This window comes from Rhipicephalus microplus, unplaced genomic scaffold, assembly GCF_043290135.1.
Source record: "Rhipicephalus microplus isolate Deutch F79 unplaced genomic scaffold, USDA_Rmic scaffold_13, whole genome shotgun sequence".
NCBI classification, from domain to species: Eukaryota; Metazoa; Arthropoda; class Arachnida; order Ixodida; family Ixodidae; genus Rhipicephalus; species Rhipicephalus microplus.
In genome coordinates this window covers 10,894,466-11,038,644 of record NW_027464586.1, presented here as the reverse complement: position 1 = coordinate 11,038,644, position 144,179 = coordinate 10,894,466, and the positions used below count along the sequence as shown (strand labels likewise).

The 144,179-nt window shown below is 46.1% G+C and overlaps 1 protein-coding gene across 1 annotated transcript; it reads left to right on the top strand.

The window, feature by feature from the left end:
- Window positions 1–56,544: 56,544 nt before the first annotated feature.
- On the top strand, window positions 56,545–118,002 carry LOC119180431 (uncharacterized). Its single transcript, XM_075882603.1, has 3 exons — window positions 56,545–57,453; window positions 117,100–117,886; window positions 117,999–118,002. Exons 1-3 carry the CDS (start codon window positions 56,577–56,579, stop codon window positions 118,000–118,002), a joined length of 1,668 nt encoding a protein of 555 aa, XP_075738718.1. The 5' UTR covers window positions 56,545–56,576.
- Window positions 118,003–144,179: the final 26,177 nt, after the last annotated feature.

Here is a 144,179-nt window from a genome sequence, read left to right as displayed (position 1 = left end):
GTCGGCTTTGGAGCGGTATGTGAGCTCGGGACTTGCTCACACGTCATGGACGCTAGTTCCTCCCTCACAATGTTGCGGAGGCTGCCTGCAGAAGGCGTTATGCGGAGCTCATAAGACGACGAAGTGGCCTGGAGTTGCAGCTCCTCGCGGAACATGGACCGTATCAACGCACGGAGCTCACCGTCATGCGTTGGCCTGATATCTGCTGTTTCAGGTTGCAAACGTATAAGTTGAAGGTCATCGAGTCGCTGACACGTACTGATGATATCGGCGACCGTGGTCGGGTTCCTTGCCGCCAGAGCGTTAAATGCGACGGCGCCTATGCCCTTGAGCAAATGGCGAGCACGGTCATGCTCCGCCATCGAGCTGTCAACGCGACGGCATAGGGCGAGGACATCTTCAATGTACGATGTATAGGACTCGCCGGAGTGCTGGACACGTTCAGCAAGCTCCCGTTTGGTGATGTCTGCACGTACAGAAGGGTTGGCAAATATCTGATGGAGCTGCTGCTTAAAGGTGGGCCAGTCAGGGAAATCCAGCTGATGGTTTAGAAACCATGTCTTAGCGACACCCGTCAGGTAGAAAGGTACACGGGACAGCTTCACAGAATCATGCCAATAGTTAAGCGCACTCACACGGTCGTACTCATCCAACCAGTCTTCAACGTCTTTACAGCGAAGGCCGGAGAACATCGGGGGATCTTTTTGAGGGGCGGCGACAGTCCAAGAAGGCATGCCCAGGGGTGCAGGTGGGGTGGATGAAGCCGTGTTGTTGTGCTCGTCTTGCGACATGACCGTAGGCTGACTGCGCAGACGGCAACCCGACTGGAGCTCCAGGGATGGTTTGTAGTCGAAGATAACGAAAAGCGCTGCAGGGAGAGGACCAGGGGATCGGAAAGCACTCTCCACCACTTGTAAGGCAACGTTTTTGGCTGCAAGACACTTATTTTACTTCCTGAGCCTCTGCCCCACAACACAGGCCAGACTGATGATGATGAGGATGTACATTTGATAAGATGACGCGTATGAATAATGCTCACAATATATATAAAAGGGACAAGGTAGTTATAAAGTGGGAAAAACAGGTATCTAAGCCCACAGAGGTGAAACGGGGGCTTAGGGAGGGGTGTCCCCTGTCACCCTTGTTATTCATGATGTACCTACAATGATTAGAGGCCAAATTAGAGGGTAGTGTACTGGGCTTCAACCTCTCTGTCGTCAAACAAGGAAAACTCATTGAACAGGCACTACCAGCATTGATGTACTTGGATGATATAGTGCTAATAGCCGACAACAAGGAAGATTTGCAGAGATTGGTGGACATCTGCGGTAATGAGGGAGATAGGTTAGATTTTAGATTCAGTAAGGAAAAATCAGCAGTCATGATTTTTTATGACAATGAAGGTAGTAAGCTTAGAATACAGGAGGTCACGCTAGAGATAACAGATAAATACAAATATCTGGGCGTATGGATAAACAATGGGGCCGAGTACCTAAGGAAACACGAAATATACGTGTCGACTAAAGGGAACACGAATGCAGCGGTAATGAAAAAAGGGCACTGTGGAATTACAAAAGGAATGATGTTGGTTGTGAGAGGAATATGGAAAGGGGTCATGGTTCCTGGTTTGACGTTCGGCAATGCAGTCTTGTGCATGAGATCAAAAGTTCAAGCAAGATTAAAAATTAAGCAACGTGGAATCGGTAGGCTTGCCTAGGAGCTCACGGGAATACCCCAAATCAGAGAGTACAAGGTGATATGGGATGGACATCGTTTGAGGGCTGGGAAGCTAGCAGCAAGATAAAATTGGAGAAGCGATTGAGAGAAATGGGGGAGGAGCGTTGGGCTAGGAAGGTATTCAGCTACTTGTAAATGAAGAATGTCGATACAAAATGGCGGAAGCGAACCAGAAAATTGACTGGTGAATACTTGGAAAACAGCAGGAGGCCAAACCAAAAAGAATTATCGGTTAAGAAGAAGGTGAAGGAAGCTGAGACCAATATGTGAGAATTGGCATGATTAAGAAGTCCGCACTAGAGATCTATCGAACTTTTAAGCAGGAAATAGCCAAGGAAAGGATCTATGATAATACTCGGGGTAGTTCTCTACTGTTTGAGGCGAGGACGGGAGTATTGCGAACAATGACATATCGAGCCATATACGAGGGGGTAGACATGGTATGCAGTGCATGTGGAGAGGGGGAGAAAACTGCCGAACACTTGATAATGTTCTGTAAAGGGCTTCACCCTATAGTTCAGGATGATGGCGCAGAGTTCTTCAAAGCACTAGGGTTTAGGGACAGGGAGGGCAAAATAGACTTTACGCAGGTAGAATTAACTAGAAGAAGGTTATCTGATTGGTGGCTAAGGTCAAGGCACGAGTGAAAATTAAACCCTTCACTGCAAAGTACCAGTCCTCAACTTCACTATTTAAAGGAAAAAATGATAAATCTAGTGGTTAGTTCAAGTATTGTGGCTAGGTGGCGTTAGCCGCCGCCTGATCACAAGGGTACGGCCACATCTATCCATCCATCCATTCATCCATCCTGGCAGGATTGTCAGCTCCGCGCCGCTCTGCTTCTCAGGTGCTGTTCAGTGACCTGTTGCTTGTGTTCGCGCCCGCCTAATGAAAGTTTTTTTGGTAATGTTTTGCTGGCCACGGGACAGTGAGGCAATGCCGAGCCATCGGCGGCAACGGCACTGCTTTGCACCTAGTTGCGACACAGGGTATACTATTGGAAAAATGCTGAGCAGCCGTCGCTCTTCACTGCACCCAAAGACGAAGCACAGAGGAAGGTATGGGAATTGAATTTACATCGAAAAGATGGGAACTTGAAGGAAAGCTGCTCTGTATGAGAGCTACACTTCGAGCCTTTATGTGTTCTCGGAGACTACGTGCACGTTATAAACGGCGAAGAGCTTCGCGTACGAAGTAGGAGACCAGAGCTAACGCCGGACGCCGTGCCGATGTTACCACCCAACGCTCCAAGCTACTTATCGAAGAGCGCCGCATCCAAGACCTCCGAGAAAGCGGAAGAACTCGGCAGTCGAATCTACTATCTCCAAGAAAACTGCAGCACCATGTGTTCACGGTGAGGTCACTGATTTCGTACTCTCGTCTCCTTGGAAAGGCGAGCACTTCGGCATGCAACATCTGCGCCTGCGAGGAAACGCTCGAGCACATTCTATGTCATTGCCCAGCATACCAGACCGAACAACGTATTATGGAAGCCAAGCTCTGTCAGCTGGATTTACGGCCGCTTACAGAAGAGAAGATCCTGGGACCTTGGCCGATGGCTTCCCATACGCGCAAAGCCACGAAAGCCCTCTTGTACTTTTTAAGGACCACCAGACTTCACGACCGCTTGTGAAAGAATCTTGCGAGACCGTGCTGTGTAGTCTCGAACTGACTATTCATGCTTCTCTTTCTTACTACACTTCTTTTCTATCTCTTTCCGTTCTATTATTTTCCTTTTCCCCCACCCCAAGTGTAGGGTAGGCAACCAAGCCAAGCTTGGTTAACCTCCCTGCCATTGTCCAGAAATATACTACCTAGTGTGCTGAGCGCGGGCTCGGAGATGGCAGAAATTTATGTAACGTGACGCGAAAAAATGAACACAGGAAAGAATGGACTGAGAGGACGGAGCGCTCTGTCCTCTCAGTCTATTCTTTCATGTGTTCGTTTTTTCGCCTCGCGCTACATAAATTTCTTTCAAATGTTTCACCAACAAGCCCACATCGCCACTCTTATTGGAGATGGCGCCGCAGATGATGACTGCCGGCGGCGCCCCAATGGTGCGCCGCTGTGCGAGTAGGTGCATTTGCGTTGAACCTTGTGCTCCGCAAGCGCTGCGAAGCTTTCAGGAGGCCGAGCCGCGCGATGCCAACTATCATTTTCATGCATTTTTGGAGTGTTACTTACATAATGCTTTATAAGAACCACTCAATGGCTTTCACAGTACTGGCGCTTTGCATCACCAAATGCGGATTATTTCGTGACACATAACGCCACACGCTACTGCCCGCAAAACAACAACAACAACAACCGACAGATCCCACGTAACTTGGGATTCAATGCTATGCAAGGTGACTCTGTTGTAATTTTTTATTATGTGAAAGTTTATGAACTGGCGCTAAATATATGCGAGAAATAGGATAGTCAACATTGGAACCAGCATTGGCGTTTCACGAACGTTTGACGCCTCTTGCAAATTATTTCGAGGACCTGGCGGGGCTCTGCAGTGGAATACTTTGTTTCCACGCTTGGCTTCAATTTTTCTGCTAGGACAGGAACGTTTATTATTTGCATCTGTAGGGTCAACGTTGCCAATGCCACCTTAACGCTCACGCGTTAAAAAAAAGATGTGCCGAGAAGGGTTTGATGGCGTACGTGACAGGATTGTGAAATTATTCATGACAGGACCAGCCAGTCATATTTATCAAACCATCTTACCTGCCCACACTAATTTTGGATTACCCTAAGTTAAGGGGGTGATCGGGAAGGCACCCAAACATAGGCGATTTGATAGATAGATATATAGATAGATAGATAGCTAGATAGATGAATAGATAGACAGACAGACAGATGGACAGAGAGACAGAAGGATGGACGGATGGACAGATATACTGATGGACGGACAGACGGACGTACATATAGACGGATGGACAGACGGACGGACAGACGGATGGGCCGACGGACGGACAGATGGATGGACCGATAGACAGACAGACACACGGATAGACAGACGGATGGATAGACAGACGGACAGATAGACGAACGGATGGACAGATAGACTGAAGGACGGACAGACGCACGTACAGATAGACGGATGGACAGACGGACGGACAGACGGATGGACAGACGAATGGACAGATAGACAGACAGGCGGACGGATAGACAGACAGACAGACCGACGCATAGACAGACGAACAGTTAGACAGATCGACAGACGGACAGACGGACAGACAGATGGACGGATAGACTGACGGACAGACAGATAGATCGACAGACTGACAGACGGACGGATATACAGACGGACAGATATACAGACGAACGGACGGACAGATGGACTGATAGACAGACGGACGGACGGACAGAAGAACAGATAGGATGGATATAGGATGGATGGAGATAGGGGATGGATGGACGGATAGACAGACTGACAGATAGACGGACAGATGGACGGACAGATAGACGGACGGACGGACAGACAGACAGACAGACAGACAGATCGACGGAGACACAGACGGACAGATAGATAAACCGACAGACTGACTGACGGACAAATAGACAGACGGACGGACGTATGGACAGATAGACAGATAGACGGATAGATGGACAGATAGACAGATGGGTGGAGAGATAGATGGACAGACAGGCGAAGAGATAGACAGACGGACGGATGGACAAACGGACGGATAGATAGATCGACAGACGGATGGACGGACAGATAGACAGACGGACAGAAAGACAGACAGACAGACAGATAGATAGATAGATAGATAGATAGATAGATAGATAGATAGATAGATAGATAGACAGACAGACAGATAGGTAGACAGACAGACAGACAGACGGACGGACGGACGGCAGACAGACAGACAGACAGACAGACAGCCAGAGAGAGAGAGACAGACAGACAGGCAGACAGACAGATAGATAGATAGATAGATAGATAGATAGATAGATAGATAGATAGATAGATAGATAGATAGATAGATAGATAGATAGACAGATAGATAGATAGATAGATAGATAGATAGATAGATAGATAGATAGATAGATAGATAGATAGATAGATAGATAGATAGATAGATGGATAGATGCACAGACGGATAGATAGGTGCTCAAAGTGGTTGCAGTACGCAAAGACATTATTTTAAAAACCATTGACAGTATAACCACCACAGTTATTTTTGAAAATGTGCTTTGCTCTTGAGAGCAATCACAGAAGACCCTAAAACATTTACCTCTTAGCCTGCATTGCATAAGAATTCGGGTGAAAACAAAGCATGATAGCATGCTAATGAACAATCTGACACTCGCCGCATATGATACCCAAAACGTTCTTGCAAAGGGAGTCGGACGTTGAAATGGGAGAAAAACTGTGTGAATGAAATATGAAAGGATATATTCAATTTTTTTCAAGTAAATATTGATATTTAAAATTATGCCTAATCGGCGATTTCGTACCCGACACCGTTCACCCTAATCCGAAAAGATAGTTTGATAGAGTCACTCTCAGAATGCATTTCTCACACGACAGCCTTTGGATTCAGCCTTCTGTCTTCCCTCCTGATCTTACTTTTTCATTCAGGAAACCGCGCTGGATCCGTTAGTGCGGGGACAAGACACCTTTGCCTTGCTCGGCTGATAACTTCTTTGACACAGGAGCACAATACACGTCATTTCTTTGCATTTCCGCATAGCTTTTAACATCTCAGGGTGTTGCAGTGTACATATGACGCCGTCGAACTTCACAATAAATCAGACGGTAGCTGTAACACACTGATTTTAAACGCGGCGAGGCTCCCACAACAACAGGACGAGATGAATTTCGCGCGTTTGTGCATGGATGGAAGGATGGATGCATGGATTGATGGATGGATGGATGGATGAATGAATGGATGGATGGGTGGGTGGGTGGATGGATGGATGGATGGATGGATGGATGGATGGATGGATGGATGGATGGATGGATGGATGGATGAATAGATGGACGGACGGACGGACGGACGGATGGTTGGATGGATGGATGTATGCATGGATCCTTGAGATCGGGCGGTGGCCAGCGCCACCAAGCCGTAATACTCAACCAAAAACTAGATTTATTTTTTTCTTTAAATTGTGACGCTGAGAATTCTAACTTTGCAGTGAAGGGTTGAATTTTTACTCGTGCCTTGACTTTAGCCACCAATCAGATAACCTTTTTTTAGTTAATTCTACACGCCTAAAATCTATTTTGCCCTCCCTGTCCCTAAACCACAGCGCTTTGAAAAATTCTGCGGCATCATCCTGAAATATATGGTGAAGCCCTTCACAGAACATTATCAAGTGTTCGGCAGTTTCCTCCTCCTCTCCACACGCACTGCATACCGTGTGTACTCCTTCGTATTTGGCCCGATATGTCTTGGTTCGCAATACTCCCGTCCTGGCCTCAAAACAGTACAGAACTACCCCGAGTATTATCATAGATCCTTTGCTTGGCAATTTCCTGCTTAAAAGTTCGATAGACCTCTACTGCGGACTTCTTAATCATGCCGATTCTCCACATTTTGGTCTCAGCTTCCTTCACCTCGTTAACCAATATTTCTTTTTGGTTTAGCCCCCTGCTGTTTTCTAAGTATTTACTAGTTAATTTTCTGGTTCGCTTCCTCCATTTTGTATTGACATTCTTCATGTACAAGTAGGTGAATACCTTCCTAGCCCAACGCTCTTCCCCCATTTCTATCAATCGCTTCTCAAATTTTATCTTGCTGCTAGCTTCCCAGCCCTCAAATGATGTTCATCCTATATCACCATGTACTCCCTGATTTGGGTGTATTCCCGTGAGCTCATAAGGCAAGCCCACCTGTTCCACGTTGCTTAATTTCTAATCTTGCTTGAACTTGAGATCTCATGTACAAGACCGCATTGCCGAACGTCAGCCCAGAAACCATGACCCCTTTCCATATTCCTCTCACAACATCATACTCCTCACACATCACTACCTGTACCTGAGGAGAAGTGGCGTGCATGTCAACTGCGCATTTCGCCAGTGTGGTTGCTAGTCCTGCTGTATCGTATCTTAAGACATCGTTTAAACCGTCTGAAAGTATCACGCGGTTTCGTCTATCAGCTGTAGTTTTGAGTTTTGCGCTCGCTTGTCTCATGACTGCTTTCAGCTTGCGTCCTGGGAACGCCCCTACTGCAACACTCTTGTCACCTCTTACCCTCTCTTTCATGGCTTCTGTGCATCGATTTAAATTCGAGTCCCCGGCGACTATCACATGCTGTGACTTTTCAGCTGGAGCGTCCTGCACCTGGTGGTTACTTGCACCTGTGACGCCGGCTGCTTTGTCCGTTCCCAGCCCCACCACTACTTCGCTAAAGCTGGGCCTTGCGACAATTGAACTGGCTTAACCTGTTTTTTCCCGAACTTGCTTGCTCTTTCTTCTCCGCCGTTCTGGTTGCCGGTTCCCTACTGTTCTCTCCGCAGGTCGCTCCTCTGTTCACCTTCCGTAGTGCTTCCTCGGCGGACTTCAGCCTTTCTCTAATTGCCCTCGTTTTTTCTTGCTCTGTCGCCAATGCCGTCTCCAGCTCGGTGATTTTCATCAGCAGTTCACTCTCGGCAACCATAACTTTCTCCATTTTTTCCTCGACTTCAAATTGCCTACACTTCGCGTCAGCCTCTTCTCCCTCTGCTTTTACACTTGGGTCCACGTTCAAACCCACCCCGCATCCTGAACACTTTACAGTCTTTTTAACCAAGTCTTTCTGACACCAATTGTCCCTATGACTTGTCTCACTCAATAATTACAAAACTCGAGCCCTGCCCTACAAAAAAGAGAATGTCTAAGCTCTACTACAAAGATTTCCGTATTCAATGTACGTGAACCTCCCCCCACGGGGTGGCGAAAAACAACGAAAAACTAAACACACACACACGCACAAACTAACAAATACCTGGTGACTGACCCCCGAAAAAGCCGTACAATAAAATAAGTGCTACAAAGATTTTAACTGCCGCCTTATAACTATAAAGACAAGCTCAAAACATGCAGAACCACTTATCTGCGCAGTCGATGGGATGCGCTCAAAAAACACGTCCATCCACCGTGACAGTCCGAACCGAAGCAACCTATGCTAAGGTGGCGCCATCTCGTGGCGGTCAATACCAACTGCAGTTGGCACGGCTCCTCCCTGAATTAGAGGTGTATGGCGAGGGGTCGGCGCGCCACCGCCAACAATTTCTGCTACGCCACCGACGCCAACCGTTCATCGGGCCATTTGAATAAGTTTTTTTCAGCTAGCCTACGTGCATTTTGCACCTTCTGTCTTCAGTTCAGGCTTTAATTCTGTCCATTTCGCAAATGCATCAAAATTGGTTCACCTGCCATTTCAAGTTAAATAAGTTGCATGTTAAATAAGTTGAATCAGGTTTGAAATTCTTCACAATTAATCTATTTCTTCTTTTGCTGATGACATTGATATATCGGGGACGCAGAGACTAGCAAAGAGGTCAGTTTTGTGCCTGAAGGATCTTTGTAGACACAGCTGTGTGACAAAGAAATTTCTTTCAAGTCATTGAATGTCATTGAACGACCGATAACTATGCAACTATATAGATCAGGGGAGCACCCATAGCCTTTGCAGCGTGCCGCCAGGAATCCTGCCGCCGTAAGCTTATTCCTCGCGTTATAGCAGTGCTCGTGTAATCTGTCATTCAGACACCGTTTTGTTTGCCCAATATAATACATCCCGCAGGATAATAGAAACTTGTAGATGACACAGGATACACAATCAACGAATCTAACGTGGTGTTTCTTATCACAAGCTTGGGGAGAAACATTTCTTTGACACGTGAGCTTGCAAAGCTCCCCAAGTTTCTTGGGCGCTGAAAAAACGACACGTACGTTAGCCCTCTAGGCCACTTTCTTTAAGTTGTGAGAAATTGTGTGCATGTAAAGAATTACACCTACTCTGCAGCCCGAGTACTCCGACACCTCACGCCTGTTTTCTTTTCGAGACTGTTGGAGAATGCGTTCGGATACAGAAACCTGTAACAGAATTGGGTAGCCTGCTTTGGTTAGACTCTTGCTTCGGGTCTCGAAAGTGGACGCCATCTTGTGGTGACACGATTTGGTCACGGCATTTTTAAAACACAAGTTTACGATGCCCCTCTTAATAAGTTTTGAATGCGCGGAAGCGAACGAATGAAGAGGGTTATTCACTCGCGGCTCATACCACCAGCAAGTGTGGTTTTCCGAGAAAAATAACGCGAGGCCCAAAGACCAAATAGAATCCCTTGTACAAGTTCGCAGGTGACCTCCAGGGGCACGAGACATCCCTTAATCGCGGGCAACACATCATCAACCCTCGCCTCTACTATAACAGAAGTGCAGTCAATTAAAAACTGGAAGTCGTCGACAAAACGAAAAACTGCACACTGTGGTGTTTTGTAGCGTTTTAGACAAAGTAATGCTAAGACCAGATAAAAACAAATCACTAAGAATAGGTGCTATACATGAACCGATACACACGCCCTTCTTTTGCAAATACAGTGCGTTGTTCCAACAAATAAAAGTGGACGATAAGTAAAACGATAAAAGTTATAAAAAATGACTCATCGACAATGAAGCTTCGTTTTGAAAGCGCGTGGCACCATATTCATCGATGGCATGTTGAATGGAAGACAACAGAGCACTGTGAGGGATTGAACAATACAAATATTTTATGTCTACCGAAAGTGCTTGATAGCCCGTTCGGGGACGGTCCTTCAAAAACTCAACCACTTGATCCGAGTTCCTAATCAAGAGCGGATCAGTCACGGGCAAACAATTAAGCTTGGCTTAAAGAAACAAAGCGACTGACTTCTGCCAGGTGTCATTCTCTCATGCTTCCTTGATCTGTTTAGTTGCATACTTATCGGTCGTTCTAGAGATCGGCTCACACAGGAGATAAAAGAAGCCGAGGCTATAGAAGAGTTTGGTCATTTGTGTGTAAGTTCATCATCGACTCCCTTGTCAGAAAAGGAAATGACGCTCCTTGGTTTAAGAACAGGTGGAAGACGAATTGTTCTTTGTCACGGATGTATAAAATGGGTGTGATTGGCATGAAATAAACAGTTGCAATTTTAGCGCCTACCTATCTCTACGTCTGTGTCGTGTCCCCTTTTTTTTATGTACTGCGCTAATACACTCTACGTTTATGGATGACCAACTCGCCCGATCAGCAACATTTCTGAAATTCCTCCAAACTTTAATGCTGCCAAAGATTTTTGCGACCCCCTGAGAAATTGAGGAGCTTGTGAACATGTTGCCAGCACGCCTGCAGTTCAGGACTCTGTATCGACACAGCATGGCAGTGCCGTTTTTTTCTTTTGTTTTCTTACTCAAGCTTCTCTTTATTGACAGTCAGGTTCGACACGCGTAAGCAATTTCGGTGGTTTCTCACCTGCCATTGAGTTCGCCCAGTGTATTCTGCGAAAAGCTTGACGACACGGGCTTTTCCAAGGCTCAAGTTACTCATACCTGAGCTTTTGCGTTCTTTGTACGCTCCAAGGCGTGCAGAAAGGCTACACAACGCAGCGACGAGCTCTACTCTATGGGTTTAGGGCGTGCAGTAGAGATATCTGTTTTATTTCAAAGGTGAGTATTCGGCGTCTACTTGGTTGGGATAACACAAAAATATAAAAAACTAGAAAACTCCCGCCAATATTCATATGAGGAAGCCCAATGTTTTGAAGCCTGATCGGCTTCAAAACATCGGGGTGAGAAGCCAATCAGGCTTCAGGGGTGAGAAGGGCCGAGATGTTTGCCATGACTCGTTGCAAGCCCTGGAAGTAGAAGGAGGGCAGTGTCCCCAGTGGTGTGGTTGTTGTCTCCCACTATCTGCTGACTGTGCCAGGATTTAAAGGGGAGCCGCCAGCGAAGGTTTCTTTTTGTTTAGAAGATCACCGCGGTGTCGTACTGGTATGGTGACCAACCTGCTTACAATGTTCTGCTTCTGAGCTTGGTCCATCGTTCATTTGACGAAAGTCATTCCTTTGCTGTCACATTTTTTCAAGCTGTGGAACCACTTTGTCTCCTGCACTTAAAAGTCTCACGACTCGGGTTGCCCTGCCGTCGGCCCCTATCCGCTTTCCCTCTACCAGCCATGGCCGTCAGATTCTCCTACCTAATTCAAATCTTTTTTTTTTCAACTCCCCCCCCCCCCCCAACGCACTGAGCTGTGCTCCCGCAAGGGCTTCAACCACACACATTCATTCATTTTTTTTTCATGGAAGTTCTTGGTTTAGTTGGCGCACGCGATCCTGCACACGACGCCTTGCGCTTTTCCCGTAGGTCTTTGGACCAGCCAGCGGCTGAAACTGCCGATGGTGGTGGAAAGCTTGTGGGAACGTCTATTCCTGTCTTTTTAACTTCTCTGGCGCTCACGATGTAGGCGATCAACACATGGCGTTGTTGCGGCGTGGTGGTGTCACATTTTTACATGCGGAGCATGTTATATTAGGGGCTAGTCATGCGCCGTCACCGTCCACAGCCTCCCCTCCTCTTCCGCCAGCCATCTGTGCGTCCCTTCTTCCTTTCAACACAGCCCACTCTGCGCTCGCTTCTCCCCTTCGTGCGCCAGCTGTATGCTAAAGTGCGCATGGGCAGGCCAGGGCCGGGGCTCGCTATAAATAACCGAGTGTTAGGGCGCGCTGCCCTTCGTCGGTTGGTTTGTGCGGTCGCTCCACCTCCGATGTCACTGGTGAAAATATATGCTAACGAATACACAAACACACTTACTGACGTGCTTTCGAATAGTGCCAGCCATTGTGTTGGCGGAACCGCAAGGAATTCCGAAGACACTTCGTCCGTGGACAAGGCCGCGCCTACCCGAAGTCGTCTACGAATACTCAATGACGCATCCGCAAAAGCTGGTGTACGTTGCTATGAGCCGTTGCACCGACGTCAACAGCGTGTACCTCACCAACGAAGCCGGCGATCACCACTTTCATCACGCGCGAAAACGTCGACAAGAACATGGCCGACGAGTTTGAACGTTTGCAGAAACACAGGCTGGACACCGTCACCCAATGATACTTTCGCGCGCTCGAAGACGTTGACTCCGAGTCCCACTTCACCCTGGCACTGCTCAACACCAGGTCGCTGGGCGCTCAAACGGTTGACGTAGTGCGAGACCCCGTACTCCGCAGAGTAGACGTGCTTTGCTTCACCGAGGCGTGGAACGCCACCGATTACGTCGATGTTGCGTGGTACGGCTAGGCCGCCTGCACGCACTGGTTCCAACGACCTGCAGGTGGCGTGGGAATTCACGTCAAGCGTGACGAGGTCGACTCCGTCGAAGACCTCCAACTGTGGCCCGGCGCTCAACAACGCGCCAACGGCGAGCACTGCGTTGCTAGCGTCTGTGGAGTCGACGTCATGACGATGTACCTCGCACCGAACCTATCACGTACCGCCGTGAAGAAGTACGTCAACGAAGCCTTGGAAGAATACCTGAAACAACGACCGCAAGACGACCCTTCGTGGTAGTTGGCAACTTCAACGTCGACGTCATCAAGGACGATTGGGTGGTCGACTACATGGAGTCGCGGCACTCGCTGAAACGAGCAACGCACGACGGCAAACATCATCCGACCACGGTTCGCGGGACGTGCATCGACCACTTCTTTGCAAATTTCGACCTTCGACCGCTGCAACCAGACCCACTCACCCTTCACTTACGGACCATAAAGCCGTCTTGCTCAAAATACCCAAAGCGTCTCATTAATAAAAATAGTCTTTCGCAGCATACGTGCGTGCTTGTTCACTCGTGTTCACTCAAACACACACGCATGTAGCAAATGACAAACCCCATTTAGCGCAGTTCATCATATATGCTCCGCATGCTAACCAATGTTCCCACTCGGGAAACTACGGTCATTTTTCCCCCTTTTCTCGTACGGAGGGCCATTTAATTTACGACCATCCCCAGTGCGTGTCATAAATAGCCCAATTTTTCGGACTCTAGGGGCGAAAGGCATTTACGCAAACAACGTCGCTTTTTTTGGCAACGCATGGCTGGAAAGCTCGTTTGCTCAAACGCGCGATGTTATTTGTTGAAGTCTTGGTTCCACAAAACGCCGATTCAGGCGGGACCTGGAGAGATTTTCGCATAGAGGAAAGGAATCCCGGGTTTTCGTGCAAAGCTAGGTGGATGTACAAAACCATGTGCACGAAAATCACCACGTTGACAAGTCTTTTCAACGAAGGTTTTTGGGTGCTCCTTTGATCTCCTCTTTGGCATTGTAAATACGTGTGACCCGTAAAAAATAGCCGCTGAATCTCGAACACCAGCCCGTACAAGTCTGCCCTTCTTTCGTTAAAGTGGTTCGTCAGAACCAGCCAACACAAAACTCATGACGCGGGTGGTTGTTTGTTTACCCAAATGACGTAGGCATAATTAGTACGCCGTTGGGCTACACGCTATACAATATTAACTTTTAATACGTTCTGGGTTACAATATTTGTTTAGATTTTGTAGATGATGTGCGTACCTACACAAGTCTATTTTACAGGTTCTCTCGCTTTCAAAATTTTGTTTCAGCGCTCTTTTTAGAAGAAAGGGGGAGAGAATATGGGCTGGTATGTAGATAAAGAGGGGTCTCACAAACAAACGGCACTCAAGCACCGCTCTCCACCTTACCCCCCGCCCGCTCCTCCTTGCGTCTTGTGTGCGTGTGCATGTGCCAAAGCGTGCGTGTGCCACTTCTCGTTTAGTCCTTGGAATGTCCACTGGATGGCGGTGCTCCTATATGGGGAATATATGATGAAAAAGATGCGAGATGGTGGTACTTGGAGTGTTGAATAGATGGACGAACGGACACACATACAGATGCATGAATGAACGAATGAAAGGACGCAGGGGCGTATGCATGGACGAACACAGGGACGGATGCACGAACAGACGCACGCATAGATGGGTGGATGGACGCATGGATGGTCACACAGACGGACGCATGGACGGACAAAAGCAAGAACAAATGGACGGACGAACGCTTCGCCCAACTCTCCATCATTCACTTCGGGGATATGCTGCCACTTTTTTTGCCGCGGAGATAAGCTCGACGGTTAAAAATCAGAATAGACCAAGACGTGATCCCTACAGATAGTGTTTAATTAATGTAGAGTGACATTTATGAGAATTCTCGAGGGAATTAGAATTTTGAATCATACGTGACACGACCATATGATTATGAGAGACGCCGTAGCGGAGGGCTCCGGAAATGTCGACCACCTGGGGTTCTTCAACGTGCACCCAAATCTGAGCACATGGACCTGCGACATTTCCGCCTTCATTGGAAATGGAGCCGCCGCAGCCGCGATTTGATCCCGCGGCCTGCGGGTCAGCAGCCGAGTACCTTAGCCACTAGACCATCGCGGCGGGATTGTGGTGTACCTGTACCTTTCATGGATATGTAACAGAAAGGTGTGCGTAATTATTCACAAACGCTGTTGATTGTATGGTAAAGGGAATCGAAGATAACTGCAATCGCATGTTGAGCATAACCGCACTTATGATTGCTTCATAAAAATATCTCACAATGGTGTAGTGATCGATTGAGCCGCGTATGAAGAGGTATGAATTAAGAGCCACAGTTTCTACTTACAGGAGCTGTCCGTAATTGCGACTATAGTACTAGTGTTTTGGTTGATAGCAATATCGGCTTTACGACTTTCTATTAGGATGACATTTGATTTCTGGTAGTATTGCACGTGTAAAGTAGGAATTACATTTTTGCTAACTGCGTAAATATTTCTTTCAGATGGTTCCGCATACATGAGATCTACGAAATCGCGAGCGTCTGCCACCTATTCAAGGAAGCAATCCAGATGATCCACAACCCCTGTACAATCAATCTGCAAAGTTTCTAATAAATGAAGTCCAATTTCAACGCCATGCTTCCTTGTCTATATGAACCGCAGGGGTCCACTGGCAGCTGGAAACCATTGGGATCAGTTAAAGTGATTTATGGTCAAATTTCCGGTGGGGACCAGTTGCTGGTGGGTCTCCGCGGGGACCAGTTAAAGTGGCTTATGGTCAAATTCCCAGTGGGGACCAGTTGCAAATGGGTCCCAGTTCAACCCACTGTCCCCGCCGGAACCCACTGGCAAATCGTGTCCGCTGGTAATTTGACCATAATCCTCTTGAACTGGTCCCAGTTGTTCCCAGTTAGAATAGTTTCACCTGGAGGGAAGCTAGCAGCAAGATGAAATTTGAAGAGCGATTGAGAGAAATGGGGGAGGAGCGTTGGGCTAGGAAGGTTTTCAGCTATTTTTACATGAGAAATGTCGATACAAAATGGAGCAAGCGAACCAGAAAATTGACGGGTAAATACTTAGAAAGTATTCAAGGGGCCCAACCAAAAAGAACTATCCGTTAAGAAGACGGTGATTGAAACGAAGACCACCATGTGGAGACTAGGCATGATTAAGAAGTCGGCACAATATCTATCAAACTTCCAAGCAGCAAATTGCCGAGGAAAGGATCGATGATAATTCTCGGTGTAGTTCTCTACTGTTTGAGGCCTGGACGGGAGTATTGCGAACCAAGACTTATCGAGCCAGATACAAAGGGGTGGACACGGTATGCAGTGCGTTTGGAGAGGAGGAGGAAACTGCCGAACACTTGATAATGTTTAGTAAAGGGCTTCACCCAATTGTTCAGGATGATGGCGCAGAGTTTTTCAAAGCACTGGGGCTTATGGACAGGGAGGGAAAAATAGACCTTCATCATCATCATCATCATCATCATCATCAGCCTGACTACGTCCACTGCAGGACAAAGGCCTCTCCCATGTTCCGCCAGTTAACCCGGTCCTGTGCTTTCTGCTGCCAATTTAGACCCACAAACTTCTTAATCTCATCTGCCCACCTAACCTTCTGTCTCCGCCTAACCCGCTTCCCTTCTCTAGGAATCCAGTTAATTACCCTTAATGACAAGCGGTTATCCTGTCTACGCGCTACATACCCGGCTCATGTCCATTTCCTCTTCTTTGTTTCAACTATGATATCCTTAACCCCCGTTTGTACCCTAATCCACTCTGCTCTCTTCTTGTCTCTTAAGGTTACACCTACCATTTTTCTTTCCATTTATCGCTGCGTCGTCCTCAATTTAAGCTGAACCATCTTTGTAAGTCTCCATGTTTCTGCTCCGTAGCTAAGTACCGGCAAGATACAGCTGTTATATACTTTCCTCTTGAGGAATAGTGGCAATCTATCTGTCATAATTTGAGAGTGCTTGCCGAATGTGCTCCACTCCATTCTTATTCTTCTAGTTACTTCAATCTCGTGGTTCAGCTCTGCGGTTATTACCTGCCCTAAGTAGACATAGTCTTTTACAACTTCAAGTGCACTATTACCTGTCTCGAAGCGCTTCTCCTTTCCGAGGTTGTTGTACATTACTTTTGTTTTCTGCAGATTAATTTCAAGACCTACCTTTTTCCTCTCCTTGTCTAACTCCGTAATCATGAGTTGCTATTCGTCTCCTGAGTTACTCAGTAATTCAATGTCATCGGCGAAGCGCAGGTTACTAAGGTATTCTCCATTAACTCTTATCCCTAACTGTTCCCATTCTAGGCTTCTGAAAACCTGCTGTAAGCACGCGGTAAATAGCACTGGGGAGATTTGTCCCCCTGCCTTACACCCTTCTTGATTGGTATTCTGTTGCTTTCTTTATGAAGCACTACGTTAGCAGTCGGATCCCCTGTAGATTGCTTCTAGGATGTTTATATATACTTTATCGACGCCCTGATTCCGCAGTCTGAATGACTGCTGATATTTCTACTGAATCAAACGCCTTCTGGTAATCTATGAAGGCTATGTATAGTGGTTGGTTATATTCTAATCATTTCTCTATTACCTGATTGATAGTATGAATGTGGTCGATTGTTGAGTAGACTGTTCGAAATCCTGCTTGTTCCTTTGGTTGATCGAATTCTATTGTTTTCTTTACTCTGTTAGCAATTACCTTTGTAAATAGCTTGTATACTACAGAGAGCAAGCTGATTGGCCTGTAATTCTTCAAGTCCTTGTCATCTCCTTTCTTATGTATTAAGACGATGTTAGCGTTCTTCCAAGACTCTGGTACTCTTCCCGTCAGGAGACACCTCGTAAACAGGGTGGCTAGTTTTTCTAACACAATCTGTCCTCCATCTTTCAGCAGATCTGATGTTACCTGATCCTCACCAGCAGCTTTGCCTCTTTGCATGCTCTCCAAAGCTTTTCTTACTTCTATCATTACTGGTGGGGTGTCATCTGGGTTGCTGCTAGTTCTTATAGTATTAAGGTCGTGGTTGTCTCGGCTACTGTAGAGATCTCTGTAAAACTCTCCGCTATTTTAACTATATCGTATCCATATTGGTAGTTATTTTGTCCTCTTTGTCCCTTAGTGCATACATCCCACTTTTGCCTATCCCAAGTTTCCTCTTCACTGCTTTGACGTTTCCTCCATTTTTCCGAGCGTGTTAAATTCTCTCCATGTTATACCTTCTTATATCGCATACCTTACGTCTATTAATCAACTTCGAAAGCTCTGCCAGTTCTATTTTGTCTGTTGTACTTGACACTTTCATGATTTGACGCTTCTTAATTATGTTCTTTGTTTCCTGGTAAAGCTTGCAAGTGTCCTGTCTAACTACCCTGCCTCCAACTTCCACTGCACACTCCTTAATGATACTCGTCAGATTTTCATTCATTGTATCTACGCTAAGGTTGGTTTCCTCACTAAGGGCCGAGTACCTGCTCTGCAGCGACACTCGGAATTCCTGTACTTTCCCTCTCAGTGCTAGCTCATTGATTGGCTTCTTGCGTATCAGTTTCTGTCGTTCCTTCTTCAAGTCTAGGCGAATTCGAGACCGTACCATTCTATGGTCACTGCATCGTACCTTGCCAACCACTTCCACATCCTGCATGATACCTGGGTGGGCACTCATTATAAAGTCTATTTCGTTCTTATTTTCGCCATTAGGGCTCCTTCATGTCCACTTGGGGTTTTCTCGTTTTCGGTAGAAAGTATTCAAAATCCGTAAATTATTGCGTTCTGCGAATTCTACTAGTAGCTCTCCTCTGGCGTGTCTAGTACCGATGTCGTAATCTCCTACTGCCTGGTCTCCAGCCTGCTTCTTTCCTATCTTTCCATTAAAGTCGCCCATTACTATAGCATACTGTGTTTTTACCTTACTCATTGCCGATTTCACGTCTTCATAGAAGCTTTCAACTGAAGAGTTATCATGGCTGGATGTGGGCGCGTAAGCCTGTACTACCTTCAATCTTGTATCTTTTATTCAGCTTAATTACGATACCTACCACGCTTTCATTAATGCTATAGTATTTTTCTATGTGGCCAGCTATGTTTCTGTGAATTAGGAACCCCACTCCCAGTTCTCTTTTGTCTGCCAGGCCCTGATAGCAAAGGACGTGCCCATTCTGTAGCACCGTATAGGCCTCATCTGTCCTCCTAACCTCATATCCCATTTAACACCCTCTAGCTCGCCCCGCCGCGGTGGTCTAGTGGCTAAGGTACTCGGCTGCTGACCTGCAGGGCGCGGGTTCGGATCCCGGCTGCGGCGGCTGCATTTCCGATGGAGGCGGAAATGTTGTAGGCCCGTGTGCTCAGATTTGGGTGCACGTTAAAGAACCCCAGGTGGTCTAAATTTCCGGAGCCCTCCACTACGGCGTCTCTCATAATCATATAGTGGTTTCGGGACGTTAAACCCCACATATCAATGAATCAATCAATCAATCAATCAACCCTCTAGCTCCTCGAATAGTACAGCTAGACTTGCCTCACTAGATGAGGTTCTAGCGTTAAACGTTGCCAAGTTCAGGTTCCAATGGCAGCCTGTCCCGATCCAGAGATTCTTAGCACCCTGTGCTGCGTTGCAGATCTGACCGCCGCCGTGGTCAGTTGCTTCGCAGCTGCTTGTGACTGCGGGCCGTGAGTTATTTGACGTATGCATGTGGGAGGCAGTGGCCAGATACTGCACCAGGGTGGCCAATCCTTCTCTGGTGAGGGAGTGCGTTCCCTGCGGTGGTTGCCGGTGAGGCCGCACCCCAGGCCTCTTAATGCAGTTCCATCAACACGCGGATTTTTTTAAAAATCCGGTTGGGAACTGCGCGGCACCGGGATTCAAACCACGGACCTCTTGCATGCGAGGCGGATGCTCTAACTACTACGCCATCGCCACACCCGTTCAGTTGGGGCCAGAACCATGCAGTCTGCATCCTGGGGTGAGCAAAGCTTAAGGCACGTGGACTGTAGGCCAAGCCTGAAGCGAATGAGTATAGGAGCTTCTTGGTTGGTCCGATTTTGTGTAAATAGCTTCTTCTATCTCTTTGGACTCGAGGAGTCCGGCATCGTTGCGGTCTCGTATTGTGGCTCGACGCTGGAGCGTCGTGACACCGTCCGGGACTGTGGACGCCGATCGCTCGGTAAGCTACTGTGTGCAGCAAGCGATAGGGCCACCTTACAGAGTGGATGTCTCCTTGCGGCTGCCTCTTCTACGCCTAGGCTGGGTGCTGGGTGGATGCCGGTTGTTGCCAAACGACTCATTATGCCTAGGGCTCTGTGCATCCACCTGTCGCACGTGGCACAACTAGGTGGATCGTGGCATTTAGGTGTTGCACTCTCCTTCCCTAAATATTTCTTTATCTTGCAATGCACAAGTCAGAAAAAGCGACTTTTGTTTTATTTTTTTTGCACGTCTTGGCTGCCGCCAATGTATTATCTAGCATTACTGGCTATTGTATCACGTGGGGGAAGTGCCCGAAGCTCCCTTTCTTTCGCCCTACTGCACTGTTCTGCTGAGTGTTTTGAATGTACGCAGTGCGAGTGATGTAACCTGCGGCTGGCTGTCTTCGGCACACCGGCAGCGCCGCTGACCAAGAATGCCATCGTGAGGTCGGGCGATTGACATGCCTGGGACCTGCGCAACTGCCTGCAGTTTCGCGCTCTCGTGAGCGCTGGTCGGAACCACAAGACGTCTCGGTGCAAGTGATGGGTTCTCATGCCGACGGCAACGTTGCTGTTGCGGGACCGGTACTGAGGTTAAGTCATTGACCCGAACAGTGCAGCAGTGTAGACCGGTGGCAGTGTCGTGGTGCACGAACATTCTTTTAGAGACATGGGTTTTCATTTTTGTTAGAGCCTGTGTAGCGTACTTCTGTTTTTTTTTCTGGGATATGATTTGAATTAAGATAGGAGATGTGAGGTTGCTGGCACCCCCTGTAAAGTTGTTTGCGCCGCGAGGCGCACGTGTCTCGCGCAGAAGCCGTAATTCGGGTTCACTACTATTGCGCAGTAGGTGCGTTGTGTAGGGTGGCGTTGATCACCACAATCATCATCATCATGGTTAGATCGGTAGCGCTGGCGGTGACTCCTGGTGGCAGGTCTTGGTGGGGGCACTAGAGAATCGGGCGAGCCTTTTGTTGTCTCTCGCAGTGGGACCCCGGTGCACTGCACCGCGGGCCATTTGCAGGGGGCCCTTGTGGTGAGTCAGGCGTTAGCGAAACCGTTTTGTTTCTCATTTTGTTGAGTGTTGTTTAATATTGTATAAGGTCGTCTTAGCCTGTTGATCACGATTGATGTTATAGTGATTCAGCTGACAATATTGTCATTTCTAAAAGTAGTCAAATAAAAGTGTGCGTTTAGTTTGGACCAATCGCGTCTGCTGTGTCCGTGTTCCAAAAGCCTGGTGCTCGCTCTCCATTTTGAGACCCCACAACACAAAGCAACAGTTATACACTGCCTTTTTTTCATGCCATTTAGCAGTTGACTCTATTGCAGCGGACTGAGTCACTTGTTAAGCTTTGATCAATGATAACTCTTATTTTTTGTGGTCGTCACACAGACTGCTGGCATACACTGCTGTCAGACTGCTGGCACAGACTGCTGACTCTTTCAGGTTTTCCAGGTAGGTAGGCACCCTGACTTCGCTGTGTGCGAAAAGCGCGCTCTTTTTGCAAATGCGGCCTCCTGCACAGCCAGCGAAGTGACCCCTGCATTGGGCTCGGCAACCAAAGCAATCGCTCCGGTGAAAGGCAACGGCACACGATCCTCCCCATCGAAGAACAAGCACACGCACACAAGCATCTAACAACCCCCTCCCCCCATTCGCGGAGCAAAGCACGCGTGGGAGATGAGCGCCCTTCGGCGAATCATGACGAGCTAAGCGCCGAGCGCAGGCGCTTCTTTTTTTTCCTTTCTTGAGTCCTCATATAGATACATATACATATACGGTGAACAACAACAAAAACGACGGCAAAAAAAAAGCCAAGACTGTTCGTATAAGTGCTATCACAATAAAAAAACCGACCTACCATGTTTGCACGGAGTGCAGATGCGTGTGTTAGGCTTGCCATGTATTGTTACTAAAGCAGAGAGGAACGCGCCTCCCATCTTCAAAAAAAAAAAACAAAAAACAGAAAAGAACTATAAACGCAAGTGAGGAGGAAGGCATTGCGATTAACTTTGTGTGTGATTACTGGCACTCGTGCTAATTCGGCAGGCATTCAAGACGGCTGTTATACCCTTCTATCTGGTACTCTCAATGCGAACAGACTGTTTGTATGGCATTCACTGCTATTAGCCTGAGTGAAACTAACAAATATCTTTTGGACATGACGTCACATAACTCAGATGAGCGCTCTGTAAAGACACAATGATCGCTCCAATTGCCCAAGCAATTTTTGCACTGTCAGTTATCTAAACGCAAGGCAGAAATTATAGTAGCACAGTAAATTTACGAGCGTGTTTCATTAGGCCTCGAGATAGCGCGCTCGCGAATACACCCTTCAAGCGAAGCAGCTTCCGCCCTTCCCCCTTCCATCCCCCTCCAAAAAAAAAAGGACAAAAAAGAAGCAATGAATGCGATGACGTGATGTTCAATTTCTTTTTAATCGTTAGCTAAACCGAGAGGCGGACTTGTAACAAGGCGTAGTCGCTTCACGATGGGGCTCCCAACCCCAGAGCTGCCAGCGATTGAAAGCCGCGTGTATTGAAAGCCGCGTGTATTAAAGCTGAATACCAGCTGCTCCGACCCAGAAGTATGTTTTTAATAATGAGATGACATTAAAAAAAGCATGTGAAAATTTTGAATATGGGCTCTAGCAATCTCGAGTTCGTAATGGCAGGGTGTTTTACGAGCCTTTATTGCAACAGCGATTACAACCGCGGATGTGCTGGCGCAAGAAATTACGAAAATGAACTTTTGAATGAAGATCCACGCATAAAGTATTGTAAAGAAAAAGTGTCAACGCGTTTCCATCGTGCATGTGTTCTTCTGTGGGCGTGAAGCGCGGGAAATCAGACTGCGATATCAAAAAGTCCATCGACAAATCACCGCCACAGTTTCATGCATTGATTGGACTAGACGTCACAAGCCTCTGCGGGGAGCACGTTTTACCGTTAACCAGACTTGCACAACAGAAGTTGCGTCGGCACCGAACATAGCATCGTGGATTACTTAGGACACACGCACGACCACTGTTAATTGAGGGGAGTAATTCTAGGGACGTGATTGTGACTTTAGTGGCCCCGAAAACAAGATGCATATGTTTTGATGCGCAGGCGTGGCTATTGCCGGTGACACACTCCTCCAAATCTCAATTTGGCGCACTAGCAACTTTAGGATTTAGCATTAGCAACTTTAGGATTCGTCCTAAAGTATCGGAGTCGCCCTATGGGTTGCCTCATGTCAGGAATCAGGTTGCAGCGAAACAGAATAAGAGCAAAGGATATTTTGACAAAAGGAAAGGTGCACAGCAAACATGCATAAAGGTCGGCGATTTGGTTAAGGTAAGACTCCATAGGAAGGGCTTTTTCAAGTATAGTAGGCCTCTTACAGTGAAGGCTCAGGTTGCGCCGTCCACTTTTCTCCTCAGTGACGGAAAAGTGTGGAATGCATCCAAGTTAACAGTAATTCCTAGGGATTCTTTCCAGAATGCCGCCCTTTCTACTACACACAAAGAACTTATTTACTCTTATTCCAGTTTATATCTTTGTGGCAGTCAGTCCCCTGGTGCACCTACGTTGCAGGGCTCCACCCCCCGTTTTCAGTCAGACTCTGATTCGTCAGAGATCTCTTATAGTGAAGGGTCTGAATCAGTTGTTCCCCAAGGAACGTTGGGAAGTCAGCAGGACCCGGTGCGGGTACCTTTTTCAAGTAATCCACTAAATCTCAACCCTGGGGAGGGGGAAAGTGAAGGGACTACAAGGTTTTTCAAAGACGACCGAACTTGGTCGCACTTCAACAAGTTCTACTGAGACTTCAATGCGTCCGCGCCGTCAGACAAAACGACCTGACTGGCTGAAAGATTTTGTCACTTAAGGTCAAAAGAGTTCTTCCTATAATGCCGTGGCTAGTGGGCCCAGCCACGACATCGCAGGAGACTTTCAGTTCTGTGTTTTTTGCAGTGTATTTCGTTTCACAAGATGTGTGACGTATCTGTTGTATTAGGCCACTTGTGCCTGTGCACGAACTGTTCTTCTCCCCGCCGCTCGTGTGGCGTGAACATTCCTTAGTGGAGATCCTGGGACTTTCTCTAGTGTTACCCTGTGATAATGCTCATTTTGTCGACGAAGGGGCATGATGTTATGTCGTGGCGCCACCTGTGAGTGGCGCGCACTGAGTGCGCCCTAGTGTGTACTCTGTTCAACAGATGTCGTCTGTAACGGCACACACGTGATTGCATGCAGCCAATCGCGTGTGTCCGCGTGTCCGTTGTGTGTTGTTCAATAAACGGCCGCTGGCTGGCTCAGTCTTTGTTGGGTTCCCGCGGGCTCCGGTCAACTCACTCCTACTGCGCGTGTCGGGGGCGCGTGTCGGCGCACGTTGCGTCTCGCGTTCAGTCGTCGGGCCCTCGCCGTCGGACGCTGCTCGCCGACACAACATAAATCAATGCTGATCAAAATGCCATGGAGGAGAATGAAAACGGTTGGACCCTAGACAGCATTATTGTAACAGATGACATACATGGACTGCACATAAAAGAGGCATTTAGGCCAATGGTGTTTATTTTTTGGGCCAAACCGAAGGACAAGGCTTTCTTGTTAACTCTGGCCAAGGTAGTGAATGTGATTGTTCGACTGCACCGAGGTGACATGAAGGTGACTTGTTGTTCTTCATGACGACATGAAGAACAACAAGTCCTCGTATGCCAAGAATATATGCACGTACATCACATTGGACAGAGTGCCTATGCAGGAATATTTCGAGAACAACACATGTGGCGTTTTTTTCGAAATAAGCAAGATCCAGAAACAGAAACTAGCTCAAATATTGCTCCATATGCAAGCACATTCTCTCAGCTTTCCTCTAAAAGAGTGATCAGAAAAAAATTGGTCAAATACCAACAGCTACGTGCGCTCACCGATCTCGTTTCGAAACGTAATTGAGCCAGACCCATGCGCTGTATGAATCGAAACGAGTCAAATCCTGTATGTCAATAGCAGAGCGCTTCAGCGATCATGTGATTCGGCAAACGTGGAAGCCTCCTTGTGATTTCCCGCCTAATTGCTCTGCCCGTTTTCTTGGTGCTTGTGCAAGTTTTTTTCCTTTTTAGGAGCTGGATTATCATGGATTCTGATGGAAGTGAATAGATTGGCGAGAGATCTGTCCCCAAACGTCGACAACGTGAACAGAAGCAACGTCGACGCCGGCGGAGCAAGAATGTGCCGCTACCGGTATGTAAACACGCAAAAAAGACTCAAGTGCGTGCTCGTGACAGAGGAATCTGTGAAGCCTTTCAAGGAGAAGTTCAATGAATGGTGAAGTGCTGGGTGGAATAGACTTCAAGCGGGTAGAAATGACTAGAAAGATGTTATCTGGTGGGTGGCTACAATCAAGGCACGAGTGACTATAAACTCTTCACTGCAAAGTGGCCGTGCTTAACTTCAACATTTAAAGAGAGAAAAAATAGTTTTTGTTCACTAAGTATTACAGCTAAGGGGCGCTAGCCGCCGCCCGATCTAATGGGTACAGCCATATCAATCCATCCATCCAATTACAGCACCACCAGGGCAGAGTCTGACTTCTATGGCGTTGTGCATCCTTCGTTTATGTATCCGGGCGACTTTACAGGAGAATGCGCGTCGATCAGGCAAGTCACCGAGGAGCACAGTGCTCGCTTACCAATCACTAGGTTTGTTATTGAAGGCTCTTCCGGTAAGCTTCGCACCGAAGTGACTGCGCCTGCCGCGCTCCCCGATTCTTTTCCTTATATATCTTTTTAACGCGTGGCATCAGGGAGCTCGTGTCATAAATTCCGCCGTCGGCGTCGGCACCGTTGGTTATGAGCGAAAAATCGTCAGTGAGCGAGAAATTGAGAGAGTAGCAAATAAAATAAAGAATAAAATGTTTGGTCTCATTGAGGATCGAGCCCGCGCCGCTCCCGTGGCAAGCAGGTGTCTACCGCAAAGCCACCATGCTGATCCGGGAAAGAACACTACATAAATGCCGTGTAGTGGAAGGAGTGTCATTAAGGCATTTTGTTCAACAGGTGTCACGACGAAAGCGAGCCCATTCGGCGATTTGTATGCGCATTCGGGAGGCCATCAAACTACGTCGAGAAAGGCCGGTATAGTACATCCATCGCCGCTAAACACAGAAAGGAACTTTCAACAGCCCTAATATGGACAACTATGTGCATCTAGCGAAAAATGCATGCCTTTCCAGAGGCGTTGATCAAGCAAACAGCAGACGCTAGATAATGTGCTGCTGTGAGGCAATGTGAGACTCTTCATGCTCTGAGATGGCAAGCGCACAGCGTGTACCTTGGAGGCAATGCGACTCTTGCTTTAGATCAAAAACATGTACCATACGCGCGCGCGTGTGTCTCTGTGGTACCTGTGAGACATTCTGAAAAAGTGTCTCAACTAGGGCACTCCAATCTCGACTACAGCAGAGCGCCTTTCCAGCAGAGAGAAGTTGCCACACTGCACAGTCTTGCTCATCAATGAACGCCTGCGGGACATTCATATCAAGTAATGTCCCACAACTAATGAGCCAGAACGTTGCTAACGTTCAAGCACGAGCAACTGGAAGCACTACCCACACTGCCTAATTGATAAATATGCACTTAGCTGTTGAAGGGTGCACTAGGGGCCGGATTTAGCGATCGCGTACAACTCTTAAAGGCTGTGAGGGTGCTGACACCCCCCTGTAAAGTCTGCGCCGTGTTGCGCACGTGTCTCGCCCCAAGGCCGCATTTCAGGTTACAACTACCGAGTGGTAGGTAGCGTTGATTACCACTGTCATCATCATCATGGTTGTAACAGTGGTAGCGCCGGTGGTGACCCCTGGAGGAAAGCAAGCCTTGATGGCGGGCAAGAGTTGAGCGTGCCTCTTCTGCGCGTGGAGGCTGCCGCGAACGGTTGTCTGTCGCAGTGGACGGCACCGCGGGCTGCCTGCGGTAGGCCCACGTGGTGAGTGAAGCGTTGGCGACGCCGCCTTTTGTGTGCTCTTGTGTTATGTTGTTTAAGTGCTTGGTAATTTCGTGTAATGATGTGTTGATAACGATTAATGTATCGATTCGGTGGACGATATCGTCGTTATAAATTCGCTAAATAAATGTGTATGTGTTTGTTGGTTTGTACCGACCGTGTCGACGGTGTCCTTTCACTCCAAGAGCGTGGCGCACGCTCGCCATTTTGAGACTCGACACTGGCTGCTCAACGTGCAGCTCTTGGAGTACCGGACGACAGTTTTTGCGGTTCGGTACAAGCTTTTGTTAGAGCCGGAGTAGAGTAGGCCTAGGGGGGGGACTTCTCATTGCTAGCGTCGGTGGTGGGCTTTGTTGAGATGCGAGGCGATCGGTTTTGTGACGTGTTTGAATTTGTGAACAGGTTGACTTTTAATTTTTTTTGCTCGCAAGTGTTTTTTCTGTTATGTTAGTTTTCAAAACCGTTGTTGAATTGGGACGAGAGCCATGCGGTCTGCATCCAGCGGTGAGCAAAGCCTAGAGCACGTGGTTGGTCGGCCAGGGCCGAAGCGAATGAGTACGGAAGCCTCGGGGGTGGTCCAATTTTCTGTAAATAGATCCTTTTATCTCTTTGGGTTCAGGGAGCTGGGTGTCGTTGCTGACTTTTATTGCGGCTCGACGCCGGCGCGTCGTGACACTGCCCGGGGCTTAGGACGCCGATCGCTCAGTAAGCTGCCGTGTGCAGCGAGTGATAGGGCCACCTCACAGAGTCGATTGTCTCCTTGCAGCTGCCTCTTATGCGCATATGCTGAGTGCTGTGTGGATGCCGGTTGTTGTCGAGCGACTCATTAGGCCTAAGGCTCTGCGCAGCCGCCTGTCGCACGTGGCACAACTAGGTGGATCGTGGCGTTAAGGTGTTGCGCTCTGCTTCCCTCAATTTTTTATCTTGCGATGCACGAGTTAGCAAAAAGTGATTTTTGTTTTATTCTGATGGGCATCTCGGCCACCGCCGATGTCTTAGCTAGCAGTACTGACCATCGTACCACGTGGCCGAAAAGCCTGAAGCTCCCTTCCTAGGACCTGCTCTATTGTTTTCTTTCGAGTTTTTTTTTTGTTGATCTATTCAGCGGAAGGGATGTCATCCACGGCCGGCTGTCTTCTGCGCATCATGAGCGTTGCTGGCCAGGAATGCGGTTGTGAGGTCGGGCGATGGAGATGCCTGGGACCTGCGCAACTGCCTGCAGTCCGGCGCCCTCGTGAGTCCTGGTCGCAACTAGAAGATGTGTCTGCGCTAGCGACGGTTCGTCGCGCTGACGGCAACGTTGCTGTTGCGAGGCCGGTACTGAGGTGAAGTCGAGCCCGACAGTGCAGCAGTGGCGACCAGTGGTGGTGTCGTGGTGCAAGCACATTACGGTCATGCGATGTTAATTTTTTGTTAAAGCTTGTGTAGCTAATTTTTGATTTCGGGATATGGTTTGATTTAAAGTTGGGGGAATGTGGGGCTGCTGACACCCCCTGTAAAGTTGTCTACGCCGTGTGGCGCTCCTGTCTCGCCCTAAGGCCGCATTTCGGGTTACAACTACCAGGTGGTAGGTGGCGTTGATTACCACCGTCATCATCATCATGGTTGTGACAGTGGTAGCGCCAGGGGTGACCCCTGGCGAAAAGAAAGCCTTTGTGGCGGGCGAGAGTTGAGCGAGCCTCTTCTGCGCGTGGCGGCTGCCGCGAACGGTTGTTTCTCGCCGTGGAAGGCACTGCGGGACGCCTGCGGTAGGCCCACGTGGTGAGTGAAGCGTTGGCGACGCCGCGTTTTGTGCGCTCTTGTGTTACGTTGTTTGGGTGTTTGGTAATTTTGTGTAATGATGACTCAGCGTGTTGATAACGATTTATGTATCAATTCAGCGGGCGATATCGTCGTTGTAAATTAGATAAATAAATATATGTATGTTATCTGGTTTGTACCGACCACGTCTTCTGTGTCTGTTCACTCCAAGAGCGTGGCGTGGCGAGGCGCTCGCCTCGTCGAGACCCCACAAGCCGAAGCTCAAGGTTCCCCTATTTTTTTCGAATAACTCTGAGCAGTTTCTCAAAGAGCAGGGTAATTTGTTCTTTTCCGACTAGACATACATGGCCCTCACGCGATCGCAAGCGCAGTTCTCAGGAACTCGCATCTCGTTCAATAAAGTAAAACACCACCTGCAAAGGCGGCCGCGCTGCGGACCTTGGCGGCTAGTCGACCAAACCTCGGACAGAAAACTCTTCGAGTGAGTCACTCGAGCCGCCCGTCGCTGAAGTGAGTAGCGTTGTCTCTGTCGGCGGAAGAAGTGAAGTGGTGCCGTTAAGCGAGAAGGGAACCACTTTTTCGCCTGCAACTAAAAGTTGGTGTGAGCGGTCAAGCGTTAATCAAGAAATGCTCATTCGAGAAGAGGGTGAGGACCTCTCGGTCAAGTCGCTAATGGAAAACGTAAAATTGGGAACAAACAAAAAGAATGTTTGTTTTTATGGGAAATCATGGCTCCTGTACCGCAGCTACACAGATGTGCAAGGTAGCAAGTATGAGCACTCTTGGTACCACAAAAGTATCGTCGCCAACTATTGGGGAGGCACCCGGCAGGAGCAGTCGCTCATCGCGTCGGTCCCGTGTTTTCTGGATGCTTCCTGGCGGAAATTACTATATACAGCGGACTTCTCGTTACAAGTTGAGGCCAGAAGTCATTGCGACCATCCTGACACAAAATGAGGTGGGAGGACTTACATTTGACTATTTTACGCCCGTTTTTGTGTTCACTGCGCCAGCAGAACCATCTCCATAGCGCTCAGCGTAGACACTGCCGTCGCGGCTGCGACACAGCTGGGCGTCAGGAGGAATTACGAGAAACGCGGTGCCTTGCACGCTTTGCGCGTCGAGTTTCTTGACTAGATGGAAGTGACCGTGGAGGGAGAAAGCAATTCAAAAGAAGAATCTTAGAATAATACCGGATGGCGACCGGTGGGACCGCGGAAGATTACAGAGCAACTAGGTGAGCAGCATTTGACAGCGCAAAAGGACAAGAAACTGAGAGAACGTCTTCCCCACATCACCAGAGCTAGCAGAATGCCCCACTTTCAAGGGAATACCACAAATTAATTGTTCGACCTTGTGGGGGACTTTGCATCAGCGATCACTGTGCCACCCACATTGCCAACAGCGTCTACCAATCCAAGGGCAGCACGAGAGCAAGGCACGACTTGCGTCAACTACCAACAAAACATCGTTGTGGTAAGCACTTCTGTCGAAGAACATGCACACAGATACCAGTGAATTATCTGTATATTAATAGGTACGCAAGCATGCGAAGCCAGCCCTTATAAAGCAGCCCCAGAAAACACCTCCAAGAAAGTGACCCGGGGAATACCGCTAAAGATGCCGGCCCGAGATATAACAAAAAAACAGTATAAACTCTAGGAACCCTAGTGCACTCGTGGCCAAGCGCATGGGCAACACCACCAATGTGGTTGTACAATTCGACGGCTACCGCGTCCCAGGCTACGTGAAATACGAAGAGGCATTGCTACGATGTTCGTTCACAGAAAACAGCTGGACGTGTGGTACCACCGTGGACGCTTGTGGCAAGGGCGGATGTTTGCCCCAACCCCAAAAAACAAGATCTGCCGAGGCTGCAGGATTCTAAATCATCCCAAAAGCCACGAATGCAAGGCCAGGGGCCAGTTATGCGACCTAGACCACCCGACAGCAGCCTGAACCTGCAAAGCAAGATCCCCATTCCTAGTGCGAAAACGCCGCGGCAAATAGCCAGACAAGAACAAGAGAACGCGTCCTTCACAGCACAAAACAGGCTATCTCAGGCCAACTCAACGAGGGACAACATATTGGAGTCCATCCCCAGTTTGCAACATGAGAGGAAAAACCGCTCAATGCCTTGGAACCGCGACAAGTCCGGGAACCACTCCAGGTCTCACGCTTCCAGTCAGCTAGGAGCATGACAAACCCCAAAACCTTGGCACCGTTCAAGGTGAGATGGGCAAACAAAGTCAAAGGGACGCGCGCGGAGGCTGCTTCTGACGAGAGAGTCGCCAAACTCGAGGAAGATTCTGCAAAACAATCAGATAATTGCCGTCATGAGGGAGGAGAATATAAAATTAAGGGAAATAATTCACCACAGAACCGAACAGGCATGGCGCAGTGCAAAGATGCAATGATTATAACACAGGGTAGTGTAACCAGCATGGAGGAGAGCCCCGATTCTCCTCTCCCTAAAGAGTAGAGAACAACGGCAATGTTACTAGCAAGCACAAGAAAACCAAGACTGCAAACATGTTGCACAATTGTCAAGAGGAGTTTGAACAATGCGTAGATTCACGAATAGGCAAAGTTGAAGAATCAAATTGAAGCAATGAACAACATCAAGGAAACCTTGGGCGAACAAATCAAAGCGTGGGGAACGGCTATTATGCAGCAAATTAACACAGTTATAGTACAACAGCAGGTTCACCAGCAGCAACTAGATAGCTTATCTACTAGCGTAACAGAACTTGACAAATGGCCCTCTCTTACAGATCTACAAGCTAGTGGAGTAGCGCCCATTAAAACAATCATCAAACCTCCTCTACTAAAGCCGACTACCATGGACCCGGCACCTCCTCGGCAGTAATTGCCGCTATGGACAGACGCAGCATTTATGTACAATGGCAATGTAATTGCATAAGTTACAGAAACAAGAAAGCCATCCAACACCAGTATCTTAAAAATGGAGAAAAACCGCATATTATCATTTTACAGGAGATGCATGGCCTCGCTAAGTTGTCTGGCTACTGTTCTATCGGCAGTGCCGAGACCGAAACTAAAGCCCTTACAACCTTAGTGCGTTGGGACCACATGGCAGTGACACAGCACACAGGTTACCTATTATAGATTATATTATATTAAATGAAATCATACCCACAAGAAAAGCACAAGACAATGTACGTGTTCATCCTAAAAGTGTACTGTAACTCGAAATTCACACGGCACAGAGTTTTTCAACTTTTGTTAAGCGCACGCTTACCATTACGGGCAACCAAGTTGTAATAATCGGAGGGGACTTTAATGCCCCCTCCCCCATCCTACCCGCTCACCCCAAGGGCAGGGATTTCTGGCTCGACTCGCAGCAGGAAGGCCTAACGCTCATCACCGATCGCACATTGCCCACAAGGCAAGGAAATAATGTCTGGGGTGATACCACACCCGACTTTACTTTTATAAAAAACACACAATCTGCCCGATGGCTTAATAGACAGCAAGACTTTGAAAGGGATCATTCCATTATTGAAATCGAGCTTATTAGGAGGCCCGCCAAACACATCGAGAAATTTCAACATCGAGAGGTGGCCATCATTCGATCGCTTGGTATGCATAGGTCTTCTTGGCCAAATTTGAATGGCGTCTGTCGCGTGAAAGTTATTTTATTTTGGCGTCAAACAGCGTAGAAAAACCAGGGAGAAAAAAACGAAAAACAGGCTGCCCTGCGACATAGACACTAGTGCTACGTGTTCGCTGTGATAGTGGGTGTGATACATATCACAAATACCATCCTGACTGACGATACGCTAGTAACGATGACGTCAACGATCTCTGAGTGTGTTTGGAGAGTGGCTCTTTTTGCTGTGTTGAAGCGTGCGTGCGAGTCATCGTGTCTCATCGAATGATTTGCGTTGTGCTGCTCTGCATGAGGGGAACCGCTGCGTAGTGATAACCTGCATGTCGAGGCGCGGAAAAAGCCGAAAGTGCGTGGTGTTTCATGCTTTTCCAAGCCACGAACCTCAACGCAGCCAGTGGGTTGACTTCGTACGTGCCATTGGACCGAGGCACTGGACGCCTGTGAAGAACAGCCGCATTTGCTCCCTTCACTTTGCGGCGAGCTGCTACAGAATAAATCCTGTGCTGGCGAACCAGTTAGGTTTCACTGGCAGTACGAAGCCCCTTCTTGAGGCCGGGTCTATTCCTACCGTGTGCCCTGCTGCAGCTTAAAGCAGCGATCCACTCGCCAAACGTCCGCGACATGAGGTGCGTAGTTGGTGTTCCTGAGCTCTGAGAGTGCGGCCGGGACTGATAAATACCATGAATTTAACGCAGAGCTTGTCAAGCAAGGATTGCGAGCCTGCCGCTTCGTCAAACGCCTGTGATGTCAATGGGGTGAAGCCTGCAGCAGGTGCATATAGTGCGGTATCAGAGTGGAAAATCGGAGTAGTCAGCTATTCACTTGTAAATATGACAGTACACATGTTTAGATTCACCTCATATCCCTGTCGTTGTCGTAAAAGCTTTTTTCCCTCGTGATGAGCTGATTCCGATTGGCACTACAACACACTCACTGTCGATCACGAAGTAGCCTCAATCGGGATCGAACTTTCGGTCTTCATATAAAAGGAATGGGCACAGCTTCAGTGCGTTTTGTCGCGAAGTCTAAAATGCCTAAAAACATGTGAGCTGCACAGCTTCCTTGGTTTAATCAACAGTGCAAAAAATTCCAGTATATTTTGATTAAGGTACTACACCAAGTACTTTTGGGCATACTTTACGGAAGTTGCAGATGATCAGCTGACATGGCGTACTTTTTACCCTGAATCACAAAGGCAAAAGTAATATATATAGAACAAAGGTTAATGCAAATGAGTATGCTTATCAGGTCAACCTTTTACATGTTTTGCACTTACTCACTGACATTACATGTTTTGTACCTATGCAGTGACCCATAACATGTGCACCATCAATTCTTGAACTATGTACCAGCAACCAAATTTGTTCACTCCCCAAAATGTGATCTGGATATTTAATGCTTGATCATAGTTCAAAGTTGCCCCCTTTCAGAAATATCATACACCTTTCAGCCAGCTGCATTTAGCCTGCTGTGGTCCTTTATAGATTGTACCAAAGCACATTGCTGTACTTCAGCATGACACTGCCATTTGCATTGCTGAACTTTTGTTAAGTGGCCTTGGCACATGAGTGATCATTCTTCTCTTGAAAGGTACCAAGACATGTAGTGATGTCATTATGACTAAATCAATGAAACAATATTTTATATTTTGTTTTATAGGGCAAAGCGTGGAAACACGGTGCTTCATTCTCGTGGCACAAATGCATGCTGCAATGCAGGCATCCGACAAAGTGGCCACAAGAAATGCAGCAACACAATGCAGTGGCAATGTTGCTTTCAAAGTCACAAATGCATCTATTGGAATCCAGACGGCTAGCACAATGAAAGATACAGGTGTGTATTGTTTCAATCGCTTACATTGACATCTATGTTTCAGCAGGGGTTCTCATGCATGGTGGTGTCAGATAACCTTGCTAAGTTCGTACGCTAGCAGGGGGGGGGGGGCAGTTGACACTTAATGGAGCATTCAGTGTCACCTCGAGAATCTGCCCCCTTCTGGCACCATTCGCGCAAGCATTTTTCATTCAGGTCATGCCAAATTCTTATGCTTCTTTCTCTGTGTGAAATAGAGGAATAAAATTCCAAATACGGTAGCTGTATTTCAGTGGAGTTTAAGTACTAATAACGCCGTGTACTTGCATAGTATTGTACTATTGATGCATCGCTAAAGACAGACGTGAAAAAAACTAGAGTGCACGGAGCCTCTTCGTATTTATGTTTTCGTCTTGAGTGCTGCATCAGCCATGCAAGCATTCTAACCAGCCCAACTTCGCATTCTACTGTTATAGTATTAAGAAAACCTTAAAATTTGCTAAAATAAATTTTGTGTCCTTCCCTGTCGTGTCTAGACTATGCAGAGTTGGGAAGCTAAACTCTACCATCTATTATTGTAGCATTAAAACAGTAGCCTGCTCTCTGACAAGAAGTAGCAGTTTCTCTACTACAAGAACATTAACTGATTATGAGCCTATTTTCTGAAGGCTTATTTGCCTGTTCATATGTGGAGCTTCATAAAGCGCCAACAGTATTTGTTGACCTGTTGATGCAACTCATTTTCGTCTGGTTACATTTGCAGAATGCCAGACAAACATTGGCCTTTCGGATGTAGTGGCTCATCTTAAGCAGCCGCGCTGCTCCACACCTGTGGCACCTGTGATACCAGCGATCCCTGCGACACCTGTGCGTTCTGAGCCATCGTTGCCTTATCGGGATGACCCCAACGATGATACATATGAATATCTTTTGAATAGCTCAGAAGTCTCATGAATTGTAGTTAGAAAGATTTGGCATGAAAGCGAGTAGACATAAAGATTTAATGAACTACACTAAATGAAGGTAGCAGCATTTGGCATGCGACTAAAATGCCTATGTATACAACATAATTTTAATTTCCCTAGACTTCTGATTTGAGGAAGTTTTTTTTTCTTTCTTCCAGTAGCATCACATCTTCATTGCATATTAAATGTTTGTTGTAAGTGAATGATTTGAACAGCTGGCAAGACTGATGGTGAATATCCTTAAAAGTTTTTTTTAATGTGAAATTTGACTGAAAGTAAAAAGAGCATGTTGTGGTATTTCCGTCTCATAGGTCTCTTAGTTCAGGTGTTTCCTTGCGCCAGCAGGAAGGTCCAGTCTCAAGGAAGTTTCTTGTATATATGAGGACTCCTACTTGGAACTCTTTGAGACCTGCAACATTTGTTGGCTTCCTGCTGAGGCTTCAGTAAAGGTATCTATTGTAGACTGTGTTGTATACAGTTTTCAATGTAGTGCTTTATGTATTCATATGAGCCAGCTAAGTACAGCGCCGATCCTCTATGTGTGCTTTTTTACATTTTAAAGGAGCACTTACATCAAATTCATGCATGTCAACATTTTCGCACTCACATGTGTTTATCAAATCCGTAGTAGAGAATCACAACCAAAGATCACAATTGAGAGAAGAATAACTGTCCGTTCTATGAATTTATATCGCTGGTATCTAGCACCATACAAAACGTCCAGCAAGTTTGCCATTAGTAGCTTTGGCAGCACTTCCTCAGGTCAGGGAAGCACACTTTCTCGTACTACGGGTCATGGAAGCGCAAACCAAGCGTAGGCGTCTAGCTGCAAATCTCCAGGTCCGGTGCACTAATGTCGAAACCAAGCTCTGGCATTGACCTACCGTTTCCACTACACAGTGACAACGCGAGTCTGCTGTGAGAGTTGCGAGACTTCCTCGACAATGCACAAACACAATGTATTGATAATACAATCACTAAATCTAAGTGCACACACTAACAGAAAATTCCGAGTGAATGTAAACGGGAAATTTGTGTGCACCCCTTATGTTGCTTCGCATTCCCTCATGGTTCCCTTTAGTAGGAGATCGTGTAATTTTTTTCTAGCTTGTAAAATTGCTGAAACACTTTTCAACGGTGTGTATCTGACTTCACGATTTCTTTTGCTACAACAACCTTTTGCAGGTGAAAGGTTCCCTTGCGACTGTGAAAATGAGGTGTGGTGCGCAGCACGTCTGGAGGTCGTACAGCCAGCCAAAGAAAGGGCAGCGTGCTTTGGATGATGTGACCCTTGCTGCATCTATCCTGTTCACTGGCAGCAGCCCTTCGCAGTGTCTCCAGTTCCTGAAGAATGCAAGAATATGCTGCTTCACTGAAAGGAGCTTTCATCGCATGCAGCAGACCATTCTTTTTCCAGCAGTAAACAAAATACCTATGTTTCACTTTTGGCTAATGTGGTGCCTGCCATGCAGACAGTACCTTACATGAGCCCCATCTATGTTGATTTATTGTAAATAAATGGAAAATGGCAAGACTTCAGTCAACAGAATTCAATGAAAGTGAAGAAGACAAGTTTGGCTGGCTATTTTAGTCATGAAACAAACATCAAGAAATAAAAAGAAATAAAAGGATGACCATGATAGTCTTGATTAGTGCATGACAATGAAATATGTAAAGGAATAGCAGATTTGATCATCCTAGATTGCACAAACATATATACTCATATGTTATGACCTGTGAACTTGTTGCAGCAATGGATGAAGGAGCCAGTGAGAGTGTAAATATCAGTTCAAAAAGCTTGATACACAACGCAAATATAGGCACTACCTGCAATTTTGTTTTCGTCATCATTGCCCACTGAAGTGACCACTTTTGTAAGCCTACGAGCAACTGTAGCATTAAGTGTACGGAAACACTTTTTTCCCATCCTTTGTAAAGTAGCAGGTTAAGAAGTGACTGAAAAAGCGATGAAATCGCAACATTGGCACACTGTAACAGTGTGTATGTGAGCCGTGTAACTGCCGAGTTGTACGATTTGCTGACTCAGACTTACTTCAGGCAACACCGCATTCTGAGAGCGTGCAAATGCCACATATGTATGTTGGAGTGCCACAGTATTCACAGCGCATATTAACCCAAGTGTGGAGTGCTTTAGTTTGTCTATAGACTTTCTTTTATTTGTAAATACTCGGTTTCTGGGGCCATTCATGGCAGCGGCAGCGGAGTTTGTAACATATTGTGGTTTGTTGTGCAACTGCAATGTATTTTTGGCTTTCTCAGTCAAGTCACATGGGCCTGAGGCGTTTCGGCTACATTAAAATTTGACTGCCGATTGGTGGCTGGTATTGTATAGGTGGCATTAATGCAATGTAACACTCCAATGGTGTTGGAATTTTCACGATAACCATCTTTTGTCAAGTTGTACTGATCTTGTTTGAAGTATGTCTAGCTCAAATAGTGTGTCGTGACGATTTGTTTACCACTTCTTACACTAGTAGTCACGTGTTATGTGGAGGCTTCATTTGTACTGAACTTGTTCATATTTTAGGTCTGGTAGCAACAGTTGACATCCCTGCTTGATAGTGTCTAAGAGAACAAGATCGGTGTGAAGCTTTCGGTGACAGTCGCTCAAATTCACCTGGACATTGTGCGGAACACGGCACGTATACGCTGCAGAAGACCTCTCTGAATCAAAAAATCGATTTCAGAGTTGTTCATGTATGAGAAAATGTATACCTAGTTGAGATTTAATAATTACGATTTCTTAGGGCATTGCTTATGTATTGCCTCTTTTGTGACCTATGCGACTTAGAGCCTGGTAAGAGAGATTTAAGACTTCATTTGCGGACAACTTTTCTTGGCAATTAAGGGAAATCTGCTGGGGTGGAGGTACTGCACATGTACTCCGCTAAGTAGTTCGGTTCGGCTCGTGCTTTGAATGATGTCCTCGTTTCATGAATTCTTCCCGCGCGCTTGAATTACGCGCGTTCTTCCCGCGCGTAATTCGAGATTGGAACACACTGAATCCAGTCATTACACAGCAGCCAATATTAGAGAACTTCGCGACACTAATTGAAGGTACTGATCTATTCTAACCTAGTTAGCATGTACAGTTATCACCTGTTTTTCTTCACGCAGTCCTTCATGTTTCCAATTGTCATGCTAAAAGAGTTGTCTGCATATATTTATTGTTTAATACGGTTCCTTGATAACAATACCTGATTTGTGTTTTCTTTTTTCCGTGTTTCGTTTCTTCTCGACTCCTTTTTTTTTCTCGACTTCTCGATTCTGCAGGTTGTCTTATCACCTGTGCTTTAGAAAGTTGTGTCCTAACCCTTTGAGTTTTCCCTGGTCTGTTCATTTTGTTGCCAATATCTAGATAGCAGCCATAGTAATGACAAATGAACAATGTGTGTGCTGTTGCATATATATGTATATAATGTTTATTTTTCTTTTTGTTCCTAAAAAGAAGTGCTGCGTCAAACTCAGAACGCAGATTGGTTTCCAAGACTCGTTTCAACTTTTTTTTATTTTATCAATTTTACGTTGTGTGAATCTTTGTACAATTATGAAGTTCCTGATCCTAAGGCATCTTTCCGGTGTTTTAGAAGAGCTTCCAGAAAAGAACTCCGAATGAATTATCTTCTCATCTTTGCTGATCTCTGACTTCTCCAGCACGACTTCTGCAACAGGAGGCTCGAATGTAACGGCACCGGACGCGCTTTCCTCCAGACCCCCTGGCCTGTCTGAACTTATTTCGTTCTCAGTGTCTTCTGCAGATGAATCGGTCGCCAGCTTAGGGGTAGCTACTCTGACTAACGCGTCACTCTTGCGGATCGGGAAGCTGGGCGGGGAGAAGACGACGTCGTCGGTGCCGTCGCAGTCGATGTCTATGTCGTCTTCCTCGTCGGCAGACTTGTCGATGCTGACAATTTCACTCTCCAGAAACTTGTTCTTCAAGGTCTCAATGGCTTCAGCCTCTTTCAGTACGATGACATTCTCGTTGCGCGAGGTCGCCTGCGGTTTCGTCTTCATCTGCTTCTTCGGTGGTCTGGACACTGGTCCTTTCGATGTGGCAACAAGCACATTGTTGTCGATGGCTTGACCAGAGGTTCTTCCTTGGTGAGCACTCTTTCTTAGCAGGTAGTGAGCGTGCGTCTTGACTTGGATGGTGCTCTTGGTCTCGATCAGGGCAGAAATCTTGCTCCGTTTATTCCCGTCTTTCTTGCATTTCAACAAAAGGGCTTCTTCTTCGGCTTTCAATTTCTGCCTTGGCGTCGATCCGCCACCAGTTCCAGTGGGAGCAGCTGGTGACTGCTTTTCAGTTTTTATTTCAACAATGTTTGCCTCTTCTATGCACCCAGTCTTAATCTCAACTGTTCCATCAATGGTTGCGGCGATTCGGGCATCAGTTTGCCACAGAGGCTTGAAAGTTTCATTGAATTCAAGCAAGTCATCGCAGTTGGCATCTCTGAAGAGGGTTGTGTCGGCTTGGAAGTCACTTTCGACATCCACAGACTCCCAGAAGCAGACATCTTCCTCGAAGGACGCCATGAAACCGACCGCATTAACGTTGCCTTCACGCCGTATTACTTGACCACAAGCACCATGACAGGTGCAACGCTATAAAATGGCACTCGTTTAAGATGACATTACGGAAAGAAGGTGTTGGGGCCGGCACTATAAAAACAAATCACATTTGCGTTTCAAACAAGTAAACAGCGCAGCCATAATGCTCTTCGAAGAACACTAGCGACGCAAGGTGGTTTTATTGTTTCACTCAGCCGCAGAGTGTGGCCTTTATTTCAATACTTTTAGTTTTTTATACTTAAAACGACTTAATAGCCAGGAGTGTATAAAGTACGAGACGCGCACCGTCGAAAAACTAACACTGCGAGTTAGCGGCGGAGATAGTTCAAAACGAGCTGCTTGCTACACCCTTTTTGTAATTCCAAAATTCTGATAGTCATGAAGGTGCCCAGACTTCCCCTTTTGTGGGGCTCAAGGTTCGGCGCAGGGCTCCCCCTCTCCTTTGTATGACATTGTATGAAGCTGGCATTGCCACCCCCCCCCCTTTTTTATAGGACTGGGGGGTGCTCTTCATGCTCATGCCCATGCTGATAGCCAAAACGGATGAAATGAACCGTTAAAATATATTAGCAATTTGCCAGATATTACAACTAAGTGAGAAACCATACTGTACACAACTAGCTATTACATTGAACAAGTCGTTGCACTTAGACACCATGATACTAGAGTAACTGAAACTGTAAGCTCGTAAATTAATATCTGTGTATAGATTCATTCGAATGACTGTTTCCTTTGTAAACATATTGCATTAAGTAATTACATTGCTCTTAAAAAATCTTGGACTGCAGGTGTGCGATTTCTGTACTTCACTATAAAGAGAATGCCGACAATCTTCAAGCATCTATGCGGAGTGGGGAGCTCCGGTGGCGGGTAAAGCATAGCAAGGCAGAGAATAGAGAAGCCACAGTCTCCTCAATAAAGGTAGATCCTAGCTACGGTGCGTAACATCTAATGGTTTACAACCACAATATTTGCACTATATTTTTTAAAAGCTTGTATTCTTAAACTCACAACAAAACTCACAATAAAACAAAATAACAGTTTTGCAAGTTCTTAAATGCACAACTAATGTTATTTGAATCTATAAAATTGTCTTTTTATTCATCTATACATTATTAAAGTTTCTTTATGTTTCTCTGTAATTTCATAAAACAATGTAGCGTATACATATTTAAAACTTCTTTTATCCTAGATTTTGTGGATTTATGCCAATAACATCACTTTTAGCAAGTATTGGTTCTAACAAATATAGCTGAGCCCACTGTGTTTGCGGAGGGGTATTCATTGATGTAGTATTTGCAGATATATTCCAGGGAGCTATTCTTGATGTGTACATCTTATAGACTTTCCATTTTGGCCAGTGTAGATTGGAATGAGTGGGATTACTTAAACATGGCTGTCATTTGGAATGCGAGCTGAACCAGACTACTTCGCGGAGAGCAGCAGTAGCTCCGCCTACGTAGCTTTGCCTTCATTGTTACAGAAAGTTGTCCCCGAGTATAGCAATAATTTGGACCAGCAAATGACTATTCTGCTCCCATAAAAAAAATGTTTTAGTTTTTTTTCGCCACCCCTACTGCTCCGTTTTACAAATCTCTTGAAGTCGCCAGCTGGGCAGATCAACATTCAAATTATCTTTATTTATTTATTTAACGATACTGTAGGTCTTCTGAAGTCCCATACAGGAAGCGGGCATACATCATCACAGGTAACCAATTAGATACAAAGTTGAGGAAATACAATGTTTTGAGGGACAATACGCACAACAGCGAAACACTTACAATAGCAGTTATTCATTTTAGTAATTTATTTTATTTACAACATACTGCGGTCTTGAAAAAGACCAAGCAGGAGAGGCACAAAAATTAAGTGGAAAACACACGTAAGCGAGATATATGAATGATGTGCACAAAATACAGAAGATAAGTACATTATACAGAGATATATAGATGAGCTTAAACACTGGTTAATACGACCTTCAGAACAACGGTGATGGGTCTATCTCACTATTATACATTCACAATTGCGATAAACAGTGAAGCAAGACGAGTACAGACTACAGTACAGACAATATGGCACGCTCAAAATGGCAAATAGACTGAGATGTGAAAACCACTTCAGGCAGCAAATTCCATTTCGATACTGTACGTGGGAAAAACGAATTCTTGAACATATTCGTGTGGGCTCGATACGGAAGCAAATTGTGCGTGTGCCGATGTCTCGTGGGGCGCGATTGAAATGGCTGAATGTATACCGATGCATTCACCTTTGTGGAACCAGTATAAAGAGCAAACAGCAGTTTCAGCCCATCGATTTTTCGTCTATCTTCCAGGTTGAAATGCTATTCGCCAGCATTAGAGAAGTTGGCGAGTCGGTGGTCCTATATTTGTTGAAAATGAAGCGTATAGCGCGTCTTTGCACCATTTCAAGCCGGTACTTATCTTTTTTAAGGAAGGGGTCCCATACGACCGTAGCGTATTGCAGTTTAGGAAGTATTATCATCTTCAAGGCCATTAATTTGAGATGAGTTGGTGACGCTTTGAGTTTATGCCTTAAAAGGCCTAACTTGCGTGTGGCAGATGTGCAGATGTTATCTATGTGCTTTGACCACGACAGAGTATTGGTGAACGTTATCCCGAGGTATTTTACTGGCTTTTTTCTATCACTGGTGGACCATTTAATGAATAAAAAAACTGAAAGGGTTCTTTTTTCTTTGTTACACGAAGTAGAACTGTTTTGTCAGCGTTCAAGCTCTTACCACAGGTAGTGCACCACTGACCATTTCCCGTCAAACTGCTGTTTAACAAGACTTGGTCATCGGTGCCCGTGATTTCCTTGAAAATAAGACAGTCGTATGCAAACAATTTTATGGAAACTCTCGGGTCAATAGCAGATGTTGAGTGGGTCCGGCAGCATGCTAACGATGGCCCGTGCTAACGTTCCTCGCTTCTTCCTGGTGCGGTTTCTCGGACTCTGGAGTTTGCAGCTACTGGAGCCTTCCGGCCCCTGTATTCCGTTCCCACCATCTGTTGTCAGGCCATGGCCGGACGCGACGCCTCTGCTGCCCGAGGATAATGCGGTGGGACTGTTCTGGTCCTCAAATCAACCTTTCTTCGGAGCATCCTGGTCTGCGCACTTCGTGCCCAGCCGTCGACCGTATCAACAAGCATCGTGGCTTTCAGTCGGCCACTTGAACACCGGAACCTCCCCTGCACATTCCACGCATGCGTGGGATTTGGTTAAAAAGCAAGCTCAGAGCAACACTCCTTTCAGTGGGTCTGGCAGCATGCTAACGATGGCCCGTGCTAACGTTCCTCGCTTCTTCCTGGTGCAGGTAATGAGCTCTTATTGCCTTTACGCAAAACGAACTAGTCACCGAGCACTCTTGGTGCTGCCGGGCCCACGGCGTTTTTGTTCCATTGTGAGTGATTGTTCTCATATGTTACTAAGCCTTGTCTTGCTAGCTGGTGATGTTGAATCTAATCCCGGCCCCGACAAAGAAATTCTGAAAGTTTTGAATGAACTGCCATCCGGGCAGACGGTGATACTGGCGCAGCTAAAGTCGATCGAAAAGAAATTGGCTGATCATGATAAAACTTTCAGTGAAATTAAAGCACGGCTCGACAAAATCGAGACTCCCGGCTGTGGCGGCTGCATTTCCGATGGAGGCGGAAATGTTGTAGGCCCGTGTACTCAGATTTGGGTGCACGTTAAAGAACCCCAGGTGGTCAAAATTTCCGGAGCCCTCCACTACGGCGTCTCTCATAATCAAATAGTGGTTTTGAGACGTTAAACCCCACAAATCAATCAATCAAAATCGAGACTTCTTGTGCTAGTATCGACGACATGCAGGCTGAATTAGTTAAAGTGAATGAGACATGTACCGAAAATACGGCACAGATAAATGCACTGTCTACCCGGATGAATGAGGCTGAAAATAGATCTAGAAGAAATAACCTTGTTTTTTATGGCATAGAAGATAAACCTAGGGAAACATGGCTCGATTCCGAAAAAATTGTCATCGAGCATTGTAAACAAATCCTAGACATACAGGTAGAACCGCGCGATATCGAGCGTGCACACCGCATCGGGTCTTACAAAACTGGGAAACGCAGGCCTATAATCGTGAAATTCGCTCACTTTAATTATAAAGAGCGCATTTTGTCTTCGGGGCGCAAATTCAAAGATACAGGCTATGCCGTCGCGCAAGACTTCTCCCCCAGCACGTGCCTTGCCCATAAACGCCTCTCCGAGTTTGGAAGGGCCCAGAACATGCGATACAGGTTACGTCATGAAAAGCTTATCACGAATGATAAAACCTACTATTACGACCACATTACTAATAGGGTAGTTGAAGAACGCCAATAGCCATCATTGAGATCGCGAAATAAGCCTTCTTCACGGAATCGGCCACTTTCATTTTTACTGGCTAACACTCGTAGTGTAATCCCCAAACGCGATGCACTGTGCAGCTTAATAGGCTCATCTTCATGCGATGTCTTACTATTAACAGAAACGTGGCTTAACACATCCGTCGATAATTCCGAGATTCTCCCCTTCCTTTCACACTTTGACATATTCCGGAAAGATAGAGCCGATTACTCGCGCGGTGGCGGTGTATTAATCGCCACTAAGCGGAATCTGCTTTGTTCACTTGTAAACCTTCCTTCACCATTGGAAATGGTTTTGCTTCGATGCACAGCCACACACCCGCACATCCTCATTGGTGTCTGCTATCGGCCCCCTAATTCCGACAGTTCATTCACGCCTTTATTTCATGAAGGTCTGAACATATTATTAAACAAGTACCCTAATAGCCCTGTCCTTTTGTTCGGCGATTTTAATTTTCCCTCCATTGACTGGTCTGATCCCGCTTGTTCACTATCTAACAACAGCTTGGCAAGCGATTTCTTAAACACATGCATAACTTTCGGCTTAACGCAGCTCGTCACTGATCCCACGCGCATCACCGATCACTCGTCCAACGTTTTGGACCTTGTGTTAACAACGCATCCTGATAACTTCACGCCTATCACCCTTTTGCGCGGCTTGAGTGATCATCTAACAGTGCATGCCTCGTTTTATTGCAACGTACTAAAGAAACAAAAAAATCGAAAAACACTTACCCTCCAAGATAAAGGAGACTACGTTAGCATCAACCGAGAATTAACAGAATACTTTGACACTTTTTCCGCTAATTTTCCGCTAAATTCTCTCGAGTCGAACTGGTTGCTTTTCAAAGCAGAGATGCATCGTCTTATACGTATTTATATTCCTACCATCACAATAACAGAGAAAATTAATTCCCCATGGTTCAATGTATCCCTCAAACTACTAAATAATAAGAAAAAATGCCTATTTCGAGCTGCTGAACGAGCTAACTGTGCTTCCACGTGGAAGAATTATTACGCAGTGGAGAAAGAATATTATAAACTAAGCACAAGTTCTATTCTAACACCCTACCAGCTACGCTGCAAATTAACCAACAGCGATTTTGGAAAACATTTAATCCCTCTCAATGTAGTGAGATTTCACTTAATAATAGCTTTGGCCTTCCTATTCCTGAGAATGAAATTGCCGATTCTCTTAACACAGTATTTAGTTCTGTTTTTACTAATGAGCCACCCGACAGTTTACCCGATCTTCCATTTTCCGCATATCCGCTGATGCAAAACATCACATTTGATTCATGCGGCATAGTCAAAGTCATTGAATCATTGAATAACTCATCATCCACAGCAGTAGACGACATCAATGCTAAAGTGCTAAAAAATACTAAACATGTGTGTAGCCTGTTTTTGTCGCTCATATTTCAGAAATCACTCGACAGCGGTTCAGTTCCACATGACTGGCAGGTGGGCAAGGTCATCCCAGTCTTCAAGAAAGGAAGCCGAGCATCGCCGAGTAACTACCGTCCGATTTCTATAACAAGCGTCACTTGTAAAGTAATGGAGCATATCATATGCTCGCATACTGCTAACTTCTTAACATCTGTAAATTTCTTTCACCCAAGTCAGCATGGTTTTCGCAAACATTACTCCTGTGACACTCAACTTGCTCTTTTTTTGCATGATTTACACGTAAACCTAGACCGTAACATTCCGACCGACACAATATTCTTAGACTTCAAAAAGGCATTCGACAAGGTCCCCCATGGTCGTCTTTTATTAAAATTATCCCGTCTTAACATTCACCCCTGTGTTTTAAACTGGATATGAGGATTTTTAACCAACCATCAGCAATTTGTTTATGCTAACTCACGCTCTTCATCTCTAACACCCGTTCTTTCAGGCGTACCGCAAGGTACCGTACTTGGTCCCCTTCTCTTCTTGATATACATTAATGACCTCCCCTGTAATATTTCTTCTCACATTCGTCTATCCGCACATGATTGTGTTGTTTACCGCGCAATTAATAACCCCTCTGATCATTCCATACTACAATATGACCTCACCCGCATACAGAACTGGTGTAACACTTGGCTCATGTTTTTGAATGTTTTGAATGTAACTAAAACTGTGTTAATGTCTATTCACCGTCTTCAACATCACGTTGTTTATAACTACAGCATCAATAACAACCAGATTACTACAGTCGATTCATTTAAATATCTTGGTGTGTACATCTCGCGTGACCTAACTTGGACCTGTCATATTAACCACATAATCAATTCTGCTTATCGTACTCTAGGGTATATACGCCGTAACCTTTCACTCGCTCCTCCTTCTATTAAAAAAGTTGCCTTCGAAACCTTTGTCCGGCCACAGCTAGAATATGCTAGCGCGATTTTTGACCCTCACCACAATAACCTCATTTACGCCCTCGAATCTGTCCAGAACCGTGCGGCACGGTTTATACTGTCTAACTATTCATACACATCAAGCATCTCGGCACTGAAAGCAGAGATTTACTTATCCGATCTGGCTAAGCGCCGCAAAATCGCACGTCTTAACCTTTATCATAAATTCTTCAATTCTTTGCCTTTAGATAACCCATACATCAGAAGAGCCCACCGCATTTCCCGCAAGAGTCACTGTAACGCAGTATATCCACCACAAGCCCATACTGTGACCTTTCATCAATCATTTTTCCTGCGCACAGCCCAAGACTGGAATGACCTACCCACCAAAGTCGCCACCATCATCGACACCCAAGCATTTAAACGGCTCATCGAAACTATCCCATCATAACTACCATTATATTGTTAGCCTTTGTAATACCCACTCCCTCATGTAATATCCCAACCGGGACCTTTGAGGTAATAAAATGAATGAATGAAAGATGTTATGTCATTGATGTAAATTAAAAAAAGAACCGGTCCCAAAACACTGCCCTGTGGAACGCCAGATGTCACACTAAGTCTTTCAGATGCGCACCCGTCCACTTCCACAAACTGTGTTCTGTTTGTTAAATATGATTTGATCCAGTTATTTATAAACGCAAGAAGGCCCAGAGAAGAAAGCTTAGTGAGTAGTTTATCAGGGGATACGTGATCAAAGGCTTTACTGAAGTCAAGAAAGACTAAATCTATTTGGCTGGATGAATCTAAAGCTTGTGCGATTTCATGAGTGGTTGTAACAAGTTGAGTAGTGGTAGAAAGGCCTTTGCGGAACCCATGTTAGAACTCGGAAAGGACGCTGTTTGTTTCCAGAAATTTGTTAATAAAAGAGGCGATTATGTGTTCCAAACTTTTGCAGCAGGTTGATGTTAGTGAGATGGTTTGTTAGTTTTCCATTTTCAAGCTATTTCCTTTTTTAAAGACAGTCACAACGCGAGCTAGGTGCCAATCATCAGGCAAGACTGAGTGGCGCAAGCATAAACGAAAGACGGCGGTCAAAATGTGCGATATCGGCTCGACATAACGGCGCAAAAAAGCATTTGGAATTAGGTCTGGCCCTTTTGACGACTTTACATTTATATCCAACAACAATACTACATTGGTGCTCTTCCCATACACGAGAAGACGAGAAAAAAATAATAAAAACCACGTACTACGCATGAAAAACAATACATATGTACAAACAATTACAATGCACCACTGCAAAACACGTTCGTTTTCGCAACAAGAACAGCAAAAGGTAACTATACTGGCTCTGTTAACTGCTCCACAAAAGAACAAAATTCATCAATATTTGTAATATTAATAGCTTCACCTGGTAGCGCGTTCCAAGCGTTGACAGCGCGAGGGAAAAAGGAATATTTAAACACACTGCTGTGGGCAATGAAGGGACTACATTTATCATGGTTCGTCCTACTAGAACGGCGGCCAGGCGGATGAATATAGTTGTCTTTACAGATTTTAAGGTGACCGTGAAAAAGGAGATTAAAAACTTCATGGAAGCAACATGACGCCGGCTAGGCAGAGTTGCTAGGTGCCCTTGATGACGCATGTCCGTTGCACTGTCGCGCCAGCAGAGGCTGTCAAAACATTCGACAGGCACGACAAATGGTAATGTGGACTTCATTGTTTCTCAGTGGGCTGATTCAGAATACTACTTTAATTTTAATAGGAGTGCTCATGTTCACTCTGCATGATTTAGGTTGTATAAACGGTTCGCGCGCGCGCACGCTCTCGCTCTCGCGCACACACACACACACACACACACACACACACACACACACACACACACACACACACACACACACACACACACACACACACACACACACACACACACACACACACACACACACACACACACACACACACACACACACACACACACCCACACACACACACACACACACACACACACACACACACACACACACACACACACACTTGTAAATGTAAGCCTTCTTTTTTATACTGCTCCGAATTCGGTCTTTCATAATAAAAAAATTTAGTCCCCTTGTAACCTGCTCAAAATTCAAAAATTCGAATTTTTGTGCTCCAAAAGTAACATACTGCTACTCCGAAAGTTTGAAAAGTTTATTCAGAATTGAGATACAAGTGATACAAGTGCATGTGTTATGTACAAATACAGAAGGAGGTCTCAAAGTCGCGAGACTGCGAGTGAGACCTCCTATAAAATCATACATGAGAAATACAATGCAATAGTAAAGAGTGGTAAAGAAGGAAACTTCAAAGTACACAAAATGTACAGATAAGCACGAAATAGCGAACCTATGTTATAAAAAATGTACAGCAAAGCATGCAAAAACTAACACGAAAATACAATAACATTCACTCTGTACAATAACAAGCATTATTACGGTAAGGATAGAAAAATTAAGATATACAAGAGCGGAAGCTTGGGCTAGTTGGGGCGTATTCATATTTGCAAGGTGTTTCAGCGCGCGAACAAAGGAAAAAAGGACAGGGTAGACAGAAAGAGCGCTAAGATATACAAAATGTACAGATAAACACGAAATTGCGAACATAAGTTATACAAGGTGTACCGATGAGCACAAAAAACTAACAGAAAAATGCAATAACATTCAATTCATATAATATCATGCATCAAGAATTTAATAAGTGCGAACGCAAGCCTTTTTTAAACATTTCGAGGGATCTATTTTTGATCTCCAAAGGTAAAGAATTCCACAGGGAAACAGATGAAAATTTTGTGGTAAACTTGCCATAATTAGTCCTAGGTTTGGGTAAAAGGAAGTTATTAGCCTTTGCAGAACGAGTCGATGACGCCTGAGGAAACTGACTTGAATGTAGTAAAGGAATCGGAAGTTTTCCATTCACATATTTGAAAATAAAAATGCCGAGAAAATATTTAGCCAGCTTCTGAACGGATAAAATTCCATGCGAACAGAGTAAGGATGATGCATTGGACATGAAGCCACTGAACGTTATTATTCTCAATGCTTGGTTTTGAAGATGTTGGATGGCTGATAAATGAGTGGCATACGTATTTCCCCATGATGAAATGCAATAGATTATGTTGCTGCGAAGGAAAGCATAGTAAAGTGACAACAATATTTCAAAACGAAAGAACGGGCGAACTTTTAGAAATATTCGAATGGCATATGCGGCTTTCCGCGTAAGCTCTAAAACATGTGAATTAAACTTTAAATGTTCATCTAATTTGACCCCGAGAAACATTGTACTAGAGGTAGAATGAATTTGAGTATCGCATACGAAGACAGAGGGGTTCCTAGGTGTAATTCGATTAGGTGACGAAAATACAACGAAGTTTGACTTTTTAGCATTTATGTTTAATTTATTCTTATTGAACCATTTAACGATATTTATCAGGTCGGTATTTAGTTTAAACAACATCGAGTCAACGTCTTTATCTGTAGTTAATATAGTGGTATCGTCCGCATAGAGTATACAGGACGAATGTGCTAGACATTGAGGAAGATCGTTTATATATATTAAAAATAAAAGCGGGCCCAAAATTGAACCCTGCGGAAAACCGATGTTTATGGTTTTAGGGTTGGAAAAGGTTGGACACATACACCACATGTTCTCGATCACGCAGATAGTTACGTATCAGTTCTAGTGAGACGCCAGATTCACCAATTGATTCTAGTTTCTGAAATAAAATGTCGTGCGAAATAGAATCAAATGCTTTTGAAAGGTCAAGAAAAACTCCTCCAACAACACTACCACTGTCAATAGCATATTTAATTTCCTCTGTTAGCGATATCATGGCGAGTTCAGTTGAGTAACCGGGCCTGAAACCAAACTGTTTGTTAGAAAGAATTTGAAACTTGTCTAGATAACACCGTAAACGTCCCGCAAAAAGCTTTTCTATGACCTTACTGAAGAATGAAATAATTGCTATAGGCCGGTAATTGGAGATTAAACGCTTGTCGCCTTTTTTAAAAACGGGAATAATTTTTGCTTTTTTCAGAGATGTAGGGAACAACCCAGTTCCAAATACAAGATTTATAATATGACATAATGCATCACAGATTAAATGAGCTATCAGTTTCATGTCGGCAGCAAGGAACTTATCGAGACCAGCGCTTGTATTCCTAATACTATTGACAACGGTGAACACTTCCTCGGGTGACGTCGGATAAAGGAAGAATGAATGTGGTAATCGTGAACAAGTGTGTTCGAGGGGTGCTGTCGACTGAGGAATATTAATGCCGAATGAGTCATTAAAAGAGTTCGCGATATCAGATGAGTTATCGATCACACGTTTTTCTGAGTGAATCAAGGTTATATCTGAATGTACCGTAGTCCTGCCAAGAAAATTGTTTACAGTTTTCCACTGCTGCTTAACGTCATTTCCGGCTCGCTTTATTTTATTTTCGAAATACATTATTTATCGGCTTTAAGTAACTTTCCTCATCCGTTTGAATATTCTTTAGAGCGCTTTTGAAGGTGAACATTGAAAGGGCACTTTTTGTCTTTTTGTATAAGTTATCCTTTTTCCGCAGACATTTTAACAGGTTAGGTGTCAACCATGGATTAATTGGGACAAGGTACTTTTTTCTGCTTACTACTAATGTTGAAGCGGCCGTGACTGCATTTTAAATGATAGAAGAAAATTGTTGGTAGGCTATTTCAGCATTATTGCATTTCTTAACTGCCAACCAATCACACTGCTCGATGATGTTAATGAATGATGCAATATTTAAAATATTCTTGAAGCATCGACTTATTTTATTAATATTGGAGATGCCTATACTTGCATAAATAGGATAACGATCTGTGACAGGCACCTCGATGACAGCTGCTTCAGGAGAACTAATGAGGTTAGACAAAATGTGATCTATGATAGTGCCATTGCCATGAAGTGGAACACGAGTTGGTGCAGTTATGAGGCACTCGTAGCCATACCCACTGAAGCAGGAAATGTATTCAGAAACATTTGCCTTGGTGTCATCAAGAAGATTGATATTCATATCTCTTAAAATAATCACCCGTTTCCCTTATAATGACGAAGTTTTCAACGCCTCTCCTAAAGCTAGGCAGAACTCCACGACAGATGACGACGGAGAGCGATATATGCAGGGAACAACTAAATTCTTACTATCCTGCGAAAAATTTGGTTCATGAAGTTCGATCCACACGGATTCGCAACCAGGAATACTTAGTGCCAAGTCCAGTCTCCTATGATAGTGAAGGCATGAAGATATAAAAATAGCTGCTCCACCATGTGCATCGTCGATTCGGAGACAGTATTCAGAAGAATAGGAAGGAAACTTAAGCAGGCCCCTGTCATATTCAAATAGCCACGTTTCACTGATGCAGATGATAGAGAACTGGTGACCAATGGCATACAGCAACGAGATAATATTATCATAATTTTTTCTTATACTTCGAGCGTTAAATAAATTAACGCCCTACATGGTTGAGACATCCGTGATGAGAGTTCAGACGGTGAAATATACGCCATCCTTGCAATTGGATAGACGCTACAATTGCTAATGTATGATATAACCAGGAGATAATGGACAGGTCGATCTCCGATTTTATGCGAAATACCCTGGTGTCAGTAGATTTCCTTGCTTTTATCTGACAGTTATCAGTCCAGAAAACGCCCACTGTTTCTCTTTTTTGAGAACAAGTGCTTTAGCAAAAAGCTTCTTGTTATCCGGCGAGAGGTGATCGTTAACAAAGACAGCATGGGTGCCCTCTCCAGAAAAACCAAGAGCACGTGTATTCAAGCGAGCTTTACGTGCCTTCCTAACAAACTCATTCTTTTGCTCTCGTGAACAGAAAGGGGTCACGATATTCTGTTGTCCAGACTTAGCTGGCACTCTGTGAACAACGTCAAGATCAGTGCCCGATACAGGACAGTACAATTTTGTTACCAATCGACTGCACTATGGCAACACAGTCCTCCCCTTGGGAAGAAGGAACGCCCTTGATCTCGACGTTGTTCATCCGAGTGTACTGCTCCAGGTCCGCCACCTTCTTCCTTAAAGTCTTGTTCTCATTTTTGAAAGCTTTGTTAGTAGAACAAAGCTCCTGTTGTTGAGTACGGACAGTCTCTACAATGTCGTTAAGCATTTTCAGGCCAGCATCCATACCTTTAACCTCTGAATTTAGAGCACCGAGATCAAATCCCGTCTCTCGAAGCTTCGTCGTAACGTCAACCACAATTCTGTGCACGAGCTTTGTCAATCGGCTGTCAAATTTTGCTTCAAGGTCCTCGATTCTCTTAGCTAATTGGGCATTCGTAGGCATCGTGATACCACAAGCAGGAAACTTATTGAAGAACACAAGTGAACACACGAGCGTGCGAATAATACAAAGATCAGCAGCAGCAGCAGCAGCAGTTGTTGCGGTATAATACAGAGGTCAATACTAAGGGTTGCGTAAAGCCAACTAACCTGTAGAAGGCAGAACAGCAATTAGACGAGTGTTCGCATCCGCAACCACCACTGCTTTGACGCGGGCGTGCCTCCTGTCATTGATTTTGATGCCTAGGCTGAAGATCCACGCAGGCGCAGGACGACGACAGGAATGCTGGGAACGGTAGATATGATGCGGCCAGATCATCCAGAATACAACGTTCCACGTTGACACGTGGATGATGAAATGACAGGTGCTGCAGCAGTCACTATCGGGACCCGGGCCTGTCTAGGACGAACACCTGTAGAAGGCAGGAACAGCAATTAGACGAGTGTTCGCATCCGCAACCACCACTGCTTAAGTTGCCCAAAATTCTATTTTGGTTATTACACCGCTTAAGTTCTCACATGTGGAAACACCTGTCATCATGCTAGTCATGGGCTTGCTCATGTGCACATTGCATTAATTTTTTTGTACATCTAGCCTTAGTGTGCACTAAAACAGTAATGTAAGACAGTGTACAGGCTGCAGCCCTGATGTTTTTCTGCTTAACTACCCTCTTTTTTTTTCTCATGTTCATCATAACCTGTGCTTTATCTTGCAGACTACATCGGCAGTCTTCTTGAAGCTGTTGAACAGCTCTTAGGGCAGACTTCCCGTGAGTACCGCCTTCCTTCACCACCCCCACCTCTAACAAGCTCCTATGGAACTGTGAACAAATCAGCAGATGTTGCCGCACATTTGTCGCAGTTTTCCAACTAAGTCAAATGGAAGCCACCCACAAGCCCTGCTACTGACACCTTTGTGGTTTAACAGTGCGGCACTGCTTCTGCGCACACGCCACGCCAATGGTTCTCAATATGAGTGCCACTAATAAGAACATTTTCACCCGAGGGAGGACAGAAAATTGTGTGTGCTCCTGCTATCACTTCCGGTTTGGTTTGTGGTTTTACGTTTCATTTGGAACTCCTGTTAAATGGAACATATTGTTGCGATGTCACAGTTATTACCATACTGAAGTGAAGGAGGAAGGGTAGGACGATGTTGGCTGGTGATCAACAACCGCCATTTTCGCCTGTTTTATTTCCCCTATAAATATCTCGGAAATATGTCCGCAACAATATTTTGCTGGTCCCTTCACATTCTGTTTTTATTAAAAGTCCAGTGTGCTTATACAGCAACTGCAGGCCCAACACGTGATCAAGAGCCAACAGCACCAACTCCAGGAACAGCAGGAACACAACGAAAATGAACTGCACTTGCCTGACGATTCTGCACAGCCCCATTTTGGCCACGCCCCCTTAAGCTCTGCTCCAGCGGTCGTTGCCAATGGAGGCACTACCACTTTTGTGGCTGTTACTGGCAAGGACGTCTGTGACATAGCCAGCAAGCTAACACCATTTTGGGCAGTCACGTGAGGTGTGGTTCACTCAAGTTGAGAAAGTTTTCCGCGACACATATCACCCAGTGCTGAAAACGCTATAGCTACGTTGTCGCCCATACGGACTCTCTCTGCACAACTGGCAACTAGCTTCATGACAAACTTGCAAGTCCTCTGGCTGACGACTGCTGCCTGCACCTGAACATGCAACTGATCCGACGGCTTTCACCCTCAGAAGACGTACGAGACATAGTGTCTACCCTCCTTAAGCGCTAGGAGCTTGTTGACCTCCTCCGAGTAATCTGGCTTCAGTGTTTAATTTCGCACGCAAAGGCCATCCTGCAACTTCAGCCGAATCCGCCGCTGGGCCAGCTTGCTGAAATCACAGACCGCGGCGTCAAGTTCTCTTCACTGCCGTCACTTTTCTTCTTCCCTGCCGATGGCGCCCAACAGCCTTCTTTCGAGCTCATCAGGCGTATCTACAAAATCACCCATCAGCTGGACTATTCAAAAGCACCTGGATCAACGTCCAACATTGTCTCTCAAAAAATGTCCCCAAAGCCAACACCACTACACCAATTCAATGCAAGGAAATAATTATGGCTGCCCTATCGGAAAAATTGCCATGGTGGATACTGAAAAACATGGTGGGCGTAGTGGAAATAATTGTGGGCATGGTGGAAATAATAGTGGGCATGGTGGAAATTATGATGGCTATGGTGGGACGTAGTGGAAAATATGGTGGTTATGCCGGGACATACTGGGTGGTATGGTGTACAGATGATGGGTAAAGTGGAAATGATGATGGAAAGCAGAGGCTAGATAGTGGGCAATTATGGGACACTCTGCCCACCATTTCGATAATGCTGGGAAGCCCTAAACATATGGTGGGTGGTGGTTATTATGGTGGGCTACATGGTGTACCAAGCTGAGAAACTCTTCCCACCATTGCGATAATGCTGGGAAGCACTAAGCAGATGATGGGTGCTGCTTGTTATGGTGGGCCACATGGTGTACGAAGCTGAGAAGCTCTGCCCACCATCGCGATAATGCTAGGAAGCAGTAAGCAGATGATGGGTGGGCTTATAATGGCGGGCAATTTATATAGTGTTCCAAGCTGGGATCTGTACACTACATGTTCTACCACCATGATTTCCACCAAAGGTGAGGCCTACTGACCGAGCCCGTACAATTGTGTTATCCGTGCTTGCGGGTTTCAGAATACACGATTACGACGATTAAGTATGACAATACAGCGCTGCCATATGGCATCAATTAACCTAAATGAAGCATTTTTCATTGTGTATGGTGTCCACTCAAGAAGCAACAAACATCGATGCGACGCGATTAAAACACTCCCAGAGAACGTAATTAAGTGTATTCTCACCGACAGCCGCCGGTCGCACTCGCCGGCACTTCTCTAGCTTTTGTACGAGAACCCAGACGTGGCAATTCGTGTGCTTGGTGAACCAATATGATAGCGTAATGTTTCCGGCGTACTGCATTCGTTTTGGCCAAGCCGTTATGTAGTTGTTGCTTTAGCGAAAGAGCTACAGCATTGCGCTGGCGCGACCGCCTTCTACATTGCGCGAAAAGCATCCCAATACTCAATCAAATAAATTAGGCGGGCGTATCTATGGAATGAGCCTAGAAGCGTCATAAAGCGTGAGCAGATGTCGCCCTTTAGAACGAGCGCGAAACGGATATTAAACTTGGCAGACCCCGCCGGTAAACTGTTGCTGCTCCCCAGTCCACTTGGTTTTTTTTTCTTGAAGTTGTGAATTGTAAAAAAAAGCACTAGTGCCATTAACATAGTGGCAATCGTTACAGGCCGCAGTTGCTTGTGTTTAATAAATGTGCAATTTTTAGTAGCAGGTGTAGATCTTGTCTATGTTGTGTACACGACAAACGTAACTTAAGTTGAACCTTAAGTTTGTATGCCAACTAAGTATTTAACACTCAGTCAACGTCATGTTGGTGTGGCGCAGTGGGAGAAAGACGAAGACGACGTTCTGAACGGACGCGTTTTTCATGTTCTCCGCTTCGAAGGATTTATCGGCCATGGGCCGAGGTGCTGCTCAGGCTTCAGCCAGCGGCAACGACTACCGTGTTGTACTTCCTCGCCTTCCCACCGGTAAGCTTGTTGTGGACTCTGTCTTTTTACATGCGGACTTAGCTGGTCGCCCCTACCGGGTTCAAGATTTTAGAGATGCTCTTCGGGACATCATTGACTTGAAGGAAATAAGCTCCATAGGTCAATTTCAAATGTCTCATGTTTGGATGGTCACATGCAAGTCAACGCTGACGAAAACAAAGTTGGTCACAAGAGGCGAATTTTTCGTCAAAAGTCGTCGATGCCTCGTTATAGACCCGGAGCCCACGGAAGTGAAGTTGAAGCTTATGTGGCTTCCTGAGCGCTTGGAGGACGCCTATGTGTGCGAGGCACTGCAAGCTTTTGGGAAGGTCAAGACAATATCACAAGAAAGCTGGAAAGTAGCGGACATGGAACAAATGCGGACGCTAAATAGAGATGTTGTTTTGTCCCTTGCTGATGGAGTTCGCATTGCGGATATTCCTCACATTCTTGTTGTCTGCGGAGTGCAAAGCCTCGTCCTGATACCTGGCCGCCCACCACTTTGCCTTCGGTGCAGTAAGGTTGGACACATCCGTCGAAACTCCAGGACCCCTCGCTGTGACAACTGTCGACGCTTCGGTCATTTGGCCGAAGATTGTGTTATGACATACGCCAACAAGCTGCGACAGCACACAAAACAGCCAGATGATAACCTACAAGAGCATATTATGGATGCCACCGAGGTTTTGGATGCAACGGGAGACACTCCGTCAATGTCATATGCTGCAAGCTCTACCACAAGAAATCCAGAAGAGGAAAGAAAGTCACTCGCTGGTGACACAGTTGAAACTTCTGCGTGCAAAGAGCCAAGTGAATCATGCAAGCAGCATACCCAAAACAACTCCGCACCACCCCTAGCACAAGTAGGAGTTCCTTTGGAGAGTGCTGTTGCGCTGACCCATAAAGATGCCGAAGAACCACCAGTACAAGATAGAGACTCTGGGCTGGATGCCGCAGAAAGTTCATCACCTGCTTGCGCTGCAGCTCCGCAGCAGCTTTTTCATCATGGTGCAGTGTCGGAAGATGATATGCAGATCTCTACGGATACAGCAATACTGAAACGTCGCGCATCGTCCAGCTCGGATACAAGCAAAGGGAGTGACCCAGCGTCAGTGACTAGGGAGTCACGCCGTCGCCGAAAGTCCACGCCAAAGGGGAAGTGTCGCCGATCCCGATCTAGGAGGCCTGCTGGGGGCTCACGGGAAGCCTCAGCGCCAACTCTTGGGACTGATTAAGTGGGACGATAAGCGAATTAGAAGGTAGTCACCATGGCGCAGTCTGAGCGACTCATATTTGCCACCTTGAACGTATGCGGCCTTAGGTCTTCGCAGAAACAAGCACAGCTCCATAGACTTCTCACTCGGAAGCGTCTCGACTTTGTCGCCATTCAAGAGACAAAGATCGAGAGCGAGGAAGAGACCGAGAAGGCCCTGCGGCCTTTTCTGTCTCAGTTTAATGTATGTGTCTCACATGCTAAAGGTTTATCTGCGGGCTGTTGGTTGTTTCTGAGAAAAAGCCTACCCTGTTCAGCATTGTGCACTAGTGTTGATGAAGAGGGCAGGTATATATGCTGTGATTTTTTGTTGCAAGGAGTGCCATGGAGAATCATCAATCTATATGCGTTTAATAATGTTCCGAAACGGCTTGAGTTATTTGAAAAAGTGCGTAATTTAATTGACGTCGACAGATGCACGGTACTTATGGGAGATTTCAACTGCGTATGTGAAGCTATTGATCGTTATAATTCGTCTGGAAAGAGAGACAGGAGTGGTGAGCTTTTATCCGGTATTGTAGATAATGCAGGACTAATTGACATCGGGGTCTCGAATCGGGCAACAGCATATACAAGAGTACAAGGCAGCTCTCATGCTCGCCTTGACCGGATTTACGTGTCCTCATCACTCCTATCTCGTAAAATTTCCTGCAGCACCGAAGCTGTATCATTCTCAGACCATTGTATTGTCATAGCGCAAATTGGCGAAAATCGTCACAAACAATTCCGTCCCCAGTGGGCCCTTTGGAAAATGAATTCGAAGCTCCTCTGTGATCAGGAATTCATGAATCGCGTCCAGATGGCAATGAGGCAATCTTTTTCGATTGGTTTTCATATCTTCGCTGCTTGGGAGCTTTTTAAACAAGAAGTTCGCTCTATAGCTTGAGAAATTGGGGCTGTTAAGTCTTTCTATAGAAAGAATGATGAAAAGATACTTGTTAAAAGTCTTTGCAATCTTTATGAGATGGAATGCGAAATGCCGGGAAAGTACATCAAAGATATTGAGAATATTAAGTGCCAACTACAGAGATATGATGCTGCTCGCTACCAAGGGGCACGTATTAGATCTCGGAACCAGTGCACTTTAAATTCTGAGCAACCGACACGCCAAGCTTTACTTGATGAGCAACGCCAGGCGATTTCTAAAGTTATTCCAGACTTGTACTTTAACGATGTGCTCATAAAAGATAACGAAGACATTACTTTGGCGTTCGAAACGTACTATAACAGCTTATTTAGCTCTCCCTCTGATGATCTTGACGCTCACCTCAAGGCTAGTTTTGTTTCTCTTGTGAACCCCTTGAAGGACAGTGACTGTGAAGTCATTAATGGGCCCATTACTCTACAGGAAATCGAGCAAGCAATCGACAACTTGCCTTTATTGAAAACAACGCTGCCTGATGGCATCTCAGGTGAATTTTACAAAGCTTTCAAGAAAACGCTTGCTCCTATATTGCTGAATATTTTTCAGATGAGTTACGACATGGATACACTCCCACAATCTTTTTGCAAAAGTCACACTGTGTTAATACCGAAAACAACTGATAAGGAAAAACTTCGCTTCGTTGAGGGCTACAGACCAATATCGCTGTCAAATGTGGACTACAAAATGTTCGCAAAAGTATTAGCAAATAGGTTGCAATTTGCTATGTCGATCCTCATTGGGTCTCATCAGACATGTGGGATCAGAGGTCGATCCATACAAACCAATATACATGTCGCTCGAACAATGCTTCAATACTGTCATGGTTCTCAAGAACATCTTGCAATGCTACAGGTAGACCTTGCAAAAGCTTTTGATCGTGTTCGTCATTCCTTCGTTTTTTCTCTTCTCGAACAAGCTAATGTTGGCAAAGTTGTTCTTAAAGGCGATAAATTATGCTATAATGAATGCTCAACTCGTCTGATAGTTAATGGTCAACTCTCCAAGCCAGTTTCTATTCGCTCTTCTGTAAAACAGGGATGCCCGATGTCACCTCTTTTATTTGCACTTTATCTAGAACCACTGTGCTTAAGCATAATACAGTCGAGTTTCATTCATGGCTTTAGAATATTAGGCAGTGAGGTTAAAGTATTGGCTTATGCAGATGATGTCGCATTCTTTTGCACAGATAAACCAAGTGTCGAAAATGTGGTATATACTATTGAAAAGTTTGGCGTAGTATCAGGAGCTCGTTTAAATGCCTCTAAAAGTTTAGGACTGTGGTTTGGCTTGTGGGGTAGCACACCGAACTACTTTGCAGGGATTAATTGGACAAGAATACCTCCAACATACCTCGGTGTACCATTGCATGCATATAGATTCAGTGCGCACTACTGGAAAGAACGTGTCCCTAAGCTTGAACGACAGGCCCAGACATTTGTGCCCTATCGACTCTCGATATTTGGGAGAGCTGAAGCTTGCAATACTTTCTTAGCGACAAAACTTTACTATGTATTGCAACTTATTCATTGCGCAAGATTCTATATACAACGCTTTCATCGGATTTTCGCTACTTTCATATGGTCTTCGACTTTTGAGCCCAAGCGTCGTGATAATATATTCAAGTTAGTTAGTGAGGGTGGGTTAGGACTAAAACACCTTTATCTATGGCAAATAGTGTCCCGATTCTTCTTTTTTTGAGACAATTCCCATCCTGTAATCCGTTCCTTCTTGCAGGTTACACTTGTTGATTGCTTACCAGATTTAATTGTTTCATCCAACTTCTCCGAACGCCCATGCTTGTGGGGATTCATGCAGGAAGTTTACCTCGCAGTTCAGTTCCTTAAAGCTCGCTTCTCTGTAGAATACCTGTACTCAGTAACGCGCAAGGTGCTTTATAAGGACCTACTGAGTACACTTTTCGCACCTCCATTGTACCGTTCACTGTACGCCAATCTTCCTGGTCACGATGTGTTGAAGCGAGTGCGCAAAATGTACATTCCACCGAATTCAAAAACATTCTTCTATAAACTTCACTCCGAAACATTGGCGGTAAACACATGGTTAGAAAGAAAAGGTATTTTCATTCCGTCTGTTAACTGCCGTCTATGTGATGTGCCGGAAACGATTGAACATTGCTTTGTTAGCTGCAAAGATGCCATACTATTTTGGGATGTCCTTCAGCGAGCACTGAAAAAACGTTTCGTCATAAACTCTCACACAATACGTTATCTTCTGCCAGCAACACTTGATGAAGTACCATATGATATGTTTTTCCTCATGGGTTTGCACAGCTTGTGGAAGACACGAATGCAAGACCGCAATGCAGAGCCCACCACCTCTTCAAGCGCACACTTCATTCAAATGGCTATCCACCTAAAAAACATCTACGACGAGCTAGACTTTAGACCGGACTGGTACTCCGTCTTAGAGAACTGTTTGACCTCACCCCTTTTTTGTTTGTATAACACGATGTGAAGAACTCTTCGTGTGAGGAACTCACGCTGTGTTAGCCATTTAGTGTTTATGAGTAACGCTTGAGCGCTTACTTTGGCGATTTGATTGTACTTTTGTTCGCTTGATATTGTCTTTATTGCCCAAGTACTTTATTAAATACCATGAAAAAAAAAGTTGGTGTGGCGCAGTGGTTAGCGTCTACGAATTTGAATTCGCAGGTTGCACGTTCGATCCTCTGTGGCGCCTTTTTTTTTTTACGGGACGGGTGTTTTTTATACCGTTTTTATAGAATTCTTTTTTATTTTTTGTGGCAGCTCGTCACGGTGATTCTGACGTAATTTCGCGCTCAAGTGTTGCCGGCGCTGCAGCACCCACCATACCCACCATGCGCCATGCTGGGCGTTTCCCACCATTCACCCACTACATTAATCCACTATAATGGTGGGTGGTGGTTTCCACCATGCCCACCATTCGTTTTTTTCCGATAGGGTGCTGCTACTACCATCACACCCTTTTGACGGTGTTGGCATTGCTCTATATGAACCGATTCCATGCGACTGGCAATCTATCGAACAAGATACACAGAAACAGCTGCACTACCTACTGCTTGTGCTCATGCCATAGACAACCTAGTGTTACCTGCATCATGGTGTACTAAGCCTAGCGATAAAGGGCGAGTGTTTTTATACTAAGTTTTCCAGCTACTTTTTGCACATGCTGCACAGTTTACTGAACCTCTACAGCCAACCACCTGCAGACCAATGATCTAACAGAGCCCTTCAACCAAATGGTGGCAGGCATGTTTGCAAAGCATGTCAATTCTGAACAATTGGACTGGGATGTCATTCTGATATTTGTGACTTCTCCATACAAACAGGCTCCTCACCATATTTTCTTAGGCCTTGAACCATGCACCACTCTCGACATTATTTTGATGTGCGGACCGAACGGCTATGAACTCAGTCCCATTACTGAAATTGTAGAGCATGCAAAAAAGTGTCATGAATTGGCCTGCTCATTCACTTTGAACGTTTTTTTTGTTTCTGGGGTGTTGCAGGGAGGAAGAATAATAATATGCTGTTGAGGGACATGACCTTAGCTGAAAGAGCCGAGCGTGAGCAGTTGGGTCTAGGGACGAAATTCTTCTGTCTGTTTTCAACACCTTCCTTCCGTGTTGATAGGTCCATGGACACTGGGGCAGGATTTCGTATTGGAGGGGAGGTGCATCTTCCTGTTGCATCCAGCTGGGGTAGGAGAGAGAGCACTGGTGTGGCTTACGTGAGAAAAAGTGCTGGTCTGGTTTGAGGAGGAAAATTCTTCTTTTGCACCCCCTTCAGATGCCCACGTGTTGGCCTCCTTCTATGCTGAAGTGCTATTTTCATCAAGAAACCCCATTACACTTCATCAACATAGCGGGGCTCTCAAGTATCATGCACCAAGAGCTAAGAAAAGCTGCCCTGTTACTCTAAAAGGTTGAGCATACTGTTTTCAGTGCAGTATGCCCATGGCGGCCGTCCCCAAGGCGATGCCCACCGTCCATTTCCTCTTTATTGGAACATACCCAAACTCAGCCCACTCCTCCTGCCACAACATCACAGAAAATCTAGCTGGAAAAATGCAACTGAAGCTGCTGGGAGAAACTCGAGTTTCAGTTATCATCTTTGGCAGCGCCTCCCCAAATTCTGCAGAAAGACAAAAAGTCTGACGTTCCCCTGCAGAGCCAATACCATTCTCAAATCCACATCATTCGGGCCATTGTCGCACCGGTTATCTGTGACGACAAGTTATGACTACCTTATACAGAAGTAGCGTTGCGAAGGGAAGGTTAAAAAAAGTACTGTTCTAAACGTCAGAGTTTCATGAGACTTTGTAGTCACTGCAATAATGATTTGGTATTTCGACACTTTACTTTGAGTATTCAGTGATTGTACAGTAGCGACAAATTGAAATGGGACAATTAAGGGTTAAGGGTCCCCAAGCTATCTGCTTGCAAAAATGCACATCCCAAACAGATTGCTTGGAAAGTGCACATCCTTCTGCACATCATATCCAGTTTGGGTCATGCTAGTGTAATTTGAACTGAAATGTGTAAATTGTAGTTAGCATAATCTTTGGAGACCACATTCTCTTCTACATGATGTGGTTGTCTCAAGCGATTGTGCAGTTCAGTTATACTAAAACTGTGGTGCCGCACTTGAGTCCGTCAATACTGTAACAATAGTTTCCACTCATGCTTGCACTATGCGTCCTAAATATTCAGTCAATAAAATAAAAAAAACACCAAGCTATTTCACACTCTTGTGAATACAGGTTGGGGTGTATAGCATGTGCATTATTAAAACAGGGGAAGACATACTAGAGTGTGTAAAAAGGCCTTGCGTTTGCTACTGCCTCTTTTTTATCCTTGTTGTATAAATGCAAATATATCGGATTATAATTAGTTGCACAGCAAGAAGTTTTACTGAAGTGCACTTTTTAGTGCTCTTGGTATTGTAAACAATTTATGATGATGTGGTGCTATTGCTTCAAGTGCTTATACACACAGGATTTTCTTTGCTGCTCTAGGGGTAACGTCGTTATATTGGTGTTGTGACGTTTCTTTTCATTGTTTCTTGCACTACCATGTGCTTCTGTGGTGCTGAATAAATGCTGTTGTCTGTATAACACTTGCGGTTTGTTTCGATAAATCCTTGTACATGCCATCTATGTGGAGCAAAGGCAGCTGAAATGCAACTGATTTGCAACCTTTTCATTACATTGCCTAAAAGAAGGTGTAGGAAATTCAATTGCTTCTAAAAGTCACACCTTCACTCTAGTAATATGAGTGGCACACATCTGGCAGGTATGCGGTTATGTGCGCCAGGTGATTGACAGTTTGTCTACTCAAGAATGGCAGAAAATAATGTTGGTAATTTTAACACGACAACATCCAGGGAAAGGTCAGTGTTGACCTTGTAAATGTAATGAACATGTGACGCAGGAGGCGTGATGGCTGTACGATGAACCATTTATTTGTCTTCGTCTTCCTCCTTCTCTACCATTCCACCACACCGTTCTCGTGTGGTTCATCACACGCTTCCCCCCTCCCCCGAGAGAGACGTAGGTGCAGGGGCGGATGATATCGTTTAAGTCTCCCGACATGAACGATGTCAGTCTGGCGACCGAGTGGAGCCACGCTGCGGTCGATCTCGTAGTTAACTGCCGAAATCTTGCGTATGATCTTATAGGGTCCTTCCATTATTGCGCTGAGTTTGCCGTGGTTCGGGTGCCAGGGTGTTTCATATAGAACAAAGTCTCCCACTTGAAGCTCTAATGGAAGGAACTTCTTGTCATATATGATCTTGTTTTTCTGGTGATATGCTACTGAATTGCGGACTGCGTTTGTACGGGCTTCCTGCAGATTTTCGGTAACGCCTGGAAGAAGATAGGGATACGATGGTGTGCCATACATAAGAAAGCAGGGTGGGTAGCCTGTGACTTCGTGAGGCGTTCTATTGTACTCGTCGACAACGTCCGAGAGGAGACGCGGCCACGGTTTTCGGGGTTCATCGTTGATCTTGCATCGGAGGCGAGTAACGATCGTCTGATTAGTGCGCTCGTTTAGGCCATTACACTGCGGGCGTTGTGAGCTTGTTAAAAGCTGATGAATATTGTTGTGCTTGAGGAACTGCTTAAATTTGCCGGCAGTGAATCCTGTGCCGCGGTCGGAAAGGAACTTCCGCGGCTTTCCAGCAGCGAAGATACTCTTCAGGCAAGAGATGTACGCGTCGCAAGTCTCATTCTTGTGTGCGAATGCCCAGACATAGCGGGTGGCATGATCAACGGCTAAGTGAATGAATCTTTTGGATGAGCCGTAGTTGCCAAAACCTCCGATAGTGTCCATGGCCAGAAGATCAAACGGTTGTTCCGCTGGTGGCAAAGACTCCAAGGAACCAAATCGTTTGTTCTTCGGTTTCTTGCAGCGCTGGCAGGTATCGCAGTGGCGTATGTACTCGCTCACGTCGGTGATGATGTCGGGCCAATAGTACTGTGGAGAGAGAAGCCGCAGCGTCTTCTTTACCCCGACATGACCGAAAGCGTCGTGAGCTTTTTGGAGAAGATAAGACCGGAGGGCAAAAGGCACATAGACTTTTCGTATTCCCCTGCGTGTCACTATACTCAGTCCGTTCTCAATGGTATGCTTTCCGGGTGGTTTGTCGTTGTCATGCTCTCGCAGTTGCTCAGCAGATAGGAGTTGAACTACCGGGCTTCGGGATAGTGCATCAGCTTCAATGTTGTCGATGCCCTTTTGGTGTTTGATGTTCACGTCGTACATGGAGAGTTTCAAGGACCACCGGAAAAGTCGGCCTCGGGGATTCTTGATGCTTTTAAGCCACTGCAACGCTGCGTGATCTGTGATCACAGTGAAAGGTTTCCCGTGTAGATAGCAGTGCCATTTATCGATGGCGTCAATAATTGCCAAACATTCGAGTTCTGTGATGGCGTAATTAATTTCGTGTTTTAGTAACTTCCGTGAATGGTATGCGATTGGGTGCTCTCTACCTTCATCATCAGCCTGCTTCAAGACGGCGCCGATACCTCTGTTGGATGCATCGCAGTATAGCACACAAGGCTTAGTGGCATCGTAGATGTTAAGGATTGGCTCTTCCGTCACGCATTTCTTGAGCTGAGTGAAAGCCAGTTCACACTCCGCATCCCAATTCCAGGTGGCGTCTTTGCTGAGCAGGCGCGTCAGTGGGTGAGCGATTTGACTGAAGTGGTCGATGTATCGCCGGTAAACATTGACAGTGCCGAGAAAACGCTGCAACTCTTTAGGGCGTGATGGTGTCGGAAACCGTAAGATTGCGTCCACGTTGCTTTGTTTTGGAGTGACGGTGCCATGCGAAACCTTGTGTCCCAGGTACTCAATGGAGGTTCGAGCGAATTGACATTTCTTTAATTTCAGCTTGACGCCTTCGCTTTTGAAAGCTTTCAAAACGCCCTCCAGATGCCTCAGATGGTCTGGAAACGTGTCAGAGTAGACAACAATGTCATCGAAGTAATTCGTGACGTTCTGCAAACGGTGTTTTGCTAATACGAATTTGACAGCCCGTTCGAAAGTGGCCGGAGCATTCCGAAGGCCAAAAGGCATGACGAGCCACTCGTAGTGACCGGTACGTGTGACAAACGCCGTTTTCGGAATGTCATCAGGGTGAATCTTGACGTGCCAGTAACCTGACGTTATGTCTAATGTCGAAAAGTACGTAGATTTCCCCAGAGAATCGAGAACGTCATCGATGCGAGGGATGGGCTGATAATCAGGCACCGTCAATTCGTTCAGCTTGCGGTAGTCGATGCAGAAGCGCGTGCGTCCTTCCCCTTTTTTCTCTGCCATAAGTGCTGGCGCAGCGTATGGGGAGGTAGATAGTCGTATGACACCTTGCTTGAGAAGCTCATTGATCTGTCTGTCCATTTCAACGCTGTCAGTTTCGGAGCATCGATAGGGAGCTCTACGAATGGGAACATTGTTGTTGAGATGAATGCGATGCATTTCGCCGTTGATGCAACCAATGTCTGTCTGTGACTTGGAAAAAATGTCATCATACTTGTGGATAAGCTGCTTCAATGCCAACTGTTGAGTTTTATTTAGATGCAGTACATCACAAACTTCAACACCTTGCAAAGACGCGCCCTTGTTAACCGTGGTTTGGTTCTGTGTACGAGAATGGAGGATGTCTTTCCCTTGGCGTAGAGTCATAGTGTCAAGGTCCAGCGACAAGTTAAAGAGGCAACATATATCAGGGCCCCAGCAGGAATGAAAACCAAACATTCTGCTTTGCAATCAAATATTTTACCACATAGCCACACCAGGTCTCAACACTGCTGTGGAAATACACAACACTCAGGCACAATGTCAATTGCATGCTAACTATAGAATTTTATAAAAATTACAGATGCACTCCTATGATGCAGCCGTCACGACCAGTTCACGTCAATTGTAGTTAAGTGCCATACACTTTGGTAGATTTATGTAGCAGTGTTCGGGGCTACCATCCTTGAGAACACAAGGGCTACATATCAGCTTACCACGTCTGATGTTGCTAGCACTCATGTTGCTGCTGGCATTATTGTCCAAATGTAAACAACTCGTTATATAAAACATATGTGACTGTTGAACATACATCTGTGCGTACAACATTCGTCTGTTCTGCTAAATACACCACAGTCATTTTCCTTCAATGATACACGTAAGTCTCAAACGGTAAATTATGTTATTGTACAACATACTTATACATTAAAAGGAGTCACCACTTTTTCAGCACTTTTTTTTTCGCGGTTCTCCTACATGGATGAAGCTTTCTTTTTTTCGCCTATAAGTTGGCTAACTTTTCAATTACAGAAAAAGGAAAAACAGGTGGCAATTTTTTTTAATCTTCAAAAGGGATTGATACTAGTTTGTTATTTTCTTACAAGGGTGCCGTTTAACGCCGGAAAATGAGGCACGCGTGGGCAGGAAAACCTACCGGGTGCAAACCACACGTACTACATACCCAGGCGTCGAACACCTGTTTATTCACAACTATCGATCGTGCAGCTGTATGGGGCTCGAGTAGCGCCATACAGGCTCTATCAATTTGATTCATGTTACTCAACCATGAACGACTCACTTCTGTATTTGTCCACGTTCGTGCAAATTACATAATGTAACACTTGCATGGCTTAACCGACAGAGAAAATCGGCCTCGCTGACCAATAAAACAGCAGTAATGCCACTCATTATTTCATACATTCAATGAGCAAGCGGCAAAACAGTCAAAGCAAGTTGCCGATCAAGCACAGTGAAAAACATACTTTCAGGCTCAGTAAAATTTGTACAACGAACGCTGCCACCTCACACACACAAAAAAATCAAATATTAGCAGTCACAAAAATAACGCTGAAGCACGCAGTGACACTGCAAGTAAGGAATCTAGTGCAAGAGACTATAGTGCAAGTTCAAGCGCTGCAAACACCCTCCGCGTTCGTCAAGCACATGGGCAACGATAAGTACAATCGCAGGACTCGTGTCCACCACAGAGACACCGCAATCAGCACACGTCCAGCACAACACAAATGTGTACAGGTCGTGATCGCGTACAGCGCATTCCACACACGCGCAAATGCACACGCGCCGAGAGAACCTGAGGTTGCCTGACCCCATGTTACCCTAAACCCACAGCACGCCACACGCTAGAAAAATATGTCCAGAGAACCAGATTGAACGCTGCAGAGAACCTCAGGCTGCAGAGAAACTCTATGGCTACGACCCGGTGAAAATAACGCAAACGCTATTTTCGACCAACTTGGCTTGAGTTCGTAGAAAGCTATGGCTTTTAGAGAATAGTGGGTCAGGCAACCTGAGGTTCTCTGCATAGTTAATCTGGCTCTCCTGGCACATTTTTTTCGCGTGTGGCGTGCTGTGGCTTTTAGTTACAGTAGGTCAGGCAACCTCAAGTTCTCTTGGCGTGTGGCGTGTGTACAGTCAACGCCTCCTAGATTTCTTGTGCCTGCCGGATGAGTGCGAAACGCCAGTCATCTTTGACGGCGCTGCCTACGTAGGGGTAAGAATCTTTGTACTTAGCCTTCGAAATCGGCAATTTCGGCGTTTGCTAATAATTTTAGAGGATGCCTTGTATTAAAAAAGTTGCTTTCTGAATGACGGTGTCACTTACGTAGAGTAATTATATTTTGTTTACGCTTTTTCATATCTTTTTACGTTAGTTTTGTTGCTTATAAGCTTTAAAAATGTAAATATTTATTTGAAGACACCCCCTACTTGAGTGACGCCACCACCGTAGTTCCGACGACCGCCGCTTCCCAAGTGACTGCCGATATTCCGGCAGGCACAGGAAATCTAGGAGGTGTTGGCACAGTACACCGTAGCGTGTGTGCATGCGTGCGTGTGTGGGATGAGCTGTACGCGATCGCGAGCTGAACAAACGCCTCCTCTAGAAAGATGCCAGCCGAATAAGAAGAAAAACTGCTGCCACGCCCTTTTTCTCCTTCATTTTAAATTGTTCTCGGTCGCTAGCGTTACTTGTGGCGGACGGTGCAACAAAGCAACATTTTGCATAGACTCCGAAACAGCGGTGCACAGTTGCAAATCTCGAACAACCTTCGACTGACGCGCCCTTATGGACCGCAGATGAAAAATGCTTAGCTGGTACAGCCCGCTGTCGTGATGATGGATGGATGGATGGATGGATGTGGCTGTACCCTTTAAATCGAGCGGCGGCTAGCGCTACTTTGCTGTAATACTTAGTGAATTAACCATTAGATTTATCTTTTTTTCTCCTTTAAATAGTGATGTTGAGGATTCGTAGTTTGCAGTGAAGGGTTTAATTTTCACTCGTGCCTTGACTTTAGCCACCAATCAAATAACCTCCTTCTAGTTAGGTCTACCTGCTTAAAGTCTAGTTTGCCCTCCCTGTCCCTAAACCCCAGTGCTTTGAAAAACTCTGTGCCATTATCCTGAACTATGGGATGAAGCCCTCCACAGAACATTATCAAGTGTTCGGCAGTTTCTTCTTCCTCTCCACACGCACTGCATACCGTGTCTACCCCTTCGTATTTGGCCCGATATATCTTGGTTCGCAATACTCCCGTCCTGGCCTCAAACAGTAGAGAACTACCCCGAGTATTATCATAGATCCTTTCCTTGGCAATTTTGCCTAAAAGTTCGATAGATCTCTAGTGCGGTCTTCTTAATCACGTCAATTCTTCACATGTCAGTATCCGTTTCCTTCACTTTCTTCTTAACCGATAGTTCTTTTTGGTTTTGCCACCTGCTGTTTTCCAACTATTTACAAGTCAATTTCCTGGTTCGCTTCCTCAATTTTGTGTCGACATTCTTCATGTACAAGTAGCTGAAAACCTTCCTAGCCCAACGCTCCTTCCCATTTCTCTCAATCGCTTCTCAATTTTTATCTTGCTGCTAGCTTCTTTGCCCTCAAATGATGTCCATCCCATTTCACCTTGCACTTCCTGATTTGGTGTATTCCCGTGAGCTCCTGAAGCAAGCCTACATATTCCACATTGCTTAATTTCTAATCTTGCTTGAACTTCTGACCTCATGCACAAGACCGCATTGCCAAACGTCGACCCAGAAACCTTGACCCCTCTCGATATTCCTCTCACAACATCATACCTATTGAAATACACAGTGCCCTGTTTTTCATTACCACTGCATTCCTGTTACCTTTAGCCGACACAAATATTTTGTGTTCCCTTAGGTACTCGGCCCCATCGCTTATACATACGCCCAGATATTTGTATTTATCTGTTATTTCTAGCGTGACCTCCTGTATTCTGAGCTCACTACCTTCGTTATTATTAAAAGTCATGAATGCTGATTTTTCCTTACTCAATCTAAAATATAGCCTATCGCCCTAATTACCGCAGATGTCCATCAATTTCTGCAAATCTTCCTTGTTTTAGGCCATAAGCAATATATCATCTGCGTACATCAATGCTGGTAGTGCCTGATCAATGAGTTTTCCTTGTTTGTCTGAAGAGAGGTTGAAGCCAACGACTTCCCTCTAATTTGGCCTCTAATCCTTGTAGGTCCATCATGAATAACAAGGGCGACAGTGAACACCCCTGCATAAGTCGGCGTTTCCCCTCTGTGGGCTTGGACACTGTTTTTCTCACTTTATAACTACCATGTTACATTTATAGATATACTTTCAAAGATTAGTGATTCCATCTTTCACCCGTATTGTGTCCAGTATTCCCAACAAGTCCTCTTGAACTGCACAATCTTACGCTTCCTTGATATCCAAAAATGCTAGCCACAGGGGCCTGAGTTCTGGTATTTCGATGCACTGCGTCAGAGAGAACAGATTGTCTTTCAACTTCCTGTGTTTTCAAAACACAATCTGCAGTTCCCCCACCACTAGTCGGCTGCTTACCCGCAGGTCGCGGGATCGAATCCCGGCTGCGGCGGCTGCATTTCCGTTAAGGCGGAAATGTAGGCCCGTGTGCTCAGATTTGGGTGCACGTTGAAGAACACCAGGTGGTCCACGTTTCCGGAGCCCTCCACTACGGCGTCTCTCATTATCATTGTGGTTTTCGGACGTTAAACCCCACACATCATCATCATAGTCCACCCAGCACCTACTCATCCTCTATCCATGCCTACAGTCTTTCCTTTACACATGGTGTTCATGTGAGGTACCTTCTACCGTTGTCGCCCTCTCCCGCCATACCTGGGTACCTCTCTGGGTACCTACGGAAGTTCACTTGCTGCAGCGCGGTTATTTGCGGGCTTGTCATCTGTAGCTGTGTACAATGTTAAAAGGGAATAATTGTGGTATTTTTTGTTGTTGTCGTACTTTAACGAGCATCTGCCGTGGCGTCTGCCTAAGCAGGCGTTCGGTGTGTAGCGACACCACGGACCTGAGCTAGCCGGAGGCGGGGGGAAGGTCACAACAGAGAAGCATTGGTCACCCTGGTGCAGTGTCTGGCCACTACCTCCCACATACATATTTATTTATTTATTCAAAATACCTTACAGGCCCACTGAAGGGCATTGAAGAGCTCTCAGAAGCTACAAAGTCGAATCATCGAATGTCATTTCAGTGGGTTTCCAGTCACTGCGGAATTAAGGGAAATGAAATGGCGGATGAATTTGCAAAAACCGCTCATAATTCTACGCAAACGTGCCTCATTCCGGTATCTCAATATGATGTAAATATCATTTTAAAAACAACAAAACGTGAATTATGCCTGTCTACCTGGTTCACAGACAAAACAAAGGAATTGATCCTATATTCTGTTGACCCTAATCTTGAATACCAATTAGACCGTGACCTCTCAAGACGTATCGACACACTCATTCATCGCCTACGACTCGGAACTGCTTACACAAAGCACTTCCTACTTCGTATTCATCGTGCAACATCGTCAGCATGTTCATGCGGCCACGACGACGAAGACATCTGTCACCTCTTGCTCGACTGTCCGAAACACGACACACACCGAAGGCGACTAGAACAAGAACTGCATTGGTTAGATCCTGAGCGATCATTCAGGTTGAATAAAATACTAGGTCCATGGCCATCCAAAACAAACGGCAAAGGATTGAAGGGGCTGCAACACTTCTTCGAAGAAACGAAGATTTGTGATGACTCCTCAGTGGACTAAAGTTAAAAGTGAGCGTGCCGTCTACGTGTTTGTTCTGCCCATATAGGAGAACTTTTGCTCTCACCCATGTATATGTGCCACTGTTTTTTTGTTTTTTTTTCATATTTTTTGTACCAAATATGTGGAAAGGGGTAGCCATCGCCAAGTAAAAGTGACAAAAACTCCTTCATTTATTTTCTATTTCAACAAAAAAAGAAGGGCATTGAGTAAGAGGGTATCAGTATACAAACGAATTAACAATAAAGAAGAAAAGCAGACGAAAAAAATATATATATAAACGATTACAAAAATCAAGGTGCCACAGCGTTATACAATATTAGAGTGCAACGAAATCAGGTTATCACGAAAAGTTTCACGGTTAAAAATGGATACAGCATTATCCGGAAGATCGTTCCAATATGCAATGGCTCGAGGTAGTGATGATAAGGTAAATGCCTGCATGTGAACATGAATGCGCATAAAACTACGTGCATTGTGAATGCGCTGAAAAGCGCGCGCAAAAGAATAAAGTGGCAAACAGTGAATATCGTTACTATAAATGTACCTATGAAACAGACATAAAAGCGCAATGTTGCGGCGAATTTCTAGCGACTGAAATGCAAGGTTTTTTTTTATTAGGGTAATGCTTGAATGATAGTAGTAGTTTCCGGAGATGAATCTCGCTGCCCTATTCTGGACGGCTTCCAACATACGTACCAGGTAATCTTGATATGGTGACCATGTGGATGATGCATACTCTAGCTGTGGGCGAACATAAGTAATATATGATAATGCACGTACGTTAGAAGGAGCGTTGCGCAAGTTTCTGCGGAGATATCCGAGAGATTGAGAGGCTTTCGATGAGACAGCTGCTATATATATATACGTAGTCCAGGATAGATCCGATGTAAGAGGAACGCCTCAATATTTGTAAGATGTTGTAGCTGACACAACGGCGTTATTAATATTATAGTGAAATGCTGAATATGTATGCTTTCGAATGAACGAGAATAACTTGCATTTAGAGGCATTAAGGGACATCTGCCGAGTTTCGCACCACCGAAAGGTTAGATCAAGGTCAATTTGGAGAGTAGAATGATCATTAAAACATTTATAGTTGTGGTATATGGCGCAATCACCAGCGAACAACCTAACTGTGGATGAAAGGTTATCGGGCAAATCATTAATGTACGGTATATAAGAAAAAGTAACGGACCTAATACACTGCCTTGGGGAACACCGGATGTGACGTCGCAAAGGTTGCATGAAATTTCGTTGATCACTGCAATTTGCTCATGTGAAGAGAGGAAGATTCGTAGCCAAGACAGGAAACATGAATCAATACGGAGTGCGGCCAATTTAGAGATTAAACGACAATGAGGGACAGTATGGAATGCCATGGCGAAATCAAGGAACAGGCAATCGGTTTGTTCGTTAGCGTTCATATGAAAGTGAAGGTCAGTCGTCAATTTGAATAACTGGGTGTCTCATGAGTAGCCTTTACTAAAGCCATGCTGATGGGAAAAGAAGAAGTTGGTTGATTCAAGGTAATGTCAATTAAGTCACGGCCCTCAGTCCCCAGCAGCTGCGCAGCAACTGACCACGGCGGCGGTCAGATCTGCAACGCAGCCGAGGGTGCTAAGAATCTCTTGATCTGGACCGGCCCCCATTGGAACCTGAATTTGGTAACATTTATTGCTAGAACCTTATCTAGTGAGGGAAGTCTAGCTGTACTATTTGAGGAGCTAGAGAGCATCAAATAGAATATAATAGGGCTCAACGAGGATAGGAGGACAGCTGAGGCCTATACGGTGCTACAGAATGGGCACGTCCTTTGCTATCGGGGCTTGGCTGTCAGAAGAGAACTGGGAGTGGGGTTTCTGATTCACAGAAACATAGCTGGCAACATAGAGGAATACTATAGCATTAATGAAAGGGTGGTAGGTATCGCTATTGAACTCAAGAAGAGATACAAGATGAAGGTGATACAGCTTTACGCGCCGACACCCAGCAATGATGACGCTTCAGTTGAAAGCTTCTATGAAGACGTGGAATCGGCAATGAGTAAGGTAAAAACACAGTATACTATAGTGATAGGCGACTTGAACGCAAAGATAGGAAAGAAGCAGGCTGGAGACCAGGCAGCAGGAGATTACGGCATCGGTACTAGAAATGCCAGAGGAGAGCGACTAGTAGAATTCGCCGAACGCAATAATTACGGATTTTGAATACCTTCTACCGAAAACGAGAAAACCGCAAGTGGACATGGAGGAGCCCTAATGGCGAAAATGAGAACGAAATAGACTTTATAATGAGTGCCCACCCAGGCATCGTGCAGGATGTGGAAGTGGTTGGCAAGGTACGATGCAGTGAGCATAGAATGGTACGGTCTCGAATTCGCCTAGACTTGAAAAAGGAACGACAAAAACTGATACGCAAGAAGCCAATCAATGAGCTAGCCCTGAGAGGAAAAGTACAGGAATTCAGAGTGTCGCTGAAGAACAGGTACTCGGCTCTTAGTGAGGAAACCAACCTTAGCGTATATACAATGAAGGATAATCTGACGAGTATCATGAAGGAGTGTGCAGTGGAAGTTGGAGGCAAAGTGGTTAGACAGGACACTGGCAAGCTTTCCCAGTAAACGAAGAACCTAATTAAAAAGCGTCAAATCATGAAAGTGTCCAGTACAACAGACAAAATAGCACTGGCAGAGCTTTCGAAGTTGATTAAAACACGTAAGGTATGCGATCTAAGAAGGTATAACATAGAGAGAATTGAACACGCTCTGAAAAACGGAGGAAGCGTCAAACCAGTGAACAGAAAACTTGGGATAAGGAAAAATTTGATGTCTGCACTAAGGGACAAAGAAGGCAAATTAACTACCAATATGGATTGGATAGTTGAAATAGAAGAGGAGTTTTACAGAGATCTGTACAGTAGCCGGGGCAACCAGGAACTCAATACTATGAGATCTAGCCGTAACCCAGATGACACCCACCAGTAATGATAGAAAAAGTCAGGAAAGCCTTGGAGAGCATGCAAAGAGGCAAAGCTGCTGGTTAGGATCAGGTAACATCAGATCTGCTGAAAGATGGAGGACAGATTGTGCTAGAAAAACTAGCCACTTTGTTTACGAGGTGTCTCTTGACAGGAAGAGTACCAGAGTCTTGGAAGAACGCTAACATCGTCTTAATACATAAGAAAGGAGATGACAAGGACTTGAAGAATTACAGGCCAATCAGCTTGCTCTCTGTAGTATACAAGCTATTTGCAAAGGTAATTGCTAACAGAGTAAAGAAAACATTAGAATTCAATCAACCAAAGGAACAAACAGGATTTCGAACAGGCTACTCAACAATTGACCACATTCATACTATCAATCATGTAATAGATAAATGCTCAGAGTATAACCAACCACTATACATAGCCTTCATAGATTAGGAAAAGGCGTTTGATTCAGTAGAAATATCAGCCATCATGCAGACACTGTGGAATCAGAGCGTAGATGAAGTATATATAAACATTCTGGAAGAAATCTACAAGGGATCAACTGCTACCATAGTGGTTCATAAAGAAAGCAACAGAATACCAATTAAGAAGGGTGGAAGGCAGGGGGACACAATCTCCCCAACGCTTTTTACCGCATGCTTACAGGAGGTTTTCAGAAGCCTAGAATGGGATACGTTAGAGATAAGAGTTAATAGAGAGCACCTTAGTAAGCGGTGCTTCTCCGATGACTTAGCATTGCTGAGTAACTCAGTAGACAAATTGCAAGTCATGATTATGGAGTTAGACAAGGAGAGCAGAAAGGTGGGTCTTAAAATTAATTTTCAGAAAAGTAAAGTAATGTACAACAACCTCGGAAAACAGCAGCGCTTTGATATAGATAATAGTCCACTTAAAGTTATAAGAGACTATGCATACTTAGGGCAGGTAATAACCGCGGAGCCAAACCACGAGATTGAAGTAACTAGAAAAATAAGAATGGGGTGGAGTACATTCGGCCAGCACTCTAAAATAATGACAGGTTGATTGTCACTATCCCTCAAGAGGAGGAACAGCTGTATCTTGTCGGTATTTAGCTACGGAGCAGAAACCTGGAGACTTACAAAGACGGTTCAGCTTAAATTGAGGACGACGCAGCGAGAAATGGAAAAAAAATTGTAGGCGTAACCTTAAGAGAAAGAAGAGAGCAGAGTGGATTAGGGAACAAAGGGGGGTTAGGCATATATATGTTGAAATTAAGAAGGGGAAATGGATATGGGCGGGGCATGTAGCACGTAGAAAGGACAATCGCTGGCCATTAAGGGTAACTAACAGGATTCCCAGAGAAGGCAAGATAGTTAGGGGGATACAGGTTAGGCGGGCCGATGAGGTTAACAAATTTTCGGGTATAAATTGCCAGCAGCAAGCACAAGACCGAGTTAACTGGCATGGGAGAGGCCATGTCCTGCAGTGGACGTAGTCAGGCTGATGATGATAATGATGACTTTAACGAGCTCATCCAATCGGGAAGACCTCGCTAGTTCACTCGATACAAGACCAGAAAATCAAGATGTGCGACACGTATACCAGCCTTTGCGTACACTGGCTGCCCACCACGACCTACGAGGGCCCAATATCTCGCTTTCACTACAAACACTTTAAATTGCGTGGCCTAAGAAACTGAATGCCTCGAGCTATAATTTTAAGAGTGGATGAGCGAAGCGAAGCAGCTCCCATCGAAAACGAGTCGTACAGAGCTAGCCAAGTTTACAAGAGATATAATTATAATATCATTATATTGCTGCGGTCCACGATGGATGGATGGATTGATGTGGCTGTACCCTTCAGATCGGGCGGCGGCTAATGCCACCTAGCCGTAATACATTATTGAATCAACTAGATTTATCTTTTTTCCCTTCAAATAGTGAAGTTGAGGATTCGTGCTTTGCAGTGAAGGGTTTAATTTTCACTCGTGCCTTGACTTTAGCCAATAACCAGATAACCTCCTTTAGTTAATTCTACCAGCTTAAAGTCTATTTTGCCCTTCCTTTCGCTAAACCCCAGTGCTTTAAAAAACTCTGCGCCATCATCCTGATTTATAAGGTGAAGCGCTTTACTGAACGTTATCAAGTGTTCGGTAGTTTCTTCCTCCTCTCCACATGCACTGCGTACCGTGTCTACCCCTTCGTATTTGGCCCGATATGTCTTGGTTCGCAATACTCCCATCCTGTCCTCAAACAGTAAAAAACTACCCCGAGTATTCTCATAGATCCTTTCCTTGGCAATTTCCTACTTAAAATTTCGATAGATCTCTAGTGTGGACTTCTTAATCATGCCAACTCTGCACAACTCAGTCTCCGTCTCCTTCACTTTCTTCTTAAAGGACAATTCTTTTTGGTTTGGCCCCCTGCTGTTTTCTAAGTATTTACCAGTCAATTTTCTGGTTCGTTTCCTCCATGTTGTATCGACATTCTTCATGCACAAGTAGCTGAAAACCTTCCTTGCCCAACGCTCCTCCCCCATTTCTCTCAATCGCTTTTTAAAAAAATTTATCTTGCTGCTAGCTTCCCTGCCCTAAAATGATGTCCATCCCATATCATTTTGTACTCCCTGATTTCTGTATTCTCGTGAGCTCCTAAAGCAAGCCTGCCTATACCACGTTGCTTATTTCTAATCTTGCTTCAACTTCTGATCATATGCACAAGACTGCATTGCCGAACGTCAGACCCGGAACCATGACCCCTTTCCATATGCCTCTCACAACATCATACCTATTGCAACTCCACAGTGCCCTGTTTTTCATTACCGCTGCATTCCTTTGAGCTGTCGTCACGTATATTTCGTGTTCCCTTAGGTACTCGGCCCCATTGCTTATCCACACGCCCAGATATGTGTATTTATCTGCTATCTCTAGCGTGACCTCCTGTGTTCCAAGCTCACTACCTTCATTGTCATTAAAAATCATGACTGCTGATTTTTCCTTACTGAATCTGAAATCTAACCTATCTCCATCATTACCGCAGATGTCCACCAATATCTGCAAAACTTTCATGTTGTCGGCTATTAGCACTATATCATCTGCGTACATCAATGCTGATAGTGCCTGTCCAATGAGTTTTCCTTGTTTGACGAAAGAGAGGTTGAAGACCAATCTACTTTTCTCTAATTTGGTCTCTAATCCTTGTAGGTACTTCATGAATGATAAGGGTGACAGAGGACACCCCTGCATAAGCCCCCGTTTTACCTATGCATGCTCGGATACCTGTTTTTCCCACTTTATAACTACCTTGTTACCTTTATAGGTATTCTTTAAAAGATTAGTGACTACATCTACCACGCCTAGTGTGTCCAGTATTCCCCACAAGTCCTCTTGAACTAGACAATCGTACTCTCCCTTGACATCCAAAAATGCTAGCCATGGGGGCCTGAGTTTCTTTTCTGCTATTTGGATGCACTGTGTCAGTGAGAACAGATTGTCTTCCAACCTCCTGTTTTTCCGAAACCCATTCTGCAGTTCCCCCAGCACCCCCTCATTCTCTATCCATGCATGCAGTCTTTTGTTTATTATCTGCATCGCCAGCCTGTAGACCACTGATGTCACTGTTATAGGACGGTAGTTGTTTATGTCAGCTTTCTCCCCCTTTCCTTTATAGATTGAGTTTATCCTGCTAAGTTTCCATCCACCGGGAACTTGTCAATCGATTATTAGTTTTTTTCACTGCCTCTCTCAAAGCCTGCTTTGACTTCGGACCTAATGTCTTCATCAGCATAATTGGAATGCCATCCGGGCATCTTGATGTACTACTAGGAACCCTTTTCTCAGCCCTTTCCCACTCTCGCTGTGAAAATGGAGCCATCGCACCACTTGATTCATTCTTGTCTATTGTGGTGCGTAAAGCGCTTCTTTGTTGAAACTTTTCTGTCACCCTTGTTCTTATATATTCAATAGCTTCGTCCTCTTCTAGCCTAGCACCGTGAGCTGTAGTTATAAACCTCTGCTCTAGGCTCGTCTCCTTTCTTAGGGAGTTTAGATGGTTCCTAAATTTTGCAGCTGCCTTTCTATGTTTTTTATGTACTTCTGCCAGCCCCTGAGCTCCCTTTCTTCTAATTTTTTCATTGATCAGAAGGGATGCATCCATTCTACAGCTTAGAAAGATTTCCCATTTTCTTTCAGCTTCATGTGCCGGTTCACCCCGCTGCTTAGCAAGTCTGTGTTCCCTAGAGGCTTCCTGACGTTTTGCTATGGCTCTCTTAACTTCCTCATCCCACCAACGTTTAGGTTTGTGGCTTCTTTTCCGGGGTGATTTGTCACGTGCCTTAGCAAGCTCTAGCTCAAGCAGTCTAAGTAGATTTGTGTATGTCCACACTGTTTTATTATCCTCAGTGATTACTTTCTCAATTTGTTTAGTGGCTATTTCAATTTGCCTTTCTGAATGAAAATTTTCCTGTAGTTGCTCACCTTGTCTCTTTTCCACTTTCACTGCTTTTCGAAAACTTAGCTTGATACGTTTGTGATCACTACCCAGACTTCTGGAGCCACCTTCATCTATGTGCATTCCCCTTAGCTTATTATACATCCTATGTGACATCAGTGCGTCATCTGTCGTCGAGTGCAGCTTTCCTACTTCCCATGTTATTTGTCCTTCACACTTCTCGGTACTGTTGCAAATGATCAAATCAAGCCTTTCACACATATCCATGATCATTTTGCCTGTCGTGTCGGTATATCCATCAATATCTTCTATGTGCGCATTCATATCTCCTAGTATAATTATCTCGCACTCACCTCCTAACTCGTGAATATCATTTGATATACAGTCTACCATTGCCTGGTTGGTTTTCTTCCCTGGCCTTTGTCCACAATTACACGAAACCAAGGAGTGTCATTTGCCCTGCCACTTTTCCTTTCAGCCATAAATGTTCCTTGCACTCCTGCTTGACCCTTTGCCAGTCTGTACTTTTATGAATGAATGCCCCAATACCACCCCCCTTTCTGCTGCCTTCTGTTCTATTACAATATTCCCACGCGTAGTCAGCATTGTTAGGAGGTTGTTGCACGGCCCTGAGATGTGTTTCTACAAAACCGTACAACGTCAGCTTCTCCTCCCTTAGCTGTTGTTCTATCTCTTCCCACTTCAGCCTGTTCCTACCTTCCTGCATGTTACTATACCCTAAGTCTGAATTGGCTCGGTGCTCGTGGCTACGTCTATTTCTGCCCCTGACTCTACCTATCTTAAATACTGGTGCCACTTTGAAATTGTATCTGACCATACAACCTGTCAAAGAGTCTTTCTGGTTGTTTTCCTCGTTACTAGCTATCCTGCACCCCGAAGGGCCCGCTTGCCCCCCCCCCCCCAAAAAAAAATCTACTGCGCGTCCTGGAAGTCGCCAACCCACCATAACCTAGCCGCCCATCGAAGTGAATTCTGTCTCGTTGAAAACCACCCCACCTATGCACCTCGCTGTTTATTTTCACCACCTCAAAGCTTTTTTCTCGGCTCATTCGCCATATCTTTCGGTTTGCGTTGAGAATCGCTCTTTGCAGGTTGCTATCACGCACCGGTACCTCCGGTATCGTGCATATCACTACCTGTACCTGAGGAGAAGTGTCGCGCATGTCATCGACGCCTTTCGACAGTGTGGTTGCTAGTCCTGCTGTATCTTCATTTAAGACAGCGTGTAAACGACCTGAAATTATCTTGAGGTTTCGTCTATCAGCTGAAGTTTTGAGTTTTGCGCTCGCTTGCCTCATGACTGCTTCTAGCTTGCGTCCTGGGAACGCCCCTACTGCAACCCTCTTGTCACCTCTTACCCTCTCTTTGATGGCTTCTGTGAATCGAGTTAAATTCGAGTCCCCGGTGATTATCACATGCTGTGACTTTTCAGCTGGAGCGTCCTGCACCTCGGGGTTACTTGCACCTGTGACGCCGGCTGCTTTGTCCCCTCCCAGCCCCACCACTACTTCGCCGAAGCTGGGTCTTGCGACAATTGAATTGGCTGAACCTGTTTTTTTCTAAACTTGCTTGCTCTTTCTTCTCCGCTGTTCTGGTTGACGGTTACCTACTGTTCTCTCCGTAGGTCGTTCCTCTGTTCACCTTCGCTAGTGCTTCCTCGGCGGACTTCAGCCTTTCTCCCATTGCCCTCGTTTTCTCTTGCTCTATCACCAATGCCGTCTCGGGCTCGGTGATTCTCATCAGCAGTTCACTCTGGGCAACCATCATTTTTTTCCATTTTTTTCTCGACCTCACATTGCCTACACTTCGCGTCAGCCTCTTCTCCTTCCGCTTCTACACTTGGGTCCACTTTCAATGCCACTCCACATCCTGAACACTTTACAGTCTTTTTAACCATGTTTTTTCGACACCAATTCTCGCTATGACTTGTCTCACTCGATAAATACATAATTCGAGCCCTGCCCTACGAACAAAAGAAAGTCTAAGCTCTCCTACAAAAACTTGCGTGTTCAATTCACGTGCACTTTCCCCACGGGGTGGCAAAAAACAAAACACAACAAAAAAATCAAACACGCACACACGCACAAACTAAGAAATACCTGGTGACTGACCCCCGAAAAAGCTGTACAATAAAATAGGTGCTACAGGGATTTTGTTGCCTTACTGTTGCCTTGTAATTATAAAGACAAGCTCAAAACATGCAGAACAACTTATCTGCGCAGTCGATCGGGAGCGCTCATAAAACACGTCCATCCACCGTGACGGTCCGAACCGAACCTCCACCATTGTCGCCCTCTCCCGCCATACCTGGGTACCTCTCTGGGTACCTAAGAAAGTTCACGTGCTGCAGCGTGGTTTATTGCGGGCTGGTCATCTGTTGCTGTGTACGATGTTGAAAGGGAATAATTGTGGTTTTTTTGTTGTACTTTAACGAGCATCCGCCGTGGCGTCTGCCTAAGCAGGCGTTTGGTGTGTAGCGACACCACGGCCCCGTGCTAACGAGAGGCGGGGGGAAGGTCGCTACAGAGAAAAATTGGTCACCCTGGTGCAGTATCTCGCCACTACCTCCCACATGCATATTTATTTATTTATTTAAAATACCTTACAGGCCAACTGAAGGGCATTGAAGAGCCCTCAGAAGCTACATAGTTGAATCTTTGAGTGGCATTTCAGTGGGTTCCCAGTCACTGCGGAATTAAGGGAAATGAAATGGCAGATGAATTGGCGAAAACCGCTCATAATTATACGCAAACGTGCCTCATTCCGGTATCTCAATATGATGTAAATATAATTTTAAGAACAACAAAACGCGAAATATGCCTGTCTACCTGGTTCACATACCAAACCTTGGAATCGATTCTGTATTCTGTTGACCCTAATCTTGAATGCCAATTAGACCGTGACCTCCCAAGACGTATCGACACACTCATTCATCACCTACGACTTGGAATTGCTTACACAAAGCACTTCCTACTTCGTATTCATCGTGCAACATCGTCAGCATGTTCATGCGGCCATGACGGCGAGTATATCTATCACCTCTTGATGATGATGATGATGGTAGATTTTAGTGGCGCAAGGGCAACTCAGGCCAAAGAGCGCCAAACACACGGTTTTTGGTCGATTTGATTATAAAATTCTATTCAGGGTGGCAAGAATAAAAGAGTAGTGTATAGGACTTAAACTTAGGTGTAGTGAATATGTGTGATGGGTTTAAAACTGGTTATGCTTATGGGTTTTACAAAGTCATGCCGTGTCGTCAGCAGTCCTTGTCAAGACAAGGAGTGCGTGTTGCATGACATTTGATAAACAAAAACTCTCAGCCGTCCCCTCAGGATTGAGAGGAGGCTAAGATTAGTGAGAATATGTTATGGAATGTAGGAAGCCTACACTAGCTAAAAACTTTAAGACTACTTTTGGGGGAAACAAGGGATCGTCTCCAAGAAAAAATTGTGGATGAGGCGGAATGTGACATTTCTACAGCTTTGGAAAGTGACACAGTCTTTCTGGTTCGAGGTATGGACAGGTGATTAGAACGTGAACGACAGACAGCTCATCACCACATTTTGCACAATGTGGTGCTGGAGAGTTCTTTAAAAGGTGCGAGTGTGTTGCATGTGTATGACCGATCCTGAGTCTGCACAGTGCAACCTCTTGGTGCCTGTTACGTTTTTCAGTCACATATCTTCCTATTCTTGGCTTTACTAAGTGCAGTTTGTTTTCATTTGCTGCGTTCCATTCATCTTGCCATTGCTTACGCATTTGGTTTCTGATTAGCAGCCTCAAGTCCTCATATGGGATGACGGCTACGTCTACTGTTGGGCGGAGTGCAGCGGACTTCGCAAGTTGGTCCGCTGCCTTATTGCCAGCTATGTTGCAGTGTCCCGGAATCCAGCATAGCGTGATTTTCAGGTTGGATCTGTAGGCTAACATGAGGCAGTTTAGAAGGGTATTAGTCACTGGATTTTTATGTGTCCTTGTGGAAGACAACGCAGTCACTGCACTGAGGGAATCTGTGTATATGATGGAGGCTGGCTCTTTCTTCTTTAAGATGTGCCTTACAGCTAGCAGTATGCCATAGCACTCAGCAGTAAATATGCTGGTATGTTCATTCATTGTTGCAGATTCAGAGTACGCTGGGCCGTATGCAGCACATGCGACGGCCGAGGACTTGGAAGTATCAGTGTAGTACTCAGCACACCTGTATTTTGCCTGCAAGTACATGAAATGCTGATCGATTGCGATTGGGAGGCCATGCTTTCCTACCTCTAGGAAGGACAAGTCGCAATTGATAGCTCGCATTTCCCATGGTGCCACAGTGTCCTTGTGGGAACTTAGTTGAAGATTGGAGACAGGTATATTAAGATTTTCAAAGTGTGAGGCCACTATAATGGGATACGTTGGCGGGCTGATGGTCGCCTCAAGAACAGGTGGGTGTTTGATGTATCCTGCAATAGCTCACGAGATGGGTGGTCGACATGAGAGAGCACCTTGGTTGCATACTTGATGCTTGTGAACTGCCGTCGTCGTTCTAATGACCACCGATCTGTTTCAACATACAGGCTGGCTATTGGGCTGGTTCGGAAGGCGCCACTAGCCAGACGAAGCCGATGATGATGCACTGGGTCGAGCATCTTAAGTGTGGATCTCGATGCTGATTCGTACACAACCGAGCCATAATCAATACGTGAGAGCACTACACTACTGAGAAGGTTTAATAGACAGTCCCGATCTGTACCCCATGACTGATGCGAGAGAATCTTGAGCAAGTTCAAGGCTTTCAAGCATTTCAGTCGCAGCTGCTTGATGTGTGGGACAAAGCTGAGCTTTTCATCCATCACAACACCTAAAAATTTATGATCCTTCTTAGTAGCGATGATGTGTCCATTCATTGAAATGTTGGGGGGCGGCCTTATACCACGTAGTTTTGAAAAGAGTAGGCAGACAGTCTTGTGACAGTTAAACTTAAAACCATTTTTGTCTGCCCAGCTTGAGAGCTTATTTACTGCCAACTGAATCTGACGTTCGCAGATGGCTAGGTTGCATGATTTGAAGCTAATCTGAATGTCATCAACATATACAGAGTAGGAAATTGTTTTAGGCAGTATAGTGTTTATGGAGTTCATTTTTACGATGAATAGTGTGCAACTAAGTACGCCACCTTGGGGGACACCATTTTCCTGAGTAAACCGCCTTGAAAGAACATTTCCAACACGAACCACGAACGTACGTTCAGAGAGGTAGCTTTGAATTGTATTCAGCATGTTCCCTGACACTCCAAGGAATTGCAAGTCACGGAGAATTCCATAACGCCATGTCGTGTCATAAGCCTTCTCCAAGTCAAAAAATACAGAAAGGCAGTGTTGTTTGTGAATGAAGGCATCCCTGCCGTAGGATTCGAATGCTACGAGTTGGTCAGCTGTCGACCGGCCTGATCTGAATCCAGCTTGACGGCAGTCAAGGAGGCCATTATATTCAAGATAATACATGAGGCGGCGGTTTACCATTTTTTCAAAAACCTTGCACAAGCAGCTAGTCAGGGCGATAGGCCTATAACTAGCAACAAGTGTGGCTTCCTTTCCTTGTTTGAGGATGGGTATTATAACTGCCTCTTTCCAGGCCTTGGGTAGACGCCCGGAGGACCATACACTGTTGAACAGTAAGAGAATGACATCAAGCGTGTGTTCGTGTAAGTGTTTCAACATGCCATATGTAATCTTATCTTGGCCTGCAGCTGAGTTGCCACATGTTGCCAGCACTGCCTTCAATTCGTCGATGGTAAACAGAGTATTGCAGCCTCCAGCAGATGGCCTTCTATCACGGATGGGCTTACGTTCCTCAGCAAGCTTGTGTCGTTTAAAGGACTCTGTATAATGTGCTGAGCTGAAGATATACTCAAAGTGTTGGCCTATGGCATCTGCCTGGTGTTCCAGCGTATCACCAGCAGTACTGACGAGAGGGACCGGATGAGTGTTGTGCCCTTGAAGTGCTCTTACTCTGTTGTACACCCTATGCGTATCAGTATAGGAGTTAACTGACGAGAGGAAGGACTGCCAGCTCTGCCTCTTTGATTCTCGTCGGATACGCCTACCATTTGCTTTTGCACGCTTGAAGTTTATCAGGTTGTCAGCTGTCAGGTATCTGCAAAATTTCGACCAAGCTTTGTTTTGATTCTCGCGAGCTTTTTTGCACTCCGCATTCCACCAGGGCCGTCGTTTGTTTCGCGTCTTGTCAGATGTCTGTGGGATCGATCGCTCTGCGGCCTGTATGATATGAAGTACGACCAATGCTTCACAGTCATCAATGTCTAGGTTTTCAATAGAAGAACGCGACAGTTCTGTAAGTTCTCGGAATTTTGTGCAGTCAGCATCCTGTTCTCTAAACCTGAATACATTTGTAGTCGTCTTACTTGTACTTCCTGTGTGTTTTAGGCAGACAGGAAAATGATCACTTCCATAGAGGTTATGAATAACAGACCAATCTATGGTTGCCATGAGTGAAGGAGAGCCGATAGCAAGATCTATGGCTGTGTATGAGTTGCACGCTGCGTTAAAGTACGTTGGTTCTTTTTTGTTAAATATACAGGAGCCGGAGTACAAGAGGAAGTTTTCGATTAAGGAGCCTCGAGAATCTGTTCTTCTGCATCCTCATATGGGGTTGTGCGCATTAAAATCTCCAACCAAGAGGAATGGATGCGGGAGCTGGTCGACTAGAGTTTCAAACTCTTTAGTAGACAGGTGGTAATCTGAAGGGATATATAATGAGCACACAGTTGTCATTCGTCCAAAGATAAGGGTTCGTATTGCCACTGCCTCTAAGTCAGTGACCAGAGTGAGGTTTTGGGACAGTAGTGCTTTCTGCACCACGATAGCGACACCGCCGGATGAATGGGCAGTGCCATGCCTGTCCTTTCGGTATACCGCATATCTTCTTAGAAAGTTAGTGAGTGTTGAGTTTAAGTGTGTCTCCTGCAGGCAAGGTATGTTAGGTTGGTGTTGCGCAAGTATTTCATAAATGTCATCCAGGTTCTTCAGTAGACCTCGGCAGTTCCAGTAGATGATACTCTCAGCAGCCATTTTTGAGAAAGAAGAAAGGTAGGAGGGTTATTCAGACTTTGCCGCGTTTGTCAGGCGCCTGGACTGGAGGGTGTTTCTTCCCTCTGAGGCGTTCTGTTGGGCTCTGCTTCAATAGGGTGGATTCCGTGAGCATCGGAGACGCTGACGACGCCGGTGTCACATTCATTGCCCCCTGTGAACACTCGGAGGCTGACGGAGGTTTCTCAAGAAGGACAGGTGCCCTCTCAGTTGTCTGCGTCGTCCCCGAGGTCTCACGGAGGCTGACCTGCGGGGTTTGGATTGTCTCTTTTGTCTCCGAGGTCTGATAGAGGTGGACCTGCGAGACTTCGAACGTTGGTGCAGCCTGCGGCTGCTTGGTGGAGGGCCGGGATGTGCACGCATCAGCAAAGCTGTACTGCGTGCCCACGGTTACTAGACGCCGCCCGGCCCCCGGGCGCGCTGCGTCAGCGTACGTTCTTCCAGAGAAGAGCGACACCTTCTTTCGGGCTTCAGAGAATGATATGCTTTCCGTTACTTTTATCTCGATGATTTTCTTTTCCTTCTTGAAAATTTCACATGTCCGCGAGTATGCTGCGTGCGGCCCGTGACCGTTAGGGCACTCTGTTTGCGTGGAAGTACAGCTTTCGGTAGGGTGCTCATGATCACCACATTTTGCACATGTTTGTTTTCCGCGACAGGTGTCCGACCCATGTCCATATTTCTGGCATTTGTAGCACCTTCTAGGATTGGGTATGTAGGGGCGGACTTTGCAGTGAAGGAATGCAGCTTTTACGGGTTCTGGCAGGATGGAGCGGTTAAATGTTAATACTATATGAGGTGTCACCACTTCTGCATTGTTTCGCCTGATGGTTATCCGCCGGATGGTGACTACGCCTTGCTCTCGAAAGCCTTCAAGGAGGTCAGCTTCAGTTTCTCGCATCAGATCACGTTGTGAAATGACGCCTTGAACAGTGTTAAGACTGCGGTGGGGGGTGATAGACACGTCTAGGTGGGCGAACTGCTTCTGTTTAAGGAGAATGTTTGCATGCTGTTTCTGGCTTACTTCAACAAGAAGATCACCAGATGACAGTTTCTTTGCGTCATACTTTTTGCCTATTAGGTTAGCAAGGGTTTTAGCTATCAGGAAAACCGACAGTCCTGCAACAGAGACGCTATCTGCCAGAGAGTGTATGACTAGATATCGTGGGAAGTGGTCACAATCACTTCCGGTTCGCTTGGAGATTTCATCGGTGCGGTTCCTTTTCAGGGACCGATCATTGAGAGGGGGGAAAGATTTTGCCATGTGGTGCATTTCATGTTCGGCGGCGATGGTGACCACCCACCACTGAGCCCAACAAGGGGACGCTACAAGGTAGAACACTTGAAGGCGCCAGTCATACATCGCCGCTATAACCAGATATAACTACCCAAGGTTGGGTAACTACACAAGGTTAACCCTTGCCACCAGGAAAAATTGGAAGTAAAATAAAGTGAGGAGAAGACAGGAAAGATGTAAAGTGAGAACAAAAGACGAAGATATAGGGAGAGAGAGATAGGAAAAGGCGACTGCCGATTTCCCCTGGGTGGGTCAGCCCAGAGGTGCCGTCTACGTGAAGCCGGGGCCAAAGGGGTGTGTTGCCTCTGCCGGGGGGCCTTAAAGGTCCAATCACCCAGCGTCGGCTCAACCCCCAGGACCCCTTTTCCCCGGACACGGCAAAGCCACGCACGGCTAGGCGTGGGAGGGAGTAGAAACTCCCCCGTTAGCTCGGGTCCGTGGTGTCGCTACACACCAAACGCCTACTTGCGCAGGCGCCCCTGCGGGGATCTGTCACCTCTTGCTCGACTGTCTGAAACACGACATACATTGAAGGCGACTAGAACAAGAACTGCATAGGTTAGATCCTGAGCGACCATTCGTGTTGAATAAAATACTAGGTCCATGGCCATCCAAAACAAACGGCAAAGCAATAAAGGTGCTGCAACACTTCTTCGAAGTGTTGCAATGAAGGTGCTGCAATGAAGGTGAAGGTGCGGCAAGCAATGAAGGTGCTGCAACACTTCTTCGAAGTGTTGCAGCACCTTCATTGCTTTGCCGTTTGTTTTGAATGGCCATGGACCTAGTATTTTATTCAACACGAATGGTCGCTCAGGATCTAACCTATGCTGTTCTTTTTCTAGTCTAGAGTATAAAGTTGGGCATGTTGGTAAGACATAATTAATCGACGTGGCGCGTTTAGAAACATAGGACAAGGGAAGGGACAGAAGGGAGCGCTTACTTCCAACAAAGTTTTATTTCGAGGAGCGTACGTATATATGCTCATGAAATTTGAAAACAATAGACAAACAGATAAAAAACCCTCCATTGCCATGCGCTAAAAACTTATGATCTCAAAAACGACAATTCTTTTTCACAAAGACTGAGGGAAGGATTGCTGACGCAGTTCAGTCCTAATCTACTAACGCTTTCTGCTTCAATAATCTCCCTTGTCACTTTATTTCTGTTTTTTCCTATGATTACCGTACCATGAAAAAGTGGTTTGCAGCCACAGGTGCTGCAATGTAGTGCCAAAAAACCATCTCGACCATTTTTTACGTTGCAAGCGTGTTCGCGGACCTAGTCATTAATACACCTGCCAGTTTGTCCTATGTAGTGTTTACCGCATGAAAGAGGTATCTGATAGATTACAAATTGCGCGCATGTGACAGTGTTAAGTGCTTTTTAGAGCATTTCGGTTTCGCATGTGAAACAACTTTCATACACAAGTACGAGAGCTTTTTCGGGGCAGAAAAAACCACCTTTACATTGGCCCGCTCTCCAACCTTTTTCAAGTTGTGGGAGATTCCATGCACATAAGGCACTACGGCAAGCTTCTGACGTCTTACTGGCTCAACATGAGGGAGAGCTTGCTGCAAGGACTGAAGCTTCTTCACCAGAATTCCCGCGACGGAAACCTGTACGTGAGAGTGGTAGCCAGCGTCCAGAAGTCGTTCTGCTTGTTCCTTGAAACTAGCTGCCATCAGATGTGGACACGACTTCTGTGAGGTGTTACTAAAGCACATGTTTACAATGCCTCGTTTTAGAAGCTTAGTATGGGCGGAGTGGTACGGAAGCAAGGGTTTGTTACTTCTCGGTTTGTACATCCAACAAATGTGGTCTAGGTGAAAAATGAGAGCGATATCTAAAAATCTGAGAGTGTTATTAACAGGCAACTCATGGGTTAAAACAAGGGGACTAAAGCGCTCCTTGATGAAGTTGAGGATATCTAGGGCACAAAAAGGCACTACATTGCAGCACGTGTGGCTGCAAACCACTTTTTTATGGTACGGTAATCATAGGAATAAACAGAAATAAAGTGACAAGGGAGATTATTGAAACAGAAAGCATTAGTAGATTAGGGCTGAACTGCGTCAGCAATCCTCCTCTCGGTCTTTGTGAAAAAGAATTGTCGTTTTTGAGATCATAAGTTTTTAGCGCATGGCAATAGAGGGTTTTTCATCTGTTTGTCTGTTGTTTTCGAATTTCATGAGCATATAGATGTACGCTCCTCGAAATAAAATTTTGTTGGAAGTAAGCGCTCCCTTCTGTCCCTTCCCTTGTCCTATGTTTCTAAACGCGCTACGTCGATTAATTGTTCTAGTCGCCTTCGGTGTATGTCGTGTTTCGGACAGTCGAGCAAGAGGTGACAGATATACTCGCCGTCATGGCCGCATGAACATGCTGACGATGTTGAACGATGAATACGAAGTAGGAAGTGCTTTGTGTAAGCAGTTCCGAGTCGTAGGTGATGAATGAGTGTGCCGATACGTCTTGGGAGGTCACGGTTTGAAGTGCTGCCTCTCTATCTCACCATCGTCATCCATTAATCTTCCTTTTCTCCTTTCCCTTCCCCCAGTGTAGAGTAGCAGGCTAGAGCAAGCTATCGCTCAGGCCAACCTCTCTGCCTTTCTGTAAATAAACTTATCTCCTTCCTACCTCCCTCCTCTTCGAAGAAACGAAGATTGGTGACGACTACTAAGTGGACAAAAGTTAAAAGTGAGCGTGTCGTCTACGCGTTTGTTCTGCCCATATAGGAGAACTTTTGCTCTCACCCATGTAAAACTGTATATATGTATATGTGCCATTGTTTTTTTTTCATAATGTTATTTGTACCAATTAAGCGGAAAGGGGTAGCCGTTGCCGAGTAACGGTGACAAAAACTTTTTCATATATTTGCTATTTCAATAAAAAAAGAAGGGCATTGAGTAAGGGGGGGGGGCATCTGTATACAAACGAAATAACAATAAAGGAGAAAAGCAGACGAAAAAATATATGTATATACAAAGGATTACAAAAATCAAGGTGCAACAGCGGTATCCATTATTAGAGTGCAACGAAATCAGGTTATCACGAAAAATTTCACGGTTACAAATGGATACAACATGATCCGGAAGACCATTACAATATGCAATGGCTCGAGGCAGTGATCATAAGGTAAACGCCTGCATGTGACCATGAATGCGCATAAAACTACGTGCATTGTGACTGCGCTGAAAAGCGCGCGCAGGAGAATAAAGTGGCAAACAGTGAATATCGTTACTATAAATGTACCTATGAAACAGACATAAAAGAGCAATGTTGCGGCGAATTTCTAGCAACTGAAATGCAAGGTCTTGTTTTATTAGGGTAATGCTTGAATGATAGTCGTAGTTTCCGGAGATGAATCTCGCTGCCCTATTCTGGACGGCTTCCAACATACGTACCAGGTAATCTTGATATGGTGACCATGTGGATGATGCATACTCTAGCTGTGGGCGAACATAAGTAATATATGATAATGCGCGTACGTTAGAAGGAGCGTTGCGCAAGTTTCTGCGGAGATATCCGAGAGATTGAGAGGCTTTCGATGAGACAGCTGCTATATATATATATATATACGTTGTCCAGGATAGATCCGATGTAAGAGGAACGCCTCAATATTTGTAAGATGTTGTAGCTGACACAACGGTCTTAATAATATTATAGTGAAATGCTGAATATGTATGCTTTCGAGTGAACGAGAATAACTTGCATTTAGAGGCATTAAGGGACATCTGCCGAGTTTCGCACCACCGAAAGGTTAGGTCAAGGTCAATTTGGAGAGTAGAATGATCATTAAAACATCTATAGTTGCGGTATATGGCGCAATCACCAGCGAACAACCTAACTGTGGATGAAAGGTTATCGGGCAAATCATTAATGTACGGTATATTAGAAAAAAGTAACGGACCTAATACACTGCCTTGGGTAACACCGGATGTGACGTCGCAAAGATTAGATGAAATGTCGTTGATCACCGTAAGTTGCTCACGCGAGGAGAGGAAGCTTCATAGCCAAGACAGGATTAATAAATCAATACGGAGTGCGGCCAGTTTAGAGATAACGACAATGAGGGACAGTATCGAATGCCTTGGTGAAATCAAGGAAGAGGCAATTATTTTGTTCGTTAGCGTATTGAAGTGAAGCTAGGTCGGTCGTGAATATTAATAACATGGTGTCTCATGAGTAGCCTTTTCTAAAGCCATGCTGATGGGAGAAGAAGAAGTTGTTTGATGCAAGGTAATGTCAATTAACTCACGGCCTTCAGTCCCCAGCAGCTGAGAAGCAACTGATCACGGCGGCGGTCAGATCTGCAACGCAGCCAAGGGTGCTAAGAATCTCTGGATTTGGACAGGCCGCCATTGGAACCTGAACTTGGTAACTTTTAATGCTAGAGCCTTATCTAGGGAGGCAAGTCTAGCTGTACTATTCGAGAAGCTAGAGAGTATCAAATGGAATATAATAGGACTCAATGAGGTTAGGAGGACAGATGAGGCCTATACGCTGCTACAGAATGGGCACGTCCTTTGCTATCGGGGCTTGGCTGTCAGAGGAGAGCTGGGAGTGGGGTTTCTAATTCACAGAAACATAGCTGACAACATATAGAGGGATACTATAGCAATAATGAAAGGGTGGTAGGTATCGCAATTGCACTCAATAAGAGATACAAGATGAAGGTGATACAGGCTTACGCGCCTACACCCAGTCATGATGACGCTTCAGTTTTGATGGCGCCACTGTTTGCTTTACCTGTTTCTCTTTCTGCCGTCTGTCTTGTGTGGACAAAGCTGACATAAGGAACTACCGTCCTCTAATGGTGACATCAGTGGTGCACAGGCTGGCGATGCACAATATAAAGAAGACTGCAGGCATGGATAGAGGATGAGGGGCTGCTGGGGGAACTGCAGAATTGGTTTCGGAAACACAGGAGCTTGGAAGATAATCTGTTCTCACTGACGCTTTGCATAGAAATAGCAGAAAAGAAACTCAGGCCCCCATGGCTAGCATCTTTGGATATCAAGGGAGCGTACGATTATGTAGTTCAAGAGGACTTGTGGGGAATACTGGACACACTAGGTGTGGAACATATAGTCAGTAATCTTTTAAAAAATACTTATAAAAGTAACAAGGTAGTTATAAAGTGGTAAAAACAGGTATCCGAGCCTGCAGAGGTAAAGCGCGGGGCTTAGGGAGGGATGTCCCCTGACACCCTTGTTATTCATGATGTATCTACAAGGATTAGAGGCGAAATTAGAGGGATGTGGACTGGGCTTCAAGCGCTCTTTCGTCAAACAAGGAAAACTCATTGAACAGGCACTACCACCGTTGATGTACGCAGATGATATAGTGCTAATAGCACACAACAAGGAAGATTTGCTGAGATTGGTGGACATCTGCGGTAATGAGGGAGATAGGTTTGGTTTCAGATTCAGTAAAGAAAAATCAGAGTCATGATTTTTCATGATAATGAAGGTTGTGAGCTTAGGATACAGGAGGTCACGCTAGAGATAACAAATAATTACAAATATCTGGACGTTCAGATAAGCAATGGGGCCGAGTACCTCAGGGTACACGAAATATACGTGACGACTAAAGGTAACAGGAATGCAGCGGTAATTAAAAACAGGGCACTGTGGAAATACAATAGGTATGGTGTTGTGAGAGAAATGTGGAAAGGGGTCATGGTTCCTGGTCTGACGTTCGGCAATTCGGTCTTGTGGATGAGATCAGAAGTTCAAGCCAGATTAGAATTTAAGCAACGTGGAATAGGTAGGCTTTCCTTAGAAGCTCAAGGGAATACACCAAATCTGGGAGTACAAGGTCATATGGGATGGACATCATTTGAAGGCAGGCAAGCTTACAGCAAGATAAAATTTGAGAAGCGATTGAGAGAAATGGGGGAGGAGCGTTGGGCTAGGAAGGTATTCGGCTTCTTGTACATGGAGAATGTCGATACAAAATGGAGGAAGCGAACCAGAAAACTGACTGGTAAATACTTAAAAAACAGCAGGGATAAAAATATTTATCGGTTAAGAAGAAGGTGAAGGAAGTTTAAACCGATATGTGGAGAACCGGCTTGATAAGAAGTCAGCACTAGATATCTATCAAAATTATAAGCAGGAAATTTTAAGCAGGAAAAGGATCAAAGCAGGAAAAGGATCAAAATTTTAAGCAGGAAAAGGATCTGTGATAACACTCAGGGTACTTCTCTACTGTTTGAGGCCAGGACGAGAGTATTGTGAACCAAGACATATCGGGCCAAATACGAAGGGGTAGACACGGTATGCAGTGCGTGTGGAGAGGAAGAAGAAACTGCTGAACACTCGATAATGTTCTGTAAAGGGCTTCACCCTATAGTTCAAGATTATGGCGCAGAGTTGTTCAAAGCACCGTGGTTTAGGGACAGGAGGGAAAATAGAATTTAAGTGAGTAAAATTAAGTTGGAGGGGGTTATCTGATTGGTGGCTCAAGTCAAGGCATGAGTGAAAATTAAACCCTTCACTGCAAAGCCCGAATCCTCAACCTCACTATTTAAAGGGGAAAAAATTATGTCTTGTTTTTGTTTCACTAACTATTACGGCTTTGTGGCGCTAGCCACCGCCCGATCTAGAGGGTACAATCATATCAATACCTCTACGACATGGTGAAAATAGGGCCGCCACTGCTGCGACCTGATGAGAATAGCCGGTATGCTATATTCACCCAGTCAAAATAACGAAAACGCTATTTTCACCTAACGTGGCTTGGATCTAGGCGGATTTGCTGAACATTGCGGCTTTTTGTCAAACATTACAATGCCGGTTCACGCAACCTATGGAAGCTTTTCTTTTGGTGAAGGCACATTGGGCGTATTTTTTTCGTGTTTATGGTCGGCTCGGTGTTCACATCGTTGGCGCAAACTGTGATTTTGTTTGTTGTTGCAATGAGCTTTGTGAACGTGAATAGTTCGATTGTGTCCGCGTTTGAAACCGCTGAATTTTGTGGTTCGCCTGAGCCTGCGTGAAGGCCACGATGTCTAGGGCCACGAGTCTAGGACTCATCAAGCTGTTTCAGGGGTCTTTGACATCCGTGATATTTACTTCTGTTGTGTGTGCGGTAGTGATGGTGTGGTAGTCCGTACGTGTTGCCAGTTTTGCTGGGTGCGCTTGTAGTTTTGTGGTTTGCGTGCCCGTTCGGCAACCTGCTCAGATTCTCGTGCTTGTTCGTCGAATACTTCATTTTACATGCGTAGTAGCATAGAACTCGTATTACGTGAGTTGTTAAATGTGCGGTACTTTAACCACTAGATCATTCAGAAAGGCTGCCGACAGTTTCTGATTTCAAAGTACAGGCATCACACCATATAAAATTGATGGCTATCCAGTCCAAGTTTCCTGATTGCGTTAGATGCGGAGATGAGTCAATCACGGTTCATAAATTCACTTTCGATAGAAAGTGCCCATGTGACACCCGCATGGTCAATCAAGTCTAGTTATTCGCTTCCATGGCTGCACGAGCGATGAAAACACTTTCGACTCTGAGTGTGCGGCTAGCACCCCAGGGTTTCTGCACATGGAGCAACATATGCGGCTGTGGACTAGTTGGTATTCCATACTTCAAACTGCTCAGTGGTAAACACAGCAGCACAAGTGAGACGAGGATCAGCGCCGACATCCAATTGAAACTTATCTCAACTCCAAAATGTGTTGCCTACACCCGAGATAAAAACAACATGCTTATGCTGGGTAGGACCGCGGTAAGAATTGGTAGCGCGGCAATTTTTGTGTGCTTTTATTTGCTTTGCGGCGTAAGCTTGGGAGGGCATGTCCGCCGCAGGCAGCCAGCGTTGCTTGAGTGACAAGCGGTCGAAGCGCGACCGACCGGTTTTACCGCGAGCGCAGACACACGGCGCCAGCATATTACCCTGCTTTGTTCAACACCAGAGACGGTCGAGCGTTTCCAGTTACTACTAACTCAAGGAAAAGGGAACCAACCGGGGCAACGAAAGGGGTGAGATTATAAACGTCGTTGTGACGGCCCCCTAATTGCCTCTCGGAACTGGCAGTCGGCGCATCAACGGGCCTCTTCCGAGACCCCGCGCACCGCGGTGACTCCTCACATCCGTTCGGCGTATGGCCCGGCCAAGTACTCTTTGCGCGCCTGCAGAATCGGCGGCGCGCGTTGCGAAAACTCTGAAGTCACCGACGTCCTTTCCTGCCGGTCCGGCTTTGGTCCAGTAACTCTCGGAAGCGGGCTCGCGACACGGGAAATGATGACGGCTGCCCGTTCGACGCCTGGGTTGCCTATTGTTGAATCGGGCATGTCTTCGACTGCGTCCCCGTTTATCCGGGCAAAGGAGCTCGTAAGCAGAAATATGCGCGGTCAGCGAGCGGTTCCTCGTACGGCGCACAGAGGCAAGAGGATTATAGCCCCGTCGTCAAGAAATTGACGTGGTAGAGGGAAGTCGCCCTACGGCCGAAATACCGATTACGGCTAGCTCTGTCTAGATAATTGTGCGCCGCGAAGCTGACCCTGGCCTCTATGCTTTTTCCAGTTTTGTTTTATTTACGTTTTGGTTGTTGTGTTGTTTGGGGAGAGTGCATGAGTCCCACGTGCACGAAGGCGGCATCCTCGTGGCGGTTTTTTGTTAATCGACCTACTGTACTGTCCAATCAAAGGACAAGCAGGTGATTATTTGCCGAGAGTGTTGTACGGGCGGGGCGCCAGGAAGGGATAAGAAGAGGCCCCGGGGCTCCGCCAAGTGTTCTGACCCGAGCTTGCGGTGTTAGGCACCATCGGCTCCGCCGAACCCCGTAGGGTCGCCCTACAGAAGTCGGTTCATTTCCAAGTTGTTTTTCTTTTCTTTTTTTTGTAACATTGATGTCCATTGTTTTGTAAAATCGGTAAATACAAGTTTTTCTCAGCCATCTAGAACTTCTTCAGCGTTGCTTCTGCTTCATCGTCAAGCGACTAGCAGGCCAATAGTCGCTATTGGGATAGCGGCGTTCGTTTCTTCTCCCACTTTGCTATACCACCGCGGGTGGTGCGCCTCGGGCGTCGAGTGGCGCGAAGTGGTTTCTTCTACATCGAGAAGAGAACCTGATTTTACTGGCGCAGTCGACAGGATTGGCTTGCTGTGGACGGAGTTGGAAGAAGGAAGAAGCTGACTGAGAGGAAAGACGAAGTACAGATGAAGACGCCAATCGGCACCAGACCACCGGACAGACTCTGCAGCAAGTAGCTGCGGCAGCCGGAAGCTGCAGATAGCCTGGTGTTCCCGGAAGACACCGAGGGAGTGACCGGGTCCAAGCGGTCCTCGAATGAGTTCTCGACACCCAAAAGGCGCGTCCACGACGAGGTGGGGCATCGACCAGAAGCCTGCAGCAGCAAGCCAGAGCGACGCCACGACAACGGGACAGAGCTAACGTAAGTTCCCTTTCTCATTGCTGTATTGTTTTTGCGGGGCAAACAGGCTAGCACCACATTCAGCAGGATGGAGGGTGGCGATGGGGCGAGTGAGGATGGGAGTGGTGACGTCCCTTGAACGGCACGAGACCAAGCAGATCATGATTTTAAGATGGCTCGGGAACGAAGCTGGCAAATGGAGTTGGAGTTAGAGCTCGCTAAATTACGTCCGGCAAGCCCATCAGGTAGCGTGAGTGATGCTGGCAGAACATTTGAGCGCTGATCCAACACTGAGTGGCGCAAATACGCCAAATTGTTAGTGGGTGCTTTCCCGAAATTTCCCGCAGACGCGGAGGTCCCAATTTGGTTCGAGTCAGTGGAGCACACTCCGGAGGCATATGAGGTACCTCGAAGTTATTGGGGACAAATAGTCTTTCCACTCGTGGCTGAGTGCATAGAGTATTTGTCAACTCGGCTCACACCCGCCCAACATCGGGACTATGAGACCGTGCGGGAAGTAGTGCTTGATGAACTGAAGCTGTCTCCCTTAGAATACCAAAAGAAATTCACAGGGGCACGTAAACGAAAAACAGAGACGTGGAAAAGTTTTACGACAAGGTTGGGCAGCTACCTAAATTTTTATGTGGCGTCAAGAGACGTGTCCACCTTCGCAGAGCTTTTAGAACTACTGGTAGTGGACCAATTGAAAACCGTGTTGTCTGAAGAGGCATTAAAATACTTGAGGTTACATGAGGGGGCAGCGTGGTACAAAAGCACAGAAATTGCAAGGCTTTTGCACACCTTTGAAGACGCGAATGGCAGTGCGGAAGCGCAGAAAGAACAGCCGCGTAACGCCAGCAGTAAAGAGGTAGAAAAGACGACCGACCACCAGAGTAGCAACCCATAAGGTCCGAGTCATTGTTCGAACACGAGACCGAAGGGTTCGTATAATTCAGGTAGGCAACCGAGGAAAACGGGATGTTTTGAGTGTGGATTGAACACTTATATTAGACTCAACTGCCCGCACTCTCTTGAAAGGGTGGCGTCGAATTCTAGTGCTTCGGAGGGAAATGATAAACTCACTGCTCGAGTCTGCCTAGATAAGGTAACGCCTGCCGACCGCTCGTGGAAGGTAACTCTGAATTGCAAAGATAAAACTGTGAATGCAATAGTAGACACGGGCGCCGAGATTACGGTAGTGCAGGAAAGCGTGGTTTCTGAAGAATTTATCCAGGCCCATGGCCGCGTAAGCCTCCGGGCAGCATTTGGTGAACGAGTCGAGGCCAAACTAGTAGAGCTCCTGCTAACGCTGAAACAGGGGCAACCGGTGTTCGCCGAAGTTTCACAGGCCACACCGGTCTTGTGTGCGGTCACATATAAACTAAGCGTGAGTGAATGCCTGCTCTCGGCGAGCGATTGGACCGCATTGCAGCAGAGCCAGTGCAAATACGACAAACAGGACACGACACTATCCCCCCGAAACTTCTCCGACGAACGAGAGGCGGCTGCAAAACTGGATGGTAGAGTAGTAGAGCAGAGTAGACCGACTCCGGATGATCCGCGGTCAGCGTAGGGAAGCGTACTACAGCCCAGCGAGGACGAACGCACCCGGGAGGAAGAAGTGGTTACAGCCGTGGAGGTAGAGGAGGGAGAATTGGGGCCGGAAGGAGAGCGTAACGCTAGAGAGAAAACACCACACACCGCCGAAAACGAGGCAAGTTGCGTGTCGCAAGGTGGCGCAAGTGGCAAGAGGGGCGATTTCGAGGCGTTGCGTGAGGAACAAAAGAGTGACGAAACGTTGGGCCGGGCATGGAGAGACGCCGCGGAAGGGCGAGGTGGAATGCTGGTGATTGACGGGTTGCTGTATCACCGAGAACAGGTATTGGGTCAACCGATCAAGCAGTTAGTTTTTCCGACAACCCGGCGGGCTGATGTGCTCAGCCTGGCGCATGAGTCGTACTGGGGCGGACACCTGGGGTTTCGTAAGACGAAAGCGCGAATTAAACTTAGTTTTTTTTTTGCCAGGTATAGAAAAGGACGTCCGAGACTACTGCAATTGTTGTCACGCGTGCCAGATCAGGGCTGACAGGAGGCAGACAGACAGATTTCCCATAGCGCCCCTCGTAAGGCCCCGATACCCCTTTCAGAAAGTGAATATCGACGTCATAGGACCAATTGAGCCGCCGACAACTCGCGGCCACCGCTACGCGTTGTGCATGATAGATCTCTGCACCCGCTGGCCCGAGGTCATATGTCTCAAATCATTGACAGCTAAAGCTACCTGCGACGCAATGTCGGAAATTTTCAGCCGCAGCGGGATACCAGAGGTAGTATGTTCAGATTGCGGGACCAATTTCACCGCTGCGCTGACCCGCGAATTCCTGACGCGCCTCGGCTGTTCCTCTCGGTTTTCGACACCGGACCACCCGGAAAGCAACGGAGCGGTCGAACGGTGGAACAGAGTATTCAAAAATATGCTATTCCATGTGATATCTGAACAGGGGCGACAATGGGACAAGTTCGTGCCACTTCTACTGTGGGCATATAGAGAAGTTCCTCACGACCCTACGGGCGTGTCCCCGTTCCAGATGATGTACGGCAGAAAACCCGTCGGTCCGCTCGCGATCCTACAGAGGGCTCGGTCGGGAGAACAGGAAATGCCCGCGACAGTGGCAGACAAGCCAGCGTAGTATATGCGAAAACTGAAGCAACAGTTGGAGATAGCCGCGGAAGCCGCTAACGTGACCGCAACTAAACAGCAGAGGGCGTACGCGACGCAATACAACCTTCGTGCGAAAGAAAAGGAGTTTCAACTGGGGCAGCAGGTGCTTGTTTTTGATAGCAACCGTTCCGGTAAGATGCAACCAAAATGGGTAGGAGCGTGCAGGATCACAGGAAAGTACCGCCAACACTCCTATTACTCAGAGACGCCGGTGGGTAAGCGTATGCTAGTGCATGCCAACCACCTGCGCCCGTACACGTGCCGTGTCGCTGGCATTGGTGTCATATTCCATGACGACCACGAGTTCGGGGAGGTGGAATACGTGCCGCGTCCTGTCACCTCGCACGACAGTGCATCTATCCTACCGGCAGGTAGCTTGGCTCATTTGCAGCCCCCTGAGAGAGTGTTAGTACGGGAGGTGTTTGAACGCCATGCGGCCTTATTTAGCAGAGAAGTGGGGATCGCGCAAGTCGGCGAACATAATATAAGGCTTATGCAAGGAGCCACGCCGAAACGTAGCCGCCCTTACCGCATGCCAGTGGCCTTGAAGGACGAGGTTTCAAAACAGATAGCGGAACTGCTCGAGCTTGGTTTAATATACCGGTGCGAAAGTCCATTTGCTCACCCCCTTGTGTGCGTCCCAAAGAAAGATGGTACGGTGCGCCTGTGCGTCGATTACAGAAGCTTAAATGCCATAACCGAACCAGACGCATTCCCGATGGGATTCCCGCAAGAATTGATCATGAATATAGGTCAGGCTAGTTATATAACTCTCGTTGATCTCCGACGAGGGTACTGGCAAGTTTCCTTAGTGGAGGGGTCACAGCGCATGACCGCGTTCGTGTCGCACCTAGGTCAGTTTGCTTGGAGGGTAATGCCGTTTGGGCTCAGGAACGCGGCGGCCAGCTTTCAGCGGAGTATGAACCAGCTGTTAGCACCCCATGAGGCGTATGCCTGTGCCTATTTGGATGACATTGCGGTTTTCAGCAGGTGCCTACAGGAGCACGTCCGGCACCTCCACACGGTGTTCTCCGCCCTAACGTCCGTAGGTCTAGTAGCTAACATGGAAAAATGTCAGGTGGCGTGCGCGTCTATCCGCTACCTCGGACATATTGTGGGATCGGGAAAGCACGGTCCGGACCCCAGCAAGCTCGCGGCTATTGAGGGGCTGCAAGTACCCCAGAATAAAAAAGAGTTAAGGAGTGTTCTAGGTCTGTGCGGGTATTACCGGGGTTACGTACCTAATTTTGCTGGCAATGCCAAGCCCCTTAGCCAATTGACGGCTAAACATGTTCCTAACCACATCCCTTGGACGCCCGAGGCCGACGAGGCATTTGCAAAACTCAAGGATGCCCTGTGCAGCGTTGTTGAATTAACCACTCCAGACATTCACAAGCCGTTTTGGCTTTTTACGGACGCTTCCGCTATCGCTGTGGGAGCTTGTTTGGTCCAAATGGCCGATGACGGTACCGAGTGCCCGATTGCTTTTGCCAGTCATCGCTTCACGCCTGCTCAGATGAAATGGTCTACGATAGAGCGCGAGGCGTTTGGTGTCATTTGGGGACTCAAAAAGTTCGACACCTGGGTATTCGGGACCAAAATCTTTGTCGTCTCCGACCACAATCCGCTCGCGTATCTCACTCAAGCTTCGCCACAAGGGGCCAAATTGATATGTTGGGCATTGGCTTTGCAGCGCTACGACGTGGTAGTGCAACACAGAAAGGGTACGGCACATGCTAACGCCGACGCGCTTTCCCGGCTGACAAACCAATGCTCGGAGGAGGTGCAGTAGCCTGAGAGCCCCGCAGCGGCGATCAGTGAAGGAGGGGGAACAAGTGTTATGTGCCACGGGACTAAGTGATGTATTTATGGTGCAAACATGGCAATAACACTTCAGAGTGGTGATGGAACTTTTGAACATTATACAACAGTGTATGGCAATTACCAAGTGTAGTCGTGTGAACTACGTGTGGTGTCTGTTTGCTTTTACGTGCCAATATTTTTTGCGTTTTTTTATTATGTTGGGTGGGGCAACAGCGCCCGATTGTTCTGGGACCTGTGTTGGAATGTGTGTCATAATAATGAAAACTCTTGCAGAGTGTTCAAGGAATTGCCCACGGCAGGGAATGTCTGATGTTGCATGCATCATAAGCGTTTGGTGGAAATGCGTGCGGAGCGAGCAGCTCTGGCATGTTTGGTCGGGTCTACTAGATACCGCGTTTCAGCCGCATGATGGTTTGAATAGGCTCGCTATATTAAGAGAACAGGGCAGCTCACTAAGTAGCTTTGTCATGTCAGCTGGCGCTGGAGACTGGTTTGTTCCATTGTTTTTTTTTAGCACCGAGACCAAGTGGGGCTCTTTGCGCGCTTCCTTTGCAGGAGAGAATTTGCGCATGCTGCTGCCGGTCAGGTGCAGTGCGACCACTGCGTAGTGGGTGGGACACCCCAGCCGTTGGCTGAAGCTGTTAACCCGCCGTACACCCACTGGTTGAGCGCGGTCCGTTTTTTTTGTGTGGGTTTACTTCGGCAACACTGTAGGCAAGTTGTTGCGAAGTCTTGGATGGGGGGTGTAGGACCGCGGTAAGAATTGGTAGCGCGGCAATTTTTGTGTGCTTTTATTTGCTTTGTGGCGTAAGCTTGGGAGGGCATGTCAGCCACGGGCAGCCAGCGTTGCTTGAGTGACAAGCGGTCGAAGCGCGACCGACCGGTTTTGCCCCGAGCGCAGACACACGGCGCCAGCATATTACCCTGCTTTGTTCAACCCCAGAGACGGTCGAGCGTTTCCAGTTACTACTAACTCAAGGAGAAGTGAACCAACCGGGGCAACGAAAGGGGTGAGATTATAAACGTCGTTGTGACGGCCCCCTAATTGCCTCTCGGAACTGGCAGTCGGCGCATCAACGGGCCTCTTCCGAGACCCCGCGCACCGCGGTGACTCCTCACATCGGTTCGGCGTATGGCCCGGCCACGTACTCTTTGCGCGCCTGCAGAATCGGCGGCGCGCGTTGCGAAAACTCTGAAGTCACCGACGTCCTTTCCTGCCGGTCCGGCTTTGGTCCAGTAACTCTCGGAAGCGGGCTCGCGACACGGGAAATGATGACGGCTGCCCGTTCGACGCCTGGGTTGCCTATTGTTCAATCGGGCATGTCTTCGACTGCGTCCCCGTTTATCCGGGCAAAGGAGCTCGTAAGCAGAAATATGCGCGGTCAGCGAGCGGTTCCTCGTACGGCGCACAGAGGCAAGAGGATTATAGCCCCGTCGTCAAGAAATTGACGTGGTAGAGGGAAGTCGCCCTACGGCCGAAATACCGATTACGGCTAGCTCTGTCTAGATAATTGTGCGCCGCGAAGCTGACCCTGGCCTCTATGCTTTTTCTAGTTTTGTTTTATTTACGTTTTAGTTGTTGTGTTGTTTGGAGAGAGTGCATGAGTCCCACGTGCACGAAGGCCGCCTCCTCGTGGAGGTTTTTTGTTAATCGACCTACTGTACTGTCCAATCAAAGGACAAGCAGGTGATTATTTGCCGAGAGTGTTGTAAGGGCGGAGCGCCAGGAAGGGATAAGAAGAGGCCCCGGGGCTCCGCCAAGTGTTCTGAACCGAGCTTGCGGTGTTAGGCACCATCGGCTCCGCCGAACCCCGTAGGGTCGCCCTACAGAAGTCGGTTCATTTCCAAGGCTCCGCCAAGTGTTCTGAATTGAGCTTGCGGTGTTAGGCACCATCGGCTCCGCCGAACCCCGTAGGGTCACCCTACAGAAGTCGGTTCATTTCCAAGTTGTTTTTCTTTTCTTTTTTTTTGTAACATTGATGTCCATTTTTTTGTAAAATCTGTAAATACAAGTTTTTCTCGGCCATCTAGAACTTCTTCAGCGTTGCTTCTGCTTCATCGTCAAGCGATCAGCAGGCCAATAGCCGCTATTGGGATAGCGGCGTTCGTTTCTTCTCCCACTTTGCTATACCACCGCGGGTGGTGCGCCTCGGGCGCCGAGTGGGGCGAAGTGGTTTCTTCTACATCGAGAAGAGAACCTGATTTTACTTGCTGAAAACAAAAAAATGAAGTAAAGCATAAAATCACAGACACCACAAAAAAAAAACGAAAAGTGGTTACCTAGAAGTAGCCAATAAATCCAGGTAAGCCAGTTCTTTGCAGTCAAAAGTATTGAAGGTTCTGGTGGTGGTGGTAAAAAATATTTAGTTCAGAAAAAGTCTACTAGAGAGTGCCGGCGTGGCCCACCGGCGGGCTAGAGTCCCCAGACCCTATTCCGGGACGCCAGTGGAGCTGGAAAGTGCCCGTGCGCGCTCCACCAAGCAGCGTTGCACATCAAAGGTAGAGCAGCCGAGCAGGTGCTCCTTCCAAGCCTCTCTATTTGGGATAGGAAAAGGGGATGAGAAAGTAATGGGATTAACTGGGCAGGATGCTACGACGTGATATGTGTCGGCAAGGGCATGACAGGTCGAGCACGTGCCATTGATTTCCGGCAAAAAGTGCCTGGCGACCACCGGACTGATAAAGGTGTTCGTCTGCAGGCGGCGTAGCAGTCGTTCGTCCGCTTTCTCCAAACAGCGTGCGGGGTCCGGGTAGAGGCGGCGCGAAGCCCGGTAATAAGCCAAAATTTCGCGGAAGCGCGTCAGGTTGATGTTGCCAGATTCCGTCTCGGGACATGGGTGTCATTATGATGATTAAGTTGTTTGTGGGGTTTAACGTCCCAAAACCACCGTATGATTATGAGAGACGCCGTAGTGGAGGGCTCCGGAAATTTAGATGACCTGGGGTTGTTTGACGTGCACCCAAATCTGAGCACACGGGCCTACAACATTTCCTCCTTCATCAGAAATGCAGCCGCCGCAGCCGGGATTCGATCCCGTAACCTGCGGGTCAGCAGCCGAATACCTTAGCCACGAGACCACTGCGGCGGGGCTCAAATGCCATCATGAGGATGAGTGGTAAGAACTTGTGTTTTCTGAATCAGGTTCTGGCAATCGTTTTCTAATAATGAGAAGCGAAACAAACGTTTCTAACCATGTATTCTACTTTTTGCAAATTTTTCTGTAGACATTTGGTTAGAAACTTTCCTGTTTACCAACGCACTGAATAAGCAATCTCAGTTATGTGCTTGAACTAGTGTTGTTGAAAAACCTTTGAACCATAGCCAAGCTATGCACTGCAAAACCTTGTTGACTGTGCAGTAGGCATCAATTACAGCATACCTTGGTTCTGTTCACAGAGTTATGTGGGCCAAATAGACGGGTGCCTAAATATTGGGTTGCAGGAATATTGTCAAAAAGTAAAAACCATAGAGATGGTTCTTTGGCTTCTGATTGTTGAGAATGTGGTTGCCAGCCTCTGTTCGAAAAAAACACAAGCTCTTGCAGCTCACCTTTATGATAGCACCAGGATTATCATTTAGGCTGCATGAACACCTAAAGGAAGCTGGTGACATTGAACCTTCGATGTTACTATCTGTTAAAGAACTGGCTTACCTGTATTCATCGTCATGTGCTATTTTGCTTTAGTCTTTTTTAGTTTGTTTCAGTGCCCCTTCACTTAATTTTTGTCCTCTACAATGTGCATGGTATTATTTTGGGTGGGGGCTATATATTGTATGTTGTATAAAATTTCAATTGGAAGCCTTTGCTTGCGCTCGTGTCACTGTTGTTGCTTTATCTGCTGTTGTGCTGACTATTTTCAAATCTCTGTGCAGATGCATTGTATGCATGTTGAAATCAACACAGCGAAAAAAACTAGAACGCAACAAAAACAAATACACACCACTGCGTCCAGCAACTATCCTTATAAGAAAGCACACCAGTGAAAGAAAACTAAAGGTATCAAGCTCCTCTGATCAGGTGGATGACAATCACAAAGTTTAGTTCTGAAAGGCTAGCACAGTGCAAAATTGGAAGTGAAAGAGGGGATGACAAACATCAAATAATGTAAATTAAAAGGCCTTTTTTGCATCTTATATATAGGACATTTTTAAAAAAAGTTTGTCATCAAAATTTGAGAGAAATGACGATGCCGGCATTCAGAAAAGCTGAAATATGCATGCTGATTATGAAATAAGAAGCATCTTCTCTGTTATGTTGTGGCTGCACGGGGTGCTTAGGGTGCTTGCGAAACACAAGCTTGAGACCAGTTACATCCGTGTAATTTACCGGAACACATTATCAAGGGCAAGAGGCAATAAATAAGTGCAAGTGTCATTTAGCAAAGTGACACAACTTTCTTCCTTGTAAAGGACAAAACAGCTGCTGAAGTTCTGAACATGCTCGAATACCTCGCGAAATTTAGCTGCGACAAAAGAAAAAAATTCCGTATTATTTCTTCTGCAGAGATGATTCTCATGGTCGATGACGGGGTCTCGTCAGTCAGCCTCAACTAGAGAACCGACTTTTAATTAAAATGAAGTATCGGCGTCAGAGTCTTTTGTGCAAGCTTGATCACTCAACAAAGGTTGGCGGGACACGTGTTTCAGGCATCTGATTTAATGTGCAACCAGTGCAGAGTGTTGTTGTCACGTGATAACACTGGGACAAAAATTTGAGGCAGATTTCTAATAGTTGTGCAAAGCCTTAAAGAAGTGATACTGAACAACCCTCTTTGTTTTCAGTTATCACTTTATTTCTTTCTCTTATTTTTGATTTATTCTTCATGTCTTCTTTCTTTCAATTTGTCTTATTGTCTATTTGTATTACATTCTATTTCCTTTTTTCACCTTTTTCCCTCACTTTTTTATTCTGTTTCTTCGTCATGCTTTCTATGCGACACCTTTCTTTCTCCCCACTTTTTTCCCCTGTTCCTCACTCTCGCTTATCTTTCCAACCCCCTTGCACACTATACTGTAAAAAGCTATGATAAATTCTGCTAGCGTGCCTATATAGCCGAGTGGTTGTTTTCGAATTGTCAGTACATAGATTCGAATGCCATTTTATTGAGAATTTTTTTTCCTAACATTTAGTTTTTTTTGTACTCAATCTCTAGTCCATCAGTGTTCATGAATCCCGTGCCGGACGTATCGGCGCATGTGTACTGGGAGCGAAGCACAGCAGGAAGACAAAGATTAACAAGAGGCCAAAAAGCATGTGCCGGTTCAATATGATGTTATTTTTATTCTCACATTGCAAACCAATGCTGTGCTTAAACAGCTCTACTCTTGAAATATGAAAAAAGGTTGTCACATGCACAGTCTTTTACTATTTTCCAAGTGATCTTCCCATTCGATCTTGATAAGTGTGTGCACCATCTGTGTATAAAGCATTTTTTCAGCGAAATAAAAGTAGTTTGACCGTTTTTACCTATCCATCTAGCTAGCTGCTTATGTCTGTGTGCTCGCGTGATCACCTCTTTTACTAGTACATACCAAAATGGCATGCAAAAGTATTGTAGTGAAGAAGACGGGCCTCAGCGGTATTTCTCGGCGCCTCAGGGGCATCGCCATCAGCATAAGGTCGCGCTTGCTGTGCTTGGCCGGACGCTGCTGACTGCTTCGCCTTCAGCGTTCTGCTCTGCAGACAAACCCCGTTACAAGTGGTGGAGTCTGCTGGGTTTCGATCACCCTGGAGCTTAGAAATCACATTTTACCATCCATTATGCCTACCGCCGCAAGCCCCGCTCCAACTCCTCCACAGGCACCGCCCAATGTTCTCTGCGCCGGTTCTCTGTGTCTGCAAGATCCCCCTGTTTTCTCAGGCACAGAAGACAAGGACGTTGACGACTGGATTTCAATGTACGAGCCAGTGAGTACTCACAACAAATGGGATGACGCCGCCAAGTTGGCCTACGTCTCCTTCTACCTGTCGGACGTGGCCAAGCTGTGGTTTATAAACCACGAAGCGGAACTCCCTAAATGGTCGGTCTTCAAAACGAGCCTCACACAAGTTTTTGGACGGCGTGAGGTACGCAAACGCCGTGCTGAACAACGCTTGCATATTCGGTCCCCGCAGCTTGGTGAGAATTTCACAAGCTATATTGAGGACGTTCTGGACCTTTGCAAGCGAGTCAACGAGTCGATGTCCGAAGAGCTTAAGATCAAGCACATTATGAAGGGCATTGAGGACGACGCTTTCCAAATGTTGCTTTCTAAGAGTCCTTGCACTGTCCTAGAACTGACCGAGTTATGCCAGATTTTTGTCGAGTTGTGCAGGAAACGTCTTTCTACCCGACGTCCCTCAGTGCTCGACGACTCTTTGTCCAGCCTGTCCAGCCTTGGCATAGGAGAAGACTATGCCCATCTTCTCTCCAAGATCCAAGAGTTCATCGGTGCTGAGGTTGCTCGTCAGCTCTCTTTGATGTCCTGCGTACCCGATCAACTACGCAGATAGATGTCTACACTCCGCGACTTCATTCAAGACCAGGTCGCACAAGTTCTTCCTCCCGCCCGTGAACCGCCGCCAGTTGCCACACCTCTCACGTACGCCGAGGCCTTTGCTCGACCTCGACAGCCTGCGTTCCAGCCAGCGCCTATGTATTCGCCACCGCCTTTTTCGCCGCCGACCTATTCACCGCCGCCTATGCCGATACCACCTCGGCCGCAGTTTTCTGCCCCGTGGTGTCAGTCGATAGTATCGTCGTCATGGCGCTTGTCGACACCGGAGCCGCTCTATCCATACTTTCCATCAACCTGTGCCACAAACTCCGCAAAGTTCTGACGCCATTATCCGGTCTCTCTCTTAGAACGGCTAACGCACGAAGTGTAACACCTCTCGCAGCCTGTTCCACACGAGTAGTCATCGAAGAGATTGTGTATATCGTCGAATTCGTAGTGCTGACCTCGTGTTCCTATAACATGATACTCGGCTGGGACTTCCTTGCGAATAGTAATGCCGTCATTGACTGCTGTCGCGCTGAACTTGAGCTATCTGCACTTCTTGATGTTGACGCTGTCGAAGCCTCCCTACCGTATTAAAAGCTGTCTGTTTCCGACGACACCACCATACCACCGCGCTCTTCTCTGCTGGTGAATGTGTCGTGTGACGCTATTTTCGACGGTAATGTTCTATTTACGCCCTCTGCCCTGTTCATTCAACGCAAATGTTCTCCACTGCCCATTGCTCTTCTTACTCTCCACCATGGTAGGTCACGAAGACGGTCGTGTACAATACGCTAGAAGGGCCTTTACCTTTATTCTATGGTGAATGTCTCAGTCACGTGCATCCGATCGACGCCCGTCACATTTTTGACGCTCCATCTAGTTTACTTTCTACGGACCTCAGCGCACTCATTTCCGACTCTGTTATCCACCAGTCACTCCTTGACGCTTTCCACCGCTCCATCGACGCCGCAACGTCTTTTCAGAACGAAGCCAGTCGGTGAACCTGCTGCAAAAGTTTCGTACTTTTTTTCACATCCACGCTTCTGGCCTCAGTCGCACATCCAACATATCTAACAAGATTGACACAGGAAGCCATACGCCTCTACGGCAGCGCCCCTATCGAGTCTCAACATCGGAGCACCGTGTTATTGACGACCAGGTTTCTGACATGCTCCAGCGGGGTATTGTACAGCCTTCTAACAGTCCCTGGGAGTCACCGGTCGTTCTTGTTAAGAAGAAGGACGGCTCCATTCGGTTCTGTGTGGACTATCGACGTTTAAACAAGATCACCCATAAGGAAGTTTACCCGTTACCGCGAATAGACGACGCCCTTGACGGTTTGCAGGGAGCAGAATACTTTTCTTTGCTGGATTTACGGTCTGGATACTGGCAAGTACCTATGGAAGCATCTGACCGACCGAAAACAGCATTTGTCACACCTGATGGATTATACGAATTTACCGTTATGCCTTTTGACCTTTGTAACGCTCCAGCCACTTTTGAAAGAATGACGGACAATATTTTAAGAGGCCTCAAGTGGAACACACGTTTATGCTACCTCGATGACGTAGTTGTCTTTTCCACCAATTTCGACACCCATTTAAATCGTCTCGAGCACGTCCTCACACGCTTCACCGACGCCGGCCTTCAACTCAACCTCAAGAAGTGTCGTTTTGGTGCCCGGCAGCTCACCATTCATGGCCACGTCGTATCGCGGGACGGCATACTTCCCGACCCCGCCAAGCTTCGAGCAGTCGCCGATTTTCCGAAGCCAAAAACTTAAAGGAACTTAAAAGTTTTGTCGGCTTGTCGTCATACTTCCGACGCTTTATTAGAAATTTTGCTTCCGTATGTTCACCCCTTACGGACCTTCTTAGCGGCGACAAGGACCTTTCCACCTGGTCACCAGCATGCGACGATGCGTTCATCAAATCACACCGCCTGCTAACTTCACCACCCATCCTCCACCACTACCATCCTGCCGCTCCCACGGAGGTTCATACTGATGCCAGCGGTGTTGGACTTGGCGCTGTGCTCGCGCAACGAAAGGCAAGGTTTGATGAATATGTCGTCGTCTACGCAAGCCGAACTTTGACGAAAGCCGAGGCTAACTACTCCGTGACCGAGAAAGAGTGTTTAGCTATAATTTTGGCCCTTGGAAAATTTCGCCCCTACCTGTTTGGTCGCGCATTCGACGTCGCCACTGACCACCATGCCCTTTGTTGACTATCCACACTTAAAGACCCTTCCGGACGACTTGCTCGCTGGGTGCTCAAACTTCAGGAATACGACATTCGCGTTATTTACAGATCCGGTCGTAAGCACACGGACGCTGACGCCCTTTCTCGCTCCCCCATATCGGATGATGGTGTTTGCCTTTCTTCCATCGAGCCTGCATTTGCGCCATCCGCCTTGCACAACATGACCGTGGAACAACGAAAGGATTCCTGGATCAGTGGCCTCATAAGCATTCTTTCTGATTCTCTCACTCCTTCGCCGTCTCGCGCTCTCCGCCGCCAGGCTAGCAACTTTTGCCTAAGGGACGATCTTCTTCATCGACGCAACTACCTTTCTGACGGTCGCAAATGTCTCCTTGTGATACCCCGCCATCTTCGAGCTGTTGTCTGCGAAGCTTTTCACGCAGACCCATAGTGCGCCCACGCAGGCCTCTTCAAGACATACGCTAGGCTTCGACTCAGATTTTATTGGCGTGGCCTGTATAACTACGTGCGGAAATTCATTCACTCGTGTGCTCAGTGCCAACAACAAAAGTTACCTCCCAGGCAAGTCTACCTGTCACAACATCTTCCTTGTCCTAGTCGACCTTTTGATCGCGTCGGCATTGACATTTACGGACCACTACCATCGACTGTAGCTGGTAATCGCTGGATTAATGTTGTGATAGACCATCTGACACGCTATGCCGAAACAGCTGCGCTGCCGACTGCCACAGCCCGTGACGTTGGAACGTTTCTGTTGCAACGTTTTATTCTGCGTCATGGTGCCCCTCGCGAGCTCTTAAGTGACAGAGGCCGTGCCTTCCTTTCTGACGCCTTGAAGGCATTACTCAACAAATGCCGAATCGTGCACCGCACAAGTACAGCGTACCACCCTCAAACGAATGGCATGACAGAGCGCTTCAACCGTACTCTTGGCAATATGCTGTCGATGTACGTCGCCTCTGATCATTCAAATTGGGACCAAGTTCTCCCGTTCGTCACTTACGCGTATAATAGTGCCGTACAAGCTACTACTGGGTTTTCACCATACTTTCTTTCTTCTGTACGGACGAGAACCTTCAAATACAGTAGGAACTATTCTCCCAAAAAAAAAACTTATGAGTCCGAAAGTACAACTCTGTCCGAAGCTGCTCGACATGCTGAAGAATGCCGCCAGCTTGCCCGCTCTTTTTCTACCAAGGACCAGTGGCAGCAGCAATCCAGCCAGACTGGGGACCGTTCGGCTCCAAGCTTCCCGCCTGGTTCATTTGTATGGCTTCGGGCACCTGCTACCGCACCTGGCCACTCCGCAAAACTTCTTCCCAAATACATCGGGCCCTACCGTGTTGTGGAGCAAATGTCACTCGTCGACTATATCGTGGAGCGCATCATCCCATCCACAGACCTACGCTATCGCGGTCGCGACACTGTCTCCGTCTCTCGCCTCAAGCCATATTATGACCCAAAAGTCGTTTCTTCTCCCTAATCCGCCAGGATGGCGTCTTTTTCTGCGGAGGGCGATTGTAGTGAAGAAGAGGGGCCTCAGCGACATTTCTCGCTGCCTCAGGGGCATCGCCATCAGCATAAGCTCATGCTTGCTGCGCTTGGCCGGACGCTGCTGACTGCTTCGCCTTCTGCGTTCTGCTCTGCAAATAAACCCCGTTACAGTATGAGTATATGACAAACATGACTGAGGCACCAGGCCTTGATTGACATGAAATACCTGTCAGGTAAATAATGAAACCCTTTTCCATACACTTCTGGTGCTTACCCATGAAATGAGCGTATGGCCCACTGGTTATGAGCCCACAGTAAGGCTTTGCCTTCTCATGTATAGCTAAAGCAGACATTGTAAATCTTACCATAATAACTTTAAAGAGCTTGCGTCAAAAAACATCCACTGCCCATTTCACTGACAATGCTGGTAAGTAAAGTATTTGTAGACCATAAAAATGAAAATCACAATTAAAGCCAAAAGTGAACCCAGGAATTCTGTGAAGCAGTCAATTTTTCTACCCCAGAGTTGTACGACTGCTTAAAGTTGCGTCCACAATGGTGGATCAGGGGCTCAGATGCTAACGTGCTGACCCGAAGTTCGGCAGTTTGATTCCGGTCACGACAGTCACTTCTCTAGGACTTGTCATAAGGCAACAAACGAGTATGCCTACAAACAGTTGTTATTAACGTTCACGAAGCGTTACCCACAACGACCTAGTTCAGGCAGAAACCTAGCAAGCACGAGCCACACGAACGTCGTATTCTTTCACGCTGGCACATACAATTTGCTTATATATGAAATCAGTGCTTTACAACTTCTCAATTCTGAAAGCTTGATTACCACATGTATTCAACTTTAAAGGAAAGACGTGCCTTATTTTTATCATGCTTCACCTTGTTGCAGGGAGCAAGAGAAGACGCATTGTCATTTATACCACGGTGTACGCTGTATTTTATCATAGATAGATGTGTCCTCTGTGGTCTTCAATGCACCCAAAAAACACTCATACATTTAAAGCCTCCCATGTTGGGTGCCTTGTTTATAACAGCATGCTTGCTATGGCAAAGGGGCTAAGAAAGCATGTGTTCCTGGGAAACACCCACTAAGTGGCTCGTAACGAGCCCGTAATCAGTGTGTCTTATTTCATATGACTACTATGGTGCACAAATCACTGGCTTTTGCCTTCTTGCTGAACGAGTTTGCAACAACGAAGAATTTTTAATTTGTTCCCAGTATGTATGAGAAAATTTCGTTTCCCCAATCTCTTACCTGCCAGCATCAAAGTAGAATGTGACATTCTTGTGTGCCTTAAAATAAACTGATATTCATTACTCTGCTTCTTGTGTAGATTTGTTTATGCCACACATGCAAGCGCAGTCCATGTACAGTTCTAGCCATGTTTTATGGAATGCAGCAAATAAAAAGAAACTTTCTGCTGCACGGTAAATGTACGATGAAACAAGCCCTGTGGGGATTACAACTCAGGTGATCAATTGCTAGCTGAGATTTTTCCATGTTATACAGAATTATGCGGTTGCATCAACAAAGAAACAAACAAAAACTATTTCCAAGGCAACCCACAATACTGCATTAATGCCCTGCTGAGTATAATTATTTTCTATTGGTATGACTAATTTCTGCAGTTATTCTTTATTATATGTCTATGCTGAGCATCTTCTGATACACAATGGGGCAAGAACAACCTGCGTCTGCAGCTTCAATCAAGCTCTTTTTTTCGCAGGCCTGCCTGCTCTACAAAACTTTTGTACAGTAGCCTGCTTAAAGATGGGACTGTGCTGCATTTGCCAAGACTGAATTATGCCATGCAGTTTCTTCATGAGAAAGAAATTATACAGCACCATAATTAAAGGATAAGGTGAAAACGGCAGACTCATGTTGTGTCTGTTGCCTTCTCTCTAATTTATCCACAGTGCTGCACGATTATCCCCTAAAATTGATGTGTTCAGTAGTACACCCTCAGTGTGTGCTACTAAGCACGTAGTGAAAAAATGCTCCACACAATAAATGAGGGAGTTATTCACTTCAAAGTCTAGTATAGGAGCAGGAGCTCCACTTTGATATGCATAGATTCTATAACAAACGAACAAAAAATGAGTATACCGCTCTTGCAGGAAGGTAAAAGCATGCCAGTAGTTTTAAAGCTGAAGAAGAAAGGACAAAAGATTCCGAAGACCTAGCACTCATATGTAATAGTATATCACAATCTAGGGCATTTGAAATAAAGCGATATTCATACTCTGATTTCCTCTATGGCTTTGTTGATGCCAGGGATGTAAGCATTGTCCCTGTACTGCTCTGGCCATCTATGAAAAACAGCAAAGAAAAACATTTTCTTCTATTCAGTATAAGTACATTCCAGGAACGAGTAGGGATTTGGTAACTAATTACCAATAGGGCTATTTGAACAAAGAATTAACAGAGTATATGTGGTTGTTTCAACAGGGAAAGAGATAAAACTTGAGACCAATGTTACAAGCGATGTTGCACCTATGCTATCCTTAATGTCATAATTTTATCATGAATTTCCCTTTTTTATCATTTATATACCAATCATTCTTTATTATGTGTCTATGCCAAGCAATCTCATGACTCAAAATAGAGCCGGAATATTCTGCAACAATTTAGGGCAATGTTAGCTGGGTCACATTATACAAGTGTCTCCATAATTAGGCTGCATTTGCATAGACTTGATTTAGCCATAAATTTATGAGGATGACATTGTTCAGCACTATATATAAAAGTAAGGTGGGGTGAAATATACAGACACAGCATGTGTGTCCATTTCATTCTCTTTATTTCATCGACAGCGCAGTTATTCCCTACAAAAGAAAGTATTCAATACTACACCTGCATACACTGTGCATGTACCACTAGCACATCTGCCACAAAGCACATTCCAAACGAATGCTTCACAAAAACTGTGTAAGTCATTCCTTTCAGAGCCAATTACATCTGGTATGTAAAAAGTATGCCACTTTTATTAAAAAGTTATAAAAGCATATGCCAGCAATCCTAAAGCTGGACAGAAAGGAAATGTCTTTCAAATGCTAGGTACTTATTCGGCAAAGGCTTTGAATATAGCTTTCTGAAAGAACCAGATTTACAAGGAACTGCAGGGTTATTACTGTTTGGTTGGTACTGCAGATGATATGGTCACATGTCTTTTAAAGCGTGCACTGTGCACATACATGTGCATCGTCACTGCACAACAAAAAAGTCATTGCAGTATATGAATCAAGGAACCAAGTTTTTTTGTATTAATTGCAGCTACATAAGCTGCTTAGTTCATCTTGGGTTTCAAGATACACTTTGCACCCGGACATGTATAATTATTGAAAGATATACTTGTACTGCAAATGAAACAAGTCGTGCAAGGAATATGTACAGGCGATAATTAACAGCATGATGTTGTGAAACCAACGTGACTATCACAACCGCATAATTATAACAGCCGAGTTTGATGCACGACCTAATTTTTATGTTTGATTTTTTCGGCGGGTGTAGAAAAGTTGTGAGTGAGTCATTGAAAGCGATTTGGTTGTATACAGCATAGCGGTGATATTCCACGCTGGCTCATTTCTTTTTTTATGTGATCATGTTGGTCCCATGAAAAATTAATCGGCACAGGCCACGCCAGAATGTTTGAGAAACTTCTAGATTGTTTTAGACTATTTGCGTGTACGACACGTACTAGAGGTTACCAAGACAGTTTTTATTACTGTGCTCCCAACGCGAGCCTCTGCGATAGCGCTCGTTCCATCTCTGGTTAAATTATTGGTGGCCGTGAACTACTGCGAGTGTACGTGTGATTGAGTGAACTTGGTTTTCCGCGCACAAGTCTACTCGATTTAAGAGTTTCTTCTGTAAACAGCTGGTGGCCGAACGTCATGCCGTCATAAACACACAAGACAATAGTACTTCACGACTTAGATTGTCAGACAAGAAGCAGTTGTGAATGCCTGACGAATGATGTAGTACTTCGAACTACATACTGGACGCAAAGCGCGTGAGCTGAAGTGCGCTGGAAGGCTAGCTACTTTGTTTATCATACTTCTATGCGTGATAGCTTGAGATAACTATGTCATGTCGTCACGAATCTGGTCTATAGAGATAATGTTGACTATGATCTACTCGTTTGAGTGAAACTTGCGCCGTTGAGATACTAATTTGATACGCAAGAGGTGTTAATTCGTATTAGTCTGCTTGCCATGAGCAACCCAAGATGCCCAATACCTTCCGTTACACATAAAGCTAGATTTTTGACAGACACACCTTCGATCAATGATCGTGCACCAAGCATGTTTATTCGGTGAGGGTGCACATGTATGTTCGTGTTCTCTTCTGTCTGCATTCAATCGCGCTGTTCAAACTTAGTGGGAGCTTGCACAAGAAGCTCTTACAAGTTGTATACATCAGGGAGTGCCCCTCTCGATATGCTCACAGCAAACAAGCTGTACCGCTAAGCAAATAAGCTTCACCCTAGAGCATATTAGTCATGCAGTGAAGCCAAACAATTGCTACGTTGTTTTTAGGTGCACATACGATCGGCCCTTCCCCATGTGTCGATATCTGATACCCATGTGTGGGCACGGCGGAAGCTCTGCGAATATGCTGCTCAGGAATCCGTTCCTGTTTTTCGTACAGCCGTGGTCTTCGCTTCATCCACCAGTCACGGGCAGGCGGAGTGCAGCGCTCTCCCGGACAACAACGAAGATTGGCACCGTGGCAGCTGGAACATGGATTCTTCAAAATGCTGCTTCAGCGACGAACTCCTGGGCATGCGCTCTTGGCCACCCCAACCAGCTGCACAGCTCAGCACGACGTCGATTACGTCAGCGATGGAAGAGAGTATAAATCGCTTGGACCGGGCCATCTTCACCAGTGGGCACGGCGGAAGCTCTGCGAATATGTTGCTCAGGAATCCGTTCCTGTTTTTTGTACAGGCCATGGTCTTCGCTTCATCCACCAGTCACGGGCAGGCGGAGTGCAGCGCTCTCCCGGACAACAACGAAGATTGGCACCGTGGCAGCTGGAACATGGATTCTTCAAAATGCTGCTTCAGCGACGAACTCCTGGGCATGCGCTCTTGGCCACCCCAACCAGCTGCACAGCTCAGCACGACGTCGATTACGTCAGCGATGGAAGAGAGTATAAATCGCTTGGACCGGGCCATCTTCACCAGTGGGCACGGCGGAAGCTCTGCGAATATGTTGCTCAGGAATCCGTTCCTGTTTTTTGTACAGGCCATGGTCTTCGCTTCATCCACCAGTCACGGGCAGGTGGAGTGCAGCGCTCTCCCGGAAAACAACGAAGATTGGCACCGTGGCAGCTGGAACATGGATTCTTCAAAATGCTGCTTCAGCGACGAACTCCTGGACATGCGCTCTTGGCCACCCCAACCAGCTGCGCAGCTCAGCACGACGTCGATTACGTCAGCGATGAAAGAGAGTATAAATCGCTTGGACCGGGCCATCTTCACCAGTGGGCACGGCGGAAGCTCTGCGAATATGTTGCTCAGGAATCCGTTCCTGTTTTTCGTACAGGTGAGAGACGATCGCAATCTTTCATGTTATCGAGACGACAATGTTTGCCTTGTGCTTCTGCCGTGCCCACGGTCATTGCTTCTTGCGTACTGTGCCGTTTATGAATGCCTGGTTGACTTATTGTCGTCGTGTGGTGATGTTGAGCCTAATCCGGGCCCCACAACAGAAGCAATGCTGAAAACGATTATCAATGATATTCGCGAGCTGAAAGACAGTTCGAGCGCAGTCAACCAACAATTAAGTAAAACGGTTGATACGCTGACCAGTATCGAAAAAAAACTGGATGACCTTTCTCAAACTGTCGCTTCTAACACAACCAAGATAGATGACCTACAAAAACAAGTAGTCGGGCTGACAAAAAAAAATTGACGACCTTGAAAACCGCAGTCTACGAAACAACTTGCTTATTTTTGGCGTGACAGAAGAGGACGATGCTGATCAGCCTCTTGGTGAACAAGTGGCAAAGGGCATCTCGGAAGACATAATTCAGGTGCCAAATGTCGCCATCGAGCGCATTCATAGGATTGGCAAGCCAGTGGCAAACAAGTGCCGGCCAGTCATTCTGAAGCTAGTTGACGGAAGAGACAAAACTAGGATTCTAAAGAGTTGCGGTAATATAAAAGGCACAGAGTTCAGCATTTCGGAGGATTTTTCGCCTCGAGTTCAACAAATACGAAAAAACCTATGGGCGAGCGCACGAGAAGAACGGAGTAGTTGAGCAAAAGTTGCTTTGATCTTTGACAAGATCAAAGTCAACGGCAAGCTTTATCGGTGGGATGACTCACTGAACTCGAGGGTTCCGGTAGCTGTGCAGTGACAGCAACACAGCAGCAATCTGGAGCATCAACGAACGCTACCGGCTCCACTTTCTCACGCGGTCCCGTCAACATTTTCTGTAATAAACATAAACGCTCGAAGTGTCGTCAACAAATCGGTCGATCTAGAAAGCGTCCTCATTGCTTATGATCCCGACGTCACAATCCTTACTGAAACATGGCTTCCAAATGACATTCACGACTCGGCAGTAATTCCTAGCTCTCATGAAATCGTTCGTCACGACCGAGGTGCAAAGGGGGGCGGTGTAGCGATAGTGCTGAAAAAGGGCATGGATTTTAAGGTTTTGTCGCACGGGACGTGCGTCGAAATGACTTGGATAGTTCTTCGGCATAAAAATTTGAGCATGCTCATTGGCGCTGTCTACAGGCCGCCCAATTCCGATATAGCGGTACTCGAAGCTTTGCAAGATTTTTTGCTCGAACAAAGCAAACGTTATACCCACATTCTTGTAGGAGGTGATTTAAATCTGCCAAAAATAAACTGGAATCACTTTTGCGTTACAACACCCTGCCAGCACTCCGAATTGCTACTTGATATAGCGTTTTCCTGTAGCATGACGCAACTTGTGAAGACTCCTACGCGTGTCACTGCAGGCACGAGTTCGATTCTGGACCTTATTTTTGTTTCTGAGTCTATTTGCAAGTTTAACAACACAATTTAAGTTGTACCAGGTATATCGGACCACGAACTAGTAATATTTAAAACCAACATGTTGTGTACTCACCCGGCTACCCAAGTATGTAGATTCCTCAATTTTAATACTGTTTCGGACGAAAGTATTTTGGACCTCCTAGAGGAGGAGTATGACAAAATTAGTAACAAACATCTTCATAATCGCTGTGACGTTAACCAGCTATGGTCGCACTTTAAGACAACCGTTCACAAATGTATAAGTTCGTTCGTCCCGGAGAGAGTGAAAAAAATACACGGCCGTAGTCCTTGGATTACGCGCGAAATACTCCATCTAAAACGCAAGATAAAACGCCTGTCATGCTCAAAAACACAACCACGTAGTGCTGCTCTGACGAGCCTCCGCGCCGAACTGCGCAACAAGATTAAAAGCTCCAAATTTAATTTCTTCAACGTAAAAATGCACAACTTTCTCACAACCAATCCAAGAAAATTTTGGATGCACCTCTCCGACAAAAAAGTGAAAGTGACAAAAATTAAAACTATGGACGTGGACGTGACTGATGCCAGCTGCATAGCGACAGCATTTAACGACTACTTCTCTTCTGTTTTTTTGCGAACGGGTGACACCCCTCCTGATTTCCACGCAAACAATCTCGAACTGCCAGACTTGATTATAACAGATGAAGGCATCTTGTCAGCTCTACTTCATCTTGACACAAAAAAATCGGCTGGGCCGGATGAAATACCTAATGCTTTTCTTTATCGGTACGCCGAGTGGTGTTCCAAATACTTAGGCTTAATATTTAGGGAAAGCCTGTTACAAGGCGAAGTTCCAGTCGATTGGAAGAAGGGTAAATTGGTACCCATTCATAAACCAGGTGATAAATATGACGTGAAAAACTACCGCCCCATTTCGTTGTTATGTACAGCCGGCAAGGTTATGGAACACTTCCTTTTCAAACACTTAAGTTCATTTCTGGAGAGTAACCATTTTTTCCCCAAATCAACACGGTTTCCGGCAAGGCTTTTCAACCACCACACAGTTAATTCACACTACTGATGACTTTCTAAAAACACTTGACAAAGGTGGACAAATTGATGCGATTTTTTTAGACTTCGAAAAAGCTTTCGACCGAGTTTCCTATTCCAATTTGATGTTTAAAATTCGCCGAATCCTAACCAATGAAAAAATTCTTCGATGGCTTGATTGTTATCTATCCCACAGACACCAACACGTTCGGATAGCAGATAAAAATTCTTCTTCCGCTCCCGTGCATTCTGGGGTTCCGCAGGGCTCTGTCCTAGGACCACTTTTATTTTTAGTTTATCTAAATGACATGTCATCCGAATCTACTGTGCAGTCTCGTTTTTTCGCGGATGACTGCGTTGCGTACCTGCCCATTCAATCAAGAACAGATCACGCCACCCTAAATGAATACTTATCGGTTATTACAGCATGGTGTAACTCCTGGAAAATGAGCCTCAACATAGCAAAGTGCGTCAAGATGACCATAACACGTAAAAAAAAATCCCTCGGAATTCACATACATGTTAAACGACACTGCTATAACAAGCGTTAACCAGTACAAATACCTTGGTCTGACAATCACTTCTAATTTGAGCTGGAAAACTCATATCGAAGGTATAACACCAGCAGCACTGCGGCGATTGTGGTTCTTAAAGCATCGCATGAGGCACTGCACCAGCAAAACAAAACTAGTCGCTTACACTACATTGGTACGCCCATTGTTGGAATATGCTGACGTTGTATGGGATCCACACACACAAACAGAAATATACTTACTAGAACGAGTCCAAAATAAATCCCTTCAGTTTATTTACCATGCGTACAGTAGACACTGTTCAGTCACTGAACTCCGTAATAGATCCGCTCTTCCCACATTGGAGTCCCGTAGAAAGCTACATCGCTTAAAATTCCTTTATAACATAGTCAACGGACACTCAGGACTCGCCTTTAACACTTACATGCAGTACAATCCATCGCGAAAAACTCGGAACAAGCATGATAACACCATAGTGGTGCCGCTTACAAAAACAAATTCTCGGCGATATTCATTCTTTCCACGAACAATTTCCGACTGGAATGAACTACCTCATGACGTCACCAGCATCGCAGCGCCCGACGCATTCTTATCAGCTGCCACTGCCTGTCTGTAGTAAAAGCTGTCTGGTCGTATGTGCAGATTTCAATTCTTCTAATGATGTTTTTAAACTTCGTGTTAGGAACAAAACTTTGGATTGTATTTTTGATACCGCTCTTGTGTTGCTCCTGTAACCCGAGTATTCATGTTCCACGCAAACCTATTATGTGGTGATTTTATTTCTGCTCCGTGAAGTGTAGTGTTATAAGTGGCTGCAAGCATGAAAGTTTGTATCACTCCTGCCTTGGCCACCAAGAGGTGGCTGGCAGTATGCAATAAATAAATAAAAAAATCTATGTGTTTAGAGACCACTGTAATATTCTATGATTGCGACAGTATCTGTAGCTCCAGCCCCGTTTTCTACCTCGATAGAGGAAGTTTATTTTCAATTTGAATTCCGAGATATTTTGCATGCGTTGCGTGCACCTTTGTACTACATCTAGCGCTTAAATAGTGACTTCCGTTTTATTAATTTATATTGCCACGTTTCATTTCTGAAGTTTTGTTATCGCCCCAAAACACTACACAATTCTCAGCGCAAAACGCGCGCGCAGTTTTCGAGAAGCTTCCAGACTTTAGTAGATCATTACGTTAAAATCGCACCCACTCTGCGAACTGTACAGATTATTCTGGAACCTACGCCACCGCCAGCAATAACGCTAGAACATTCGATGGCAACAGTATAAATGCCGATGTACTTCCCCGCTTGTCAAGATTTGATCGACGGCCGACGCTCCGTTTGCCGCTATCAGTCCAAGACTGCTACTGTAATCGGACTTTCTGTTTACCGGGCACAGGTTCGCCCAAATAAACAGTTAAATTCCAACACAAAGTCTCCTGTCTTCGTTCACGTCACGACCCCGTGACATCTGGTGTAGGTGCTGTTTCTTAAATGTACCGGACGCCTCCTTCAATCCACGACCCCAGCCCAAGCGTCAAAGAAGACACGGACGCTAACCCTGAACAGCGAACAAGCCGCAGGCAGAAGGGACAACAGCCAGAGTACGGGCTCATTCCTGAAGCAGCCAGGCAGACTCGGATCCCGACATCCATTGCTGCAACCATGACCGCCCCCATGCAGCCTTCACCACTCCTGCTCCGAACACCCAAAGAGCCGCCAACGTTCCACGGTTCGCCACTGGAAGACCCGGAAAGCTGTATCGAAAGGTTCGACCGCGTCGCCGCTTTCAATAACTGGACAGACGATGACAAGCTCCGGCATGTGTATGTCGCCTTAGAAGATGCTGCTCGCACCTGGTTCGAGAATCAAGAGCGAAGCCTTACAACGTTGGACGTCTTTCACGCCAGGTTCCTCACCACTTTAATGTTGTAGGCCCGTGTGCTCAGATTTGGGTGCACGTTAAAGAACCCCAGGTGGTCTAAATTTCCGGAGCCCTCCACTACGGCGTCTCTCATAATCATATAGTGGTTTTGGGACGTTAAACCCCACATATCAATCAATCAAATCCTCACCACTTTCGCAAGTGTGGTGTGCTAGGAGAAGGCCGCAGCTCTTCTTGAAACCCGCATGCGGATGCCAAACGAAAACGTGGCGCTATTCAAAGAAGATATGATTAAACTTATCCACCACGCTGACTCCGACATGTCCGAGGAAAAGCAGGTCCGTCTGCTTATGCGAGGAGTAAAGCAGGAACCCTTTGCCGGGCTGATCAGAAACCCGCCAAAGACGGTCGCTGAATTAATTGCAGAAGCATCTATGAAAGAGAAGACGCTCGAGATGCGCACGCGGAAATATAACCGTAGCTTCTCGTCTACCAGCTACACCGGCATTCAAGCGCTTGGAACCACTGACTTGCCGGAGACGATTCGAGCGATCGTGCAAGAAAAGCTGCGAAAATTACTTCCTCCAGCACAGCCTCACGTGGACCCCATCGCGGACGTCGTACGCCACCAGATCCAGCAATCGCTGGGCGTTCCTCAGCCTCAAGAGCCTCAGCTGCAAACCATGAGCTATGCTGCTGCAGCCCGCCACCACGCCCCTCCTCCACGCGCTCGCCAAAACGCTGCCTCATCGCACTTCCGTTGCCAGACGCCACCACCACCACCACCCCCACCGACGCCCTACCGTTCGCCAGCGGCCCAGCGCAGTGCGCTGAGGAAGACTGATGTCTGGCGCACCCCTGACCACCGCCCGCTCTGCTACCACTGCGGCGAGGCTGGACACACATACCGCCGTTGCCAGTACCGACAGATGGGACTGCCTGGCTTCGCCGTCAATGCACCGCGTCTGCAGCCAGGAGAACGGTCACGTGACATCGCCGACTACCTGACAGGAACTCAGTGTACAACACCAAGTCCTTTCCGTTCGCCGTCGCCCAGCCGCGGCATGTCACCGCACTACCAGCAGTACTCTGGCCCAACGCTGGGCTGGTCTCCTAGCCCGTATCCGGGAAATTAAGGGCAGCAACCGATGGAGGTGTGGTTGCTGTGCGACCAACTACCAAAGATCCTCCGACGACGACGACGCCGCGACGGAGCTTTCCGAACACAACGCCAACCAGGCAAAGCCCTGACAGCGAAATCTCACTTACCGAAGGTGACCTGACGGCGCAACATGGAAGCAGCGGAACAAGCCGACGCAGCCGTGACCCGACGCCACGCCCTAATTGTAATGCGAGACGGTGAACTAGCGACCTCGACGTTTTTATCGACGGCCACAGTGTGACCTCCCTCGTCGATACTGGAGCCGACTACTCCGTCATCAGTGGGTCGCTCACCGCGAAGTTGAAGAAAGTTAGGACAGCTTGGGAAGGCCCTGAAATCCGCACAGCCAGAGGTCATCTCGTAACGCCTGCAGGAATCTGCACAGCGAGAGTCACCGTTAACGGCCGTATTTATCCTACAGACTTCGTAGTCCTACAGCGTCGCTCGAGAGACGTCAACCTTGGCATGGACTTCTTATGCCTCCATGGTGCTGTCATCAACCTATAAACAACAACGATAACGTTATCCACAGAAGAAGCACACTGCCGCCACGCACGCTGTCAGGAAACCATGCCTTAAATGTGCTGGACGAACAAGTCACCATTCCGCCTCACTCAAGCGTCATTATTTAAGTCGGCGCTCCTAAATCACCTGACTTGGAAGGCGTCGTTGAAGGCATTCAGCATCTGTTGGTCACCCGAAATACTTGCGTCGCAAGAGGAATCGCAGAGCTGCGGAGAGGCAAAGCAACGGTTATGCTCACGAATTTCAGCAATGAGTACAAACATGTGAACAAAGGAACAACGGTCGCATACATCGAAGAAATTGTCGAAGCCACCAGTGCTTTCACCCTCGCCGATTCTGCGGAACCTGCTGAGAGGAACCAAGACCCTCCCATAGCTTTCGATGTCAATCCCAGACTTCCAAACCATAAGCAAGAACAGCTCAAGGCCCTGCTTCTGCAATACGAAGATTGCTTTTTGTCGTCATCAAAAATTCGGCAGACCCCAATTACGAAACATCGCATCATTACCGAAGAAAATGCCAGACCACTCCGTCAGAGTCCATACAGGGTTTCGACGTGAGAGCGTGAGGCCATGAAGAGACAAGTTGATGAAATGCTGCGGGATGACAATATTCAGCCGTCCAAAAGTCCATGGGCATCCCCCGTGGTGTTAGTGAAGAAAAAAATGGGACCCTACGTTTCTGTGTTGATTATCGCCGCCTGAACAAAATCACAAGAAAGGACGTGTATCCTCTCCCACGAATAGATTACGCAATTGATCGGCTCCATAACGCTAAGTACTTTTCGTCAATAGACCTCAAGACTGGCTATTGGCAAATCGAAGTCGACGAAAGAGAGCGAGAAAAGACAGCGTTTATAACACCGGATGGACTCTTCGAATTTAAGGTGAAGCCCTTCGGTCTTTGCTCAGCGCTTGCAACTTTTCAACACGTTATGGATACAGTACTGGCAGGATTAACGTGGCAGACTTGTCTTGTGTACTTGCACGACGTCGTCGTGTTTTCCTCGAGTTTCGACAAGCATCTTCGGCGCCTTGAAGCTGTACTTCAAGCTATCAAGACGTCTGGACTCACACAGAAGCCAGAAAAGTGCACAATTGCGTACGAGGAGCTCTTGTTTCTGGGGCACGTTATTAGCAAGTCTGGAGTTCGTCCCGATCCACGGAAAACAGCTGCCATCGCCGACTTCCCGCCGCCCACTGACAAGAAGGCGGTGCGCCGAATTCTGGGCCTGTGCGCCTATTATAGGCAGTTCGTGAAAAACTTCGCCCGCATCGCCAATCCTCTTACTAACCTTACCAAGGCCGACGTGGAGATCAAGTGGGAAACGCCGCAGTAACACGCTTTCCAGGAGCTTAAACATCGCCTACAGACGCCTCCGTTACTTGGCCATTTCGACGAATTCACCGAGACAGAAATACACACTGACGCAAGCAGCCTAGGTTTTGGCGCCGTTCTTGTGCAGAGGGTTCAAGGACTTGAAAGGGTTATTACTTACGCCATCCGATCGCTATACAAAGCAGAAGCCAATTATTCCACAACATAAAAGGAGGGATTCGCCATCATCTGGGCTACGTCGAAATTTCGCCCATACCTCTACGGCAGGCACTTCAAAGTTGTGAGCGACCACCACGCCTTGTGTTCGCTAGCCACATTGAAGGACCCTTCAGGTCGCCTCGCGTGATGGAGCCTGAGACTTCAAGAATATGACAAAACTGTCATTTACAAATCCAGCAAGAAACACTCCAACGCCGACTGTCTCTCTCGTGCGCCTGTCGACAACCACCACCCGACGACCCGGATGACGACTACTTCTTGGGAACGATAACTACTGACGACTTCGCTGAACGACCGCGGGCTGACCCGGAACTTAAGGCCATAATAGAATACTTTGAAGGCAGGACCGCCGAAGTCCCGAAGGTATTTAAGCGCGCACTTGCGTCGTTCCTCCTGCGAAACGCTCTTTTCCAAAAAAAAAACTTTTCACCGCTCCGAGCGAAGTACATCCTTGTGGTGCCTTCAGCTCTGCGACCAGAACTCCTGCAGGCCCAGCACGACGATCCTACGGCAGGGCACCTCGGTGTTTCTCGCACGCTCGCGAGGATAATAGAAAAGTACTACTGGCCACGACTTACCACCGACGTCACTCGTTATGTGAGGACATCCCGGAACCGTCAGCGACGCAAGACACCGCCGACAAGGCCAGCGGGACTTCTGCAGCCAATTGAACCACCTTGCCGACCTTTCCAGCAGATTGGTATGGACCTACTGGGGCCGTTCCCGACGTTGTCTTTCGGAAACAAGTGCATCGAGGTAGCTACCGACTACCTCACCCGCTACGCCGAGACAAAAGCCCTTCCCAAAGGAAGTGCACCCGAGGTAGCTAAGTTCTTCGTCGAAGGTATCGTTCTACGTCACGGCGCCCCGGAGGTCCTTATCACCGACAGAGGAACTGCATTTACTGCCGACTTAACTCAAGCGATTTTGGCATACAGCCAGACTAACCACCGCCGGACGACGGCGTACCATCCACAGACCAACGGCCTCACCGAGTGTCTTAACAAGACGATCGCCGACACGCTGGCAATGTACGTCGATGTCGAATACAAGACGTGGGACGCCATTCTTCCGTACGTGACCTTCGCATTAAACACGGTGGTGCAGGAGACGACGCAGATATCTCCATACAAATTGGTCTATGGAAGGAGCCCGGCGACGATGCTCGATGCCATGTTACCCAACGTCACCGACGAAGAAAACCTCGATGTGAGTGAGTACCTTCAACGCGCCGAAGAAGCCCGACAACTCGCGCGTCTCCGTACCAAGAATCAACAGACAACCGACAGCCGCCGTTGCAATCTTCGACGACGCTTCGTCGAATACCAGCCCGGTGAAAGTGTTTGGGTATGGACGCCGATACGCTGACGTGGACTAAGTGAAAAGCTTCAACGACGGTACTTCGGACCGTACAGGGTGTTTCGACGTCTCGGCCCACTTGATTACGAGGTTGTCCGCGACGGCATCACGAACTCTCAACGACGCCGATCGCGACCTGAAGTCGTCCATGTCGCGAGCCTCAAGCCGTTTCATGCGCGTTAACAAACTGAAACAGTGTTTTTTTGTATTATTGTATCGTAACTCTTTCATTGTACTTTCTTGCATTATTGTTGAAACTTCATCTTTAGTTAAAGCATCGGGACGATGTCTTTTTCAGAGGGGGGCAATGCCACGTTCCATTTCTCAAGTTTTGTTATCGCTCCAAAACACTACACAATTCTCAGCGCAAAACGCGCGTGCAGCTTTCGAGAAGCTTCCGGACATTAGTAGATCATTTTGTTAAGATCATGCGCGTGCAGTTTTCGAGAACGCGTGCAGTTTTCGAGAAGCTTCCGGACTTTAGTAGATCATTTTGATAAGATCACGCCCACTCTGCAAACTGTACAGATTATTCTGGAACCTATGCCACCACCAGCGATAACGCTAGAACATTCGACGGCAACAGTATAAATGCCGACGCACTTCGCCACTTGTCAAGAGTTGATCGACAGCCGACGCTCCGTTCGCCGCTATCAGTCTAAGACTGCTACTGTAATCGGACTTTCCGTTTACCGGGAACAGGTTCGCCCAAATAAACAGTTAAAATCCAACACAAAGTCTCCTGTCTTCGGCCACGTCACAACCCTGTGACAATATGTACACCTATAAGCGAGCAGTACTTATTGGTCGGCTAGACAGTGAGTAGATAATGTTATTAAAAACTAATTAGAGCATAACGGGGAATATTTATGTGCAGGAATATAAAAAGTGCGCGCACATATGCAAAAAAGCAAAACAAAAAACTTGATAAGTGTATGTGGAAATGAAAGAATACTCTGTTAAATAAAACTGATACACACATATGTTAAAATGATATAGCCCATATATACCAAATAATTCCATACGCCACTGCACTAGTGAACAAAAATATATGCACAATGTCGAATAATCATGTGAATATGTGCCAGCACACGTGCATTAAAATTTTATTGTGAAACATTGCTGCACGTGCATTCCCAAATAAATGCGAGAAAAAAATGATTTTCGCGTGAATGCTGCATGTAAATGACGCGTTGCTTGATCAGGTTACGTAAAAGTTAATGCAAATATGAACGAGTGCGTGCTAGCACTTGGTTTAAAGGAAATTTGGTGAATATCTTTCATTTTCGATCTTGGAAATTAAGCATGTTGTGGAAGATAACCTAAGGAATTGAGAATTAGATTGTGACTGCGGCTGATCGATGCGAAATTCTTAACCAACTGCATCCATGAGCATTGAACGAAGGTGTGCTTGTCAAGAGTTAACTACATATGACAATATATTGCCACAGGCATAGAACGAGGTTTAGCCATGCCAATGCGAGTATGTGCCATGGTGTGAAAAAAGAAGAGGACTGTTGGTGTGCTTGTGCTCTAACGTTCGGTTCGGCTCGACGTCCAGTGCTGCTCCTGTGAAAAGACGTGGTTGTTCTGTAATCACGTGACGTTTTCTGGTGGAGGTGCTGGGTAGTGTTGTATGCACTGCAATCAGCAGCAAGGTCCCGACACTAGTCGCGACTTGGAAGAACCAGCTGTCCTACGGCGTAGCAGGCGACAACTAGGCCTGCCTCCTGAATTCGGACCATTTCTACAACTCGGCATTACTAAGGCTAGTGCGAGAACGCAAACCCAAGAAACATCAATGCTGCCTCCTCCATGGTTCTTCAACGCACCGCGAACCCCGAAGCCGTTCCATGGCGACTCTTACGAGGACGTCGACGACTGGCTTGACGACTACGACCGTTGCGGCAGCGTCAACGAGTGGAACGAGCAGCGAAAGCTTCGGTACGTCTACTTTTATCTCAAGGACTCTGCGCGCACTTGGTTCGAAAACCATGAAGCCACTATGACAACCTGGCCAGAGTTTAACCAGTTGCGGAACGCCTTCCGAAGCTCTGACCGAAAGGAGCAAGCGGCACGGCTCCTCAATTCCCGAAACCTGCGTCCAAACGAGAGTGTTGCCATGTTCTTTGAGGACATGTTGCGGCTGTTCAGGCGAGCTGACTTCTCAATGACGGAAGAGAAGAAGGTGCGCCTCCTAATGCGGGGAGTGAAAGAGCAGCTGTTCGCGGGACTAGTGCGGAACCCTCCAAGCACTGTAGAGGATTTCCTCCGCGAATCCACGACAATGGAGAGAATGCTAAGGCAGCGTTCTTACTAGTATGAGCGTCCTGGCAGTCTTTCGTAAGTGTCGTCGGCCCTGCCAAGACCTGATGTCACGACTGTAAGGAACCTGACGGAACTCGTGCGCAGTATTGTGCACGAGGAGCTGCAAAAGCTGCACGTGGTGTCTTCTCCGCCCCATGTTGCTGCTCCAACGGATGTCGTTCCCGAAGAGGTACGGCAGCTGGTGCACTCCATGACGACTCTGCGTGCAGCCGAAGTCCAACCCATGACGGCCCCGCGTCCAGCCGAAGCTCTGCTATTAACGTACACAGAAGCAGCACGTACTCCTGCACCGGCTGTTGGCTATCTGTCCCGTCCGTCCACCCTGCAGACGGCGCCGTCATTCTGCTCAGGACCACCGCAGTACGGCAACCCACCCCTTACACGGAAATCCAGTGTGGCGTGCTCCCGACAACCGGCCTCTATGTTATCACTGTGATGAACCAGGTCACATCTACCGTGAGTGCGCATACAGGCACATGGGTCTTGCTGGCTTTCGTGCGGATGCTCGTCGACCCAGAGACGGTGAACGACCCGTGCTATCGCCGAATACTTGGCAAGCCAACGATCCTCAACCCTTCCGCGTCGCCAATCCCGCTCACCGTCTCCATGGCATTCCACGTCACCTGGCCAACAATCGACCTTTGCGGACGTCCTTGCAGGAAGATCGACTAGATCCACAAGCCCGTGCCGGGGAAACTAAGAACAGCGACCCCTGAAGGTGAGGCCACTGTTGATCAACCGTTGCAAGACCCTCCCCCAATCTGCCAGCCGACATCCGACGACATCTTTTCACTGACGTGTGCCATCGACGACAAACGTGTCTCTGCTCGTATCTCTGTCTTTGTCGACAAGCACCCGCTGACCACTCTGGTAGATACGGGTGCCGATTATTCTGTTATAAGCGCTGACCTCGCTGCACAGCTAAGAAAGGTAACGACATCTTGGGGACATGGAACCAACCTCCGGACTGCGGGAGGTCACCTATTGACAACGCTGAGAATGTGCACTGCCCGCCTCCGAATTCGCGAGTCGACGTACATATTTTCTTTCGTTGTATTCAGCGAATGCTCCCAAAACCTGATCTCGGAATGAATTTTCACCGCGAGCATGAAGCCATTATTAACCTTCGCGACCTGCTCATAACGTTATCTAACGACCATACAGCCCTACGAAAGAATGCAGTTGCGCAGACCACAACACTTCGAATTGCTGACGACACCATCGCACTTTCGCCACCAGCCAGTATGTTAGTAACTGTGGAGAGCGACTGTGACAACAAGAGTAGTGGCATCGCGGAAACTAACCTCTTGGTGCCCTTAACACGGCATATTTGTGTCGCGTGTGCTATCGTCCTACTGAAACATCGGAGGACTCAGCTTCTGATCACGAATTTCGGCGGCCAGTATCAACACTTGGCAAAGCGAACAGCGATCGCGAACTTTGAAGCCATTGTTGACGAAGAATGTTCCACTATCGCTCCGATCGCCACTGCCGCCGAAGGTAACACTGCATTAGCCAGTACAGTTGACGTGCATTTCCAGCTATCCTCGGCGCAGCAGCAGCAGAAACGCATAATTTTACTTACGTATAGTGACTGCTTTGCGTCCACTTCCAAAATCAAGCAGACCCCAACCGTGAAGCACCGCATTATAACGGACCTTACCGTACGGCCTGTACGACAGCAGCCTACCACGTGTCGCAAAAAGAACAAGAGGCAATACGTTTTCAAGTGAAACAGATGCTCGACGACGACGTCATCCAACCCTCGAACAGTCCATGGGCGTCACCCGTCGTACTTGTTAAAAAGAAAGACGGTACTCTTCGATTTTCGTCGATTACCGGAAGCTCAACAAAGTGACGAAGAGAGATGTCTACCCTCTCCCACGCATAGATGATTCACTGGATCGACTTCGACATGCCCGATATTTTTCATCAATGAATTTACGCAGCGGCTACTGGCAGATCGACGTCGATGAACGCGACAGGGAAAAACAGCATTCATGACTCCCGATGGCCTCTACGAAGTCAAAGTGTTACCTTTTAGATGGTGTTCTGCACCGGCAACGTTCCAAAGGATGATGAATACTGTCCTGTCCGGTCTGAAGTGGGAATCCTGCCTCGTGTATTTAGACGACGTCGTTGTTTTTTCCAAAACATTTGAGCAACATTTACAACCACTTCAGTCCGTCTTCGTCGCTATTCAATCCGCATGCCTATCACTTAAACCGGAGAAGTGTCATTTCGGCTACGAAGAACTAATGTTCCTCGGCCACCTTATCAGTCACGATGGCATTAGACCAGACCCAGAAAAGACCATGGCCGTTGCTGCATTTCCTCCACCTTCGAACAAACGGGATTTGCGCCGGTTTTGGGGTCTCTGCGTCTTTTACAGGCGCTTTGTCCAGAACTTTGCCAACATCGCCGAACCCCTTACCCGTTTAACGAAGCAGAGAGCCGCTTTTTGCAAGCTTCAACAGTGCCTTCAGAGTGAACCCTTACTAGGGCACTTTGATGAAGATGCCGCCACCGAACTTCACACTGGCGCAAGCAACATCGGTCTTGGTGCAGTGCTCGTCCAGTGGCAAGACCGCACTGAACGTCCCATCGCTCATGCTAGTCGCATTCTGTCATCCGCGGAAACTAACTATTCTACCACGGAGAAGGGATGTCTTGCTGTTATTTGGGCGATAACAAAGTTCCAACCGTATCTGTATGGCCGTCCATTCAGAGTAGTTACGGACCATTTCATTTCATTTCATTTCATTTTATTTTATTCGGACATTTCCGCAGAAATGCCCACGAAGGGGGCAAAAGGAGAGTGTGTCTCCTGACTTGGCCCCTCTTCGTGAGGCACCTCGGGCAGGTAGAGCAGGACAGTACAAAACACCATAACATATTTTGAAATACAATACAAGTTGAAAAACAGTGAATACTATAAATATTACATACATTACATATTTCCTTTACATACACTGTAGACTTGTGTTCTGTTTATTACATTGTAAATTCGCTTCTTAAATTGTGTTATGTTTTTAGCCTCCTTAGCGTATTCAATTATTTCAGGAATCCTGTTGCACAGTAGAATGATTTGGTTATTAATTGACTGTACACCATAGTTAGTCCGGCACATTGGTCCGACCAACGCACATCATGCCCTCTATTGGCTGGCCAATCTCAAGGACCCTTCAGGGCGCCTTGCGAGGTGGAGCTTGCGCCTTCAAGAACTTGAGGTTACAGTCGTCTACAAGTCAGGCTACTGGCACACTGATGCTGATTGCCTTTCGCGCGCCTCCTCGCGACGACATCGAGTGACGGTGATGCCAATGGCCATTTTCTTTGTGCAGTCAGTGAATCTGACTTGGCCCAACAACAGTGGAATAATTCAGAGATCCGACAACTTATCAAATACCTTTAAGGTCACAGCTCGAATCCACCATCTGCATTCGCACGTTCAGGGTCATTTTGTCTCCGCAACGACATCGTCCACAAAAAAACTTCAAACCTTATGCGACTGAATACCTGCTCGTCGTTCCACCAGGGCTACGTGCTGACATTTTATCTGCCTGCCACGACGAGCCTTCCTCCGGCCACCTAGGATTCGCACGTACCCTTGCCTGGATTCAGACTCACTACTACTGGCCAAAGCTCACCCAGGATGTCAAGCATTACGTTAAAACGTGCAATCATTGCCAGCGCCGTAAAGCCCCACCTCTGCACCCTGCTGGTTTATTGCAGCCTGTTGCACCCCCGTCACAACCGTTTGAACGAATCGGCATGGACTTGCTTGGGCCCTTCCCGAAGTCACATGATGGCAACCGCTGGATCGTAGTCGCTACTGACTAATTAACGAGGTACTGCGAAACAAAAGCCCTACAACAAGGCACAGCCAATGAGATTGCGTATTTTTTCATCAACAATATCATCCTCCGCCACGGAGCACCAACAGTTCCTATCACTGACAGTGGAACAGCCTTTACAGCCCAATTGATGCAAGACTTCATGAGACTTAGTGGAACAGCTCATCGCAAAACGACCGCATGCCATCCACAAACGAATGGTCTAACGGAGAGATTAAACAAGACGCTCGCTGGCATGCTATCTATGTACGTCGACCACGATCACAAAAACTGGGATGAAATTTTCCCATACGTAACGTTCGCTTACAACACTGCGGTTCAAGAGACTACGGGTTTCACTCCTTTCCGGTTGCTTCACGGCCTAAAAGCAATTACGATGCTGGATGCCATGCGGTTGCCTGACTTGACCGATATTCCTACTGATGCGAACGACTTTATCAGGCTCGCCGACGCGGCCCGCTAGCTTGTACTCGAGCGGATCCGAAAACAACAACGCATGGACTCGCAGAGCTACAACTCCCGTCATCGCCATGTTATTTACCAACCCGGTGACCTGGTAAGGCTGTGGATCCCCGTTCGCCAAAGGGGCCGCTCGGAAAAGTTACTTCATCGCTACTTCGGTCCTTATAGAGTGCTACGGTTCCTCGCAGATGTCAGCTACGAAATCCTGCTTGAAGACACAGCTCGGCAATCTCGATGTTCCCAGCAGGCCGACATTGTTCACGTGTCACGGATGAAGCCACACTACCCCGAGCCACCTGACACTGCTTCACCATGCGTCTTTGTGCGTGTACGTGATTACTTCAACTTTTAATCGGCATTGGTCATCAGGGTGGTACTTTTTTTTCGAAGGGGGGGTAATGCCACTGGCATGGAACGAGGTTTAGCCATGCGAATGCGAGTATGTGCCATGGTGTGAAAAAAGAAGAGGACTGTTGGTGTGCTCGTGCTCTAATGTTCTGTTCGGCTCGACGTTCAGTGCTGCTCCTGTGAACAGACGTTGTGGTTGTTCTGTAATCACATCACAATAATGTTGTTGGACATCTGTGATGTGGCTCTTGACAAGCATTCCAATAAAAATTATCCCCTCGTGCACATCAAAGTGATATTTTCATGCGCTTTTATACGGGTATAGTTGTACAGCACTCCGTCTGAATTAAAACAGGGCAATTTAGGGCTAAGTAACGCACATACTTTCGTTTCAACAGTTTTTACCTTGGGTCAAATCAGTGTAATTTTAGACTCCAGCCTGTAGACCTGTAGATTAGAGTCAGCGTTATCTTGAGAGACTAAATTCATGGTGATGTGATGTGGTTACCTCGAGCTATTGCGCATAGAAGTATGATAAAAACTAGCCTGCCAACACGTCTAGTCACGATGTTTAATAAGTGGTGACAGTCCCCACTCCATGCATCGAGTTGACTCATTGGGACTCCTTAGAATACGCGTCGTTATCGCGGAGGCTCGCGTTTTAACTACTCGTGCCGTGGGTGCAAATAGTCTAAAACAATTTAGTAGAATTTTTTCAAAGGTCCTGGTACGGCCATGACGGTGGAAAGCCTAAAAATGAGCGTGCTCAGCAGTTGCAGCAAAAGCAATAATAAAAATATTACAATGAACTCGGTTGTTATAAACTTCTATTGTGGCTTTCACGTGGGCTCTACAGCAATTCATGATCTATTATGCAGCGAATTATTGCATGTACGCCTTGAAGTTATAGTTGTTCAGACTTCGTTTACGCGTTAACGTAAACACCGTTAATTACTTTGCACAACTTGTTTCTCTTGCAGTAGAAATCTATACATGATTCAAAGAGGAAACCCCCGGCGAGCCGTGTTTCTGTAGCTGCAACAAATATTTAAAGAAAACTTTGTTGGCTCAATTCATTTGGAACAACTTTTGCTGTGAAGTGCAGATGTGCACGCACAATATGTAAACCGGGATATGTGACGTACCATACTTTCATATTATTCGAAGTACAAATTAAAGAGTTCCTATAGCCCTGCAGTTTCCGAGAACCCGTTTCTCTCTGAAAAATGTGTTTAAAGTTTCTCACCAATATATATAGCACAGGAAACCTTTGCCCTTTCTCTCCAACTTTAGTATTGCTGACATTCTTTCAACTTTCTCGCGAGTGTAGTATACTCATTTTCTTTTTCAATGATGTAACCCATACGTGTTAGACATGGCGCCTCTACTCCCGTACTGTTACATGAATGACTCCGACAGATATTTCGGAGCACTTGTTCAAACTGTGCAAGGCAGCCCACACTGGAGGCGTACCACTGAATATGGTTTCCTTAGAAGGGTATCAAACAGCGCTGTAGATGAAATTTAGAGAAGGCAAAAGACGCATATGTTGTTTCTGACATTTTCACCCATTTTTTCTTTACGTCGCTAATCAATTTTTTCCCTTCAAGCAATACACAACTTAATCCTGTCTAATGCGAATGCAGCCTACACACGAGCGAAATTACTGTGCCTGGGAAAACACAGCCCTAACTTGACATAGAACATTATGGCACTATTTTTCATTATAAGCTTGCCTGTCATAGCCACATACTGAGTAATGACTGGAGAAATCAGTCACAAAAAATAATTATATTGAGGATGGTGGAGGTGCAATATTGCTTCTCAACTTGGTCTCTGCTGCTTTTATATGCTTCCATGCTGACAAAAACACATAACTCTGCTTTCTCGAGTTAGTAAGAACTTAATTGTAGTGCAAAACTGGCAGAGGCTGGATGGGAATAGAGGCTCAGCGAGGTGGCCCCACCTTAAAAACCCTATGAGTGATGTGTCACTTAATCTCTACTCCCTCCTACACGTACCTCTGCTTGGAGAAACGTTTCTACGTGTTTGTTTCGTACTGCATGGCTAGAGCTGCACAGGGACTATGCATGGATCCCTGGCATCAATGGAGCCATAGCGAAAACCAGGGTATGAATTTCACTTTATTGTAGGTGACACAATACTGTCACATCCTATTATAAAGCTGACAAGTATGAAATGGACGATAGAAACATTTTTGTACATACTCTGAATGGAATACAAAAGTTATTTTTATAGGAGCTCATTTAGCAAGAAGGCAAAAAAGTGAAGGCGCATATGTAATTTGGCAGCATAGTAAAGAAATAGAGGATAAAGACGCATCGAAGGTAGGCCAGGCCTATTAAAACCCACATTGTATGTGGCTTCCAGACACACATGTGCAATTCCAGATAATGCACCGAGGGTCTAAGACGTTAAAGTGTGAATGCAGAAAATGAGAAATAGCCTAATGAGTGTGTTAACGTAAACAGATTAGAAGATCCCACGTACAGTGGGAATCGATGATGTGCGAAGCACAAATGAGGAAGGTTAATATGTTTCTTAAATCCAGAAAAACGTTACAAATTGGACGTAAATTATATCGAACATGACGTCCATGTCACGATTATTATGTTTGGACATGTCTTTTACCTTCATCGTCTATTCACGCCCTGTGATACCATATTTGGTATATGTGGAGCTAGCGAAACGGCCGCGAGCGCTCTATGAGCATAGCATAAAGAGGAGTTTTACATGACATGCATATTATGATTAGTATTTCCGATGGAGGCGGAAATGTTGTAGGCCCGTGTGCTCAGATTTGGGTGCACGTTAAAGAACCCCAGGTGGTCTAAATTTCCGGAGCCCTCCACTACGGCGTCTCTCATAATCATATAGTGGTTTTGGGACGTTAAACCCCACATATCAATCAATTATGATTAGTATGTTTACACGTGTCACTTTCATTGTCCATTCACAACACATAATAACCAAATTTGTCATATGTGAAGCTGGCGAAACGGCCACAATTGCATCATGAGCACGGTATGATGTCATGTTTATCTTGTTTGCACCAGTCATATACCTTCATCATCTAATGATGTGTCGTAACACCAAATTTGGTGTATATGAAGCTAGCAAAACAACCAAAGAGCACTATGAGTGTAGCATGTAGTCGTGGTTTACATGGCATGCTTGTCATGATTTCGTCGGTAGGGTCAGTCGCTTATCTTCGCCGTGCAGTCATGTCATACCATAGCAGTTTTGAAATATGTCATCGGAACGAAACCAGCGCAAGAGCAGCAAGAACATGGAATGCAAATCAAGACATTCATGACATACATGTAATGATTTTCATATTACGACTAGTCACTTATGCTCATCTACAGTCATGTTACACCATACCAATTTTTGTATTGATACCATTATCAAACGCCCAGGAGAGCTAAGAGTCCTGGCCGGCTAAATAGATAAATATGGTCAAAGTCGCCGAAGTTCGCTAATAAATGCTTTGTATTTATTAAACTAAAAGAGTGAAGCGGCAGAGCAATAAGGTAATGAGTGGAGCACAATTTATGATCTTGCTCTTATTTTTTCATGCTGTAAAGGAAGAGCAGGATTGGAAACACCTATACATGATTGTGGTTCACCAAGCCCAGGGCCATTCAGGTGCACTGGGAACACTTCAAGGAGAGGACGACGATCAATCTATTTGAGAAAAGATGCATCAGCCTTTCAGTGAATGACAGTGCACCTTCTGCTGCTATATGCAGGTATGTAAAGCACAATCAAATCAAAGCAGATCCTTCACTTGTAGGTAAATGCATGTGACAACACAGCTTTCAGAAGTGAATCGTTATTATACATTAATTTCATATATTCAGTATTCTCAAGAAAGGCATAGTGAGAAGTAGAAATGAACTGAGCATGCAGCACCAAGACTTGGTGGGCATTCTTCTGTATTATGCCACTTTAAGTTATAAAACTGAAAACACTGGAGTGTATGTCTTTTTTCTTAGCGCTATTGTTGTAGCAAGCTGCTGCTGAAAAAACACTCATCTGCCAGTTGTATTTCTGCTATATGAAATGTGTAGGCGGGGAAGGGAGGGGGAGATGGGATCGTGAGCTACAGTGGATGCAGACAAGTGGACTATTTTCACAAGATGCTTTAGCTGTTCTAAGATGGGAGTCTGCACATACAACTTGGCCTGCTCATACAATGCTGAAAAAATAACTTCATTGAAGAAAACGAGAAATTGAGTGTTTAGCTACATCACGCTCATAACAAAAATTTTCCACCGTGAAGCGTTCAATTGACTAGAAAGGAGAAATTGACTTCATTGGTCTATCTATCTAGCCGCTGCGTCTGGTCGCTCTCGGGATCACACCCTGAGCTTTGGCTAAAACAAATTAGTATGGGAGGCTAAGAGCGTTTGACGAATACGATTGCCCGTCAGGTCATGAATGATGCCGTAATCCCGTTGTGCATGTTGTCAAACCCTTTATTCCAGATGAGTGGCACACATCTGGCAGGTATGCAGTTATGTGCCCAGGTGATTGACAGTTTGTCTGCTCAAGATTGGCAAGAAATATTATTGATAATTTCAACACGACAACATCCAGGAAAAGGTCATTGCTGTCCTTATAAATGTAATGAATATATATCAGGGCTCCAGCAGGAATGAAATCCAAACATTCTACGTAGCAATCAAGTATTTTACCACATAGCCACACCAGGTCTCAACACTGCTGTGGAAATAGACACCACTCAGGCACAATATCAATTGCATTCTAACTATAGAATTTTGTAAAAATTACAGATGCACTCCTATGATGTAGCCGTCATGGCCAGTTCACGTCAATTGTAGTTAAGCGCCATACACTTTAGATTTATGTAGCAGTATTTGGGGCTACCATCCTTGAGAACACAAGCGCACATATCAGCTTACCACGTCTGATGTTACTAGCACTCATGTTGCTGCTGGCATCATTGTGCAAATGTAAACTGGTTATATAAAACATATGTGACTGTTTAACATACATCTGTGCGTACAACATTCGTCTGTTTTGCTAAATACACCACAGTCATCTTCCTTCAATGATACAAGTAAGTCTCAAACGGTAAATTTTGTTATTGTACAACATCCTTATACTATAAATGAAGTCACCACTTTTTCAGCACTTTTTTTCGTGGTTCTCCTACATGGATGAAGCTTTTCTTTTTCGCCTAGAAGTTCGCTAACTTTTCAATTACAGAAAAAGGAAAACAGGTGGCTATTCATTTTTTTTAATCTTCAAAAGGGATTGATACTAGTTTGTTATTTGCTTACAAGGGTGCCATTCCACGCTGAATAATGAGGCACGCATGGGCAAGAAAATCTACCGGATGCAAACCACATGTACTACATACCCAGGCGTCAAACACCTCTTTATATACAACTATCGATCGTGCAGCTGTATGAGGCTTGAGTAGTGCCATACAGGCTCTTTCAATTTGATTCGTGTTTCTCAATCATGAACGACTCACTTCTGCATTTGTGCGCGATCTTGCAAATTACACAAAGTAAAACTTGCATGGCTTAACCGACAGAGAAAATCAGCCTCTCTGACTGATGAAACAGCAGTAATGCCACTCATTAATTGATACATTCAATCAGCAAGCGGCAAAACAGTCAAAGCAAGTTGCCGATTAAGCACAGTGAAAAATATACTTTCACGCTCAGTAAAATTTGTACAACCAACGCTGCCACCTCACACACACACAAAAATCCAATATTAGGAATCACAAAAATAACGCTGAAGCACGCAGTGACGCTGCAAGTAAGGAATCTAGTGCAAGGGACTATAGTGCAAGTTCAAGCGCTGCAAACACCATTCGCGTTAGTCAAGCGCATGGGCAACGATAAGCACAATCGCAGCGCTCGTCTCCACCACAAAGACACCGGAATCAGCACACGTCCAGCACAACACAAATGTGTACAGCTCACGATCACTTACAGCTCATTCCACACACGCATGAATGCACACACGCCACACGCCGAGAGAACCTGAGGTTGCCTGACCCCATGTTACCCAAAAGCCACAGGATGCCATACGCAAGAAAAATATGCCCAGAGAACCAGATTTAACGCTGCAGAGAACCTCAGGTTGCCTGACCATCATTCTCCAAAAAGCCATAGCACAGAACACCTACCAGTTTGCCATATCTTCGTACGGATCCATGCCAAGTTGGGTGAAAATAGCGTTTGTGCTTTTTCACGGCAGTGACTGCTACGACCCGGGGAATATAACGTTTCCGCTATTTCCGCTATTTTCACCGGGTTGTGGAATGGTTTAGAAACCGCTGTGGCTTTTGGAAAATGGTAGGTTAGGCAACCTGAGGTTCTCTGCAGAGTTTAATCTGGTTCTCCTGGCATATTTTTTTCACGTGTGGCGTGCTGTGGCTTTTGGTTACAGTGGGTCAGGCAACCTCAGGTTCTCTCGGCGTGTGGCGTGTGTACAGTACACTATAGCGTATGTGCATGCGTGCGTGTGTGGGATGAGCTGTACGCGATCGCGAGCTGAACACATCTGTGATGTGCTGGACGTGAGCTAATTGCCGTGTCCTTGTAGTGGGCACTGCGATGGAGCTTATCGTTGCCCATGTGCTTGACGAACGCGGACGTTGTTTGCAGTGGTTGAACTTGCACTAGGGTCGCTTGGACTAGAGATGATATTTTCACTGTCACTACATGCTTCAGTGTTAATTCAGTGATTGCTAATATTTGATGTTTTTGTGTGTGTGAGGTGGTAGCCTTCGTTGTACAAATTTTACTGAGCATGAAAGTATGTTTTTCACTGTGCTTGATCATATGCTTCGGCCACTTGCTTTTGATTGTTTTGCAGGGTGCTCATCGAATGTATCAATTAATCAACGAGTGGCATTGCAGCCTTTTTATTTGTCAACGAGGTCGATTTTCTGTCTTGGTTAATCCTTGCAAGTGTTACATGATGTAATTTCGATTGAGATCCTGATCGTGATTGCAAAATGCAGAAGTGACTCATTCCTCTTTGAGAAACACGAATCAAATTTAAAGAGCCTGTGTGGCATTACTCATTCCTGATACTACTGTATATAATAATACTATCGATAGTTGTACATAGTTAAGTGTTCGACGCCTAGGTATGTAGTACGTGCGGTTTGCGCACCACAGCTTTTCCAGCCTACACGTGCCTCATTTTGTGCCGCGAAATGGCGCCCTTCTAAGCAATAAACAAACTAGTATTAATTCATTTCAGAGATTAAAAAAACAGATAGGCATCTGTTTTGTTTTTTCTGTAATGGGAAAGTAAGCTTATTTCTAAGGAGAAAAAAACTTCGTCCATGTAGGATGACAGCAAAAAAGCACTGAAAAATGGTGACTTTTTTAATGTATAAAATGTTGTACAATGACATAATTTACAATTTGAGACTCACGTATATTATTGAAGGATGGTGACTGAGGTGTATTTAGCAAAACATACTAAATGACATTAAACAAATGAACAAATGTTGTACACACAGATGTACGTCCGACAGTTGCATATGTTTTATATAACCAGATGTTTACGTTTGCATAATGATGCCAGAAGCAACATGAGTGTTATCAATATCAATTGCGGTAAGCTGATTTGTAGTGCTTGTGCTCTCAAGGGTGATAGCCCCGAACACTGCTATATAAATCTATCGAAGTGTATGGCATTCAACTACCACCGACGTGAACTGGTCATAACGGCTGCATCATAGGAGTGTATGTGCAAGTATCAGAAAATCCTATAGTTAGGATTGCAACAGCAATTGACCTTTGAAGCAACATTGTGCCTATGTGGTGTCTATTTCCACAGCAGTGTCGAGACCCAGTGTGGCTCTGTGGTAGAATACTTGATGGCCACGCAGAATGTTTGATTTTCATTTCATGAGTGACCTAAACCCCTGTGAGCACACATTACCGGTATTTGTGCTATGAAGTAGTTTTTCTGTAAGTAAAAACGAAAAACTCATGACCCCCCCCCCCCCGAAATAAGTGGCTGGATCCGCCCCTGGCTTAACATACACCAAATTTGTTGTTACGCGACATCAATAGATGACGAAGGTATATGACTGTTGCAAAAGTTATAAACATCACATGCGTGTCTTGTCTGAACATGACATCATACCGCGCTCATGATGCAATCGCAGCCGTTTCGCTAGCTTCACATATAACGAACCTGGTAATTATGTGACTCAAATTGACGATGAAAGTAAACAACATGTCGAAACATGATAATCATATTATGCATGTCATCTAAACCATCACTACATGCCACGCTCATAGGTGGCTCGCGGCCGTTTCGCTAGCTCCACATATACCAAATTTGGTATCACGTGGCGTGAATAGACGATGAAGGTAAAATTAAGACATATCCAAATTTAATAATCATGACATGGAAGACATGCTCAGTATAATTTACGTCCGTTTCATAACAATCTTAATTTAACCAACATATCAGCTTTCCTCATTCGTGCTTCACATAGAAACGGTTCCCACTGTACGCTGGATCTGCCTTTTTAATTAATAGACTCATTAGCCTATTTCTCATTTTATGCATTCACACTTTAACGCCTTGGAACATGAGTGCATTATCTGGAATTGCACATGTGTGCCTGGAAGCCATTCATAAAATGGGTTCTAATAGGCCTGGCCTTCCTTCGATGTGTCTTTATCCGCTATTTGTTTACTATGCTTCCAAATTACAAGAGCACCTTCACTCTTGCCTTCTTGCTAAATGAGCTCTATTTCATACCTGACAGCTTCATAATAGGATGTGACAGTATGGTGTGCCCTAAAATAAAGTGATATTCTTACCCTGGTTTCCTCTTGGCTCCGTTGATACCAGGGATGCATGCATAGTCCTTGTGCAGCTCTAGCCATGTTGTACAAAACACACACACACACACACACACACACACACACAAGCGCGCGCGCGCGCACACACGCGCACACGCACACACGCACACACACACACACGCACGCACACACGCACACACACACACACACACACACACACACACAAACTCCCTTCTTAAACGTAGAGGTACGTGTATGAGGGAGTAGAGGTTTAGTGACAAATTGCTAAGGGGTTCTTAGGATGGGGATACCTCGCTGTGCTAGCGGGACCTCTATTCCCATTCAGCCTCTGCCACTTTTGAACTATTAAGTTTTACTAACTCGAGAATGAGCAGAGTTATGCGTTTGTGTTAGCATGGAAGCATATAAAAGCAGTAGAGACCAAATTGAGAAGCAATATTGCATCTTTACCATTGTCCAAATATTTATTTCTTTTTGTGACTGATTTCTCCGGTCATTATTAAAAATGTGGCTCTGCGAGGCAATCTTATGATGTAAAATAGTGCCGAAATATTCTGTGTAAAGTTAGGGCTGTGTTTTTCCGGGCAAATTTAGCTAGTGTGTAGGCTGCATTGGATTGGGTTAAGTTGTGCATTACTTGATGGAGAAGATATTTAATAGCGCCATAAAGGAAAGGTGGGTGAAAATGACAGACACAACATATGTGTCTTTTGCCTTCTATTTCATCTACTGTGCTGTTTGATACCTTCCTAAAATCCGTATTCAGTAGTACACCTGCAGTGCGGGCTGCCATGCACAGTC

Excerpts from the sequence above, each read along its gene's own strand:
- LOC119180431 (XM_075882603.1), top strand. The coding sequence starts at position 56,577 with ATGTTCTCCGCTTCGAAGGATTTATCGGCCATGGGCCGAGGTGCTGCT. Across the intron at positions 57,454-117,099 it reads GGAAAGAAAGTCACTCGCTG|CCGTGGTCTTCGCTTCATCC; the intron begins GTGACACAGTTG and ends TTTTTCGTACAG.